Below are 144,179 nucleotides of genomic sequence, written 5' to 3' on the forward strand. Positions count from 1 at the left end.
AATGTATCATATTTTGAATTTTTTTGATGGAACAATCTAGAAAGAGCTATTTTAGTTTCACCATGCCTGAACATCTTGCAATTTATGTTTAGCTTTTTTTTTTTTTTTCTTTGTCCTGGTCTCTTTACCTTAACTTAGCATGTGCTCTTTTCTTCCCAGGCAAGACTTTGCCTCCTTATGATAAAGGTTCTAATTTGCTTCCTAGTAATAATGCTCCTCCACCACATCTCCCATTGTGGCCCAATGTCAGGATCAGCCCAGGGGAGCACCCACCTGGCCTGCCCAGGCTTCTGAGCAAGACTAAACCAGAAAGCAGGTAGAAAATAGGCTGCACGCACCTCCCCAGCTGATTTAGGGAAGAGTAGGACCTTTCTGGAATCTGATACCTTAGGGAAACAAATCCAATAGCATGAAGTTGAAATCGGTTGCAATTAGGTGAACTGGTTACATCATGCGCAATGTGAGGGAAACAGCCCTGCAGACCTTGAGTAGCAGTAACACTGTCTAAATCAAGTTTGTTCAACCCGCGGCCCAACACAAATTCAGAAACTTTCTTAAAACACGATGAGATTTTTTTGCAATTTTTTTTTAGCTCATCAGCTGTCGTTAGTGTTAGTGTATTTTATATGTGGCCCAAGACAGTTCTTCTTCCAGAGTGGCCCAGGAAAGCCAAAAGATTGGACACCCCTAATCTAAATCTTTTGCAGATTTTGCAGATTTTGCAGATTTGAGGGCTTTTGTTGTGTTTATCTTGGGGCCTCTCTGGAGTTCCAGGTCAGTGGGGAGGAAGCCTGCAGGCAACAACTTCCAAGGAACCCTGGGGGTGGGGCGGGGGGGGGGGGTGGTGGGACAGGACCAGCACTGCAGAGGGGCACCTCCTAGTGCCTGGAAATATGTGAAGCAGCACAGGGCTCTAAGAGCACAAGAAGACATGCTTCCTGCCCTCTGGTGACTTAGGATCTAGGCCAAGGACCAATTAGAAGACAATTAAGGACTTAACTGTGAGAGAAATCAACTCTAAGGGTAATAGGAATTTGCAAATAGAGAAGACTTCTGTGGCTGTGGATTGGAAAGATTTGAGTAAGGACTTGAAGCCCAGGAAGGATTTGGGTGGAGTGGAAAGAAGGGCAGCAGAGCAGGGTTGAGGGAGTAGAGGAGGCAGAAAGACGGAAAGTCCCCATTATGGTGCGATGAATTAAAATAGAAAATAGCCTGTAATCCCAGCTACTCGGGAGGCTGAGGTGGGAGAATCGCTTGAACCTGGGAGGCAGAGGTTGCAGTGAGCTGAGATGGCACCATTGCACTCCAGCCTGGGCGAAACAGCAAGACTCTATCAAAAAATAATAATAATAAATCAAATAGGAAATAACGACACTTTACACTTGTCACAGTTCTCCAAAGTAATTTTTATATATTGTCTCCTGTAATTTTCACAATGCATTTGGGGATATACAACCCTCTTCTCTGGGCATAATTGGTTGGGGTGAGGGTGGGACATCTGACTTCAAGTGGACCATTACGTCTCTCCCACTCCCATTGGACTTTTGGATTTGCAAGCTGAGGGAGGTTCAAATTATTATTTCAAAAGAATTGTTTTATTTCCATAGGTTTTTGGGGAACAGGCGGTTTTGTTGTTGTTGTTGTTTGTTCATTTATTTGTTTTTTGAGACGGAGTCTCACTCTGTTGCCAAGCTGGAGTGCAGTGGTGCAATCTCAGCTCACTGCAACCTCCTCCTCCGAGGTTCAAGCAATTCCACCGTCTCAGCCTCCTGAGTAGCTGGGACTACAGGTGTGCACCCCCACGCCTGGCTAGTTTTTTTATTTTAGTAGAGACGGGGTTTCACCATGTTGGCCAGGATGGTCTTAATCTCCTGACCTCGTGATCCGCCCGCCTCAGCCTACCAGAGTGCTGGGATTACAGGCGTGAGCCACTGCGCCCGGCCATGAGTAAGTTCTTTAGTGGTGATTTGTGAGATTTTGGTGCACCCATCACCCAAGCAGTATATATTGAAGAGGGAGGTTCAAATTAGTTTCTTCCAGGTGGCTAAAGCTGTAGGAGGCAAAGTTTGGAAGAATGGAAAAGTAGAGGCACCTGATTTAATGGAAGGGAGAGAGAGGGGAATGGAAGAAGAAGCTTGTGTTCAGATATTCAGAGGGGGACAGGAAAGAAAAATGAAGAGCTGCCAATGTTAGAATCTAGGGCCAAGTTGGATTGAGACATCTCACAATTCTTACACCAAAGACCCATTTTTACTGAGTCATGTTGAATTTCTCCTTTCAATAAAAACATTCCAACTAATATACACACCTTGTCTCATTTCATTATGCAATAGTCCTTCTAACAAGATTAGTTTCATCATTTCCCTTTTATGGGCCACTTAGGTTTCAAGAAAGAAATGAGACTTAGTGAGAAATGTGCCCAAATCATCATCAACTGGTATGTGATTGAAACTTGATTCAAATCCAGATCTGATTTCAAAGCCCAGGGTCTTCAACTCCTCCCCCATAGCACTGTCTTCATTTCCTAGGAGTGCCAGGAACAAAGCACTACAAACTGGGTGGCTTGAAACAACACAAGTTTATTGTCTCACAGTTCTGGAGACTAGAAATCTGAGATCGAGGTGTCAGCAGGACCCACTCCCTCTGAAACCTGCAGGGGAGAGTCCTTTCTTGCCTCTTTTAGCTTCTGGTGATGCTGATAACCCTAGGTGCTCCTTGACTTGTAGCTGTAGCACTTCAATCTCTGTCTTCCCATGGCCTGCCCCCTCCTGTGTCTGTGTCTCGGCATCTCTCCTCCTTTAGTAAGTGCACCGGTCATATTGAACTAAGGGCCCTCTCTACTCCAGCATACCTCATCTTAACTTGGCTACATCTGCAAAGACCCTATGTCCAAATAAGGTCATGTTGACAGGTACTGAGGTTAGGACTTCAGCATTTCTTCTTGGGAAACACAATGTAACCCATCACGTGGTTCCAGAGAATGAAATCTAACTGAAAAAAGAACTGAGGCCAAAAGATGCAGCGAATTACCCAGGTGGCTGAGCCAGTAAGTGGTTAGCCAGAGCTCACACTAGCTCTCTCTCTCTCTCTCTGCTCTGTTCTCTCTCATGTTATGGCTGGGATAGTGTGGTGAAAGGAAGACATCTTGGACCCCCAAAATCACTAAGGAAAACTCAAGCCCAGAACTGCTTAGGACGCACCTGCCTCCCATTCTATTCACATTCACTCCTCTGCTCACTGAGATAGATGCATATCTGATTTCCCTCCTTTGGAAAGGCTAATCAGAAACTCAAAAGAATGGATCACCTGTCTGTGACCTGGCAGCTCCCTCCCACTTTGAGTCTTCCTGCCTTTGCTTCAAGTTGTCCCACCTTTCCAGACTAAACCAATGTACTTCTTACATATATTGATTGATGTCTCATGTCTCCCTAAATGTATAAAACCAAGCTGTGCCCTGATCACCTTGGGCACATGTCATCAGGACTTCCTGAGGCCGTGTCACGCGCATGTCCTCACCTTGGCAAAATAAACTTTCCAAATTAACCGAGACCTACCTCAAATTTTTGGGGTTCACAGTGTATTAGTCTGTTCTCATGCTGCTCATAAAAACATATCCGAGACTGGGTAATTTATAAAGGAAAAAGGGGTAATGGACTCACAGTTCCACTTAGCTGAGGAGGCCTCACAACCATGGCAGAAAGCAAAGGAGGAGCAGTCACATCTTACATGGCAGCAGGCAAGAGAGAGCTTGTGTAGGGGAACTCCCATTTATAAAACCATCAGATCTCATGAGACTTATTCACTGTCACAAGAATAGCACGGAAAGACCTACCCCCATGATTCAATTACCTCCCACTGGGTCCTTCCCACGACACATGGGAATTATGGGAGCTACAATTCAAGATGAGATTTGCATGGGGACACAGCCAACCCATATCAGATAGGTAAAGATATCTTATAGGCATAGGAGAAAGGTCACAGAAAATAATATAAATTTGAGATGTTTTGACAAAAAGCAGATATTTAATTCTTTGATGAGCTTGCTAAAACAGAGCATAAAGAAGCTAAAAGGACAATGGGAACAAGGAGTGAGGAAAAAAGAGGAGCTAGCAATCAAAATACAGCAATCGGTTTATTCAGTTGTTCATTCGTCCCATTATTAAATGGGCACAGTGGAGTGTCACTCATCTAGTAAATTTTCAGTGTGTGGTGGCCATTATAAATGTGTATTTGTGTGTTTAAATGAGTGGGTGACATTTGTTTTCTCCTGTCCTCTGTTATACGTCTTTGGATAATTCCAAAAGATGACTTGGCTTTATAGTCTTGCAAGAACTAAGATTTTTGGCCTGAAACTTAGTCTTGGCCATCAGTAGTAAATTTAAAACTAACATCCCTCAGGAAGTACTAGAATTAGCTAAACAAGGGAAGGAAAAAATGGATAAAGTCTGTGACTAATAATAGTACAGATAATGCGACAATTCAGTTCATCTCTGGAAACTCCTAGCAAATAGTCATCTCCAAAATACCCTTCATATTTTCATTAACAGGCCTTGGTTAAGTGTCCATCACCTTCAAGATCGCCATAGTCACTTTATTCTCCAGAAAACAACAGAACAACCAGCCAAAGGCAGAGGGAAGTCCATGAAACATGGATTATTACATCATCTGGGCTTAGGAAACTTATGGTATTTTTAGGGGATATAATCTAGGAACCTCCAGAAAAAGTGAGGATGTGTTACAAAATCCTGGATTAAGCACCAGGTGCTTAAAATGAAACGCCTTTCCTGTTCCCAAATTTTCTCTCCCTTTTCCTTTCTGACCCTAATGGCTCATTTTTTCACTCTCCTCCCCCAGTGCCCAGGGCTGCATTACCCACTTCCTGGAGCCCAGACCCTCTAACTTTTGGAGGCATGCCCACACCCTGACATTATATCAGGCATGTTCACATGTACCCACCTCCCACATGAACAGGTAACTAATAAGAGCTGAGTTCCAGCATGGTTGGTATGTTAGCACACTACTCTTTTAGACTTTTGATTAGACATGTATTAATTTAACATATTTTCTTTTTATATGTTAACAACAATAAAGTATCCTCTTGAAAAAATTAATACATTGGAATTCCTTAGTTTGGACTTCACCCTCTGACCTACCTGCCCTGGCTGACCTCTCACTACAGACAAGGCACATTTGTAGATAAGTGAGTCTCTCTCTCAATATCAAATAATATTTACAGAAGAGGCAGTTATTAATTAATCAAGGGCTTACTATCCAGTTTGAACTGGGGCCAGGTTCTTGATTTTCTCCTTTGATACTTTCTCCCAGCCTTGTGGATGTTGGGGCCACCTCTGCCAGCCAGCAAGGGAAGAAAGTGATTACTTTTTTACATAGCAGTCATAGCAGTTCAAATGCTAATTCTTTTTTTCTTTCTTTCTTTTTTTTTTTTTTTTGAGATGGAGTCTCATTCTGTCACCCAGGCTGGAGCGTAGTGGTACGATCTTGACTCACTGCAACCTATGCTTCCTGGGTTCAAGTGAGTCTACTGCCTCAGCCTCCTGACTAGCTGGGATTACAGGCGTGTGCCACGACACCTGGCTAATTTTTTTTGTTGTTGTATTTTTTGTAGAGATGGGGTTTCACCATGTTGCCCAGGCTGGTCTCGAACTCCTGACCTCAAGTGATCCACGTGCCTTGGCCTCCCAAAGTGCTGGGATTACAGGCATGAGCCACCGCACCCGGCCCCAAACATAAATTCTTTCAAGGTCTTTCAGTAGTCACCATACCTGGATCCTTCCTAATTCCTCTAATTCCACTAATTAAACTGGATTATCTCAAGCTAATCATATACAGGATCTTAATGATTTAAAACAAAACAAAACACTCTCTACCTGGCCATGCCATGTGAAGGACATTTGATCCTCTATCCTGGCATGTGTGTGTGTGTATGTGTGTCTGTGTGTGTGTGTCACAGAGAGAGAGAGAGGTGTCATCTAACATACCCTCTACATGTAAATGAACAATCTTTGGAGGTGCACAAATAGGTTAGCCCAGTGACCTGCCTCGCAAGAATGCTTTGAGGAGTTACTAGTTACAGGATATAAGATACTACAGAAACCTAAATTGTTTCTGAAAATGCTAAACAATAAGACATTTCTCCAAAGGGCCTCAGTCCCTTCAGTATTTTACAGGAATTCCAACTCTAGCAGCTTTACACAGGCATTATCACTTAATTACCAATAAAAATCTCACTAGCAACTTCCATAACTTCATTTGCAAATGAATATGCACACCTCCTAAATCATTCCCTCCTTTTCTCTCTCTCTCTCCCCAAGTTATTCCCTGACTGGCTCTGAAAGACTCCACGGCACCTGGGATTTGTAGAGGCCCCCCGTTTCCAGGTGTCCTTCCAGGCCAGCATGCACTCCGGGACATGTCAATACCACGTTGATGGAATTGTGCCTGATTCCCACTCAAATCCATCCATCCCTCCTGGCATTGGTGGGGGTCGACGCATGACAGAAACCTGGCTCCATTTGCTTGAAAGGTTCACAAACCATAGTGAATTATTTTTTGTTTGGTTTTGTTTTGTTTGGCTCTGTCGCCAGCCTGGAATACAGTGGCGCAATCTCGGCTCACTGCAACCTCTGCCTCCTGGGTTCAAGCGATTCTGTTGCCTCAGCCTCCCAAGTAGCTGGGACTACAGGCGCGTGCCACCTCGCCCAGCTAATTTTTGTAGTTTTAGTAGAGACGGGGTTTCACCATGTTGGCCAGGATGGTTTCCATCTCTTGACCTCATGATCCGCCCACCTTGGTCTCCCAAAGTGCTGTGATTGCAGGCGTGAGTCACCATGCCCGGCCCCCATAGTGAACTTCTTGTGATCCAAGGCCAAGTTTCCAGTATGTAATGAAAACTGAAACCTGGTTTTGAGTTTCCAAATTCACACAGAGCCAGTCATGACGGAAGATGTGTGAGGTAGCAAGGGTGAGCAGCACCACGGCACAACCAAGACACTCAGCACTTGGTTCTATTTCTAGCTCTGCCACCTCCTTGCTATGTGGCCCGAGGCTGGTCACCTGCTCTCACTTAGTTACCTTTCCCTAGTATTGGGGGAGAGCAGAGCTTTTTACCTTATCATTCCAGGACCTGAGGATGTGTATGCTGAAACAGTAGCATTTCTCTGAATCTCTTTGAATTACAGTGCACATATCTTCAGGATATCAGAGACATCCCATCCATACCAGCACGTGCCTTCTTTTCCTAGTCATTTTTCTTCAACTATTCCCGTTTGAGCTGGGCTAAGAGAACAACAGTCTGGACTCATTCCTTAGGTGCATTGTTGGCCTTCTCACAGACTTAAATATATACATCTGTCCCACTTTTAGAGAAAATAGGAACAAAATCTATTACATGTATTTTAGGCCCTCTATCTGAATTCTGAAGTCTTTCTCTGACTTCTTTTTCAGCTTCAGCTTTTGATTTCAGGCACATTCACACTTGTTTAGCTTTCAACTTACAGAGAATGCTGGAAAAGAGATTCATGCATTATTTAGAGCATTCGTCTAAATGCCCTCCCAGATCCCTTCTAACTCCTTGAGGTCCCATGAGTCTGTGAAATGCATGGGCACAGGAAGAGGAACTGAGGCTTTGAAATCAGATATACCTAGTTCCAATTCCCAGTTCTCAAGTTTACTAGTTGTGCGACTTTGGGTGAGCTGCTTAACCTCATAGGAGCCTAGAGTCTTCATCTAAAAACCTGGGCCAGTGCCAACTACCAAGCCACGACTGTGAGGATTAAATGAGACATTACTTCCATAAAAACATGGAACAGATTGTGAGGCATACAGCAGGGGCCAAGGTAGATATTAGATCCTGCTTTTCATTATTGGTGCAAGTTTCTGATGGGTCAAACATGCAGGCTGTTGTATATTTGAATATTGCTTCAGTCTTCACTTCCACGGTTTTATTTCAAAAAGAGAAAGAAGGAAGGAAATAAACAGAAACTGTCAGAGGCCCTTCGGAAATCATCACCCATCCATTGAAATGTGCTTTCCATTCAAAAACTACCTTATTAATTATTCATTGCTTTTGGAACTGAAAATGAGAACAGAGCTTAAGACCCAGAGTTGGACAAGAACAGTGTTCCAACTGCTTGATTTCTGTCATTTCCTGGTATCTACGCAGTACCTCCCAAAATCTGAGATTTGCAGTTTTGGGAGTCGAGAGACCTTTAGGCTTGATGATCAGTCAGGTTTAGTCAGGTTTAGCCAATGCCCTGGAATGACTGTTCTCTTTACTTTCATTTCCACTCCCGGCACCGCATTTCTGGGGGATTATTTCACTGCATGGGTGGCCCGAGTCCCTTGGCCTTCAGCCTTATGGCTCATTCCACCGCTCTGGGCAAGCCATAACCACCCGAACATGCAAGTCTTTCTTTCGTGCCCCAGTGGCATGAGTAACATCATTAACTCTTCAGGGCCGAGGCTTGGGATTAGGTAAAAATCTTACATCCCCCTGTGTTTGCAGTCAGAACACCAGAGTAACAACAGGGTGTTTGCGGGGCTTGTTTTCACGCCAGAAATGAGGTTGCCCTAACACACAATCTTTAAGATGTTTTTTCCCTAACGATTGTACTTCACCAGGATCGTGGGTTACAAAATGGAAGCTCAGTGCTTCCTGCTTCGAGTTCCAGTAGAACAAACGTGCAAGAGACTCCTCGGCTTGGAAACTCTTCAAACCAGGGAAGGGCTGCTGATGTGTCCCCAGGAGGGGAAGGGCAGGAGGAGCACAGTTGTGCAGGGGGGTGTTTCACATGCTTCTCTAAAGATGAGCTTCCTAAAGTGTAAAAAGGCTGGGGAAAGACACATTTCCCAAGGCCTGGGGCCAGTGCGGGGACAAACGCGAGGCTGGCGCACGTGCATTGCGGGTTCCGCGCGCCATCTGGTGGCTTCGGGCTGACATTGGGCGCACCATCCGGTCTTTTACCCGGTTGACAGACCTCATAGAAGGAACCCATTGCGGGCGATTAAGTTCTGCTGGAAGTGATCACCAGGGCCCCCAAAGGAAGACACCAAGGGCCAGATGTTCCGAATTCCACTCCTTATTCTACAACTGGATACTGAAAGCCTCAGGTTCTCTTTGACAAGGGGGCACTGATCATTCCTTCAGGACCAGCCTTCCTATCACACAGCAACATAAGCACTCGGCTCTGGGCAGTGTGGCCCCTCTGTGCCTTGCTTTCCACATCATGACGCCACATGACGGGCCACAGGAGTCTTCCCTTTGCCCCTACCTGGAACGCGTGTATTCCCTTCCAGCCTTGTGAATCCCACAGTTCTCAAGGCTCAGTCCACAGGCATCTTTATATCCTTAGAATATTTGCCTCATATTTTGTTCATACTAGTGTTTCCAAAGTGTGTTCCAAGAATGATGGTGTTATTAATCAGAATTGTATCTCTTTTTGAAAAGGCATTCAAAGTTTGGGAAAGTCAGGGTTACGCAAAGGTTAAACAGACCTGATTGCAGGATATCTCAGGAGCATGACACATACTGAGAATGTAGTGGATTTCTAAGAAGGAACTACAGTTTGCTATAGTTTCTAAACTTGTTTGACATCAAAACCTTCCTCCTATCTCCACCTTTGAAATGTATCTTGCAAATATTGCATCTAATAAAACAATTTTAAGGAAAAATAGCATCCTGTTCACTTGACCCAAGATTATGTAGCTATCTTTTTAAAACTGGAAGACATCTGCATTCGTTTGCTTGGGCTATTATATTGCCTCACAGTTGTGGATGCTGAAGATCCAAGGCCAATGTGTTGGCAGGGTTGGTTTCTTCTGAGGCCCCTCTCCTTGGCTTATAGATGGTCGTCTTCTCTCTGTGTTACCACATGGTCTTCCCTCTGTGCCTATCTGTGTCCTAGTTGCCTTCTCTTTTCTTCATTATTTCTTCTTCTCCTTCTTCTCCTTCTCCTTCTTCTTCTCCTTCTTCTTCTTTTTTTTTTTTTTTTTTTGAGATGGGGGTCTCACTATGTTGCCCAGGCTGGTCTCAAACTCCTGAGCTCAAGTGATCCTTCTGCCTCAGCCTCCCAAAGTGCTGAGATTACAGGAATGAGCCACTGTGCCCAGTCCTAATTTTCTCTTCTTATAAGGACATCGGTTATATTGGGTTAGGACCCACCAACATGACCTCATTTTACCTTAACCACCCTTTTAATGTCCCTATGTCCAACTACAGTTACATTCAGAGGTACTAGGGGTTAGGACTTTAACAAAGGAATTTTGGGGAGCCACAGTTCAGCCCGTAACAACATCTTATTGTTGTATCTGTAGGGTAAAATGTATGCTTCAATGGAAAATTATGCATTGTTTAGAGCAGGGTTGGCAAACTACAACCAGTGAGCCAGATCCAGCTGGCCACCTGTGTTTGTAAATAAAGTTCATTGGCACACAGCAGCATTCACCCTTCACATATTGTCTAAGATTACTTGCATGTTCACTGACAGTTGAGTATCTGTACAAAAACCATATGGCTTGCAAAACCAAAAACATTTACAATCTAGCCCTTTATATGAAAAGGTCTAGAACCCACCCACCCACCTTTCAGGGTTATCTAATTTTGATCCTATAGGGGCTCTGCACCTTTCACGGCCTTTGAGCTATTTTACAACTCAATAAATTGTAGATCATGGATAACAATGCAAAACAATCCTTGACCACAGACAAGAAGCAGCCAGTTTTGCCTCAGTTTGCTTATTCCTTTCAGTATACTTATCAATAAATGTGTGTCTTCTTTGGATTATCTTTTGAACTGGCTGTAGCATCTTGCAGTTTCCTCATTATTAATGAATTGAATAAATCTTTAACTTTTTTTTTTAGTATCTGTACGAGTCATAATTTTACCTTTTTTTTTGAAAAAGTGTCCCTTAAAATATCAATGTTAGGTTTCTTGAGTGTAATAATGGCACTGGGATTATAAAAGACAATGTTTTTGCTCTTAGGAGTACATATTAAAGCACTTAAGGTGTGTCACGCGCGTCCACGTGAAGAGAGTCCACGAACAGGCTTTGTGTGAGCAGCAAGGCTGTTCGTGTGACAAGGTGAAGTGGCATCATGCTTACAATTTGTTTTCAAATGGTTTGGCGTATATGAATATAAATGTGTGTGTGTCTGTAAATACTCACACATACATCACATATATAGGAGGAAAGACGGAGGAAGAGAAGGAAAATTGGTAAACTATAAACAACTAGTGAATCTAGGTGAAGTATGGTGCCCTTGAATGGTGTACTATTCATTGAACTTTTCCATATGTTTGACAATTTTCAAAGTCATATTCCTCATGAAGCGTGTTGTCAGCTTCATGTCCTATTCTTCTGGATGTTTTTCCAGTACTTCAGAGATTAGCCAATTATAGACGTTTGTTAGTAGTCTGACTTTCTGCAGTGGGTACTGCAAGTAAGAAAAAGTAAACGATTGGGAGGCTGAGGCTGGCCAATTGCTTGAGTCCAGGAGTTTGAGACCAGCCTAGGCAACATGGAGAAACCTCAGGTCTATGAAAAATAAAAAAAAAATCAGCTGGGTATGGTGGCATATGCTTGTAGTCCCAGCTACTAGGGAGGCTGAGGTGGGTGGATGGCTTGAGCCCAGGAGATCGAGGCTGCAGTGAGCTGTGATTATGCGACTGCACTCCAGCATGTCTCAAAAAAAAAAAAAAAAAGTAAATGAAACATGAAACATTAATGTTTCTACTGTCACATGGCTCAATTTCTTCTAGAATTCTTAATAGTACCAAGCAAATAAGATGTTAAAGTAGATTTTTTTTTAAGCTAGTTATACCCTATTCCTAAAGAATGCTCTTTAAAAAATAAAATTTTACGGCCAGGTGTGGTGGTTCACACCTGTAATCCCAGCACTTTGGGAGGCCTAGGCTGGCGGATCACCTGAGGCCAGGAGTTCAAGACCAACCTGGCCAATATGGTGAAACCCTGCCTCTACTTTAAAAATACAAAAATTAGCCAGGTGTGGTAGCGGGTGCCTGTAGTCCCAGCTACTCAGGAGGCTGAGGCAGAGGAATCGCTGGAACCCGGGAGGAGGAGGTTGCAGTGAGCTGAGATCATGCCTCTGCACTCCAGCCTGGGTGACAGAGTGTGACTCCATCTCAAAAAAAAAAAAAAAAAAAAAAAAACAAGAAAAGAAAAGAGAGAGAGAGGAAAGAAAGAAAGAAAGAAAAAGAAAGAAAGAAAAAGAAAGAAAGAAAGGAAGAAAGAAAGAAAAGAAAGAAAGAAAGAAAAGGAAAGGAAAAGAAAGGAAAGGAAAGGAAAAGAAAGGAAAGGAAAGGAAAGAAAAGAAAGATCTTTTAGGACAAACTCTGGACGTGAGGACCTCTTACACGGTGCTCATGTTCAAGCTTAAGGCATTACTTTTTGTAGTGTGTTTGGGGTGGAGGTGGAGGTTAAAGTTTGTGTCCCTCAATGACTGTATAGTTTTGCACACCCTCCCCACCCCACCGCCAGCTTGACATCATGGTTTTAATACAGTTAGAGACCTCATTCATTGCAATTTGACTGCTGCTTGAGCCGGAACTGTAAGATTCAGAGCTCTTTGCATACTTAGAGGTATGAATAGTGCGGTAACAATGAGGAAAGAAAGTAAGCTGAATTCTCAAACATTGTGTCATTTAGCATGAAGGTTTAAGATTGAAACTTTCTGCCTGAGGGAAGCAGAAAAAAAATGAGTTTGTACAGAATGCTTCCTGTTTCTGAATGTAAAAGGCACACTAAAAATAGCTAAAGGGACTGAGTCGCCTAGAGGCTTCTTGAGTTGCCCAGTGGGAGTTCCTGCTCGGAGAAGCTGTCCTTCAAAGCTGCTGCTGGAAACAGCCCTGAGACCGTTGGTGTGTGATGCAGAGCTCTCCTGGGTGGATTCCATTTGGTCACAAGGAAGCAGGAGATGAAGCAGATGGAGATGTTTCTTCATGGAAGGATCCCCTAGGGGAAGAAATGTTCTACCTCTGACAGAGGCTGACAGTCCAGAAGGTAGAGGCACATTGTGGGCTCAGAGACCAGATCTTGCTAAAATCAGGGTCAACCAATCGCAAATGGGCACTAACCTCAAAGAAAGAGTCCTTTCTTTCCATGGCCACTGATACGGTGTCATTTAAGACCCTGATTTTTTCTTGTCTGGGCTATTGCCACAGCCTCCTCTCTAGGCCCTCTGTCTCCAGTTTCCCCTCCTTCTCCAATTCATCCTACATATGGACTCTGGTGGGATTTTTCTGTAGCCTAATTTAGTTCAGGTGCTTCTGTCCATGTTTAACTTAATTTAATTTTTTAACAAATCAGACAACCAACTAACCAACCAATTTACCAAGCAAGCAAGCAAACAAAAACCCTCCAGTGGTTCTTCATCTTTTATTGACTTGACCTAAGCATCTTGCCCAGTCCTGTTAACTAGTTCTGTCTTTTTAATCACATCAGTCACCACTTATTTATTTACTCCACTGAAAGCTGCAGAGAGAGGGGTGGGGGGCATTTTCCTGTCTCTTTGGGGTGTCAGAGACTGTCATAGTTAGGTTTCTAAACCCCCATAGTGTTCAGTATAGTGTAATTCCCAGAATCAGGATTCAAGAAAAAGTCTTTGAGGGTATATTTACAAAATAATTGCAGGCAGGGCCTTGTCTGTCTGTACACCCATGTCCATAGCAGCATTATTCATAATAGTCAAAAGGTGGAAGCAATTCAAGAGTTCACTGATGGATGAATGGATACACAAAACTTGGCACACATACAATGAAATATCATTCAGCCTTAGGAAGAAAGGAAGTTCGGATGCATGCTACCAAATGGATGAACCTTGAGGACATTATATTAAGTGAAATAAGCCAGTCACGAAAGGGCAAATACTGTGTGATTCTGCTAATATGAGGTACCTAGGGGAGTCATATTCATAGAGGAGAGAGAAAGTGGTCACCAGGGGCTGGGGAAGTGGGGAATCAGAAGTTAGTTTTTAATAGGCAGAGAGTTTCAATTTTGCAAGATGGTTGCACAACAATATGAATGTACCTAATGCCACTGACTTGTTCCCTTAAACATGGTTAAGATGGTAAATTTTAAGTTACGTGTATTCTACTAATTTTTTTTAAGAAGAAAAGAAGGAATAACCCTGGAATGTTGAATCAAGGAGTTGGTGAGTGATTTCTCCTACACATTTGGGATCCTGCTCTTTCAACCTAATGGTTATACTTTTGAACATGCAAATCAAAGCAGTCACCATTCCCTCTTCTCCTCAAACAACGCTACAGTCGCTTCCCACCTAGAATGAGTCTGATATTCATGGCTGATTGTCCTACCTGGCCTGGGGTGCCCACCTGTCCTGCCTCCTCTGTCAACTCCATTCGTTTGGCCTTCCCCACTCACCTTCTTCCCTGCTCCCAACTGCCTTGGGGTTTCCACATAGTTTCCCCTGGGGGTGGAGGAGGCTTTTTACTCAATTCTAGTCTAGTTGACTCCCTCTTTCTGTAGATATCAGCTGACATACTATTACAGGAAACGGGTCCCGATCCAGACCCCAAGAGAGGGTTCTTGGGTTTCGCACAAGAAAGAATTCAAGGCACGTCCATAAAGTGAAAGCACGTTTATTAGAAAAGTGAAGGAATAAAGAATTGCTACTCCGTAGACAGAGCAGACCTGAGGGTTCCTGGCTGCCCATTTTTATGGTTATTTCTTGATGATATGCTAAACAAGGGGTGGATTATTCATGGATCCCCTTTTTAGACGATATAGGGTAACTTCCTGACATTGCCATGGCATTTGTAAACTGTCGTGGCACTGGTGGGAGTGTATTAGTGAGGACGACCAGAGGTCACTCTCGTCGCCCTCTTGGTTTTGGCCAGCTTATTTACTGGAACCTGTTTTATCAGCAAGGTCTTTATCACCTGTATCTTGTGCTGACCTCCTGTCTCACCCTGTGACTTAGAATGCCTTAACCATCTGGGAACCCAGATGGGCCCAGTAGGTCTCAGCCTCATTTTACCGAGCCCCTACTCGAGATAAAGTTGCTCTGTTTCAAACACCTCTGACAACACCATTGATCAGAAAAGCCAGTCCTACTGCACAGACTGGGGTGAAGCATCTCATCATAGGCTCTCAGCATGTTCTTTGCTTCTTTTGCATAGTGGTTGTTATAAAATCATTAATTTGGCCAGGCACAGTGGCTCATGCCTGTAATCCCAGGACTTTGGGAGGCTGAGGTGGGCAGATCACCTGAAGTCAGGAGTTCGAGACCAGCCTGGCCAATATGGCGAAACCCTGTCTGTACTAAAAATGCAAAAATTAACCAGCTATAGTGACAGGTGCATGTAATCCCAGTTATTTGGGAGGCTGAGGCAGGAGAATTGCTTGAACTCCAGAGGTGGAGGTTGCAGTGAGCCGAGATTGCTCCACTGCCCTCCAGCCTGGGTGACAGAGTCTCCCTGTGTCTCAAATAAATAAATAAAAATAAAATTATTAATTTTCCATAAAACTATTTCGACTATTCTACAGACTGAATGTTGTGTCCCCTCACATTCAGATATCAAAATCTTAACCCTCAAGGTGATGGTATTAGAAAGTGGGGCCTTTGGGAGGTAATCAGGTCATGAGGGCAGAGCCCTCATAAATGGGATTAGTGCCCTTATAAAAAAAAACCCAGAAAGCTGCCTTGCCCCTTCTGTTGTGTGAGAATACACTGAAAAGTCAGCCCTCTACAACCTAAAAGAGGGGCCTCACCAGACACCAAATGTGTCACTGCACTGATCTAGGATTTCCCATCCTCCAGAACGGTGGAAAATAAATTTCTGTTATTTATAAGTGACCCAGTCTATGACATTGTCTTCTAGCAGCCAAACAGACAAAAATAAACTAGACTGTAAGCTCCCTGGAGAGGCCAGGGATAGTGACTGCCCCAGTACAGTGCCTGGAGCATCACAGGCATGCCAATATCTGCTGGATCTCACATTGTTCTTACCGATCTTGACACTTTTTTACATCTTCAGGGGCATGAAAACTGCTAAGAACCTAGGCAACGTAAATTCATTTGAGTGTAGCCATTAGATGGCCCCTGGCACAAAAAAAGGGGGCAAAGTTATTAGCAGCAACAAGCTCTTCAAAAACCACCACTGGCCGGGTGTGGTGGCTCATGCCTGTAATCTCAGCACTTTGGGAAGCCAAGGCGGGTGGATCACCTGAGGTCAGGAGTTCGAGACCAGCCTGACCAATATGGAGAAACCCTGTCTCTATTAAAAATACAAAATTAGCCAGGCATGGTGGTGCATGCCTGTAATCCCAGCTACTCAGGAGACTGAGGCAGGAGAATCGCTTGAACCCGGGAGGCAGAGGTTGCGGTGAGCCGAGATTGTACCATTGCACTCCAGCTTGGGCAATAAGAGCAAAACTCCATCACAAAACAAACAAACAAACAAACAAACAAACAAACCCACCACTATAGTTCCCAACTGGTGGGCATCAGTATTTATAGAGAACTGTGGTCGAGCGCTAAACCGCACAGCCCTGCTCATTCATATAGACATTAATATTTTTCGTAGTGTCATCTCTAGCTACGAAAAGAAATTGCCCAAAGAATACTAGATTTGGTGCTAGTGTACTGATACCTAGATTTTCAAACTGAATGCAAATAAGATCAAGGACTATTTCTTTTACTTCCTTTACAGCCAAACCCAGCATTTTGCTCCTCCTAGCAAAAGGAATTGGGTGGGGACGATGGGGCAGTACATTTTGCAATAACTTACTATTATCATTCTCTCACTGTTTCTTTGTGCTTTAACACTTTTGCTTACACAGCCCCCCTCCCTCACTCCACCTACCCCCAAAGTCTTCTTGGTCTAGTTTCAGGTCTCCTGCTGATAAGACGCTCAGGCTTTTTGTGTTCTTATCTGCTGCCAGATAAGGGGTGGGATGCTCTGTGTGTATCTCTCTCTCTCTCTCTCTCTCTCTCTCTCTGTGTGTGTGTGTGTAAAGGAGTGGGGAGGAGGTCTTCAATTTTGAGGATGGAGGAGGGAAACAGGAAGAGGTTTCTTCCAAGGTTTGGTCTCTGGGTAAAGTATCTAAAAAACAATTCATCCTTTCACACTGAAAAAACCTACCTCCTGCTGGTATATCTCCTTTATGGCCTTATGCTACGCACCTGGCTGTCTCCTTCCCATGCCTGGCTCACATGACAAGCTCCCTTCTTTTTCCTTAGCCTGGGTAGGTGCTGGCACAGGGAAAAGGGGAGGAAGATAAACCTGCCCTGTCACAGGGGCTTTTGTGAAATGCACAGGGAGTATATAGCAGACAGAGGCGGAAATCCATCTTGACTAATTGACTGCTAGATTGAGAAAAGTTAAATAGTTAAATAGCACCTATTTCCTACAGACTCAGAAACATTGAAGTATTTATTAGCTGATGGGAGCAACACTGAACTTAAAAAATAAAACCACTCATCATTAGTAAGATATGAGATTACCCGCTTGAACCCGGGAGCCAGAGGTTGCGGTGAGCCGAGATCGTGTCACTGCACTCCAGCCTGGACAACAGAGCGAGACTCCATCTCAAAACCAGCTTAAAAACACACCAATCTGGCCAGGCGAGGTGGCTTATGCCTGTAATCCCAGCACTTTGGGAGGCTGAGGCAGGTGGGTCACCTGAGTTTGGGAGTTCGAGACCAGGCTGACCAACATGGAGAAACCCCATCTCTACTAAAAATACAAAAAAAAAAAAAAAAAAAAATTAGCTGGGTGTGGTGGCGCATGCCTATAATCCCAGCTATTTAGGAGGCTGAGGTAGGAGAATCGCTTGAATCCGGGAGGCAGAGGTTGCGGTGAGCCAAGATTGCGCCATTGCACTCCAGCCTGGGCAACAAGAGCAAAACTCCGTCTCAAAATAATAATAATAATAGTAACAATAATATATAAAAATAAAAAAATAAAAACACATCAATCTTTAAACTGAACATCTCAACACTTTCAGCAAAGATGTCTTTTCCTTTTTACTTTATGACATTCGATAAACAATGCTTTCAGAAGAACATAAGAGTTTGGGAACTCTTGCGTAGTAGAATTCTTCAGAGAAACAGAACCAATAAGATGTATGCATATATAGAAAGAGATTTATTACAAGGAATTGGCTCATGCGATTATAGAGGCTGGCAAGTCCAAATATGCACTATTGGCTGGCAGCCTGGAGACCCAGGAGAGCTGATGGTGCAGATGAAGTTTGAAGGCTGTCCGTTGGTGGAATTCCCCTTTGCTCGGGAGGCTGATCTTTCTGTTCTATTCACATTTTCAACTGATTGCATGAGGCCCACCCACGCTACGGGGGGCAATCTGTCTTACTTAAGAATTCACCAGTATAGTGTTACTGTCATCCTAAAACATCCTCATTTACAAAGAAAGAACCCAGCAGACAACATGTTTAAGTGGGAAGAAAACATAGATGCCACACTGCAGGAGAACTAGGACAAAGCCTGCAAACTGCCTTGCAGAGGGGACTGATGCCAATGGCATCTGTTTTGTGAGGTATAAGCCATTTTTGCCCTAAGTAGAAAAAAAAAAACCCATACACTACCTCAAGTGGGAAACCTTGAAAACTGTTTCAGTAGCTCACCTTAAGAGCCTGTCACACCCTCCTGAGGAATCAGCAACATCTACTTAATAGGCAGTCAGTGCCCTCTGGCTCTGAGTCCTGGTACAAAAATTTAAAACTCTCTGCCAGACCCTGTCTAAGGATACCTACTTACAAAGTAGGGAAAGGGAATTCCCAGTATTCCAGGAAAAGCTATCAGTACCTCCGTAGCTCCTGCTATTGGTGATGATTTGATTGGCCTGATATGTCCAAGTCTCTGGCTAAATGGAGCAGGTAAAACGTGCTTGGAAGCACTTTCTCTAGACTTCAATCGCTTATCAGTGGGCTAGCAAAATAAAGACAGCCAGTAATGGATTTCACCTCCTTCTTTATTGCAAATGCAGCTATTAAAGGCCCCTCTGGCGTGCTCACACTGGCGAGAACTCCCTGGGCTTTGACTTCTCCCCGCAGTGATGTGCGGCCTTCTATGGCATCACAATTCATCATTTAACAGGAATCCTTGTGTGACTGAATCTATTGCCATCTCTTTCCTCTGTCAGAAGCAGAAGAGTGAGCGATTCTGACAGTGGCAGAGAGCCTGAGAATTCTGATTTTGCCTCAGAAGCAGGCTGGATGGGCAGGCTTAATCCTGCATTCTCTGCCTGCCAAACCCTTATGGATTTGACTGAAGACTAAAGAAGCCAGACCCAGGACCAGAAGGAGCCTCCATGGATTACCTTACAGATACTGACACGGTGCAGCCCACTTAAACATAGGCTTTTTTTTGGTTTGTTTGCAGAAAAGCAAAAAAAAAAAAAAAAAAAAAAGGAAATGAAAGTAGCTAGTAGCAGAAATAAGAACTTTTTTTTTCTTTTTAAAATGCTTTTAGATTGTGTTTAAAAGACAAACTGATGGGAAATTTGGTGACTCCAATTGTTCATAGCAGTTTTACTGGAGTCTCAGGCGACACACACAGAAGCAGTCAGTATGATATGAACATGGTCTTGGAAACACCATGAGATTGGGCGGGCCACCCTTTCCTCCCTTTGGTTAGTCCAGTGAACCTCTAAGTAGTCTGTGCTTCTCTTTATGTCCATCAGCCAAAGAGCAAGGCCGACCAAGCCAAGGTGAGACAGTATCTATATATAATGGAATGATTTGCTGAATGTTGAAAGGATGGCTTATCCCAATACTTAAGTATTTTCCCTCCTTTCCTTGGCAATTTATTATGCATATCTGCCATGTGAGTGGGGAACGTATGAGTAAGACCAGCAGTTCTCAATCCACTCGTGGAACCTTAAAAAAATGTATAGATGATTGTGCCCTGTACTCAGAGTTTCTAGATGAATTGGTCTGGGGTGAGGCCCAGGCATTCAGTATGAACATGTGTCTCCCAGTGATTAAAGATTTCTGGTGATTCTACTTGTTGCTTTCTGTTTCTTTATAGGTCCAAACGATCAAGTCTGGGCAACAGTGAATGTCAGTTTCAAGGCAGAAATGATGGTGGCAATCCGTTAGGAAGAGGCCCCTAACCCTGGAAAGCGGGAGGTGGTCAAAACTAATGGAGCTAGCAGGACTAAACGATAAGCAACTGGGTGGGAGTCCTGTACCAGACAGAAATATAGAAAACTCAACAAGGGAAGCTTGAACAAACAGGGACTTATTTTTCTCATATTATAGACTATCAAGAAATAGATATTTGCTAGCATTGGTTGAATGGCTTCAAGGAACCCAGGTTCCCTCTGCGTTTTCTCCCCGGCGACTTTTCTTGTGGTGTTTGTCATCTCGTGCTTGTTCTCTCATGGGTTCAAGTTGGCAGCTATAGGTCCAGAGAGCACTCTGTGATCAGGCAGGAAGGAACAGAGGAGAACTGTGGCAACAATGGTTTCTTTCCTTTTATCAGAAGCAAAAGCTTTCCCAGACACATCCCTAGCAGACTGCTGCTTATGTCTCATTGTCCAAGACTAGGACACAGAGAGCACCCATTGCCCGACTTGTAATGATGGTTGGAGAAGCAGGGAACAGGCTTGTCCTGTTTGCTGCCTAAACATAAGCCATTGGCCAAGGGCCAGTATGTTGCCATCCTGAGAAAAATGAGGGTTTGACAGCGAGGGAGAAGGGAGGATGGTTGTGGGGTTAATAATGAATGGTGTCTGCCACAGATCCTCACTGGAAATTTGAGTTTTCTAGATATCACACTTAACATAAACGTGTTAATGATTCTGCAGCTGCATTTTTCCACGGAGGTTCTCTGAGGGCTTTCAGGGGGAACATCAGAAGGCAAAAATTTCAGACAGAGCCTATCAAGAATCTCCTTCCCTTTCTTAGAGCCTTAGACGTAAACAGCTGAAAGCTATAGCTGAAGTCTTGCTATGTAATTGCTATTTCCTTTCTTTTTATACTTGTTTTCCACTTTGCAACTATGAACATTTAGTTGAAAGGATGGAAAAAGCACACTGCGCTGACAACAGCACCATCTAATGTCCAGAGAAATGTCAGCTTCTGAACAGATGCTAGTTTTTGGTTATGCAACTGCCTGTGCATTCCGGACCATGAACGCATGCAAGATTTGTGCATTTAAGAAGCATCTTTTCAGTGGGGTTGGAGCTCTGTGTACCTCTCTCAGGTCAACATTGTTATCATTCATTACGTAGTCCTATAGCCCTCACAGTGCCATGGCGCCCTTGCCCAGTGCTTCCCTCGTGGTATTACAAAAGACTGTTAAGCACCTGCAGTGTGTGCCTTGAAAATCCCAAACAGTGAGTCCGTGCAAATGCTCTTTTTCTTTTTTGTAGAGACAGGGTCTCACTCTGTTACCCAGGCTGGAATGCAGTGGTGTAATCACAGCTCACTGCAGCCTCAATCTCCTGGGCTCAAGTGATCCTTTTGCCTCAGGCTCCCAAGTAGCTGGGACTACGGGCACATACCACCACACCCAGCTTTCTTTTTTTGGGGTAGAGACAGGGTCTCCCTATGTTGCCCAGGCTGGCCTCAAATTCCTGGCCTCAAGGGATCTTCCTGCTTCTGCCTCACAGTGCTGGGATTACAGGCAAGAGCCACCATGGCTGGCCCCATGCAAACACTCGTGAAGGAAGGAGACATTTGAAAGAACATTTATCTGGATCAGCTTCCCTGACTTATGCTTTCTATTTCCCTTTTACTCTTGCTCCTTTCTCCATTACCCTTACTAAGAAGGAAGCAGTGTCCATTTCAAGTTGGGAAAGTGAGAAGAGTCAGAATTAAAGTCAGAGATGCAGCAGAGCAATCACATCTATAGGTGCACCATTTCAGATCAGAAGGAAATAAAAAGCCATTTTTAGACACCTTATGGTGAGTTTTAAAATATAAGGTGTAGTCAATAACACCTCTACATTCTAAGTTTGTTGGAACCAGTGTAGTCAGAGCTGTGGGATCCAGAGGTGGAGGAGGGATCTGAGGGCAGAAAATGACTCCTCGGAGGCCCCTGCTGGACGTTCCCATCCAGGATGACAAAAGCACAGGCTTCTTTTTTATTTGATTTGATTTGATTTTTATTTTTGAGACGGAGTTTTGCTCTTGTTGCCCAGGCTGAAGTGCAATGGCGCGATCTTGGCTCCCTGCAACCTCCGCCTCCTGGGTTCAAGCGAGTCTCCTGTCTCAGGCTCCCGAGTAGCTGGGATTACAGGCGCATGCCACCATGAACGGCTAATTTTTGTATTTTTAGTAGAGACGGGGTTTCATTATATTGGTCAGGCTGATCTCGAACTCCTGACCTCAGGTGATCCGCATGCCTCGGCCTCCCAAAATGCTGGGATTACAGGCATGAGCCACCGTGCCCGGAGCACAGGCCTCTTTTTAAAAACTGTACATATTTGTTGCCGGAGGAAACAGAGGATGCGGCTGACTCTGGGTGTACGGCAGCAGTCCTCAACCTTTTTGGCGCCAGGGACCAGGTTTCGTGGAAGACAATTTTTCCACGGAGCCGGGAAGGTGGGGGTGGCTGCTGATTTGATAGGAGGCGGAGCTCAGGTGGTAAGAGAATCTAAGGCCACTGCTGATTTGATAGGAGGCGGAGCTCAGGTGGTAAGAGAATCTAAGGCCGCTGCTGATTTGATAGGAGGCGGAGCTCAGGTGGTAAGAGAATCTAAGGCCGCTGCTGATTTGATAGGAGGCGGAGCTCAGGTGGTAATGCCCACTCGCCTGCAGCTCACCTTCTCCTGTGCAGCCTGGTTCCTAACAGGTCACGGAGGGGTAGCGGTTCATGGCCCAGGGGTTAGGGACCCCTGGTGTAAGGGATACGTGAGCTAGACTGAAGTAACTAAACTCTACTACTTTAAAGGGAGGAAAACTCAGACACTCGTCCATAGTACACCTGCTTTTCATGTTAAAATAACAGTCAAGACCCTAATTCATCTATGGATGAAGCAGGAAAATTGCAAGGAATGAGGAAAGAAAACTATTCTAAATCCTATTCACATATGGCTTCCAATGCAACTATTCATCTCCATGAGGATGCGGAGGGGTAGCTGGCTGTTCACACGCTGGATCGCCTCTGTGTATCAAAGCTGCGTATTGTTTCATGTTGAACCAGGCCACAACGATTTCAGCTTGCAAATGTTCATGTTTCAAGGGTAATTATGTCACTAGAAATTTTCCAGCTGATTAACTTAGAATTCTATCACTGTAAAATGCTGAATTTTTATTCAGCCAGGTTAAGTACTTATTGAGTAACTAACATGCTTCTGGTAATAATGTTGATATTTAGTATACAAATGAATTAAAGCCAAATCCCAATTTTTTTGCGGTGGGGGGGGCATTTTTTTTTTTTTTTTTTTTTGAGATGGAGTCTCACTCTGTCGCCCAGGCTGGAGTGCAGTGGGGTAATCTCAGCTCACTGCAACCTCCGCCTCCAGGTCCAAGGGATTCTCCTGCCTCAGCTTCCAGAGTAGCTGGGACTACAGGCGCATGCCACCATGCCTGGCTAAGTTTTTGTACTTTTAGTAGAGACGGGGTTTCACCATGTTGGGCAGGCTGGTCTCGAACTCTTGACCTCAAATGATCCACCCACCTTGGCTTCCCAAAGTGCTGGGATTACAAGCATGAGCCACCGCGCCCAGCCAAAATCCCAGTTCTTAAGGGGCACATAAGTAGTTGCAGAAACTACACCTCCATCCATTCATACAACCATAATTCACTGAGTACCTACTATGTGCTAGACATCTATGATCTAGAATTTCTACAGGCAGTACACTGGACATGGCAATTGTATATTTTTCTTTCTGGATGTTTTGGAGGTATTGCAGAAAAACCCACAGCCTTTGAGTCAGACAGCTCTGCTGCTTTTTTCATCCTGTGATATCGGGGCAAGTAACTCAACCTCTCCTATTTTCAGTTTCCTCATCTGTAAAATAAGAAAAGTAAAAACACTTCGTTTATGAGTTGTTTTGAGGGTGAAGTGCAATAATATATATACAGATAGATATTACCATGTCTGGTCTTTAATAAGTGTGGTAACGATTAGCCATTATTATTACTACAATTAAAAGTTTGAGGAAGGCTGGGCGCAGTGGCTTACACCTATAACACTTTGGGAGGCTGAGGTGGGCGGATCACTTGAAGTCAGGAGTTCAAGACCAGCCTGGCCAACATGGTGAAACCCCATCTCTACTAAAAATACAAAAATTAGCTGGGTGTGGTTGTGCACGCCTGTAATCCCAGCTACTCAGGAGGCTGAGGCAGGAGAATTGCTTGAATCTGGGAGGCAGAGGTTGCAGTGAGCCGAGATCGTGCCACTGTCCTGTAGCTTGGGCAACAGAGTGAGACTTCGTCTCAAAAAAAAAAAAAAAAAAAAAAGTTTGGAGAATACAGAAATAGAAGTAAGTTATGACCAGGGGCATTACGAATGGCTGCTTATAGAGATGCCTTAAAATTTGGGTCTTCATAGAGGAGGAGATGGCTATTCACTCAGTAAATGTTACTGGGCTGGGCACAGTGGCTCACGCCTGTAATCCCAGCACTTTGGGAGGGCGAGGCAGGTGGATCTCCTGAGGTCAGGAGTTTGAGACCAGCCTGGCAAACCTGGTGAAACTCCGTCTCTACTAAAAATACAAAAATTAGCTGGGCGTGGTGGTGGGTGCCTGTAATCCCAGCTACCCTGGGGGCTGAGGCAGGAGAATCACTTGAACCCTGGAGGCGGAGGTTGCAGTGAGCTGAGATTGCGCCATTGCACTCTAGCCTGGGTGACAGGGCGAGACTCCATCTACAAAAAAAAAAAGCTTTACTGAAGTGTGATATGTCTGAGATGAGGTACTGGCATGAGTATAATAGCAGACAAAACCTCATACCCCATGCCTAGCCCTCAAATTGCTTAGAGGGGAGGAGTGGGGGGCAGAGAAATAACCTGCAATTGCAACACAGTGTGACCATTGCTGTGTTGGTGACATGCCAGGATGTTTGGGGAATTTGAAAGAGGGTCACCTAATTTAACTGGGGTGTTAGCGGCAGGAGAAAGGTATTAAGAAATGACTTTCTGGAGAGATAACATTTGAACTTTGTCTTGAAAGAAAAAAAAAGTCAGGTGGAGAAGGGGTAAGTGCTTTCCAAAAGAGAGAAGGGCTTTTTTTGAAAAAACACAAAGAAAAGTGAGAGCACACATGTTTTAGGGACTTCAAAATTAAGGTGTAAATGGGGCTTGTCAGGAGTGTGAAGATGGAGAATTAGGCAGGCATTCCATCTTGAGGCATCCTGGATGATATGCTAAGAAACTCAACCATGATTCTGAGGGCTCTGGGTAGCCAATGATGTAATTTTAGGAAGATCATCCTAGTACCAATACGGAGTATGTATTACATGACCAGGGGCACTGGGAATGGCTTCTTAGAGAGATGCCTTGAAATTTGGGTCTTCATAAAGGAGTAGGAGATGGCTATTCACTCGATAAGCGTTACTTAAATGTGATATAGCTGGGAGTGGGGTAGGTGGTGATTGCTATTATCTTGGCAAAAAATGAGGAGGGTCTAAAACTAAGTAAGGTATTAGTGGGGCACAGAGAGGAGGGATCACCGAGAGATTTAGAAAGTTGCATGGAAACTTTGAAGAGTGATTGCATGTGAGAATCAAGTAGGAAGTGTATTGGTTCCCAGGTTTTTGACTTGGGCAACTTGGGAATGATGGCCATTTCCCTAAACAGGGAATTCCTGGGAAGAAGAACATCGGTGGGGAGTAATGATGCTGGGTGAAGGGATGAAGGGAATGAGGTTAGATTTGTAAAAGTGGAGACTGAGAATGATGTCCTGAATAATATTCAAATGAAGACGTGTGGTAGGCAGTTGGAGAAATAGGTTTCGAGCTATCTCCTAAGGATAAGTCTCAGGAGAGAGACCTAGGCTGGAGATATAGACTTTTTCATCATTAGCATGTAAATGGTAATCAGATCTAGAGTGTTAATGAAGTTATTCAGAGAAAATTTACAGAGTGAGGAGAAGAGAGACCTGAAGATAAAACCCTGGAAATATCACTATGGACAGGTCAGGAGGAAAAATAAGATGCTGAAAGAAAGGGAGAAGAAACAGCTGAGGAAGCAGAGAAAAGAAAGAATAGGACAAAGTCATCGATGAAAACCAGAGTGAGATAGTGTTTCAAGAAATAGGAAGTACTCCACAGAGTCCATTCAGGTAAGAACGAAAAAGGGCAGCTCTAGAAATTAGGAATCGCTGCCCACATTGGTGAATCAGAAAAGTGGTGTTGCGGGAAATATTCCGGGAGAGAAGACAGTGCAAACATGTTGTGGGTAAGGAGGAGAGTTCCACGTGCCTGACCTGGGGCAGAGAAGGGGGAGTCAGGCTGTGAGGCCAGCTGGCTTTTCCCCAATCCCAATAAGCCTTCAATGCCATGCTCTGCAGTTGGGCTTTACTCTGAAGGCAACAGAGAATAAAACACATAGGCCAACTTGTTTTTTTGTTTTGTTTTGTTTTGTTTTTTGGTATAAGTCATTTTTCAAGATTGAGGTAAACTTTCTTTTTCTTTTCTTTTTTTTTTTTTTTTTTTTGAGACCAAGTCTCACTCTGTCGCTAGGCTGGAGTGCAGTGGTGTGATCTTGGCTCACTGCAACCTCTGCCTCCTGGGTTCAAGCGATTCTCCTGCCTCAGCCTCCCGAGTAGCTGGGATTACAGGCGTGCACCACCATGCCTGGCTAATTTTTTTGTATTTCAGTAGAGATGGGGTTTCACCATGTTGGCCAGGATGGTCTCAATCTCCTGACCTCGTGATCCACCGGCCTCGGCCTCCCAAAGTGCTGGGATTGCAGGTGTGAGCCACTGCGCCCGGCTGATTGAGGTAAACTTTCTGCAGAGCGAAATGCATAGATCTTAAGGGTTCAGTTCAAGGAGTCTTGACAAATGTGTAACAACACCCTGATCAACATAAAATATTTTCATCACCCCAGAAAGTTCCCTTGTGCCCAATTCTAGTCAAATCTCTACTCCCTATGTGCAACTACTGTTCTCATTTCTATCCTTCAGATTACTTTTGTCTCTTCTTGGATTTCATATAAATGAAATCATGAGGATGTAAACTTTGTGACTGGCTTCCTTTGTTTAACATATTGTTTCTGAGACTTATCCATGTAAAGCGGATTAGCAATTCATTGTCTTATTGCTGGGAGCATTATTATATAGATAGATCACAATTTTTTATTCATTCTTCTATTTGATGCACATGTAGGTTGTTACCTAACACCTGCTAGGTTGTTATAAGCTCTTGGCTATAACGAATAATGTTGTCAAAAACATCCTTCTGCAAGCTTTTTTTTTTTGAAACATGTTTTCATTTATTTTAGGTAATTACCTGGGGGTGAAATCGCTGAATCATAAAGCAGCTATATTATAACTTTACGAGAAACAGTTTCTAAAGTGACTGTACCATTTTCATGCCCACCAGTAATGTATGAGAATTCCAGTTGCTCCACACCCTTGGTCTTTGCCGTTTAGTGTTTTCGAGCTTTTACATGTTAGCCATTCTCATCAGTATGAAGTGGTACCTCATTGTGGGTTTAATTTGCATTTCTCTGATGACTAATGATGTTGAACACTTTTCCAAGTGCTTATCATTTGTGTATCTTCATTTGTTAAGTGCTCAAGACATTTACCCATTTATATTTGTTAGATATATGTTGACAGAAACAATAGTTTTCTGCACATTTTATGTTGAAGGTAATTGATATTTACTGACACATGTTAAAAGGGCTTAAAATAGAAACATTTATGCATTTTGTCAATGAAAAACGGAATGACTGAAATATGAAAAAAGTCTTGCCTGTGTAATGTCAGATAACCTTAAAGTCAGATAACTTTATATAAAAATAACTGTAAATTTAAATAACTAATTTTTGTCTTATCCATTATGTTATTATATGTCAAGCTCTTTGAAGTTGGGACCCTGTTTTCTCTATTGACTAAGAGGCAGATCTTTGTGTTTAGTAGTGAAGAAAACCCCATGTCACTGATCTAGTTTGTCTCAAATTGAGCCAGGAACCAAATCCACACCATGCATGCTGAGGTGAGGTTTTCCGTTTCTCTATTTAGCAATGGATGCTGTCAGAAATACAAAAAAGACAGACACAGGGACTATTTTTGAGTTTGCACATGGGAGCACATGCATTGTGCAGGAGGCTCTGCATCCTGGAGTCATCTTGGGCACTTGGCTGTGAGGGCTGGCGTGGGCATCTTGGTTTTAGCGGAATCCTAGCACATTGCTATAGGTACCTCTAAGGCAGGAGAATAGGGCCTGGAGGCAGGGAACCTAAAAACTCCCTAGAACCAAATCAGATAGAAACACTTCAGCTATGACAGGAAATATCCTCTTCATTTACATAGGGAGTACACCAAGTAAATAACTTTGTAACTTCATTTTATCCTCTTCAGTTACATAGTGTGTACACCAAGTAACCAACTGAAACCTCTATAGGTATTTAAACCCCAGAAAATTCTGTAACCAGCCCCCCTTGAGCGGCTTGCTTGGGTCTGCCCCCATCCTGTGGAGTGTACTTTTGCAATAAATCTCTGCTTTTGTGGCTCCATTCTGTCTTTGCTTTGTTTGTGCGTTTTGTCCAATTCTTGGACCTGGACACCCTCCACCGGTAACACTTCTCACTCCTGGCCTTACGTCTAAATCATTCTTGTGTTTTCATGACTTATTTTTAATGCAGATGTCCAGAACCAATTTCAGACCTACTGTGTCAGTCTCTTTGTGGATGGTGCCCATCATGCAACGTTTGGAAAATAATCTAAAGTGATTCTGCTGTGCACCTTCTGTGAACTGTTTTATGCTCACAGGCACGCCTGATTTAGGGTCCTGGGCAGACCAACCTCCAATCAGGAATCGATGAAGCTGGTGTAGATACTACACTAACTTTTAACGAGGGCCTCGTTTCTCCTAAAAATAAGAGACCAGGTGGGTTCTATCTAGGCAGGGTTGGTGGCAGGAACCCAAGGGAAGCTGAGCTGGACCAAGCCGGGCTGGGATCCCCGTCTCTGCGGCCGCGCGCCCGGCTCCGTCGGCGCACGCGCACGCAGGGGCCGGCCGGTCCTGTGCGCACGCATCGCGCACGCCGGCGCCTTCCTTTGGGAGCCCGGGCCGGTGGCGCGGGCGCTCGGCAAATGGAGTGGGTGCTCGCGGAAGCGCTGCTCTCGCAGAGCCGGGACCCCCGGGCCCTGCTTGGAGCGCTGTGCCAAGGGGAGGCATCCGCGGAGCGCGTGGAGACGCTGCGCTTCCTTCTGCAGCGGCTGGAGGACGAGGAGGCGCGCGGCAGCGGGGGCGCAGGCGCGCTCCCGGAGGCGGCGCGCGAGGTGGCTGCAGGGTACCTCGTGCCACTGCTGCGGAGCCTGCGCGGACGCCCCGCGGGCGGCCCGGACCCCAGTCTGCAGCCTCGCCACCGCCGGCGCGTGCTGAGGGCGGCGGGCGCGGCCCTGCGCTCGTGCGTCCGCCTGGCCGGGCGTCCGCAGCTGGCGGCCGCGCTGGCTGAGGAGGCGCTGCGCGATCTGCTCGCCGGGTGGCGCGCGCCTGGCGCCGAGGCTGCCGTGGAGGTGCTAGCAGCCGTCGGGCCCTGTTTGCGGCCCCGCGAGGACGGGCCGCTACTGGAGCGCGTGGCGGGGGCCGCCGTCGCCCTGGCGCTGGGCGGGGGCGGGGACGGGGATGAGGCCGGGCCTGCAGAGGACGCGGCGGCGCTGGTGGCCGGGCGACTGCTGCCAGTGCTGGTCCAATGTGGCGGGGCGGCGCTGCGGGCCGTGTGGGGCGGGCTGGCCGCGCCCGGGGCGTCCCCGGGGTCCGGCCGCGTAGAGGAGAAGCTGCTGGTCCTGAGCGCCCTGGCCGAGAAGCTGTTGCCCGAGCCCGGCGGCGACCGCACCCGCGGCGCGCGCGAGGCGGGCCCGGACGCCCGGCGCTGCTGGCGCTTCTGGAGGACGGTGCAGGCGGGGCTGGGCCAGGCGGACGCCCTGACGCGCAAGCGAGCGCGCTACCTGCTGCAGAGGGCGGTGGAGGTGTCGGCGGAGCTGGGGGCCGACTGCACCTGCGGGCCCCAGGAAGGAAACGGTACCTGCCTCTTTGCCCCCCAGCCTAGTGCTACCTACTTGGCTGCCCCAGAGGGGAGCCTTCCTGCTTCTGAAAACTAGCTTATCGGGGTCGTCACTCCGATCCATGCAGAATTTGGTTATTCCGCGTTGCTCCCCTAAAGCCTGAAAACCTTTGGAACCCCTTCTCGAGGGTGTTCTTTGAAGTCACAAATCACTGCGGTTGGGAACGTTCTGACCCAAAGCCGGTGGAATACAGCACCCGTGGAATAGTTTAGGAAGATAATGGAGCCCGTGCAAGATTTTACAGACCCAAAGCTGCACTATATCATGGTAGATTCAACCCAATAGAAACGGTTGATATCTATCAAGTTGAAAGAAAAATTATTTGTTACTTATCTGTACTGACCAGTGAATTAGTGAATTGAGTCTCGAGTGTTAGAATTAAGCGTCATAGAGGCCATCACACTCTTTTGAAATTTCCCCTGGTAATTAGGAACAGGATTTACTAATATTTGTTAAACATGTTTCTTAAGTCGACCTTTTGAGTGTATTTTTGCCATTGATTTAATAGAATGAATCAGATTTTATTTTTTAACTTTTTGAGCTGTGCTCCCTACTATGTGCAAGAGTAATGAAACAGCAAGGCCTCCCTTCAGGTTGTTATGTTACTGTTGATTGGTTTGACTTCACTCATGTTAAATTTGGGTTTAAACTGTCAAGTACAAAGTAGATTGACTCAAAATTGTCTCAATAGAATATTTCTACTTTTTCAACGGTAGCTGACCATTTATTACAGGTAAAGGATTTTTGTTTGGCTGAAGTTGTGAGGTTATATTTTCAAGTAATTTTAAAACATTAGATAGTAAGTATGTGAACAGTCCACAGATAGGTGTGATCATCCCTGAGAGTTTTCACTGGAAAACATTTTTAAAATCATCAAAAGTTAAAACATTCATTTATTTGCATGAGTCAGTTATTTTGCAGTTTGTTTGTTTGTTTTATGGAGTTTCGGTCTTGTTGCCCAGGCTGGAATGCAATGGCACAATCTCCGCTCACCGCAAGCTGCACTTCCCGGGTTCAAGCGGTTCTCCTGCTTCAGCCTCCAGAGTAGCTGGGATTACAGGCATGCGCCACCACGCCCGACTAATTTTGTATTTTTAGTAGAGACGGGGTTTCACCATGTTGGTCAGGCTGGCCTCAAACTCCCCACCTCAGGTGATCTGCCCGCCTTGGCCTCCCAAAGCGCTGGGATTACAGGCGTGAGCCACCGCGCCTGGCCAGTTATTTTGCAGTTTTAGGGATAAGCAATGGTGCTTCCATGCTTCCTGCAACTCCCATTTCCTCTGTTACAGAGAGCAAATCCTGTGGCCTCTTAATGGAATATTAGGGGATTTACCCCTATGTCTTGACATAGTATATCTTAGTTATATCATAACATATATTGTCACAGTTAAAATTTTGGTTAAATGTGTGTTCAGCATTTATAAAATTATGACTGTAAATGCTGCTTGCAGGTGATCTATGTAGGAAACAAATCATTTTTCTCTTCCTGCAGGTTTTTCATATGATTTTGACGTTTTAAAATGTGTTCGGTTCTTTCTATACTTACCACGAATTCCTCCTTAAATTCTTAACCAGTTGACTAAATCTTTCCTCTACAAAATCAGATCATCAGAGGTTTTCCTGAAGAAGTTTCTCCCAGAGTCCCCTTACATGCCCAGATGTGGCAGGTTTCTCCCTGTGCCTGGTGCACAGACCTCACGCTTACCCCAGGATTCCCTTCACCTGGGTGTTCTGTTGAGTCTCATTTCCTGTAGTTCATATCTTCCTCTTTTTTGCTTTACTCACTTGTGTCAGTGCAGTGCATTCTCTAGCAGTTTCCTGAAATAGGATTTTTTTAAGGTCTTGTTTGTCTGATAATTCCATCAAATGCTCCTTTATGTCTGCCATCATGTTTTTCTCTCATTTCCATTTGACGCTTTTGGAGTTTCTCTCCTGAAAATCCCCATCTGCTCATCTGTTTATGCATATTGTTTACCTTTTCCACAAGATCCTTTAGCATATCAGTTATAGTTATCTGCGAGTTCGATACCTGGACCATCTAAGTTTGGCTTTGTTTTCTGTTGTAGTGTTTGGCTATGGAGTCGCTTTTTTTTATGTCTTACTATAATAACAGTAGAGATGGAAGTAAATATTTCTGCCTGGGATAGGCACCGTTACTTTGTGGCATTGAGTTAGTCTAGTTTGTAGTTGAGCTGGGTTTGGCGTTGGTTGCTATATTTGTTTTCAGTGCACTTTACAAACTTTTCCCAGATTTTGTGGCTACTTGCTTAGCTGAAGCCTGGAGTCTCGAAAGGTTTTTCTCCAGCCTGGGAGGCCTGTGCCACCGATGGAGGTCTTCAGGCAGGGCTTCATCCCTCCCTCAGGGGTAGACTGCTGATGCTTGTTCCCTGGTGCAAGAGATGAGGCAGGGGCTTTTCATTTCTTCCACTGCAGCCTTGTATTAGGCCCCATGTGTCTGAGCGTCAGCATTCCTGCTCTTTCGCTGTCTGTGCTCCCTCTCCAGTGGCAATAATCGTTGCCTCCAACTTAGGGGTGCGTTTAGTTTCCTGGCCCTAACCTGTGGCAGCTGCATTCTGTGTGAGTGTCTGTGGTAGGTCTTGGGTGTAGCATCCTGCCCTCCTCCAGTACCTGCAGACCAACTTTGTATCAGTGCAGGATATCTGGCAGTAGGGGGTTTGCTTCCCCTTCCACAGAATAAGATGCATTCGCCTAGTGTCAGTGCCGAGTGAAGGGAGCAGGTTCTGTCCCTGCGCTAGAGGCAGCCAACTTTTGCTTGTATCAAGGCAGGGACAAGGGTAGGAGTGTGGGAGGGGCAGACAGCTTTGGCCTCCTGTCGGAGAAGGGTCCAGGGGGACAGGCACGTTTTGGCAGTTGATCACCATCTTGTACTCCTGCAGGGCATGGCTGGGCCTCTCTAGTTAGTCCTGCTGCCCTGTTTGCCTGCGCCTCTGAAGATCTCCTGCCCTGGCCACAGTCTCTCTCGAGAGCACCGGGGCAGGCTTGAAGAAAAGAGCTGGTGAATGGATGTGGACTCCCTCAGCAAGCTGTGAGGCTAGCCCACCTTGGTCTTTAAAAACTTGTCAAAATGCCATTTTTAAAACTGCTTTTTGGGTGACCATGTCTTGCTCCTGTGCCAGAAGTAGAACAGATAAGTGGCCTTTCCATTCTTGGAGCACCTTCCTTCCTTTTAGAATTCAGACCACCTGGTTGCATTGTGACCTCAGTTCTGATGCTCCCCCCACCCACCGCACAACAGTTTAGGATTTTGTAGATTTTTCAGCCTTTCCTCTTTGTATGACAGTAACGATCTCCTATGGTTTTCTATATCCTAATCAGCAACTGAAACCATACATATCTAAATGCCTTTATTTTGTCCTCATATTTCATTGATGGTTTGACTGAGGGTAGAATTCGAGCCTGGAAGATATTTCCATTCAAAATTTTAAAGGTATCTGTCTATTGTCCCAGAAGCTAGAGCTTCCATTATTGCTGTTGAGAAATCTGAAACCATTCTGAATCCTGTTTATTTATACAGGAACTGTTTCTCTCTATGGAAGTGTGTAGGATCAGTGGCTCTAGCATTCTGAAATTTCACAGTTTTGATAGGAGTCTATTTTCATCCTTGTGCTGGGCATTTGCTGGACCTCCTGTGCAATCTGGAAATCATGTTCTTCAGTTCTGGGAAATTTTCTAGAATATTCTGTGGATTATTTCGTCCCTTTCTGTTTTCTGTTCTTTTTTTAGATATTGAACTTCCTGGACTTTATTGAAAGCATCTTTTCTGTCCTAAGGATTTTCTATGATTTTGGATTTAGTTTTTTTTTTTTAAATGTCCCCTTTGTGTGTGTGTGTGTGTGTGTGTGTGTGTGTGTGTGTTTTTAGAGACAAATCCTCGCTCTTGCCCAGGCTAGGGTGCAGTGGCGTGATTATAGCTCACTATAACTTCAAAATACTGGGCTCAAGTGATCCTCTCATCTCAGCCTCCGGAGAAGCTGGGACGATAGGTGTGCACCACCATGCCCTGATAATTTTTTAAATTTCCTTGTAGAGACAGGGTCTTGCTATGTCGTACCAGGCTGGTCTCAAGCTCCTGGCCTCAAGCCATCCTCCTGCCTCAGCCTCCCAAAGTGTTGGGATTACAGGCATGAGCCACCATGCCTGGTCAGAATGTCCCCTTTTTAATAATATCCTGTTCTTATAATACTACTATCTTCTTAAGATATTACTGAAAGCTCTTTTAAAAGTTTTCTTCTACCTGTGTAATTTTGTCTTCTCCAGTTTCCTCCTCCCACTCCATTTGTTTTGGTCTTGATCTTTAGTGTAGAGGTTTCCCCAACTGTCTGATGATTCTTAGATCCCTATTTATGTTTAAGGATAAGAAATCAAAATTGGGTTTAAAGCTCTAAGCCCATGAGTGGTGCTGTTGACTGAACTCCACCATAAGGTGATTTGGCCAAGCCATTTCATTAGGGAATCTCTGATATATTTTCAGATCTTTCCTCCTGGGCTGGCCAGATTCTGCAGAGAACATCTTCCAGTTGTCTGATGCATAGTGAGGGCCTGGCCAGCATTCTGGGACCTGAGGGGGCAGGTAGAGAGGAGTCTCAGCACCCAGGGTGCACACATGTTCGCTGAATCCCCTTTGTCAGTAGGACTAGTGTCTGCTGTGTCCTGTGCCTCCCAATTCAGAGACACACTATTTTACCTTCTCCAGAAAAGCAGTTCTAGTCTTTTCCTGTTCAGGACATAGGAAAGGGGCCTGGGGATGTGACTGTTTCTTAAACACTGAACACATCCTCTTTGGTTAAGCCTCACTTTTCACTCCACTTACCAGAGTAACTTTTGCAGCCACTTCCTTTCGTTCCGGGGGATTTTGCAGCGTAAATCAAATTGTTTCCTGGCTTTCCCTTTGTCAACTTAAAATTCTCATGACTTGAGTCAACTTGGTTTTCATCTGATTTTCAGATTCTGTATTTTATTGCTGTTGTCTGCCCCCAGTGTTCTCCATTCTTTTGGGGTTTTGCCCTTGAAAAATCCTTTACTGTTATAGTGAGATTCTTAGGGAGAGAAAGTAGAGTTTATATGTGCAAATCTGCCATTTTTACCCAGAACTCCAAAACAGTAATCTTAGTGCAAAAAAAAAAATCTCCCTCTGAGATTCCCAAGCCCCCTATCCAGGCTCTGATACAGGGGCACCTCCATTATTAGAGAATCCATTTGGTAATAGTGGCATTATTTTAAGAACTGCTGTCATTGAGAAACTTATGAAATTTGCAAAAGGAAGAACTAATTTTCTTTTTTAAACCATATCAGGCCCAAGTCTGTTTTGGTGGTCTGAGAAGAAAAAAGATGAGCTTCTAAAGTTTTGGGAAAATTATATTTTAATTATGGAGACTTTAGAAGGAAATCAGGTAAGTGTTTTTCTATTTTAGCAAATCCTACAGTAGATAACAATTTTTCTTTTTTAAAAACATTCATTAAAAGCGATACAAAGAGACTAACTCAGATATAGCTGGTGATGATAGAATCCAAGTAAACTTTGTTTTCTGGCATAAATGCAACTTAGAGTATAAGTTGTTTCAGGAAGTTAAAGAATACTTTCAGTTGACTTAAATTATTCAAAAATTTGATCTTCCCTTGCCATTCTAAAACTTTAACGTTTATCAGTATCAGTATCACCCAAATGGCTTATGATAAAGTATAAATTGCCATGCCTTGTCCTCAGACTTTCTGGTTCAGTAGGTCGGGGTGGGGCCTGGGACTTTTGAGTTTTTTTTTTTTTTTTTTTTTTTTTTTTTGAGACAGAGTCTTGCTCTCTCGCCCAGGCTGGGGTTCAGTGGCACAATCTCAGCTCACTGCAACATCCGCCTCCTGGGTTCAAGTGATTCTCCTGCCTCAGCCTCCCAAGTAGCTGGGACTACAGCCATGACACTGGCTAATTTTTGTATTTTTAGTAGAGATGGGGTTCCACCATGTTGGCCAGGCTGGTCTTGCACTCCTGACCTCAAGTAATCCACCCGCCTCGGCCTCCCAAAGTGCTGGGATTACAGGCGTGAGCCACCGCACCCGGCCAGGACTTTGAGTTTTTTACAAGTTCCCAGGTGATATGTATGCTGCTGTTCTGGGAACTACACTTTGAGAACCATGGTTTCCATTCTGCAAGTTGGGGACCACAGAGGTGCCAGCCATCTGTGGAGTCATTGTGAGGTGTCAATCCAAATGTGCACCAAACCTTGTTTGTGGACTTAAATAATTACTTATATGTGCTAAATATATATAGATGCAAGGATGAGGAGTAAAGAAAAAGCATTTCTAAATTCAAATTGACTTTTATGGTTTTCTTTAATCAGTAGATCCATAAAACCCCCATTATTTATTTAGAAACCCAAATTTATCCATATTTTGAAGGATATGTAAATTAATCTCAAGCAAACGTGTCAGCAACTTTGGCTATGTGGTATTAAGAACATGGAACTCCGAATTGGCCGTTCTAAGCGTGTGCAGCCATGAACAACTTGAGTGACTAGAGAAAATATTTCAGTGTCTTTTTTCTCTTTGTAATATCTTAGTATTGGCAGTCCTACCTGCCTGCCAGGACAGTTGAGGATTCTATGACATGATTTATGATAATCACTGTATAAATGGTAGACTTTAATGTAGCTATAATGTGGTTATATTCATTAGCTTTGCCATACTCAGTCTTACATACCTGAATCATACTATTGTTTGAAAAACTGGATAAATCAGGCTCTTTCTACATATGTTTTATAGAAACAGAAGAGCTACTGTGAAATAAAGAGATGAAAATTGCCTGACATTTTTCAAGGTGCATTTTCATTTCATATGATTTTTTTGCTCTTATTTTTAGATACATGTTATAAAGCCAGTTTTACCAAAGCTAAACAATCTGTTTGAATATGCGGTGTCAGAGGAAAATGGTAACGATTACTTTTATTTTATTTTTTAATAACATTTATGGTTTTCCCCTGATTTTGTAACTAATTCCTGTTCATTGTAGAGAATTTTGAAAAACTATAAAAGTGTACAGAAGAAAATATAATCATCTTGTAATGCTGCCACCAAGAGATAACAGTTGTTACCATTCCAGATACACACCTTCTGGATCATGTTGTTCATGTTTATCTCACTTAGCATAATAACTATATCCATCTACTCATATCCTTAAATCGTCTTTAAGAGCACAATTTTGGGCCAGGCGTGGTGGCTCATGCCTGTAATCCCAGCACTTTGGGAGGCAGAGGTGGGCGGATCACCTGAGGTCAGGAGTTCAAGACCAGCCTGGCCAACATAGTGAAACTCCGTCTCTACTAAAAATACAAAAATTAGCCAGGCATGGTGGTGCGTGCCTGTAGTCCCAGCTACTCAAGAGGCTGAGGCAGGAGAATCACTCGAATCCAGGAGGCGGAGGTTGCAGTGAGCCAAGATCACACCGCTGCACTCCAGGCTGGTGACAGAGCAAGACTCCGTCTCAAAAAAAAAAAAAAGAACACAATTTAAAATAGCCACAGAATTTTCTACAGTTAAGAGATATGGTTAATTTTTTAAACCGTTGATGATGGAGAATTTCAAACATTTATAGAATGAGAAGAGTGTGTGTGACGCACCTACCACCCTCTTTAATAACGATCCTCTCACGGCCGGCCTTGCTTAGCGTATCCTATGTAGCCTTCCCTGTTCCCTTCTTGCTAAATGGTTTTGAAGCACATCCCTAGATATCCTATCATTTTATCTGTGAATATTTCAGCACATTTTTTTAAAAGATAAGGACTCGTCGATAGGGTTTCAATGATTACATAGTCTGTGGTTTTAATAATTGCTCTTTTTTTTTGTTTTTGAGATGTGGAGTCTTGCAATCTGTTGCCCAGGCTGGAGTGCAGTGGGATGATCTCGGCTCACTGCAACCTCTGCTTCCCGGGTTCAAGCAATTTTTTTGCCTCGGCCTCCCAAGCAGCTGAGATTACAGGCATGCGCCACCACACCTGGCTAATTTTTGTATTTTTAGTAGAGACGGGGTTTTGCCATGTTGGCCAGGCTGGTCTCAAACTCCTAACCTCAGGTGATCCACCTGCCTCAGCCTCCCAAAGCGCTGGGATTACAGGCGTGAGCCACCATGCCTGGCCAATAATCACTCTTTGGTATGAATATATCTTTTTAACTGGTTTCCATTCTTATTCACTTAGTATATCTTTTCCAGTGTTTCTTAAGTTTTCAGTTATTGTTCTGTATCTTGTACTTCTTAGGAAGAGAAAATTCCGGGATATAATTTCAAATGTGTTTATAAGCCCTTGATCACTATATTATGAGAGCTTTTTAGGAGATACACAATGAAGCTGGAGCTTCCTAAATGTATTTTATAAAATTAAGTTTAATGAAATAGCTAAATGCAGCCCAATAGTGTTTTGGCCTGTGTTCATATGAATGATAAAATGCCACATTATTGTGTTTACACATGAGAATTAACCTAGGTAAATGGTTTTTAGTGCCTACTCTAGATAATTACGGTTTAATAGTTTGACCCCTTAGGAATTGAGCTTTATTCAGCTGATTGCTGTAGTTGTTTTCTGATACACTGGGATTTTTCACAGACCATAAGCATCTGTAGTTGCACCTGGGGCTAGAATTTAATTGAATCTTGTTGTGACTTCACTTATACATTTACCATTAAAATGATGCTCTTATTACCACATTTTGCCCACAGCTCTTGAGAAACCAAATCAAATAGCAGTGACTGATTTTGAAAAATTACCATTGCCAAAGAGTTGAACAAGCATCTTGGTGTAAATTACAAATAATGGATTAATTTATTTATAGAATGTCATGAGTTAAAAATGCTGAGTATTTTTCTTTAATAGAAGTAAAAGATATTTCAAAAGAGTTAGAAAAATATCTCTAAGATATTTATTTATTCCATGGTTTTGATTTGCTCACTCATTTACATATTTACTGAATAAATATTTACTTAGTGTCCAGTACATGCTATTAGGTTGGTGTGAAAGTCATTGTGGTTTTTGTCTTTTTTTTTTTTTTTTTTTTAGGCAAAACCCGCAACGACTTTTGCACCAACCTAGTAATTATTGGGGGTAAAATGGTGAGAGAGATGTGGTATTTTTCACCTGACTTTTGTGTTTTCCATGAAAAAATAGTTTTGATTGTAAGATATATGAGGGGAACAGACAAGGGGCTGATGAAATGGACTCAAGGGTGAGTGGGGTAGTCAGGGAAGGCCTGTCTTATGATGACATCTAAGCTAAGAGTCCAGGCTGAGAAGGCACCACCTGGGACACAAGCCCTGAGATGGGAGCAGCTGTAGGAGGCAGAACAGAAGGACCAGCAGGGCTGCAGCAGAGTTGGTGTGTGGAGTAGGGGATGAGGTTGGAGTGGCAGTCAAGGTCAGTTCATGCCTTGTTTGGACTTTATTCTAAGAACAATGAGGAGATGTTGAAGGATTTTAAGCAGAGGCGTGACAATTTCATATTTCTGTGTGAAAAATGGATTGAAGTGGGATAAGAGAAGAATTGGTTGAAACTATTCCAAATCTGAAGTTCCAACCTGCATGCATGGGATAATATTTAATTTTTGTACACTGTAGCAGTTACAGCATTCGTTTACAGTCTTTCTTATTTTTTCAAGACAGAGTCTCACTCTGTTGCCCAAGCTGGAGTGCAGTGGCGGGGTCTGGGCTCACTCTAACCTCCGCCTCCCAAGTTCAAGGGTTCAAGCGATTCTCGTGTCTCAGCCCCTCCCCCACCAGTAGCTGGGATTACAGGCATACACCACCATGCCTGGCTGATTTCTGTGTTTTTTAGTAGAGATGGAGTTTTGCCGTGTTGGCCAGGCTGGTCTCAAACTCCTGGCCTCATGTGATCCATCTGCCTCGGCCTCCCAAAGTGCTTGGATTACAGCCATGAGCCACCACGCCTGGCCCATTTACAGTCTTTCAAAATTAAGCTGCCTGAATACGGAATACTGAATACCAAAATTTTTTTGGTTGACATACTCAGATGTGACTAAAAACAGTCTGGGTGCGGTAGCTCATACCTGTAATCCCATTGCTTTGGCAGGCCGAGGATGGAGGATCACTTGAACTCAGGAGTTTGAGACCAACCTAGGCAACATTCTGAGACCATGTTTCTAAAAAATATTTTAAAAATTGTCTAGGCGTGGTTTGCATACTTGTAGTCCTGCTAGGAAACTACTCAGGAAGCTGAGGCAGGAGGATCGCTTGAGCCCTGGAGTTTGAGGCTGCAGTGAGCTAGAATTTTGCAATTGCACTGCAGTCTGGGTGACATAGTGAGAACCTGTCTCTCAAAAAACAGTAACAAAAACTTTTTTGTAGTGTTATAATGAAGTTATTGTGTGTGTTTGTACATTATTTATGAGTATGTAGTCTTGATGGTGAAATGAAGACAGAATCAGATGTCAACATTTGATGTTTGTTTCCACAGGATGTTGGCTCTTTCACCCATCCTGGCATATGTGTATTTATAAAAGAATGTTTGAAAGTGAAAACAAAATCCTGACCAAAGAAGGTGTTATCCATTTTTTGGAGCTGTATGAAACAAAGATTCTTCCATTTTCACCAGAATTTTCTGAGGTAATGACACCCTGTCCCCTTCCTTGCTCCCATTGTTGAAAGATGAGAGGTAAAAATACACTAGGATTCTGTATCAGCAAGTAACATTTTGGAGATTTGCATCCAACAAATCATATTTCTCTAAACCCAGCTTTCCTATTTGGAAAAAGCTTATGTTGTTTCTCAACAAGCCAAACGGTAGAACTGCCTGTATTATTACCATTGTGAAAAAGTAGTTGTATATTATCGATATTCAGAACAGCCTTAAGTCAAGAATCGTAAGCATAAGTCAAGTTTTCACTATATGAAAACTGGTATAGAAGCTATCAGGTGATGCTGTTCTCACTGTTCTGAGCCACTGATGACTGTTATTTGTTTAGTGATGCTACTGCCCCAGTTCTGACTCAATGAATTGCTGTTGTCTACTATATGAAATAGGGATTGCCTTCTAAGCAATATTTATTAGAATCTATACTTCCATTTGTCAGGAACTATGTGAGGCAGAGACAGTGGGAGTTATAGCTGTGATTTTAAGTTTTATATTATGGTGCCATGTGAGTCCCATGATGACTTCCTTAGGTAGAGTAATCTACCTCTCATTTAGAGGTGACCTAAGTCAATTTTATTCTTCTTTTTCTTTCAATAGCTGTTTTTTTTTTGAGATGGTGTCTCATGCCTGTCACCCAGGCTGGAGTGCAGTGGCGTGATCTCGGCTCACTGCAACCTCCGCTTCCCAGGTTCAAGTGATCCCCCTGCCTCAGCCTCCTGAGTAGCTGGGATTACAGGTGGGTGCCACCACACCTGGCTAATTTTTGTATTTTTAGTGGAGATGGGGTTCCACCATCTTGGCTGGGCTGGTCTCGAACTCCTGGCCTCAAGTGATCCACCTGCCTTGGCCTCCCAAAGTGCTGGGATTACAGGTGTGAACCACTGTGCCTGGCTTCTTCTTCTTCTTCTTCTTTTTTAAAAGAATGATTGAATATATTTCTCAGATAGTGATATAATTTTTTTGTTTTTGAGACAGAGTCTCACTCTGTTGCCGAGGCTGGAGTGCAGTATCGTGATCTCAGCTCACTGCAACCTCTGCTTCCCAGATTTAAGGGATTCTTATGCCTCAGCCTCCCAAGTAGCTGGGACTACAGGTGCATGCCACCATGCCTGGCTCAGTTTTGTAATTTTAGTAGAGACAGGGTTTTGCCATGTTGGCCAGGCTGGTCTCAAAATCCTGGCCTCAAGGGATCTGCCCACCTCAGCCTCCCAAAGTGCTGGGATTATAGGTGTGAGCCACTGCACCAGCCTAAGTCAGTTTTTTCTAATTATTTTAATATATGCTATGGTATATTGATATGCATCATGTTTCTACATTCTATTATTTCTGCACTTCATGTAAGCTTGCTTTTCTGACCAGTATCTAATAGTAATTTTTGAGTATAATTTTTTCCTCTTTATCCTCTAGGCATAGCGGCTTAAATTTTCTCTTGAGTATCTTTTTGGTTTTCCTGTCATAACCTTTATTTTCTAGCATATGTTTCTTTTTTGGCTTCCTTCCTTCTTTCTTGACCCAACACATGAACTCTCTTTTTAGTATGGCATAAATTTTAATCAGGTGGGAAAATTCTGTACTTACTTTGTTTTTCTGGTAGAATTAAGCTTCCCCTCCAGGAACAGCACTAAATTTAGCCTGCAGCGTAAGAGATCAGCTTTGCTTATAGCAGGTCTTCTGTAAGCCTGTGTAGGATGTTCAGTCAGGGAAACTGACTTCAAAATTGCATTTACAACTAAGTTTCAATTACGTGTCTTTTTTTTTTTTTTTTTTTTTTTTTAGTTTATTATTGGACCATTAATGGATGCGCTTTCAGAGAGCTCTCTGTATAGCAGGTAAAGAGACATTATGTTATGATGTATTTGATACATACATTTCATGTTAAGAGACATGACCAGATTGTTTCATGCATTTGACACATACAGTATGTTGCTGAATAGACAGTTGAGTTTTTATTATCATGTGGTCCTTTTTCTATTTGTTATTCTTCTTGCATTCTGATTTGCATCAAGTGTTTCTCCTTTGTTTTTTCTTGTTTCCTTTTTCTGCCTTGAGCTCCTCTATTCTTGGGCTGTTGGAAACTATGTCTTCTACAGCACACTTTCTTCTCCCTACTGCTGCTTCCTGCTCTCTTGGAAGTTGTAATGATTTTGACTAACCAACACTTTAAACTTATTTTCCTTTTTCTTTTAACTTAGTTTTACACTTACAGAAAAGTCTTGAGAATAATCCAAAGAATTCTCATTTCCCTTTCACCCATATTCCCTGAATGTTAAGGTTTTACAGCATTTGCTTGATCGTTGCCTCTCCCTGTGTGTGCATCTTTCTTAGCTTTGTCTACTGACCAGACTTACTCATTTATATCTGCTTGAGTGCCTGTCTGTCCGCCATCCATCCATCCATCCATCCATCCATCCGTTCATCCATCCATCCATATTAAGAACCGTGAATTCACACCAGGACGTCCAGTTTTAGTTCAGTACTGCAAGGTTCATTCTAACCTTTTCCTTTCTGTATCTGACAGTGGCTGCTGTTATTCATCCTGTCTCTTCTTATAGGCCACAGTTAAAGTTTTGAAAAGGTTGACAGTGAGAAGTTTGTCAGGATTGTACCTTAGCCTCATTTTTTTGAGCATCATTTATGACTCTTGAATTCTGTCTTCAAAAATTTCCCTTGCTCTTGAAATTGTGTTATCTTTCTAATATTAACTAAATTTATAGTTGTGTCTTGCTGTTCAGTATGCACTCTAAACAGAACTACCTCCCCCCACCAGCCAATTTCTTGAAACATTTTTAATTAGTCTGTGCCACGTTATATTAATATTTAGTCCTGTTTAATAATATTGAAAGAGCATAGCAACACTTGATTTGCCAATTATTTTTAGTTTTCAAATAACTCATTACTACTGAATAGTTTTCTGAAGCAATTAGACAGCTGGAGAGCAGTAAAACCAATGAAAAGATCTTGGTGTTTTCTAAGAGTTGACAAACACATTTATTATGAAATGCCTTCAGTTTTCTAGCACTCTAATGTGTTCAATTAGCAGATAACGTTCCTGGAAGAAGCATATAGCAGAAAAAATGTGACTTTAATAGATGTTAACAATTAAATGCTCTTGCAAAAGTAATTTATTACTAATATATGTCTTTGCTATGAATGTTACTTCTTTTGTTTTAGACCTAAAAATTTAAAGTCATTGGATTACATGTTGGGAACAATAAAATATAATTTAAAATGATCATTTCAGGCTCTTACTTTTTATGATACTGTTTAGCAAGATTCATATATGTGGAAGGGAAAGTCACAAAAAGGAAATCCTTAGTAAAGTAGGTTATTAACTCATGTCCATTTTCCTACAAGGTCCTGATGTTTCTGTAATCAGAAAAATTCTCAGAATTTTACTGAAAAATGAAATGCAGGTTCAGAAAAATAAAACTGTCGGATTGTTTTATTGTTGAAAGACTTTTGGGCCATGGTCCATTTAGGCTAGTTTTAGTGTAATCACTTGTAAATAAATGTTAAATATTTGTTTCCCCACTCTCTGTTTGTAGGTCCCCAGGCCAGCCGATAGGAAGCTGTTCTCCATTGGGACTGAAATTACAGAAGTTTTTAGTCACTTATTTTTCTCTTCTTCCAGAAGAAATAAAGAGTATGTGTCAGTAAAGGGTTTTTTTTTTAAATGCTTTAGCTTACAGTTTCTTTTTTTTTAGCAAATTGGTTATAAAGCACCATCAACTACTATAATAAATATTTTCAAAATGGTTTCCTTTTCCAGGATATGCATATTTTCTCAGAATTATACAGTATCTTTTTTGAGTACACACTTTAGTCATTGTGTATGACATACTACCAGTATTGGCATGAGTAGCATGGAGGTAATTTTAGAAGGTGTGCTGCAGTTTAGCCATCGTTTCTAATTGTCTACTATTCAGTTTCAAGAATTGGTAAAATATATTCAAGAAATACGGAACTTGGTTTTAGGAAAAAGTTGTAAACAGAATACTCACTGTGGCAAGTTGTCCCTTTATAGATATTAACTTAGAAAGATAAGAAAGAAAAAATAAGCCAGGTGCAATGGCTCCCACCTGGAATGCCAGCACTTTGGGAAGCCGAGGCAGGCAGATCACCTGAGGTCAGGAGTTCGAGACCAACCTGGCCAACACAGCGAAACTCTGTCTCCACTAAAAATACAAAAATTATCCGGGCATGATGGTGTGTACCTGTAGTCCCAGCTACTTGGGAGGCTGAGGCAGGAGAATCACTTGAACCCAAGAGGCAGTGGTTGCAGTGAGCCAAGATTGTGCCACTGTACTCTAGCCTGGGTGACAGAGCAAGACTGTCTCAAAAAAAAAAAAAAAAAACACTTGTTTTATGTAAGACCTTGTCCTAGAACCATTCCCTCATCTTCAGGTTGGAGATGTGGTGTTCATTCTAATGAGGTAGGTTGGAAAGCACAGCACAAAAGCACTGTGATTTTTGTTTGCTGAGCAGCAGCAGGACCTACTCTGCTTTGTGAGTCCTTGTGTTACTCCCACCTTTGTGATTTGTAAAGTGAGCCTAGGTATGAAATACGTATTTTTTTCTTTTGTATTTAATCTGGCAAATAGGATGACAAGATGGCTAATGGTAATGTCTATTCAAACGTCAGAAAAAAGGGAAAATATGGTCTGTATATCATGACTTTAAATTTATAGAAAATTGATTGTTTTGATTACTTTTTCTTTAAAAAAATGTGTTAATGGGGAAGATAACTGTTAGAGTCATTCTTTTTTTTTTTTTTTTTTTTGAGATGGAGTCTTGCTCTGTCGTTAGGCTGGAGTGCAGTGGTGCGATCTCAGCTCACTGCAACCTCCGCCTCCCGGGTTCAAGTGATTCTCCTGCCTCAGCCTCCCGAGTAGCTAGGACTACAGGCATGCGCCACCATGCCCAGCTAATTTTTGTATTCTTAGTAGAGACAGGGTTTCACCGTGTTGGCCAGTATGGTCTCGATCTTTTGACCTCGTGATCTGCCTGCCTCGGCCTCCCAAAATGCTGGGATTACAGGCGTGAGCCACCACACACAGCCTAGAGTCATTCTTTAGTTTGGTAGATTTCAGGAGTTTAATTAAGCATCTGGGCTGCAGCCATATGGGGATGAATTTGTCAGCCACATTGCTGCCTTACATGTCAGTAGCACACGTGAGTGAAGTGATGTCGGTCAGGGCTTCCTAGAATTTGAGAGCCAGGTGTTTGTGGTCCAAGACCAGGCATATCACAGATGCTTGGTAAATATGTTGAATCAATGTGAAATAGAAACTTGGCCATTGCCATCTTCCTAGTGTCATGAGTGAAGCGTTAGGCAAAAGATGGGATTTACTGAATTTAGTTAGTGCAAATGGAAGAAAGAAAAATTGAGGCCAGGAGTTCAAAAAGAGCAATGAAAACATTCATTCACAGTTATTTAGTCATTTTTCAGTCACCAGTTTCCAGTGAATATCTTCTGGGTATTCTGAATGTCTTTTGTGCTAGGTATTTCAAAAGACACAAAATCCACATAATATCCTTTTAGGAGCTTCTGAGGATTTCTTGAAAGTCATTCTACAACTATGTGAGAAAACAGACATTTTCACTAACTGCATGAGATGAGGGTCCTTAAGAAATCACAGATTAGCAGAGAGGACAGAGTGAAGCACTATCCCTTTGTATCTCAAAATAGAAATATAAATAATCGTAATTAAATCCAAGGTAGTCAAGAAACAGCCTATGAGAAAGATGTTACTGTTTGCAGATACTAGAGGCCACTAACCATCAATACTTCCTGTCCTGCTTTTCCTTCACATCTCAAATAGAAGAATGGCTTCTAATCATAAACAATTTTATCTTTTACTGGCTGGGTGTGGTGGCTGACGCCTGTAATCTCAGCACTTTGGGAGGCTGAGGTGGGCAGATCACCTGAGGTTGGGAGTTTGAGACCAGCCAGCCAACATGGCCAAACCCCGTCTCTACTAAAAATACAAAAATTAGCCGGGCGTGGTGGTGCGTGCCTGTAATCCCAGCTACTCAGGAGGCTGAGGCAGGAGAATCACTTGAACCCAGGAGGCGGAGGTTGTAGTAGTAAGCCAAGATCAAGCCACTGCACTTCAGCCTGGGCAACAGAGTGAGACTCTGTCTCAAAACAAACAAACAAACAAACAAAAAATTACCTTTTAAAAAAATACAGCTTCGTGGGTATCAGAATCCCTATAGTACAGTAGAATACTTATCTTACTAAACTAGGAATTAAATTAACTTTTTTTTTTACAACAGCTTTATTGAGATAGAATTCACCCTTTTAAACCATTTGGTTTAGTGGTATTTAGTGTATTCACAAAGTTGTACAGCTGTTACCACTGTCTAATTCCTGAATATTTTGATCACCCTCAAAAAGAAACCTCAGGTGTGTTAATAGTCGCTTCTCATTCTCTTCTACCCATAGCTCCTGGCAGCCACTGATCCTCTTTGTCTCTATAGATTTGCATATTCTCAACATTTCATGTCAGTGGAATCATACAATACGTGGCTTTTTGTGTCTGGCTTCTTTCACTAGCATAGTATTTTCAAGGTTTATCCTTGATATGGCACGTATCAGCATTTCATTCCTTTTTGTGGCTGAATAGTATTTCACTGTATAGATATTTCACATTTTGTTCATTCATTGGTAGGCATTTGGATTGTTTTCACTTTTGACTATTTGAGTAATGCTGTTATGAATGTTCATGTACAAGTTTCTGTATGAACACATCTTCAATTCTCTTGGATATATACCTGGAAGTAGAATTACCGGATCATGTGGTCTGTCTGTTTTAAGTTTTGGAGGAACTGCCATATTTTTTTCCACAGCGGCTGCACCGTTTTACATTCCCAGCAGCATTGTGTGAGGGTTCTGGGTTCTCCACGTCCTCCCCAACTCTGAGTATTGTCTGTCCTTTAGATTATAGCCACCCTTCTGTGTGGGAAGTGGAGCCTTACTATGGTTTTGACTTGTATTTCCCTAATACCTAATGGTATTGAGCTTCTTTTCATGTGCTAATTGGCAACAATGATAATTTAAAACTTTTTCTTTCAGGTAGCTTCCTATTGAAGTTTATTCGGAAGATGACAAGTAGGCATTGGTGTGCCGTTCCCATTTTGTTTCTATCTAAGGCTTTGGCACATGTCCCAAGACATAAGGCCCTGGGTATAGATGGGCTTCTTGCTCTCAGGTAATTTACTCTGTATATGTACTTGTATGGTTATTTGCCATGACTTTCCATCAATATATATATTTTCTCCTCTGCTTTAATCTACAGTAAATGGATATAGTTAATATTGGGATTGGGATGTTTGGGCTGTTAATTTTACATAAGAAAAAAATTAAAAAATATTATTCATATAGTTGAACTTATTTTGTTTTACAAATTACTAGTTTAAATGTGTACTGAAGTAGGTGCTGTTGAATTTTGACCTCTTTAAATAAGGCCAGTAAGTTTTTTTTAAAATTACATTCGTAAGTAGAAAGCTAAAGATAAAATATCAAACAATAATATTTAATAGAAAGTATTTAAAAAATATTTGGTAAAAAGGAATTTTGAGGAGATGAAAAAAAGAAAAAGTATTTCAGTAAATATAAACTTCTTTAAAAGCATCTTCATTTATAGTTTTTTTTTTTGAGCTGGAGTCTCGCTCTGTCACCCAGGCTGGAGTGCAGTGGTGCGATCTCAGCTCACTGCAACCTCTGCCTTCTGGATTCAAGCGATTCTCGTGTCTTAGCCTCCTAAGTAGCTGGGATTACAGGTGTGCGCCATTACTCCCGACTGATTTTTGTATTTTTAGTAGAGACAGGATTGCACCATGTTGGCCAGGCTGGTCTCAAACTCCTGACCTCAGGTGACCTACCCGCCTCAATCTCTCAAAGTGCTGGGATTAGAGGCGTGAGCCACTGTGCCCGACCTATAGTCTTATTTTTAAAAGAGACTTGTTTCATAGTAAAATTGAGCTCTAATAGAGGCCATAATGGGAAATAACAGCTTTGAAATTCTGCAGACTTTCTGCATTAGGAAGTGTAGTTGTTATAAATCAACTTGTTGATAATCACAAATTATCAGAATTGTCTTTGGGAATACGGAACTGCATTTTTTGTGTTTCGATGTCAGGGATGTTATTCATTGCACTATGATCACACATCAGATTCTCCTGAGAGGGGCAGCCCAATGCTACCTTCTTCAAACAGCTATGAATTTGCTAGATGTGGTAAGTTTTTCTTTTGTTACTTCCATTTACAAGTCTTAGTGAGTGGGTGTACAGAAATGAGTTAACATAGCAGACCTATGATACTGCCATTAGAAAGGCCTGCTTGTAAGGTTAGTCCTTGGCTGGCACTGGGACCTTGGATTTTGGGAGGATTTACACTATCCTAACTGCTAAGAGTGGCTTATTGTATCTAAAGTGTTTGTTCAATGTGGTTTATGCTGAAAACCTGCTTTCTTTCTGAGAGTCTGGAATTTCAGTATGTATGAGGCAAAAGGTGCCTGCATGACCACGTCCCAGGAAAAGCCCGAGGCACTGAGTCTCCATTGAGCTTCCCTGGTAGACAGACTTTCACTGTGTTGTCACAGCTTGTTGCTGGGGGAGCTAAGCGTGTCCTGGGTGGCCCACTGGGAGAGGACTCTTGGAGCGTATGCCTTGTTCCCTCTATACATTTCCCCTCATCTTCCCCTGTATCGACATTCAAGGAATATATATGGTGTGTATCCTGTGCTTTTTACAAAGCCTCAGTAAATATTGCTTACTACAGGGGTCAGCAAACTCTTTCTGTGCAGTGCCAGGTAGCAAACATTTTTAAAGCTTTGCCGCTGGCTTTATGATCTGTGTTGCAACTTCTGAACTAAATAAACAGGCGTTGGCTATGTTCCAAAAAAACTATTTACAAAACAGGCTGTGAGTAGTTTTTGCCAATGCCTGGCCTAGATAGAGCAAGGTATCTTAATTCAAGATGTACAACCTTAAGGGAATGAAAGACCTAGGTGGTTTTCTGAGTCAGGGGCTCATTTTTATGGCATTGAAAATAATCACTTTTTTTTTTTTTTGAGACAGAGTTTTGCTCTTGTCTCCCAGACTAGAGTGCAATGGCACGATCTTGGCTCACTGCAACCTCCACCTCTCAGGTTCAAGTGATTCTCCTGCCTCAGCCTCCCAAGTAGCTGGGATTACAGGCATCTGCCACCACACCTGGCTAATTTTTGTATTTTTAGTAGAGATGGGGTTTTGCCATATTAGCCAGGCTGGTCTCGAACTCCTGACCTCAGGTGATCCACCCACCTCGGGCTCCCAATGTGCTGGGATTACAGGCATGAGCCACCGCGCCTGTCCTCACATTTTGATTGAAAGTAATTTCTTCTTATAGAATGGTGTTTTTTTTTTTTTTTTTAAGATTGTGACTGTCTTTAAGATAGTAACCTCAATTTTAAGTTAACATGGTATCTTTATGTTAAAAGTTGAATAATATTTTCTTTTTATTTGCTTTCTTTTGATTTAGCTAATGATGTTTGCTTTCTTTTGATTTAGCTAATGATAACCTACTTTAAGTAGTAGAATTGATTGCCTTCACAGTGGTTTTAGTTTATTCAATTAAACATTTTAATACGAGTAATTTTTAAAACCTTTCCTGCCCTACCCAGGAGAAAGTGTCACTTTCTGATGTCTCAACTTTTCTCATGTCTCTGAGACAAGAGGAATCCTTAGGACGAGGAACTTCATTGTGGACAGAGGTGAGATTGAAGATAATTTAATAAAGTCTTTGAAAACTATAAAAAATGGTTTTCTTAATGAATTTCTTAGTAGCCATTTATATAAAATATAATGATTGCTTTGTTATCTGTCAACAGAGACTTTGAAATATTGTATATTTGCTTTGAGTGGACTTAACTAATTCTGCTAAGATGCTTATGGAGAGGTGGGAGAGAGGAAAATGTTTGCAGTAGAGATAGACCTATTTAGAAGAAAAGATATTGCTAGTGGGCAGATCTCAACTCTGGATGAGATGCATTAGGAATAATGACGATGTTAGACTCAAACACAGTAAGTGACACAAACTCCTCTTTCTCTTTTTTCTGTCATTGAATGGCCCCTTCCTCCACCCAGTTGTCCAGTCCTTATGTTTTGGTAATTCTGAGTTTGTCCTGACTTTCTGCATCCAATTCATCATGAAACCCTCCTGTCTCATAAACATCTTTCCTCTTCTCCATGCCGCACTGTGGCTCTAGCTCAGACCCTCCTCTTGTGAAGCTTCTTCCCTTGTGATGATGTCTTGTTGATGTCGCGTCCCTGGCCTCCAGACCTCTTACTGTGCCACCCTTTTCCTCAGGACTCTTCAGGGCCAGCCTCCTCCCTCTTTTTGTAAACCACAGGGTTTAGTTTATACAACTGACTTCAGTGCTTATTTGTTATTTATGTGGCTGAGTTCTGATCTTTGTCCCCTCTGGGTTATATAGTTTTTGAGAAATGAAGAAGGGGCAAATTGTGGCCTTTAAAAAATAGAATTTTGTTTTATTTTCTTGATCACAATGCATCTAATTTTGTGGAATTTGAAAAATATAGAACCATATAAAGAAAATAAAAATAATCTGTAATGCCTACCGTCAAACTAAATTCATATTTTTTGGTTTAGTTTTTAATTCATTTTCCCTATGAATATACGTATTCTCTTACTTGCTTTCTCATTATAGATAAATATATGTGTATTTAAAATAATACATATGATCTTTCTAAATATAGATTAAACTGTTTTAAATTTTATTTTTTTGTATTCACATGAGCATTTTAGCATGTTGCTAAGTAATTTTTCAAGATGTAGTAAAAATGCAGTTGATTGTATCTTTTAAAATTTATTGAATTAGTTCCTTTTCTTGGACTTTGTTTCAATGTTTTTGCTTTTATAAATAACACTGGGCTGGGCACAGTGGCACTTTGGGAGACTGAGGCAGGCCGATCACTTGAGGCCAGGAGTTCGAGACCAGCCTGGCCAGCATGGCGAAACCCCGTCTCTACTGAAAGTACAAAAATTATCGGGGCATGGTGGTGTGTGCCTGTAGTCTCAGCTACTTGGGAGGCTGAGACAGGAGAATTGCTTGAATCCGGGAGGCGGAGGTTGCAGTGAGCTGAGATCGTGCCACTGCACTCCAGCATGCACGACAGAGTGAGACCCTGTCTCAAAAAGTAAATAACATTGGGAGGAACTTATTTCTATATGTTTTTATTTATACCTGTTTTTTAGGATAAATTCATAAAATTGAATTTGCTGTATTTCAATAATTTTAAGGTTCTTGATACAGATTGAGAGAGGTTTCAAAGTATGACAGTGGACATCCACTTTATCTACAGTGATACAATACCAAATGTATCAGCATGTTAAATTCTTTGCCACTTTGGTAGATAAAACACAGCATTTGGTGACTTTATTTGCATTACTCTGATCGCTGTTTTTTAAAACATTTTTTTCGTGTCTTTGTAGTATTTTGTGAATTGTCTATTATTGTCCTTTCCCCATTTTGTTTTGGGATTTTAGTGTTTTTTTTTTTCTTTTTTACTTGATTTGTAAGTGCTCTTTTTATATTAAGGGTATTGACAAGTTGTTATACCTACTGCAAATAATTTTTTTTTAGTTCCTTTTTAAAAAATTTAGCTTTGCTTGCTGAATGGGTAATGAATTTACGTGATTTGAAGATTAAAACTATTGGTCAGAAGTGTCTTATTTCTGTTTTGCTCTTCTATCTTGCCTTGATCCTTATCGTACCCCACCCCATCCCCAAACAAAGGTGTTTTTGATATAGACTCTGCTTACTACCTTGCAAGTTTTCATTAAAATGTATATTCATAGTGATTTCTTTATCTCAGTAGGCAAAGACCCTTCTTAGTCTTTTTTTGTAAAGTAAAGCTTGCATAGTATTCCATCTGGTGGTTGTACCATTGTTTATTCAGTTTCCCCATTGCTGAACTGTTGAGTTGTCCAGTCTTGTGGCTTTTACAGATAATGCCACAATAAATGAATAGTCTGCAGGTACATCTGCAGAATGGAGTCCTAGAATTGGGATTGCTGGTCAGAGGTTGGGTGCCGTGTAATCTTTCTGGGGATTGCCCGGTTTCCCTCCATAGTTTCCTATGGTTGCTGTAATAAATTACCACCAGCTTGGTGGCTTAAAATAACATACATTTATTCCCTTACAGTTCTGGAGGCCAGAAGTCTGGAATCCGTTTCACTCGTCTGCAATTAAGATTCTGGCTGGCCTGTGCTTCCTTGTAGGGGCGAGTCCACTGCCTCATCTTCTGGAGCTGTATTGCTTGCATTTCTCGGCTCATGATCCTTTCTCTATCTTCAAAACCAGCAGCCTGGCATTTCGAGATCTCTGCTTCATCTTCATATCACATTCTTCTCTTCTGTTTCTGTGGCCAAATCTGCCTCTGCCTTCCTTTTATGAGGACACTTAGGATTACATTGGGCCCCCTCAAATAATCCAGCATAACGTCCCCATCTGAGAATACTTAAATCTGCAAAGCTCCTTTTGCTGCATAAAGTAACATTCACAGGTTCCGGGATTAGGACCTCGGTATCTTTGGGGCCTACCATAGGGTTGCAGGAGTTTCACAGGGTATGATAGTGCCTGTTGTGAAGCGGGATTTTTTACCAGTCTGAAGGATGGGAAAGGGCATTTCAGTATAATTTTAATTTATCATTCTCTTATAATTTGTAAGTTCAGGCATCTTTTCAGTTTCATTTTGATTTTTGATTTTGTTTAGTTTTTTCCCGGTAGCTTTTTACTTATGAAAATTTTAAAAATTCTTAGAAGAGTATAATGAACTCTCATGTACCCATCACCCATCATCTACCATTGCTGCTCATGGCCGGTCTTCTTTGACCTGGACCTCCTACTCTCCCTTCCTGTCCCAATTATTTTGAATCAAATCCTATCAAATCTTATTTTTCATCTATAAATTTTTGAATATGTACTGCTAAAAGATAAGGAGTTTAAAGGGCTTAAAAAATAAGCCTTTATCACACCTAAAAAAACTAAGAAATGTTTTTAAAATTTATTTTCTTTCTGTTTGGTCAGATGTCCAATTTTGTTTGTTCAGGTATTCAAATAAGGCCTATTCACTGCAGCTAGTAGGCATAGCTTTAAAATTGTGGACTCTATTCCAGCTGGAATTTATTTTGTTGTATGAGTTGTGAGGTTTAAAAGAGAAAATTCATGTAAAAAAGCTTTAGGCTACGGGTTAGCCCATATTTAATGTAAATATCTAATATTACTAATGTCTTTTCGCCCTGGTTTAAGGAGTGAGGTATTTGCCTGTTGTATTATTTGTTTTTAAGGAGCCAGCTCTTAGATTTCTTCATCTGTTCCCCTTAATTTTTCGGTTCTGTAATGCATCAGTGTCTGTTTTCATCTCTGACTCTCCTTTCGTTTGTTTTGCCTGTCTCCTAATGTCTTGGAGTCATTTGTTGAGAACTATGTATTGCACATCTCCCACAGGCCAGCCACTGTGCTGAGTGTTGGTAATACAGTGGTCAGTGAGAGAAACATGTTGACTACCCTCAGGAGGCTTATAGTTGGTGGTTTATAGCTGAATCCAGATTTCAATTCTTTTTTTGTTTGAAAGCACTTACATATATGTATATATATATATTTTAGTGTAAATTTGACTGTATCCTATAACTTTTGTTATGTAGTGTTCTCATTATTATCTAATTATCTAGTTATGTTAAGTCATGTAAAATCATTGATATTCAGTCATTTTAAACCTATAGACATGGCGTTTTCATGTAGCTCACCCTAAATAGTTTTTTAATTAATAGATTTTATTTTTTGAAACAGTATTTGGTTTCCAGAAAAATTAAACAAAGTGATGGTGGCTCATGCCTGTAATCCCAGCACTTTGGGAGGCCGAGGCGGGCAGATCACTTGAGCTCAGGAGTTCAAGACCAGCCTCGGTAACATAGCGAGACCCTGTCTCAGTATATTTTAAAAATAAAGTAATAATGTAAAAAAAAAAAAAAACCACACAGAAAAAGTACAGAGAGTTTCCACATACTCCCACACCACTCTTCCCATCCCTACACAGTTTCCCCTGTTGTTAACATTTGGTATTAGTGTGGTTCATTTGTTACAATTGATGACCCCCATATTGATTACTACTATGAACTAAAGGTCATAGTTTACATTAGGGGTTCACTCTTCACATTGTACATTCCATGGGCTTTGACAGACGTGTCGTACAGAATAGTCTCACTGCCCCCAAAAATTCTCTGTGCTCTGCCTGTTCATCCCTCCTTTCCCCCAGACCTTGGCAGCTGATCTTTTTACTCTCTATAGTTTTGTCTTTTCCATAATGCCACATAGTTGGAATCATACAGGACCCAGCCTTTTCAGATTGGCTCTTCCACTTAGTAATATGCACTTAAGGTTCCTTCCTGTGTTTTCATGGCTTCATAGCTCATTTTTTTTTTTTAGTGCTTACTAAGACTTCATTGTCTGGATGTACCACAGTTTATTTATCCATTCACCTACTGAAGGACATCTTGGTTGCTTCCAGGTTTTGGCAGTTGTAAGACTACTGTAAACATCTTTGTGCAGGTTTTTGTGTGGACATAACTTTTCAACTCATTTGGGTAAATACCAAGGAGCACAGTTGCCAGATTGAGTGGTAAGATTATGTTTAGTTTTAGAGAAATTGCCAAGCTGTCTTTCGAACCATACTATTTTGCATTCCCACCAGCAAAGAATGAGAGTTCTTACTGCCCCACATTCTCTTCAGCATTTGGTTTGTCAGCGTTCTGGATTTTAGCCACTCCAGTAGCTATATAGTGGTGTCTTATTGTTGTAATTCCAAATTCCCTGAAAATAGATGATACTGAGTATTTTGTATATGCTATTTACCATCTGTATGTCTTCTTTGGTGAGGTATCCAGTTCTTTTGCACATTTTTATATTAGGTTGTGTGTTTTCTTACGGTGAGGTTTTAAAAGTCCTTTGAATACTTTGGATACCAGTCCTTTATCAGATATGTGTTTTGCAAATATTTTCTCCCAGTCTGTGGCTTGTCCTCTCATTCTCTTTATGTGTCCAAATAGATTTTTGAGACTTGTATTTTAATGGGGAATCAAGGGAACCTGCCTACCCAGAGACTGCCATTTAGATGTCATTTTAAACCATAAGTCTGACATGAAAAGTCTTTGAAGGGAAAATATTCTGAATTTTGTGACAGATTTGATAGAGGGAAAGAAAAAAATCAAATATGAATTAGAGTTTAGTTGTCAAAAATAATTTTGGTACAGCAGAATCATGCCTGTGGAAATACAAGATTCGAAAAGCCTCACGTATTTTGTAGCAATAATTAGGCAACGCAGTCTGGCCAGTTTTAGAGGCATGCAAAGAAAAGTGTATACTGTTAAAAGATAAATACCAGCTGACCTCACTGTTAGACAATAATATCTTAAGATTATCCGACTTGATAAAGACCTACACAGAACAACCTCCTTTAGCGTCATTGACTTGCTCACTCATTGTACCTGTGTGGTGTCTTTTAGTCCTGACCACTTCGTTGATCCAGTCATTCATCAGTTTTATCTTTGGTCAGGTGATGTATTCTTCCTTTGCCTCCTTATAGTAAACTTTGGGTAACCCTAATGGACACAAAAAATAATTTTTCAAAAATGCTTACTTTTTAGAAAGACTCATTTCATAATTATTTTCTTCATATTTAAACTCAGTTATTGAATTTGCTTATTAAGACAGATATTATAAAAAGGAAATTGAGAACATATTATAAAAAGGAAATTGAGAACATATTTAGATTTTAAAACAAAAGTTTCACCATTATACGTGACCAAAGATGAGTTGTGAAATTATGTGACTTTTATTTGCAAACCTTCTAAGAGATGTAATGGAGAAGGCCTCGGACAGTGTTTCTCTTTTAAATTAATATGCAGTATTTTAATATGCACGTATGATAGAAAATAAACTTGTGAGGAGGGTAGGAACTTTGATTATAACTTAAATTTCAAATTCTACATTCTCTCAAAGATAAAACTTCTTGTTTTAGCATGTGAAGCTGGAAGAAGTTTTAGTTGAAGGTTGTAAGTTGTTTTATGTAATGTGTTATTTTTTATAGAGATCTTTACCTCATTAAAGTGTACATTTTATATAAGGTACATTAGAAATTCTTGCCTGTTAATGAAATTTATACATTCTTTGAAGGAGATTAGAAAACACACACACACATACACACACACATATGTGTATATATATATATCTCACATATATATATCACACACATACATATACACATACATACATATATATACACATAGTTTTTTTGTTTTTACTGTCTGTGGAACTCAAGTATGATAGTAAATGGTTTATTACTTTGTATTCAATTATTTAAATTTGGTTTATCGTGAAAGAAAGAAACGTGGCTTAAGGAGATTAGAAATCCTTTGTTTGGTTAGGTTTTTAAAATAAAGTAATAACTGTTTTCTTTTCCAGCTGTGTGACTGGCTACGTGTTAATGAAAGCTATTTTAAGCCATCCCCTATGTGTAGCTCCATTGGACTTCACAAGACATCTTTAAATGCTTATGTAAAGAGCATTGTTCAAGAGTATGTTAAGTCATCTGCTTGGGAAAGTAAGTCTGCAGTCATTTTTATGGATTGATATAACCAAAATATTTTCAAAGAACTTTTAACTAGTTTTTCAGACTGAGAGTTAGGCTTTACGAAATATATGATGATTTATTGATGCCAAACTTGTATTTCAGTAAAATAATGTGAAAAAAAAGTAAAGATACTGTCTCCTAACTTGTATTAATACTTTATCTGTTCTGAGACTTGAGATTCTAAATTATTTTATGTTTAAGGAAACTAATAAGTTGCCAGAGTTAAGAAGTAGATGCAAAGTTATTTATTTATTCTGCAATTACTGGGTCCTTGTGAACTAGATACTGCAGATATGGTTTTGGAGCCTCTGTAGTGGAAATATGTGCATTGGAAATACGTGTTTATCTTTTTCGTTTTTAAAGCACGTTTAGTATGAACTGATTATGAAAAACAATTTTAAACAAAAGCTGTGTTTAAAAGGATAGTTTTGTTAGTTTCTTTTTCAGCAGATACTTTGCAACATCAATTTTACAAAGATCCTTTCTTTGAGGAAATATATAAGACAACATTAGAGAAGCACTCTTAACAGATACATTAATTAGGATTCTTTTTACATTCCTAATGCTTCCTTTTCATTAAAGTCATTGGTGATAATTTAGGAAAATTGCATCTTCAAATTTAACATGTCTTAAATTTCCTAGCTTTGTCTCACACAAAGTCATTTTCATCTCCTGATTTCTTTAATCTGACCATGGAATAGGTCTTAAATGATCAGATAATTATCCTTCCAAAATGCATGAGTTTATTCTTCTTGGAACATTTCTCTTTTGTGTTTTTAGTCTTTTTTGGTCTGTCTGTGTCTAGTAAATGTCTTATGCTGTTACATTGGAAGATTATTTGAAGTAAATATGTTAGTCTCTATTAAAGTAGACATAAACTGGGAGGTCAGATAGAGGTCTGAGAGACCATGGCCTTTGTGGCTTCATTCATTTAATCTCATTTCTGGTCACATTTTAGGGAACACTCATCTCAGCTGAAATACTAGAAGTGCCTCTTATGGAGTTACCTTGCATCTACTCTTGCTTCATCTACAATATCTTTTCCACATGGTACCTAGATAAATCTTTTCAAAATATAAATTTTGATTTTAGACATTTTTCCTCCACTTCTTTGTATATATTCCCTTTAACCTTCAGTGGCTTCCTATTGCCTTTAGGGCAGAGACAAAGGTCCTCTGCATGGCCTGCAAGGTTTCCTGGTCTCTCCCCTGCCTGTTTATGCCACTTCAGTTTTTGCTGCTCCCTGTCACTTAGTGCACACATGAGCATCCTCCTATTTTCTGGAATATGGTATGCCTTCTTCTGCTAGAAGACCTTTGATGTGCTCTTCCTTCTGTCTAGAAAGTTCTTGTGTCCCTTCATCTTTCCTCTTGAGTCGTCACACTCAGCCCAATTGTCATTTCTTCAGGGCAACTTCCTCTTACTCTCTGGATGAGGGCACGTCTCCCTAGTGTAGACTCCACTAGCACCATGTACTTCTCATTCGTAGCCCTCACTATAATTGCATTTTTCTATGTATTCTTTGATAATGCTTTTCTCCTGTACTCTAAATTACATGAGCACAGGAAACACTGTGTCTGCAGCACCCAGGTAATTGCATGGCATGTAGCAGGCACACAAATTTCTTTTTTGTTCCTGTTGAAATAGATATGTATAATAATGAGCCATGCTCTAGGGTGTTCTGCTGTAGTTCATCTCGGTTGTATTTCTCTCATAATTTAATATTAATAAGGCATAATCATTTAGTGGGTTTTTTTGAAGCATCATCCTTGAAGGATTTTGTTAATGCTTTGCAAACCTTAACTGTTGTTATTTAAGCAGGAGAAAACTGCTTTATGCCTGATTGGTTTGAAGCCAAGCTTGTTTCTCTGATGGTCTTGCTGGCTGTGGATGTGGAAGGAATGAAGACTCAATATAGGTAATTGTTTCTGTAATTGAAAAGCCTATTTTAAAAATCCTGATGAGAATTATGATGTGTATTCAGATTTTTGAATGATTGAACTTAGTTGACCACAAGGTGTCAAGGGAGGGTACTAGAACATTAACAGTATACTGAAGAAATGTTTAAAGTTAATAACAAATAGGAATAGGGGCATATTAGTGCTTTTAAATTGGTAAATTAAATGTTAAACTTAACAATTTAATGTTAATTAGATGGCCAGGCACAGTAGCTCATGCCTGTAATCCCAGCACTTTGGGAGGCCAAGGCAGGCAGATCACCTGAGGTCAGGAGTTTGAGGCCAGACTGGCCAACATGGTGAAACCCTGTCTCTACTAAAAATACAAAAATCAGCCGGGCGTGGTGGTGCACGTCTGTAGTCTCAACTACTAGAGAGGCTAAGGCGGGAAGATCACTTGAACTGGGTGGCGGAGGTTGCAGTGAGCCAAGATTGCACCATTGCACTCCAGCCTGGACCACAGAGTGAGACTTCATCTGAAAAACATTTAATGTTAAATTAGAGAAGATTAAAAAACCATATACAATAGTCACTGGTTTTATATCAGAACATTAGAAGTAGATTACAAGATTCCAGTATAAGTTTAGGTAAAGAGATTTACTGGATTTGACTCCTTTGTAAAATACATAATTAAAAAAAGTGGTAATAAAGATAAAACACTCATTTATATTTTGTGAGAATGGAAGCAGGTCAGTTTTCACTAGATTATTGTTTTGCAATAAGCAGCATCATTAGGTAGATCAGGTAGGATATTTGCGTGACATACAGTTAATTTGATTTACATCAAATCTCTTTTCTAGACAAAGATTTTGTACCGAAGTTGGTTATCCAGTCTGGGAAAATAAGTGAGACCCTGTCTCTACAAAAATTAAAAAATTAGCTGGACATAGTGGCTCACACCTTTGGTCCCAGCTACTTAGGAGGCTGATGTGGGAAGATCGCTTGAGCCTGGGAGGTTGAGCCCACAGTGAGCTATGATCACACCACAGCACTCCAGCCTGGGCGACAGAGTGAGAACCCATCTCAAAAAAAAAAAAAAAGTTGGTTAACAGTTTTTAATAAATCCTTAGGTTTTTTTTTTTTTTTTTGGATTTTTAAAAACATGTTCTAGTTCCTTGACTAGCTTATGTTTGTTTTGGTTTTATATTTTTGTATTATGGAAGCAGGGTGTCATTAATTTAATTTACACATTAATTGGGTATAGGATTTCCTTCCTGCTGGTGCCTGGCATCGAGGACAGTGGTTCTTCCCTGTGCTTTCTTTAGTGAGTCGCCACCCTCACGGGAAAGCACGGACCAGAAGATGAGTCCTCATAGCTGCTGGTTGTCTGGGTCTTTCATGAGAGTAACTTTGTCTAATTGGATCCATTAGCTAACCAGTTTTCACCCAATTATAGGTGGGAAGCAATTTGCTTATGCTTTTGAAATGGTTGATTTTGGCATGTCTTTTAATGTCTAGCGGAAAGCAGAGAACAGAGAATGTATTGCGGATATTCTTAGACCCTCTTCTGGATGTGCTTATGAAGTTTGGTACCAATGCCTACATGCCCTTGCTGAAGACTGACAGATGCCTCCAGTTGCTGTTAAAGCTGTTGAACACATGCAGGTTGAAAGGTTCCAGTGCCCAAGATGGTGAGGATAAGTTGTTTCTCTTGGTATCTTGCTTGATATAGCATTGGTATTTAGAGTTCTAGAGAGGAAACTTCCGTCTTTTTAAAATAAAAAGAAAACTTTTTATATAATTTAGAAATTATGTATATTTAAGAAATTATATAATTATATATTAAGAAATTATATAATTTAAGAGAAATATTTATTGAGTATCTCCCAGTGGTGCTGGGGATACAGTGGTGAAGGAGCAACCATCTGTTCTCGTGAGTTGACATTCTAGTGGTTTACATGTGTTGGTTACTATAATGTAATTTCATTTGCTTTTTTAAAAAATTTATGCATGCTTATTGATTTCTAGACCATTTAAAATGATCACTGTCTTGTATATGTTTAAGCAGGATCCATTTCTGTTTGCCACTCTGCTAAAGCATGAGAATGGCAGTAATTTTATAATTACTTGTTTTTAAATATGTTCATCTCCGAGTACCTTTTAAGTAGAAAATACTTCACAGAGAAAGTTAGTGATAATAGTAGAAGCATTGAGCTCTTTGTTCTCTCCTTAAACTAAGGTATGTAAAACAGCAGTTGAAAACTCGTAGACATCAGAGATGAGAGTAGTGACAGGTGAACCTCCCAGTCCTTCCTGACCAGTCTCATTTGCAGTTTTAGAAATTTCATATTTAAAAATTCTAGAGGAACATTAGTATTAGGTTGAACCTGAGAATAAAATTGATACGATTATATTTTAATATATGCTTATGAAATATCCTGTTTTTTTATAATGATAGTAGCAGAACCAAATGCTATGAAAATACAGTAACTTTTTATAAGACTTTCAACTCCTTAAGGGCATACATTTGAATTCATTGGAGCTGTCCTGACTACTCCTATGCTCAGTGCTTTCAGTGTAGAACTGGGTCACATGTGCCCTTGAAAAATTGCCATAATTTTGGATACAAACAAAAGAATGTGTGATATGTAAGTTATATAAAAGTTAGGATGCAAAGTAATTAAACACCTGTGTGCTCACATGCAACCTAAGAACGAATTTACCTGTTTAGTGCCCTCCTGTTACTCTTTGTCTTCCTATTTTGAATTTTATTACATCCATGAATTTTAGAAAAGGATTTTTAGCTCATATATAGATATTCCTCAAGAAGATTTTTTTTTAACTATTTTATTGAGGTATAATTGACATGTTAAAAGGCTTTACATATTTAATGTATGCAACTCGATGAGTTTGGGGATAGGTATACACCCCTGAAACCATCACCACCATCAAGGCCATAGACGTATCCTTCACCTCCCAAAGTTTCCTCCCTCTCCTATTATTATTACTATTTGTAATAAGAAGACTTAACCTAAGATCTGCCCTCTTATCAAGTATGAGTTAGAGATAGAAATTTGGGAGCCATTAACATACAGGTGGTATTTAAAGTCATGAGACTGAATGAGAGTGTTAGGGGAGCAAGTGTAGACAGAGAAGGGGTCCAAGTACCTTGGGGACTTCAATGTCCAGAGGTTAGTGAGGTGAAGAGGAACAGCAGAGGGTACCTAGGGGAATTTATAGCCAGAGAAGAGGAAAACCAGGAAGCCAGCGAAGAACGTGTTTCCGGGAGGAGGGTGGGATCCCACACCAGAGGCTGTTGATGCCCTAACAGAAGGACTGGGAATTGACCATCCAATTTAGCAACATGGAAATCAGCGGCGACCTCAACGGAAGCAATTTGGGGCAGTAGTGGGGGCCACTCGGAGAGAAATGAAAATAGTGAGTAAAATAGCAAGTTTTTTATGTAGAGCAGCAGAGAAATGGGGCCGTTGGTGGTGAGGAATGAGAAGTTGTTTTTGTTTCCTTAAGAGGTGAATATAACCATGTTTATGTGCTGATGGAAATGATTTCATTGAGGGAAGATTTGAAGACATAAAGGGGTGGTATTTGCTGACTGGCATCCAAGCATAGGTGAGAGTGTATGGAATCCAGGGCACAAGTGGTTCTAGAAGGTTCTAGAAGGAGCACTGATAGAGGTAGGTGCAGGTAGGTGGGTAGATATAGGAGGTCGTAGAAGTTCTTTTCTAATTTATTCTGTTTTTTTTTAAGGAAAGAGGAGATAGAGTGAGGGTGGGGATGGAAGTGTTGGCAGTGTGAGGACAGGGTATAAGCATCTGTCTGGGAAAGAGGCTTTGTGAGTGCTCTAAGGCAGTGCTGTAGGATTGCTGGGCTTGCTGAGCACGCCCTTGAGGTTGCGATCGTGAATTCACAGTGACGGTAGTCCAGACGGCTGTGTTTTCCTCCAGCCTGTGATGTGCAATACCACTTTACTGTACCTAATCAGATGAGATTCAGGGATTGTCATTCTGCAGATACAGTTTTTCTAAAATGATGTTTCCATGATTATATGTTTAATCTGCAATAACTGTATAATGTTTACTTTTAAATTTGAGGAAACATACTTTTAGTTACAATATAGCTTCCCTTTCATTACACTGGGTTATATGAGCCTTCAATAATTATTACTGCTTCTGTCCTCACTACTGGCTGAATTTGTCACTTTGGTGGGTCTGGTCTTCTTTGCTGAGTCTCGCTTTTTTTGTGGGAGTAATCTCTTGTCTATTGGAACTTTTCTTCCTGACGTAGGTTTTTATACATAGTTAGTTTTATGCATAGATAGTTTTATACATAAAGTAAAATTTACATTTTCACTATATTTAAGTGTACAGTTCTGTGACATAGAAAGTACGTTCACACTGTTGTGCAGCCATCACCATCATCCATCTCCAATTTTCCTCTTCCTGAACTGGAACTCTGTACCTGTGAAACACTAATTCCCCATTTTCCTCTTTCCCCAGGCCCTGGCAATCACCATTCTACTTTCTGTCTCTATGAGTTTGACTCCTCTGGGTACCTCCTAGAAGTGGAATCATACAGCATTTGTCCTTTTGTGTCTGACTTATTTTTATTTCACTGAACATCGTGTCTTCTGGGTCCATCCATGTTGTAGCATGTATCATGCTTTGATTCCTTTTAAAGGCCAAATAATATTCTGTTGTTTGGCTAGATTATAATTGGTTATCCATTCATCTATCGATGAACAATTGGATTTTTTTCACCTTCTCTTTTGTGAATAATGCTGCTGTGAACATGGGTGTACAAATGTCTGAGTCCCTGCTTTCAATTCTCTTGGAAGTGGAATTTCTGCATCATATGGTAATTCTGTTTAATTTTTTGAGGAACTGCCATACACCTTTCCACAGTGGCTGTACCATTTTACATTTTCACCAGTAGTGCACAAGGGTTCCAGTTTTTCCACATCCTCTCCAACACTCATTAATGGGCTTTTAAAAATAATAGCCATCCTAATGGGTATAAAGTGCTACTTCATCATGATTTTGACTGTGATTGCTTTTTGACTAATTCTGGTACCACTTCTTTTGGGATTCAGTTTACTACTATAAATTATATGAGGCATAGACTAGGAAACCAAACCATAATTTTTTTTTTTTTTTTTTGAGACGGAGTTTCGCTCTTGTTTCCCAGGCTGGAGTGCAATGGTGCGATCTTGGCTCACCGCAACCTTTGCCTCCCAGGTTCAAGTGATTGTCCTGCCTCAGCCTCCCGAGTAGCTGAGATTACAGGCATGCGCCACCATGCCTGGCTGATTTTGTATTTTTATTAGAAACAGGGTTTCTGCATGTTGGTCAGGCTGGTCTCAAACTCCCAACCTTAGCTGATCCGCCTGCCTCGGCCTCCCAAAGTGCTAGGATTACAGGCATGAGCCATTGTGCCCGGCCCCAAACCATAATTTTTATTCTGGCTTGAACTTTTGCCCACAGTTTGTATATTGTGACAGGGTGTTAAATTCAGAGATGTGGCAGTGACCAGGGAATGTGCCTTGAGGGTGAGATAGAGGCTGTTCTGTATTGCGGTAATTAAGAGGAGCCACTGGGGTAGGGATGATAATATTGGATGCCTTGAAGGCAGCTACTTTTCTTCAAGTCTTTTTGTTCTCTCTTCTCCAAGGCCTAAGCTTTCCCTTGAAATCTCAAATTTATTTTAATTGAATGGGTTTGATTATATATGAGGAAAGTAAATCTATTTTATGCTATTAATGTAAGTTTGATATTTAAGGAGTTGACTATGTATATAGGAGAAAGAAAAGGCAGAAAGAGTAGTATGGAATATGCAAGACAAGAGTATTCTGTTTTTCCCATATTCATTGGTTATAGTTTTTAATTTTTTAATAAAGGCTTTTACTTTCCAATCATTTGCTGGTGGCTTCTTGACCTGGCAAGTGACTCATGAGATACTCCAGAGGCTATATAATATAGCCCCTGGGTAACATGAAAATTTAAAATTAATTTTTAATGTATGTAATCTCTTAATGAACACTTCTCAGAGTGATAGATACAGCATTTTATGAAGTGTCTATTAAATCTTCTGCCAAGTTAGTCCTTTGTCAGATATGTGGTTTGCACATATTTTCTTTTTGTCTGCAGCTTATCTTTTCATTTTCTCAACAGTGTCTTTTGCAGAGCCAAAGTTTTTATTCTGATGAAATCCAGTTTATTTTTGTTTTGTTTTATGGATCGTGCAGTAGGTATTATGACTGAGAACTCTGCCTTAGCCCCAGGTCATACAGGATTTTTCTCCTTCGTTTATTATTTTACTTTTAGACTTATGATATTTTTAGGGTTAATTTCTAAGGTGTAAGGTTTAGGTCAAGGTTAATTTTTTTGCCTTTGCTGGTGTAGTTGCACCAGCACCATTTGTTGGAGAGACTGAGTATCCTTTCTCTGTTGAATTGTTTTGTACTTTTGTCAAAAATTAATTGGCCATGATGGAAACAATCCAAAGTAGATGGGTAGATGAATGGATAATATGTGGTTTATACATACTCAGCCATAAAAAGGAATGAAGTAGTAATATATGTTACAACGTGGATAAACCTTGAAAACATTATCTCAAGGGAAAGGTGATCACTAAAGACCACATATTGTATGATCTCATTTAAATGAAATGTCCGGAATAGGCAAATCTCTAGAGACAGAAAATAGATTGGGGTTGCTTAGGGCAGGGAGAAAATAGGGGTTAAGGGCCCGATGATTTAAAGGGTATGAGGTTTCTCTTTGAGGTGATGAAATGTTCTAATATTGACTGTGGTGATAGTTGCACATATCTGTGACTGTACAAGAAACTATTGAATTAGATACCTTTAAAGGGGGAATTGAATGCTCTGTGAATTCTATCTCAAAAAATTGTTGACAAATAATTAATTTGGCTGTATTAGTGTTGATGTAATTCTGGACTCTGTTCTGTTCTTTTGATCTAAGTGTTTATTCCTTTGCCAATACCACAAGGTTTTGGTTACTGTAGTTTTATAATAAGTCTTAAAATAGGTAGTGTGGTTTTTGTCCAAAAATATTTTTAGCTATTCTAGTTCCTTTACCTTTCCATATAAATTATATCATCAACTTGTATGTACCTACAAAAAAAAAGTCCTGCTGGGATCTTGACTGGAATTGCATTAAATGCATAGATCAGTTTGTGGAGAATTGCTTTCTTATGCTGAAACTTTTAATGCATGAATATGGTATTTCCGTACATTTATTTATTTAGAGACAGGATCTTACTTTGTTACCCAGGCTGGAGTACAGTGGTGCAATCTCAGCTCACTGCAGCCTCTACCTCCCATGTTCAAGCAATCCTGCTGCCTCAGCCCCCCAAGTAGCTGGGACTGCAGGTGCTCACCACCATGCCTGGTTAATCTTTGTATTTTTAGTAGAGATGGGGTTTCGCCGTGTTGTCCAGGCTGGTCTCAAACTCCTGACCTCAGGCGATCTGCCCACCTCAGCCTCCCAGAGTGCTGGGATTACAGGTATGAGCCACCACGCCTGGCCTGTCTGCATTTACTTAGGTTGTCTGTGATTTTTTTCATCAGTTTTACAGTTTTCAGCATATAGATCTTACACAGGTTTTGTAAGATTTATAACTATTTCTTTTGAGGGGAAGCTGTTGTAAATGATAGTTTTAAAAATTTCAATTTTTAACTGTGTGTTACTAGTATATAGAAATATGATTGATTTTGGTATGTTGACCTTGTATCCTGTAACCTTGCTGAAGGACGTAATTCTAGGAGTTTGTTCGTTTGAAGGTTCCTTGGGATTTTCTTTGTAGACAATCATGTCATCTGTGAATAGGGGCAGTAGAATTGTCTGTAGTATTCCCTTACCCTTTTAATGCCTGTCGGGTCTGTAGTGTAAGCTCTGTCTTTTTATTCCTAATAGTGATAATTTGTGTGTGTGTGTGTGTGTGCGTGCTTACTCATGTGCACTCTCTCTCTGTCTCTGTCTCTGGCTTGCTAGTGGTTTATCATTTTATTGACCTTTTCAAAGAACCAGCTTTTGGTTTCATTGATTTTTTTTTTATAGATTTTTTTTTTTGGTCAATTTCATTGATTTCTGTTGTTTGGTTCTTTCTGCTTGGGTTTGGTTTATTTTGCCTTTTTTTCCTTTTAGTGTTAAGGCAGAAACATAGATTGTTGATTTTAGACGTTTCTTGTTTTCTGAAATGACAGTGCTATTAATTTTCCTCCAAGTGTTGCTTTAACTATATCCCACAAATTTTGGCATGTTGCATTTTCATCTCAAAATATTTTCTAACTTTCCTTGAAGCTTTCTCTTTGACCCATGAATTATTTAGAACATCTTTGAAGACTTTCCTAGTTACTGCTTTCTAATTTAATTACATTGTGGTTGCAGAGCATATATCATATGATTTCAGTTTTTAAAATTGTTTTAAGTTTATGTGGGATATGGCCTATCTTGGTGAATGTTTCATGTACTCTGGAAAAGAATATTATTTTACTAGTGGCTGACGTGTTCAATAAATGTCAGTTATATCCAAGAGTTTTCATGGTGTTTTTTAGTTCCATATCCTTGCTGATTTTCTATTTATTCCTTATATCTATTACTGAGAGAGGAACTTTGAAATCTCTGTTGCCCAGGCTGGAGTGCAATGGTGTGATCTTGGCTTACTGCAACCTCTGCCTCCCGGGTTCAAGCGATTCTCCTGCCTCAGTTTACCGAGTAGCTGGGATTATAGGTGCCCGCCATCATGCCTGGCTAATTTTTGTATTTTTAGTAGAAATGAGGTTTCACCATGTTGGCCATGTTAGTCTCGAACTCTTGACCTCAGGTGATTCAACCACCTTGGCCTCCCAAAGTGCTAAGATTACAGGCATGAGCCACCACACTGGGCCTTTGTTTTTCATTTCTCTCTTTCCTCTCTTTTGGGCAGTTTGAACATTATTTAGTATTCCATTTAAATTCAGCCTTTTTTTGTGTGTGTGTGGTTGCCTTAGGATTGCAGTACATATACTTTGTACAGTCTGTTTGGAATTAATATTTACCACTTGAAGTGAATATAGAAACTTCCCTTTTGATAGGGCCCTTCCCCCTTTCCCCTGTCTATGGTAGTTGTCTTATATTTACATTTGTTGAAAAGCCTACAAGACAACGTTATAATTTTTGCTTTTAACCAACAAACAAATTTTAAAGAACTCAAGAGAAAAGGGCCTGTTATATTTACTTAGATGTTTACAGGTCTCTTTTGCTCTTCCTTTGTTCCTGATATTCCAAATTTCCCTATGGCATCATGTCCTTTTTGTTCAAAAAAACTTCTTTTAGCATTTCTTTTGGAACACATTTGTTGCAGTGAGTTCTCTTAGTTTCCCTCATCTGAGAATATCTTTATTTCACCTTCATTTCTGAAGGATATTTTTTCTGGATATAAAATCCTGGCTTGATAGATCTTATCTTTCATCAGTTTAAAAATGCTGTTCCATTTGCCTCTGGTTTCTCGTGAGAACTCCATAGTAGTCAGGTTTTTCTTTGGCAATGTCATTTTTCTCTGTTTTCAAGATTGTTTTTTCATCAAGCTTGTTTTTAGCAGTTTGGTTGCCCTTTGTCTGGGCATAAATTTCTTTGGATGTATCCTTTTAGATTTCCCTGAAACTTCTTGAATCTGTAGGTTTATACCCTTTATCAGATTTGGAAAGTTTTCAGCCGTGTCTTTATTCAGATACTTCTTCAGCCCCACTGTCTTTCTCTTTTCCTTCTGGGGCTGTGATGGCATGAAAAAATAAGATCGTTGTTATTATCCCACAGATGTCTAGTTCTGCTTCTTATTTTTTCAACCAGTTTTCTCTCCGTTGTTCAGATGTCATATTTTTGTTGATCTGTTTTCAAGTTCTGACTCCTCTCGCACCTCCTTTGTTATTCATCCCATTCAGTGAATTTATTTCAGTTATTGTACTTTTCAATTATAAAATTTCTATTTGGTTTTTCTATATATCTTCTGTTTCTTTGCTGAGGATTTCTAGTTTCCATTTCCTTCAAGATTGTCATTGATTGCTTGCTAAAGCATTTTTATTAGAGCTGCTTTAATGATTTTTGTCAAACGGTTCTAACACCCAAGTCATCTTATTGGTGTTATCTCTAGATTTTTTTTTTCCATATCAGCTGGGGTTTTCCTGGTTCTTCATATGTTTAGTAATTTTGGATTATATCCTAGCTGTTTTGAATATTATAATATGAAACTCTGAATCTTGTTTAAATCCTGTGGAGAATGTTGATACTGTTGTCCAGTACACAGTCAACCTGGTTAGGTTGAGGCCTCACATTCTGACTTAGCTTCTGTGGGTGCTGCTTCTGCTGTCAGTTTTGTCTTCACCTCCTTTGCCATGCTCTTTGGACCCATGCCACATGCATTCCATCTGTTGGCCACTCTGGGAACTGGCCAGTAGGCAACTCTGTTCATTCAGTCCTGAAAGTCTGTGGTGTGCTGATTAGCATCAGATCCGTGCATGTGCAGCTTGGAGGTGAGCCCAGGAGTTCATAAACAGCTTTCCGAGGCCACTTTCCTGCATCCCTCCCTGTCTGGAATCCAGTACTCACTGTCTGCTCTCCTGGAGTTCTCCTGTTTCGTTCCCTGACCAGAAAGCTGGCGCCCATTCTGCTGCCCACCTTGTTGACTGCTTCTGCATCTGGTTACAATTGGGAGGAGGACCAGAGGGAGAAACATTAGTAAACTCACCACTGTTCAGTGTTACTTCTCTCTGAATCCACCTGCTATTTTTTCCTTGTAGAGTTTTCAAATAGCTGCGTCATGCATTCTGTCTAGGTTTTATAGCTGTGTTCAGTGGTGGAGGGAAGAGTGTCCCTGATCCATCCTACCCACAACTGGAACTCCTAAGTGACTTAAGATTAAGTATAGCTTTCCCCATGGGGTGAATGATTATTATATTATTGCAATTTATTTTTGGCAAGTGATTCACGTGCTTAGCCCAGTTGTACATTTACTAGAATATCTGGTGTGTTTTGTACCAAAGAACTGCTGTCATTTTAGTTGCATGCTTTTTGCCCCCATACAGATGAGGTGTCTACTGTTCTTCAGAACTTTTTCATGTCTACTACAGAGAGCATTTCTGAATTTATTCTCAGAAGACTTACTATGAATGAGCTAAATAGTGTAAGTATTCAGTGGAATAACTTTCTTTTTCATTTCTTTCATTCTTTTCACCAATATTGGAGTGATTACTGACACTGTATTAAATTGAAAAGAAAAATTAATTTTCTCAAGAAGCGGTCTTAGGAAGCAGCAAAAAAAACCTTAGACTTTGGGGTCTCCTAGTTCCAATTCCATCTGTATTGTTAGCTATGACCTTGGGCAAGTTACATAGATCTTCTGAGCCTCACCCCATTTACATCCAAGGATTTGGAGAGTTTCAAATGATGTAACATATTTGAAGTACTACACACATTCAATGCATTTTGGGGCCCAATCCCAAGATTCTGATGTGGCAGCTTTGAGACCGGACCCTGAGTGGGGGTGCATGTGTGTTAAAGCTCCATCAGTGATTCTTAAATGCAATTAGGTTTTAGGTGTAGAGGATGCTCTGTGACTGTAGCTGTCTTCTCTGTCTCTAGACTGTGTATAATTTGTTCTTTTGGGACATCTAAACAAGCTTTTCCCCTTAAAGAATACCTTGAAAATACCAGTTCTTATATGAATGTCTTAATTTTTTGTTTGTTTGTTTAAAATCTCTAGGGACAAATGTTGAAATGATTTGAATGCTTACATTGCCAATAAAATGAGAAAGCATTCTTACTTTAAGAACTTTTATTTAAATACCCAATTAAATATTAATACATTTGTTTGACAGCTTACACAGGTATGAAAATATAAAAATACAAGTATTCGACTGAAAGACTTGAGATTTTATTATAGAAAGGCAAGGAAGCTATTATGAAAATCTCTTTGGAGTGGGGAATATTTATCTATATCTTCCTTAATTTTTGTCAAGCAATCATTAATATGAATTCTAGTACACCTACATTTTTAGGAAGGCATTTATTTATTTTTAATTTTTGTGGGTACAGAATCAGTGTATGTATTTAACCAAGAAGTCATTTAAATATCTAAGTAACTTTAAAATTTAAGTTTTGCTCCAATACCACTTTTTATCCTCAGTATTATTTTTACCTGTTTTTATGGAAAATTTCCAAACATATACAAAAGAAGTTTAATGACCCTCCCTTATGCTTGTATGATGACCCATTATATAACATGTTTTTGTTTGTTTGGATTTTGAAGCTAAAAATAAAGGGAGAGCTTGATGTTATTTTATCTTTTAGATGCAAATATTTTAAAAAGTAATTCCATATATGATAGTTTTAAGTTGTTTTGAAAAAGCCATTCTTTAATAAATTAATTAGAATTCTCACTTAAGTAACGTTTGTTTAGTAGCTTAGAGTTTAATAAAATCCTCTTCCCACACTTTCCCCTGTCAGCAGTGTGCTGGTCAGTGTTTAATGACTGACTCTCTAGGGGAAAAAAGAGCCTGCCTCTGTAGTATTTACCAATTTCCACGGCCAATTTCAACCTACCAATGTGAGGCCACTGAGTTGGAAAGAGATATGATCTTCGGTTTTTGCGATGCTGGCTGGGTCTGCTGCTACGCCGCTGCCTCTCTTAGTTCACAGAGGAAATAGTGGCTGTCAGGCTGGAATGCTCTCAATTTCCAGTTGCCAGATGTATGGACTTACGCTATATGCTCAACCACACCTGAATTCATCCTCCCTGTCTTCCCTTTGTTACAAAAGAGTAAGGAAATTGGGATTTCATCCGTCTCTATTTTCTTAAGCATTTTACACTATTGATTGTCTTCTTTCTTGTGTTTTCAACTACTACTTTTCTCCTGAATTCTTTTCATGAGCATTTTAACAGGTTTAAGCATCCTTTTATTTATTTATTTAATAAATAAATAAGCAGCTTTGTCACCCAGGCTGTGGTGCAGTGGCATGATGTCGGCCCACTGCAACCTCCACCTCCCGGGTTCAAGCAATCTCCTGCCTCAGCCTCCCGAGTAGCTGGTATTACAGGCGTGCGCCACCGCGCCTGTAATATTTTTGTATTTTTGTATTTTTAGTAGATTTTTGTATTTTTGTATTTCTAGTAGAGACGGAGTTTCACTATGTTGGTCAGGCTGGTTTTGAACCCCTGACCTCAGGTGATCTGCCTGCCTTGACCTCCCAAAGTGCTGGGATTACAGGCGTGAGCCACTGCACCCAGCCAAGGGTCCCTCATTTTGAAAGAACCCTCTCTCAATTTCATGTTCCCTTCTAGCGCCCTATGTCCTTCTCTTTAAGCAGACTCAATTTAATTCTAATTTGACTTTTATCTTTGTTACAACACAGAAATGACTCTCACTAAAGATGTCAGCGACTCTTTTTCATAAACTTAATGGATACTTTCCAAACTGTATTTTTCTTTATTCTTTAGTTCCAGCGAACACTGGTGACCACCTCCCCCTTGAAACACTGCTTAACTTCTATGATGTCATTCTCTCATGCTTCTCCTGCCCCAGCCCCTGCATCTTTCTGGCCATTATTTCCATTTCTTCTTTGAATGTCCATTCTCTGCTCCCTAACCTTTGAAGCCAGAGCTCTTTAAAGCTTGTCCCTGACCCCTTCTTTTCTCATTCTCTCCCCTGTCACTTGATGATCTCATCTACATCCCCAGCTTCAGTTCTGCCAGGGACCCTCAAATCTCTGTCTCTACCTCAGACCACCCTTCTGAGCTTAACGCCCATAGTTGCTTGCTCTATGATGGTGTCAGTCGAATTTCTCACACTGTTCAAAACTGACTCCCTCATTATAATTCCTACAGGAGGTTCTCCAGGTTACTGTCGCAGTGAATGTCCCACCATCCTGCCAGTTTCTTAAGCCAAAAACTTAGGAATCCTTCCTGGCACCTTCATCCCTCACTCTTGCCCTTTTGTTCAGTCTTGTAATCGTTACCTTCTGTCTGCACTGTATCCCAGCACCTGGCAAAGTGCTTGGTGTCCAGTGGTTGCTCAGTAAAAACTGATTAAATTACTTCCTGTGTGCTTTCTATGTGCCATAGGAGGCCTCTTCTGGTATAGTAGTGATATATTAATATAGTAATAATTTCTCCCATTGATTCCTTCAGAAACCCTGTGATGGATAAATATTACTATCTCTATATTATGGACAAGGACAAGGTTAGGCAGTGACTGTGCATTCAGCACAATTATGGCACATTTCACAATTGAGTCATCCATCTCCCCACCTGGATTATGAGATCTTAACACAATAAGGCTTAGTAGTAAAGAGTTAAATAACTTGTCCTATGTCACAGGGCTGGCGCATGGTAGAGCTGAACCCATTTTTTTCTGGGTTTATGAGTCAAAAAATTTGCATTTAAGTTGTTTAACCTCTCTGAAACCTAGTTGTCTTAATGAAAGTGGGACAGTGATCTTTTTTGTGAGAAGTGATTTTTGTAAACAGTGGAAGTAGTCATTGCTATTACCATTATCATTATTATTTATGATGTACTAGCCCTAGGGACAAAAGAATTGGTAGATGGTAATTTCTGCCATCTAAGGTCTCCCTCATAGGTAGGGAGACAGATGACTCAACTGTGAAATGCACCATAATTGTGCTGAATGCACAGGCTCTGTGTAAGCACAGAGAAGGAAGTCCTTAGCTCTGCGTGGGAGGTTATGGAAGGCTGCTTGGAGAAAAGAACTTATTTTCTCATCAGTGTCTTGTTGTGGTCCTTTAAGTAAACTTCTCCTGCCTGAAGGCTTGTGGTTTTGTGAAAATCATGGACCTTGCTTGTACCCTTAAGTGTTTTAATCCTTGTCTTAGGTTTCAGATCTGGATCGTTGCCATTTATACCTGATGGTGTTAACTGAGCTTATAAATCTGCATTTGAAGGTTGGGTGGAAAAGGGGTAACCCTATTTGGAGAGTTATTTCTCTTTTGAAAAATGCATCCATTCAGCATCTTCAAGAGATGGACAGTGGACAGGTAAGCCTCTTTGATTCAAGGTTTGTAGTTATCTTGAATAAGGCATACAGGGAATACATATTCAGTTCTTATACACTATTTTGATACCATACAAAGCGTTAACTAAAATTCAGTTTTAAAGTAGTACCCTCTAGTGATAAGATGTAGTTAAGATTGATACTTTTTGTTTTTTGGAGATGGAGTCTGGCTCTGTCACCCAGGCTGGGGTGCAGTGGTACCATCTTGGCTCACTGAAACCTCCACCTCCTGGGTTCAAGTGATTCTCCTGCCTCAGCCTCCTGAGTAACTGGGATTACAGGTGTGTGCCACCATGGCTGGCTAATTTTTCTATTTTTTAGTGGAGACGGGTTTTACCATGTTAACCAGGCTAGTCTCGAACTCCTGACCTCGTGATCCGCCCGCCTTGGCCTCCCAAAGTGCTGGGATTACAGGTGATACTCTTAATATAATATTAAACATATACGAGGCATCGATCTTAAAATCATTTAGATATAGACATTTCACCTGTACTAGGTCTTTTGCCCAAACCTGTCCAGTAAAGGACATTTTATAGTCTGACATCATTGCCCTCCATGCTTGGCTTCCTACCTCATTTTTCAGCCTAGCTGTCCACTGTCTTTCCCCCTCCTTCCCACAGTGCCGTGACGTTGCAGCCACTCTAGGCTACTTAGAGTTTTACAAATCACAAGCATGTGTCCTATCTTCCTCATGGAGGCTGTCATTCAGTCTGGTCCCTCCATGGAAAATGAGTGCCCTCTCCTCCAGCATATACTTGGCAGCATCTGGTCTCCCCTTTTATGGACCAGCTGGAATCTCTTTTCTCTTAGAGGTCTTCTTCGATTAGTATCTCTCTTTCATCTTCCTGTTGCTCTTTATGCCTCATTCATAGTGTGTATTTCCCATCTTTCTTGTTTTTGGAGTAATGTATGCATATATATCTTTTCCTATATATATATATTTTCGAACAGAGTCTCGCTCTGTCATCCAGACCGAGTGCAGTGGCGTGATCTTGGCTCACTGCAGTCTCAGCCTCCTGGGTTCAAGCAATTCTATCTCAACCTCCCGAGTAGCTGGGACTATAGGCGTGTGCCACCATGCCCAGCTAATTTTTGTATTTTTAGTAGAGATGGGGTTTTGCCATGTTGGCCAGGGTGGTCTCGAACTCCTGACTTCAAGCAATTTGCCTGCCTCAGCCTCCTGAAGTTCTGGGATTGTAGGTGTCAGCCACCGCACCTGGCCTCAAGGCTTTTTTTTTTTTTTGGAGACGGAGTTTCGCTCTCTTGCCAAGTCTGGAATGCAGTCGTGCAGTTGGCTCACTGCAACCTCGCCCCCCCAGGTTCAAGCGATTCTTCTGCCTCAGCCTCCCGAGTAGCTGGGATTGTAGGTGCCCGCCACCATGCCCGGCTAATTTTTGTGTTTTTAGTAGAGGTGGAGTTTCACCATATTGGCCAGGCTGGTTTCGAACTCCTGACCTAGGTGATCCACCCACCTCGGCCTCCCAAAGTGCTGGGATTACAGGCGTGAGCCACCACGTCTGGCCAAGGCATTTCTTAAACATGGCACACTAAGGCTTAGTAATGAAGAGCACAGGCTTTGGAGTTAGAGTTGCTGGGTTTGAATTCTGGCTTTATTTTTGCTGTGTGACCTACATTATTTAACCCCTCTGTGTCTCATTTACTGCACCTGCAAAATGGGGATTATAGAGTTGATGTGGGAATTAAAGAAAGCTCATTCATGTTAAGTCTTTAGAACTGTACCTGGCAGATAGACGGTCCTCAATAAAAGTTAGCCATTTTCACTTAACATGTGGTAAGTGTTTAATAAGTTGAACTCAATCAGTCTAACTAGTCCAGGCTACTAAGAAAAACAAAGAAGATACTCGATTGCTTTAATAATTTAATTCTAGGAGGAAATGATAAAGACGATGATTAATATTTCAGCATCCTGTCTAGTACCTATTAGTCTGTTAGTGTTATGAAAGAACATTGTGAGTTCTAAATATACAACCAAACCATGAACCATGCCACAGTAACTCTTATTCTTAAAAATCAGCTTCCTTTAGTAATTCACTGAATTACATTAAGGTTAGCAGGGAGGATAGTTGGCTCAAAGGTAACACTAAATTCTATTTCATATGTTGGCAGTGTTGATATGTAAAATTTTTCTGTAGAGATGGTTGATTTATTTTTGGAGAGTGAGAGAGGGGTATGGAATAAGTAGAAATTTCCTTTCTGATACAGACATTACTGGTTGGCAGTATTTGAGGGAACTGCTGTAATCTCTCAGTGCTGTTGTTTTCTGTGTCTGACTTCTTGCCTGCACTCCTAGCTTGGTGAGAGATTGTCGATTTTCTCTTTAAGTATAGACCAGGTTGTCTTGGCTACCCTCCTTTCCTATGTGTAGAGTTCCAAGTGTTTTACATGCAGTAACCCATTTGCTTAATCTTCACAATAACCCCGTGAAGTAGATTCTGTTACTGTCCCCATTTTACAGATGAGAAAACTAAGGTGTAGTATGTCTACACTCATACTGGTAGTAGCATAGAGCTAGGATTCAGACCTGGACTTTGTGGTTCCTGAGTCCAGCTCTTAACTGCTGGACTACGTGACTTCTCCAAAAGTAGCGTGCAGCTGATAGAAGGAATTATTTGTAACCTGGAGCCTTTTATTTTTTTTTTAACATGTTTCAGCAGACAGTTAAAATAAGGCTCACCCATAGGAATGCTGCATGCAGATGTGTATGCGAGTAGGAGAAAGGTCAAGAAGGACTTACACACAGCTTTGGGTTCTGTACGTAGCGAATCTGTCATGTACTAGTTCCAGGTACCTGTTTACCAGATGAAAAGATGCCATTGTTGTCTTAATCTAAATTGCTGAGTTCTTATTGCTACTTTAAAATTGTTCACTGCCAATCTGTAGAGAAGTAGAGGAAGTGAATGATGTGTATTGGATTTCCTTTTATTTCTCCTGATATTCAGGAGCAGGCAGGAAGAGGGAAAAGGAGAGCTTGAGCTTTCCAGAGACTGGCAACTGAGGTCATTACTGATTAAGACTTGCGCATATTAAATAAAACATTGTCACATTTCCTTTTCAGGAGCCAACAGTTGGAAGTCAGATTCAGAGAGTAGTGAGCATGGCTGCCTTGGCCATGGTGTGTGAGGCCATAGACCAGAAGCCTGAGCTGCAGCTGGACTCTCTCCATGCTGGGCCCCTGGAAAGCTTCCTTTCCTCTCTTCAGCTCAATCAGACGCTGCAGAAGCCCCACGCAGAGGAGCAGAGCAGTTATGCTCACCCCTCGGAGTGCAGCAGGTACAGGGAAGGTTAAGGCTTAAAAATCCATTTCTGTTGTTGTCATCGTGAGTTCATGATTGCCCAACATGGCTTATAAAGTTATAGAATTTTGGGGCTGAAGCTCCATTCAGGATGAAAGTGTGGTATAACATTATTCATCTCTGTTACTGGAGACTTGCTGACTTTTCTGCATCTAGTTTTCACTGAATCATTTAAGATGAGCAAAAGTACCTACTTTCAGAGAAGTTAGAAAGTTAAGGTTTATGTGGTTTCCTTAGTTTTTGGTAGATAGGCTGTTTGATAATGACCATTTATATCTGTACACTGCCCCCCGCCCACCTTTAGAAAGGATAGTGTGCTACGTGCAAAAGACGTGGAGGCAAATTGGGGAAGTATGGCCTAGTAACTTTATTTTTTATTTCAGTGTTTTGGAAGAATCGTCATCTTCCCAAGGATGGGGAAAAATAGTTGCACAATATATTCATGATCAATGGGTGTGCCTCTCTTTCCTGTTGAAAAAATATCACACCCTTATACCAACCACAGGGAGTGAAATTCTGGAACCGTTTCTACCTGCCGTTCAGATGCCAATAAGGACTTTGCAGTCTGCACTAGAAGCCCTCACAGTTCTTTCTTCTGATCAAGTTTTACCAGTGTTCCATTGCTTGAAAGTGTTGGTTCCCAAGGTAAGATAGAGTGAAACATGAATTGAGCAGTAACTATAGGAGTGGCAATCAAGTTTTTGAAATAAGTATGTATTTTTTTTTTTTCCTACCAGCTTCTGACTTCCTCTGAATCACTCTGCATAGAGTCTTTTGACATGGCTTGGAAAATTATATCTTCTTTAAGCAACACTCAGCTGATATTCTGGCCTAATTTAAAAGCTTTTGTTCAGTTTGTTTTTGATAACAAAGTTCTTACCATTGCTGCCAAAATCAAGGGCCAGGCATATTTCAAAATAAAAGAGGTAACTAACTTTCTTTTCTTTTTGCTTTTCTTTTCATGTATGTGAGCTTCAGCACATGAGGAACATGAGAGTTGTATTCACAATTAGATTTTTGGCTCTTTACTTCAGTCAAAAATATTTTTGAACCTTCTTAAATATCAAGAGTAAGAATGAGAAAATCTGACAGATGTAGAAGAGAAGGTACAAAACGGTAGCCTGGAGCCACATCTGCCTCAGAAACGGTTTGTTTGGTTCATACAGTGTTTAAAATTTTGATTACCTGGCAACTTTTAATTGTTGGGAAATCTGGCCAGGCGGGGTGGCTCATGCCTGTGATCCCACCACTTTGAGAGGCCGAGGCGGGCGGATCACCTGAGGTCAGGAGCTCGAGACAAGCCTGGCCAACGTGGCAAAACCCCGTCTTTACTAAAAATACAAAAATTAGCCAGGTGTGGTGGCGCACGCCTGTAATCCCAGCTACTCAGGAGGTTGAGGCAGGAGAATTGCTTGAACCCAGGAGGCGGTGGTTGCAGTGAGCTGACATCACGCCACTGCACTCCAGCCTGGGCAACAGAGCAAGACTCCATCTCAAAAAAAAAAAAAGTTGGGAAATCTGTATGAAAAACTGGATTTCTTGGAAATGAGGTAATCTAGCAACACTGGTCATTCTTCCGTGACAATGTAATTGATTGCTGGGTTGAGTAGGAGTTGGCATGCTCTTTCCACAATCAGTCTCATTTCACCCGGATACTTGAAGGCAAATGTCAGGCGCCATTTGTCATTGCACTTTGGCTGAGGTTTTTTTTGTGTGTGTGTAGAGAAATATTTTTCTGACTGTAACCCTTATCAAAAGGTCTTGCTGGTTTCTGGAGGTATTTTCATTTGCAGCCACTGAGATAGGAACATACCAAGGTGGAGTTCCAGTGTACCTCCTGATCCCCAGGGGAACAGGGAGAGTCAGATTCCGTTATTTCTCTGCAGCCCTGTGCTGCCTTTCTTGGTCCTTTTCTGCCCCACAGTACATAGTTAGAGACGCTGGTCTTTGCTGCCTCAGCCAAAGGAAGGCCACTGGCAAAATGCAAACAAAGGAAGCTGAATGTGTGTGGGGTGAGGTGTTTTTCCTCTTTGATTCTACTGCTTTGGCAGTTGTTTCTCTTGAAGAGTCCTGGATGAATATCACTATCAGTAAAATTTTATTTATTTTTATTATCAAGAGATGAAATAGCATTCTCTGATTATTGATCATCTTGCAAAGTTATTCTAACAGTAATGAATTTAACAGTTTTTAGACTGTTCATGATTATGTTGAAACTCAGTTTTTAGCAGCACTGATTTTTTAAAAACTAAATCAAGGATAAAATGACCGTTGTATTTTATTCCAGATTATGTACAAGATAATTGAAATGTCTGCTATAAAGACTGGAGTCTTCAATACACTGATAAGTTACTGCTGTCAGTCTTGGGTAGTGTCTGCTTCAAATGTGTCCCAAGGATCTTTATCAAGTGCTAAAAATTATAGCGAACTTATCCTTGAGGCTTGTATATTTGGAACTGTGTTTAGGCGTGATCAAAGGTAAAAGATGCTATTATTTCAACTGGTCATAACTTGTATTAAGTGCCTACTTGGGTATAGAATTATGTCTTTGTTTTGAGGCTTTCAATTAAAAGAATATAAATTATTAGTTAACTTTAACCTTGGGGATTTAATTTTTTTTCTATTTAAAACCTGTTGTTCTTTGTCAAATGTTTTTTATGGAAAGACTTGTTCAGGATGTACAGACCTTCATAGAAAACCTTGGACATGACTGTGCGGCAAATATTGTTATGGAAAAGTAAGTATGGTAGATTTTCTCTGTCTTCACATAAATGAGATATTAAAAATTTAACATCATATGACAAACATTCTGTACTTGCTAAATTTAATAAGTGACATCTAAAATATTAATAAGATGGGATGAGCCTTTAAAAGTATGTTAGAAATTATAGTCCCTTGCTAATATATTGTCTTTACATCTTTCAGTATTCACTAGAATTTGATAAAATTTTAAAAGTTTTTAGTGCAGACTCCAGCGTAAACAAAGAAATGACTATGGAGAGCTTAAAGCCCCGTCTTTCTTTTGCGGGGATGGGATGATTATCAGCCCAGACACTTTATTCTCCAGTCCTTTTTTTTGGCAGTAAAGTTTAATATGAAATTAAAATTCACCATTTAACAAGTTGGTATGTTACACACAAAAATAGAATTACTCTTGGAACAGACTCTAAAGTTTTTGGTTTTTTAAAAACTCTTTATTGAAGTATGATTGACATGTAAAAAGCTGTACATAGTTAATGTGTACAACTTGATGAGTGTGGGGATAGGCCCTAAAGTTTTGATTTCTGGGATAAAACTATTTATCTAACCACTGAATTAATTTTTTTGGAGCTTGTCAAATAGCTTTTTTTCAAGTTTTATTTTTTCACATGGCTTTCAAAAATGTGTATGTGTGTTTATAGAGATGATTAAAATAGCATTGTATCATTCACTCTAATTTTAGAGTTTAGGACATCAAATGATTATAATATTTAGTTATCATAAAGTATTTATTATTCTGAAAGTCCTAACCATGTTGTAAATCATCTGTCACTTCTCATGAAAGATATACATTTTTTTCATTGTTTTTAGTTATTTTTTCTTGGCTGGCTTAGTGTGGCAATAAAAGTCAATTTTTCTAGTTGGTGGTTGCCAAATAATTTGATTTTGATTTCTACTAGGCAGTTACTTTGTTGTTAAATTAAAATATTTATTCACATTATAACAATTATAATGGAATGTGAACAATTATAATGGAATGTGACGATTTCACTTAATTTATCTTTCCACATTTGGCTACTGAAAATGCCGGGTGTTGAGAGCGCACAGTGCTTCCTGAGTTTGCCCCTCAGTTGGAGAATGTGCACCGATAGTGCGTGGTAGAGACAGGCCATTGACGTGTTTGATGTGTATCATGCCCCTGAGTGAATGGAGGTATCTGTGGTCCTCTTTCAGGGATAGGCTCATGAGCTGTGTGATCTGTTTTGTCCACAGATAAGGTATTATTGAACTAGGTTCAGCAGCGTGTGCATTGATTCTCCAGAAATCTGAATGAATTTGTGCTCATTCATACTTTCTGTATAGACCCTCCTTGTAATATATTCATTTGTTATCTTCTGTTATCTATTCTAAATTAAAAAGTATTGTCATTAAGTATGGACCTACTTAATTTTAGAAAACTTTGAGAGGTTTTGATCATGTAATGATATTTGAAACTAATATTTGATGTTATTTTTCTGTTTTCAAAATGTATTAACATAATTTATCATTTAATTTTTTTAGTACTAAGAGAGAAGACCATTATGTGAGAATTTGTGCTGTCAAATTCCTGTGTTTATTAGATGGCTCCAATATGTCCCACAAGTTGTTTATGGAGGATCTTGCAATCAAGCTATTAGATAAAGTAAGTGTATTTTACTTTAAATTATCTTTGTTTTTAACAGTCAGAGGTCAACATTTGCTCTTTATGTTGCTAGAATATGTACTTCTAAATATCTTTTGTCAGGAGAAAACACAAAATTTATGTTCTGTATTTTTAATTCAGTCTTGATTAGGGCTGGTCACACTGTGGCTCACGCCTGTAATCCTAGCACTTTGGGAGGCTGAGGCAGCAGAATTGCTTGAGGCCAGGAGTTTGCGACCAGCTGGGGCAACATAGTGAGACCTTGTCTCTACAAAAAGAAAAAAAAGAAAAAAAATCTTGGTTAGTAATTGTCCAACTCAAGTTTGGTTTTAGAGAACAATAATGGTAATTTTTTCGTGTACCATCTGTACTTCACTCTGTATTTTCCAGTGCCAGTCAAACCCGGTTACGTTTTTTGTTTGTTTGTTTTTTCTTTTTCTGAGACAGAGTCTTGCTCTGTCGCCCAGGCTGGAGTGCAATGGCATGATCTCAGATCTCGGCTCACTGCAACCTCCGCCTCCCAGGTTTAAGTGATTCTCCTGCCTCAGCCACCCGAGTAGCTGGGATTACAGGCATCCACCACTATGCCCAGCGAATTTTTTTTTTTTTTTTGAGATGGAGTTTCGCTCTTGTTGTCCAGGCTGGAGTGCGAAGGTGCGATCTTGGCTCATTGCAACCTCTGCCTCCCGGATTCAGGTGATTCTCCTGCCTCAGCCTCCCGAGTAGCTGGGACTACAGACATGCGCCACCATGCCCGGCTAATTTTGTATTTTTAGTAGAGACGGGGTTTCTCCATGTTGGTCAGGCTGGTCTCGAACTCCCGACCTCAGGTGATCCACCCTCCTTGGCCTCCCAGAGTGCTGGGATTACAGGCATGAGCCACTGTGCCTGGCCTAATTTTTGTATTTTTAGCAGAGACAGGGTTTCACCATGTTGGCCAGAATGGTCTCGAACTCCTGGCCTCAAGTGATCCTCTTGCCTTGGCCTCCCAAAGTGCTGGGATTAGAGGTGTGAGCTACTGTGCTTGGTCCCAGTTATGTTTAGAGTACTATATTCATATATGGCTTTCTGTAAGAAATGGAATGAAAAAGTAAAAACTGAGAAAATGGCATCAAATGTTAGGAATTGATTGCTGTGATTTGAGAGCCCGTGAAAGATTACCCCAGGATTTGCTTCCATTGTAATATATTGTTATTTCTAGATCTGGGTGTGTGATGTTTGTCTAAGATTGATGAAAATTCCTTATTTATTCAGATAAAAACAATGCAGTTAGGTTGTTTTTGAGCCTGCAAAATCATTTCTAAATGAACACTCTAGTGTCTGAAGAACAGGTTTAATAAATCTGGGGACAAGTTAGATAGGAAGGGTTAGAGTTGAGCATGGTGCTCTGTTCCCCATGTAATGTTTAAATGACAGATACAGTTACCTGTCATTTAAAGCCGAGGTCAGCGGAGTGCCTGGTCTGCTTTCTGACCTTGGTGTGGATGTATGAATGACTACAGAACTCATGGAAGTCCCTCTGTTAAAACAGGAGTATTCATCATACTTTTATTTTCTGAAGGTAGCAGGTCAGCTTTATTATATAAAACCTTGGAAATATTTTTTATGCAACAATTCCCTCTCTGTAGTGTTGGAGTCAAGGAAGATGTTCCAGAGGAAATAGTATGTTATTGGTTTTCTAAAAGATGAGTAGAGTTTAAAGTGATAGGAGCTGGGTATGGGTATTCTATCAGAACAAAAATACATGTTATAATATATATTTAGCTATTTAGATAAGGGGTCAGGGCTAGACATGGTGGCTCACGCCTGTAATCCTAGCACTTTGGGAGGCCAAGGCAGGAGGATTGCTTGAGGTCAGTAGTTTGAAACCAGCCTGGGCAATACAGTGAGTGAGACTACGTCTCTAAAAAAAAAAAAAAAAAAAAAAAAAAATTCAGAAAAAAAGAGAGAGGGGTCAGGAGGGTCTAATCAGGTGACATTTGGGCCGAGCTCTGGATGAATTAAGGAGGACACCTGGAGAGGATGCTGTCCGGAGACCAAGCGAGGAAAGGTAGTGCTGCGTGGAGGACGAGGAGGTTGCAGGCCGGCTGTTGGATTCAGCTGTCTTGGTCACCTCGACAAAGGCGTTTCATGGTGGGATGAGAATCTAAGTAGAAACAGTTCAGAAGAAAATGGGAGTTTAGTGAGTGGAGACAGTGAGTATAGAGTCTCTTAGGAGTTTGCCCTAGAAAAGGGGGAATAAAAGGGGTCGTTCCTGGAGGGGAACCTGGAGTTAAAGAAGGGGCTTTTTAAAGATGGGAGATAATTAGAGCATGTTTGTATGTTGAAGGAAGTGGTGCAGTAGAGAGGGAAAAATGACAGGGAGAGGCCAGCAATAATCACATAGGCAAAATACTAGCCAGTCATACCCACTGGGATGGCTATCAAGAAAACAAACTAAAAATAATGAGCATTGGTGAGGATGTAGCAAAATTGGAGCCCTCCTGCATCACTAATGGGAATACAGAACGGTGCAGCTGCTTTGGAAAACGGACTAGAAAAAGCAGAATTCTTGTCTAGAGCAGTAATTCTTAAAGTGTGGTCTCTGGATCAGCAGCGTCAGCATCCCTGGGAACTTGTTAGAAATGCATATTCCTAGGCCCTGCCCCCAGTCTACAGAATCAGAAGCTCTGCGGGTGGTGCCCAGCACTCTGTTTTAATGAGCCCTTGTGATTCTGGAGCTGATACAGTTTAAGAACTATTGGTCTAGCAATAATGAAGGCCCAGATACAGCTGGAATACATATTTTTAAATGTTTAATTTTTGTGGGTCTATAGTAGGTGTATACATTTATGGGGTGTATGAGATATTTTGATATAGGCATACAATGTGTATTAATTACATCAGGTAAATGAGATATGTCACCTCAAGCATTTATGCTTTATGTTACAAACAATCCAGTTATACTGTTAGTTATTTTAAAATGTACAATAACTTACTGTAGACTGTAGCCACCCTGTTATACTATCAAATACTAGATCTTATTCATTCTAAGTATATTTTTATACTCATTAGCCATCCCCACACCCTCCCACTACCACCACTACCCCTCCCGGCCTCTGTGGCAACCATCATTCTATTTTCTATCTCCATGAGTTCAATTGTTTTATTTTTTAGCTCCCACAAATAAGTGAAAACATGCGAAGTTTGTCTTTTTGTGCCTGGCTTATTTCACTGAACATAATGACCTCCAGTTCCATCCGTGTTGTTGCAGATGACAGGATCTCATTCTTTTTTATGGCCAAATAGTACTCCTACTCCATTGTGTGGAATACATATTTTTAATGAAGTCAGTTGTGGCTGGTGATTTTTATTTTCTTCAGTAGTACCTGGCCATGAGTTAAACAGACTAGTAGAGAAAAGATATTCTGAGTAAAGGAGCACACTGAGTGGAACAAGCAGAAAGACAGAAGAAGATTTTGAGCTGAAAGGGAATTTTAGAATTCTCAACTTCCAGTTGAGGGTGGTGACTTGGTGAGGTCCTAAGGGCAGCTTTCTTGACATGAAGATGCTTCTTCTGAATGCATGAATGATCCACTCTACTGATTCCATTTTTAGTTGCATTGAGGTTGAGCAGTATGTGAAACCTAAACACACCTATATCAGAAGAAAATTCTTAACAGAAATTATATAGAGATTATGAGATTTTAAACAGCATTGGAGTCATTAAAATCTATATTAATTTAGCTATTGTCATGAAACTTTATATACACTAAAATGCAGAGAACGAGATTATGGAAGAAGAAAGGTCAGAGAAGTTATGAAGTAGATGAGGATCATCTACACTATGTGAAAATGGTTTTGGAGGTGGTGAATGACTTTTCACCTTTAAGACATTTGAGAATGTTGACATACTCTTCAGTGCCATCTTGCTTTATGGCCAAAGCACTAATAGTTATGGTGATAAAAGCAAACCTTGCAGCTGGCTGAATTTAGGCGGCACAAGCCATGAAAAGCCAGAGAGAGCTCTCTGTTACTAGGAAAGGCTCAGTGCTGCCATTTTCTTGTGTCTAGAGACACGTCATGCGTAGAGATGCCTTGCACTGTCCGTGTACTGGGGTGGCTTCTTAGTGGTGTTTGCATCAGATTGTAGATACCAGTATTCCAAATGTGAATATGACACGGGGGCACAAGGTGAGAAGTGCCTGTGAGGTACATGGTAGTATGTGGCAATATATGTCCAGTATCTCAATCTCTTTTCGCCCCTGGAACCCATAGCTCCCAGTTTTTTGGCCCTCTTCTAATTTTAAAAACACTTAGCCAGGCGCCATGGCTCATGCCTGTAATCCTAGCACTTTGGGAGGCTGAGGCGGGTGGATCACCTGAGATCAGGAGCTCGAGGCCAGCCTGGCCAACATGGTGAAACCCCATCTCTACTAAAAATACAGAAGTTAGCCAGGTGTGGTGGCGGGCGCCTGTAGTCCCAGCTACTCGGGAGGCTGAGGCAGGAGAATTGCTGGAACCCGGGAGGCGGAGGTTGCAGTGAGCTGAGATCACGCCACTGCACTCCAGCCTGGGCAACAGAGTGAGACTCCATCTCAAAAAAGAAAACAAACAAACAAAAAACATGTAAGTTAAAAGCAACTAAGTTCAGTGTTTGAAGTGTTTTATTTAAAAAATTTTTTATTTTTCTTACTCACGCAGCCCAAAATGTCAATGTTTGAAATATTTTAAGGTGCCATTCTTTTTCTCATCCTCCTAACTGCTTTTTGGGGGAACAAAAAGACCCTGTGCCTAATTTAAGCCTCTTACATTTCAAGTTGTCATTGATTTTTTCATTAATCACAAATTCAATAGATAATTTAATGTTGACTCCCTCCCTTCTCCTTTCCAGGATGAATTAGTGTCCAAGTCCAAAAAACGCTACTATGTGAATTCTCTACAGCACAGAGTGAAAAACCGAGTGTGGCAGACTCTGCTGGTACTTTTCCCTAGACTTGATCAGGTATCATATTTTTATTATATTTGTACCTTTGAAGCATATGATTTCATGACTGAACTATTTTGCAGAAACTATCATATACTATTTTAAAATTGAAAAAGATAATGTTTAGAATTCTACAGTTCTTAAAATTGAAGTTATTCAAAAGTTTGTATTAACAGAGAGAATACCAAGGCAATTAGGTATTGTAGAAATAAGTTAGAAGTGGGTTTACATGGCCCCATTTAATATTTTTTCCCTTCGGTGTTTTAATGTGACATTTTAACTGTTTAAAGTCTGATTTGCCATTTGATTAGAAAATGCAAATACTTAACTCCTAATTTTCTGTAGCTACGTTATTTTGGAGTGTTACACTGTTTTGGATTATCTGTACTGTAGAAACCAGGCAAATTGTATCATTTGGGATGGGAATATTGTTTCACATGGTGGATTTCCTTGCCCTTAACTTCATGAATAGTGTGACCATACAAACCAGCTAAGGAAAGGCCAGGTATCTTACAACAAAGTATCTTTATCCAAAGTTCCCTTTTCTTCCCTGAGGAGGCAAGAAACAGTTGAATGGACGATCTGATTTTTCTAACCATCTTTGCCTAATATTCCTGTTGAGAAAATAGATCATCATTATGAGAAAGTGATGGTATATAACTCATGCAATTTTTAAAAACAGTTTTAAATGCAAAAAACATCTTTCAGACATGAAAATTTCCTACTGTCCTCCCTACCTTCTTTTAAATGTGTGAGAGAATTACAAATATATATACTAGCCTCTTTCTTTACAATCTTATGAAGTCTTATATCTGTGAGAGAGAAATAGTAACAGTGTAAGTATATCAGTATATTCAAATAAAACTATTTGGAATAATTTAAGAGGAAATAGCTAAAAGAATTGCTTCTGGGGAGTAGTTTTGATGGATGTGGGGGGTGGGGGAGGTTGCTATTTTTCATCATAGGTCTTTTAGTATTATTTGATTTAAAGTATGTCATTAAACATAAGGATGCATTAAAAAAGGAAACATTTTAGAAATGCTCAACTAGATTACTGAGAGCATTTTTTTCTTAGGGTGGAGAGGGTCTCCTAGAGAGAAGGGTAATGTTGGAGAGGGTGGGGAAATGTCTGAGCGGGCACACCTGCAAGGAAAAGGAAAGCTAGCAGTCTGTTATGGAGCTCAGAGTTGTAAACTGTTATATCTTATGGTTTTGTTTAACCTTCATAATAGTCTTCCAAGGTAGGCCATACATATTCTCATTTTGCCTCTAAGAGCACTGCAGTTGAGAGAGGTTAGGTGTCCTGCCTGAGAGGTTACACAGCTAGTGGCGAAAGATAGAGGTGGAATTCAAAATCAAGCCTAACTACAAAATGTATGCTCCACTTTATGACACTATCTCAGGGCTTAAAATGAGCCCTTCTGCTCTTTTTCTACTAAGTAGAAATTCGTGTAAGATAGATTTTTCTTCTTTAAAATAAAGACATGTACATAATACATGTTACTTTTATTTTATTTTATTTTTATTTTTATTTTTTTTGAGACGGAGTCTTGCTCTTTTACCCAGGCTGGAGTGCAGTGGCACGATCTCGGCTCACTGCAGGCTCCGCCTCCCAGGGTTCACGCCATTCTCCTGCCTCAGCCTCCCACGTAGCTGGGACTACAGGCGCCCACCACCTCGCCCGGCTAATTTTTTGTATTTTTAGTAGAGACGGGGTTTCACCGTGTTAGCCAGGCTGGTCTCGATCTCCTGACCTTGTGATCCGCCCACCTCGGCCTCCCAAAGTGCTGGGATTACAGGCGTGAGCCACCGTGCCCGGCCAATACATATTACTTTTATATGCTTATATAAGTAGATATTGTTTTTCACCTGCTGCTTAGATAGGTTCCGTCCCCCGATGGAAATACAGTTTTGAAGAGGAGAGGTTGGAAGAGGGAAAGATGATTTTGGAGCTCAAGGTCTTAGCCAGAGAACAGTGCGGTAGTTGTGGGCCAACACAGACCATGAGGGCAGGAGGACGACGAGCCTGAACAGAGGGCTCAGTGGCCCAAGACCTGCCCCTCTGGGATGCTGTTTCCCGCCTGCTGACTTCAGTCTCTGTACCATCCCTTGTTACAAGGTTTAAGCCCTGGCATCTTGGCAAATCTCGATTTGCTTGATTTGAACCTGAATTCTTCCACTTACTAGGTATGTGACTTTGGGAAGGTTATTCAGCTTTTCTGAGTCATTTCCTTTCCCTGTAAAAATACAGGTGATGAATAACCTTCCTTATAGATAGAACTGATGTCCAGGTAAATTATAAAGTACTGAATGAAGGTACTTCATCATTATATTTTAATCAGTAGTTTTTAGAGTCTTTGCTCGGAGAGTTGTAGATCCAATAAATTACTTATGATAAAAACTTTAAGCTATTTTATTTTAAATGGAGATTATTTTTAAATTAAAATGAATAACTGTAACTGTTTAATTGTGAACTTTTTTTCTCAGAATTTCTTGAATGGAATTATTGACAGGATTTTCCAGGCTGGTTTCACCAACAATCAAGCATCCATAAAATATTTTATAGAATGGATTATTATATTGATTCTTCATAAATTCCCTCAATTTCTTCCAAAGTTCTGGGATTGTTTTTCTTATGTAAGTAAAGAATATTTTTTATATATTTTTAAACCAAGACATGATTTTGATAATGCTGGGAGATTTGTTTCACTTAAATAGTTGTTTTTGACTCTCAGTTGCCCTATTGTATTGACATCATAAGTTATGTTTTGCAAGATCTGAATTAATTCAGAAGACAGAAATCCCTGGCATTCATTTTGAATATTTCATAGTTTTTGAGAGCTGTTCTATTCAACAAAATAAAGATGGAAAAGGCATTTGTCATTAAGAAGTAAGGGAAATAGGTGCATTCCGTATTCTTATTTACCAAGCAATGTCTTTGTTTGATCTTAGAAATATGAACGATGAGGAATTAATTGCATTCCTTAAAATTGAAAAAAAGGTTTTGGGAGATTTCAAACATAACGTAGAAAGAATAGAAGTAATATCAGTTCATTTCCTTTCTTGTTTCATCTGTACCCTCACACACTCCCCTAATCGCTTTCCAACTTTTCTCATATATTGAAAATCATTTTTAAGGAATTGATACTAAAATTAGTGATAGAGTTTATCATTGCTGGCTTCCTGACAAAGAGCAAAAATTGTTTCCAAGAATCAGTTCTAAATCTGGAATGCTTTCTTTTGGTTTCCAAATTCACCTTTCCCTTTCATAATAGATGATCTTGTCTGCTACTTTGTGTGAAAATGGAGGTGCATTCCTCAAAATATCCTTTCTCTATTTCTTCCTATTTCAGGAAAGATATCCTTATTCTTTTTTTTCACATCTATCCCCGGTGACCTGTTTGTGTCTCCTTTGGGACCTCACCGAATTCTTCACGCTTGTTCTGTTGACTTTTCCTCCACCCAGCTATCATCCAGTGTCTTCCTTTCTTTACTGTTAAACTTCAATGTGTGATCTTTGCCTTCCTCAAATCACTGAGGTCCACTCCATTTTCAACAGTGATACATCAAGGATTTTATCTGAGCTGCAGACAGCCTTTCTCTTTTCCTCCATGCTCCCCACTTTAATTTCACACCTTCGCATTGGTAGTGGCTTTCTCCACAGCTGATCCTCACACTGCAGTCAACTTCATAATTCCCTTCCTATTGTGCTGATAACTTCTCTATTTCCTTCACATATTTGCTTCTCTCTCCCAACCCTTATGCTTGGTTTTATCTGAAGAGTCGCTGTTTAGCCTGTCTGCTTCTCTTTTTGCACTTCCTTAGCATAGTAAAGCCCATCTCAGCCGGTCCCTGCTTCTCCAGCCACCTGCAGGGCCTTTCCATAATCACTTCAAACTTCACCCTGTGTTAAACTAAACTGGTAACAGCATCTGGCCCTGAAATTGGCTCCCCTTTCTGATGTCTTTCATTCTCCCAGTCTCCTAGCTTAAAACCTGGGTGTCACCATAAGCAGCAGAAACAGCAGCCTCACCATAATCCTCAAAGACAGGTTGGAGTTTTTACCCTTATGAAGAAAACAACGATTAAGTGAGTCATCACACCACTAAGAAATGACAATGCTTTGGCCAGGAGTGGCGGCTCATGCCTGTAATCCCAACAGTTTTAGAGGCTGAGGCGGGAGAATTACTTGAGGTCAGGAGTTTGAGACCAGCCTGGCCAACATGGTGAAACCCCGTCTCTACTAAAAATACAGAAATTAGCCAGGTGGGGTGGTGCATGCCTGTGGTCCCAGCTACTTGGGAGGCTGAGGCAGGAGAATAGCTTGAACCCAGGGAGGCGGAGGTTGCAATGAGCCAAGATCATGCCACTGCACTCCAGATGGCATCAAAGTGAGACTCCGTCTCAAAAATTTTCATGTCTTTCCAGGCTCCTCTGGCTCTTCTTTTTCATCTTCATGTTCCTATAATGAAGAAACAGATTCTGTTATTTTTCCTTGAGTTGCCTTTTAGATCCATAGCTTTATTAATGTAGTTTGTTTATGTCACCTCTCAGATGGGTTAGCACTGCCCCAGGAATTCTCACAAAGGGCAGGTTGGTTCTGGTGTACCCCCAAAACTTCCTGGTGCTCCCATCCACAGTAGTGCCAGTTGTTACTTTTATTTGCTTAGCTCAGCCTCTCACTCGTCATTAGACCTTGTATATTCTCTTCGAATCTGATTTTACCTGTGGACATCAGACAGAGTTTTTGATGTAGGCAAAGGAAGCTTTTGCTGATGGAATCAAAACGGGATTCAAAAAAGGTAGTGGGGAAGAGGGGAGTAGTAGGTAGCTTACAGAACGCCGGGAAAGCTACAGAATCAGACCTGGAAAATTGGTAGGAACAGGGGAGGCTCAGTGGCTTCCAGAAATGCAACTACAGGCAGGCCAGAGAGAGCTAGTTCACTGGGGACATTACCCCACTGGACACACGGTGCCTTCAGCAGGGCTTTGCCATAGCCAGCTCTATACCTACTGTCTCTGCTGCCTGCAGTGGAGGAGGGTTTTCTGTGAGCTCTGCTTCTCTAAGTTGTAAGTTCTCAATTTAGGAATCAGAAATGGGGTCTTTGGAACCAGGTCAGGTGCCTTCTTGTTAGTGGCAAGGAGGTTGGGAAGATGAATACCTGGCATTTTTCAGTGTCCCCCAACACTCATAAGATGGAAGAATTCCCTAAACTTGGAAAGGGGATTCAGGATAGATATCAAAGAAAGGGGCAGTTATCCACTACACCCTTTTCCTCCTTTATTCAAAGCAAATTACCTTAACCTTTATTTTTTTAGAGAAAATAACAGTTGCCACCTAGGAATACCTATATCTTCTCTAGAGCAATCAGACAAATCTGCCTATGTCAGTATCCATCTGAGATTTCTTCCTTTTACCATAAAGGAGTAGAATCTTCTCCAGTGCCAGAGTAATTCTTCCACTAGGTCTTTGGCCCTCTTCCCTCCTGTCTTCTCAGGCGTTTGTTGCTATCAGCCTGTCTTCTATCCTCAGTCTCTCCTTAGCCAAATGGTCCCATTGGCTTTTCAGCAGGCTCGAGTTGCATCCATTTTCTGTGGATCTTTACACTGGATGTTTTCTCGTCCCTCTCCTATAATCACCCTGGCTCTCTACTATTTCATCATCAGACTTCCTGAAAGAGGTGCCTGTGTTCCAGAGGTTTAGTTTTTTTTAAATTTACTAATTTTATTTATTTTTTTGAGACGGAGTCTCGCTCTGTCGCCCAGACTGGAGTGCAGTGGTGCGATCTCGGCTCACTGCAACCTCCGCCTCCCAGCTTTAAGCAATTCTCCTGCCTCAGCCTCCTGAGTAGCTGGGACTACAGGTGTGCATCACAACGCCCGGCTAATTTTTGTATTTTTAGTAGAGATGGGTTTTACCATGTTGGCCAGGCTGGTCTTGAACTCCTGACCTCAGGTGATCTGCCCGCTTCGGCCTCCCTAAGTGCTGGGATTACAGGCATGAGCCACCGCGCCCAGCCTTATTTTTTCACATCCTTCCCAACCCACTCTTGAATCCATGGTAGACCAGCTTCCAGTTCAGTTACTTCTCAGAAGACACTGTTGCAGGAGTCAAGAGTGACTGACTGACGAGTCAGTGGTCAGCCTTCGTCGTCTTCTGTCAGCCACATGCATGCTGCTGACCATTTTCTTATTCTTGCTTCTAGTGACACACACTTCTCTGGTTCCTCCTGCCCTCTTTTCTGTGTCCTTTCCAGGCTTTTCTTTCCCTGCCTACCTCTTAAATGGTGGTGCTTCTCTAGAGCTAGGCTTTTTTTTAATTATTATTTTCTTATTTTTATAGTCAGTCTTCTCTGTGTTGTGGATTCACATATTACCTAATGCGAATGACTTACTCATTAGTATTTGTATGCCACACATCTTCCCCTGACTCTAGATCAGGAGTTGGCAAGCTACAGCCAAATTTGGCCTGGCAGAGTTATATTGGAACACAGCCATGTCCATGCATTTTCACATTGTCTGTGGCTGTGTTTGAGCTAACATGGCAGAGTTGAACAGTTGCAGCAGAGACTGTGTGGCCCACAAAGCCATGTTTTTGTGTATTGCTTGGCCCTTTACAGAACAAGTTTTCTGACCCTTGCTGTAGACGTTTTCCTTGTAGATGATTTTCCCTTAGACTAAATCACCTAAAACGTAGATGTGTAACACTGAGTGCCTTATTTTTTCCCTCAAACTTGATCTGCTTCCTACTCTAGTGAATACCACCACCATCTATACAGTTGCACAAACCAGAAACCTTGACACTTTCCATGCTCTGTATCTGATTCGTGACCAGGTCCTGATCTTTCTGCCTGAATATTTCTGAGTTCTCTCTCTTCTGTCCCTGCCATTGTATCTCAGTCGACGCTACTGTCATCCTTGCAGTGGTTCCCTCACTGGGCTGCCTACATCCACTCTTGGCTCTGTTTCCATCTGCTTTCCACCCTGAAGCCCAGGCAGGGTTTCCATGGTGAGAATTTCAACAGGTGACCCCACCTGCTGAACACAGTGTCTTACGTCGTCTCAGGATGAAGACTGTGCTCCTCGGAGTGTCCCGTAAGGCTTGCGTGATCTTAGGCCTCTTTCCTCTCTAGTCTCTCTGTGTGGTCTATTCTCAGTTCACTACGCTAGGCACACTGATTGTCTGTTTTCCGTTGCTAGAACTCTCCAAAGCTTAGCGGTGTAAACAATGTGTTTTGTTTTGTTTTGTTTTTGAAATGGAGTTTCATTCTTGTCGCCCAAGCTAGAGTGCAATGGCACAATCTCGGCTCACTGCAACCTCTGCCTCCCGGGTTCAAGCGATTCTCCTGCTTCAGCCTCCCGAGTAGCTGGGATTACAGGTGCATGCCACCACACCCAGCTAAATAATTTTTGTATTTTTAGTACAGATGGGGTTTCACCATGTCACCTCAGCCTCCCAAAGTGCTGGGATTACAGGGGTGAGCCACTACTTTTTTTTCATGATGTGTGTGTTGTCTGGGCCTGGCTGGGCAGTTTTGCTCCTTGTGGTGTCTGCTGGGGCTGGGACTTCCAAATGGCTCCTTCGCTCACATATTTGTCACCTCAGCTGCAATGGCAGGAGCAGCTCTGGTGGCTAGGCATCGCTCCCACTCTGTGTCTCCAGCAGGGTAGCTGGACCTCTTTATATTCAGTTCTCCAAGAATGAGCATTCCGGCGGGTCGGGGGTCGAGGGGGCGCAGGCGGGTCATGTCCTGACGTGCAAGTGCTCATCCAACCTCTGGATGCATCAGGCTTGCTAATGTTCACCAGCCAAAGCAAATCACATGACCATCCCTGCTGGGGTGGAAGGGGCCTGCATCGGGCATATGTAGGGAGGGTTGGTTGACCGGGGGTCACCCAAGATAACTGAGTACCACACTGACTTTTTCAGTCTTTCCTGCTTATCACCAGTCCTTTTGGTTTCAGGCTATTGCACATGTTGTGCCCTTTACACAAAATGGTCTTCTTTCTTCTCTTTATCTAGATAACTCTCTCTCCCTTCACATCTCAGTTCATGTGTCTTCTTTATTTATTTTTGAGACAGAGTCTTGCTCTGTCACCCGGCAATTATAGATCACTGCAGCTTTGAACAACTGGGCTCAAATGATCCTCCTGCCTCAGCCCTCTAAGTAGCTGGGACTACAAGCACCTGCCACCACGCCTGGCCAATTTATTTTTAAATTTTTATAGAGGTGAGGTCTTGTTATGTTGCCTGGGCTGGTCATGAGCCACTGCACCTGGCCCATATTGTCTTTTTTTTTTTTTGAGACGGCGTCTGTCTCTGTCCCCCAGGCTGGAGTGCAGTGGTGTGATCTCGGCTCACTGCAACCTCCATCTCCTGGGTTCAAGTGATTCTCCTGCCTCAGCCTCCCAGGTAACTGGAATTACAGGTGCCCACCACCATGCCCAGCTAATTTTTGTATTTTTAGTAGAGACATGGTTTTACCATATTGGCCAGGCTGGTATCGAACTCCTGACATTGCGATCCACCTGCCTCGGCCTCCCAAAGTGCTGGGATTACAGGCATGAGCCACAGCGCCCAGGCCCATATTGTCATTCTTAAAGGAAGTTACCTCCCCAAGTATTTAGATCCCCTTATTTTAGGTTTTCATAGCACATAAATAGTACTGCTTACAGTTAGGATTTTAATCTGATTTGATTTTTATCTTCTCCAGTAGATTTTTAAGTTACAGGAACTTGTTTCTATAGTAACTGTCATGTAGAAGACATTCAGTAACTGTTAAATAAAGGAATTAAATAATAATAAATTATTTGCCTCTTGGATTGGTTTCCAAACTGGTCTTCCTGCTTATATGCTCTTTTCTTTCCAATCTGTCTGGCATATTTCAGTTTATTATCACTAAAATAATGTATTATTCCAAAACCACTAAGATTATGAAATAATAATAGTTTCAGATTCCAGTTGAACAGTCTTTTTCAACTGGAATCAGAGGTTTCCAGATTCCAGTTGAACAGTTTTCTTTAAAAATTTTCCCTAAGATAGCTGATTAAGTCTTCTATAGGTTTTTCGCTATAGCTTTTTAAAGCCTCTACAGTATGATTCCATTTAACTTTTGAGCCTTATCTCCATCACTCTCTGCCAAACTGGCTTTGTCTCCTCTTGCTGCCTTTCCCTTAAGTTTGCCTCTGTGTCTTTGTTCTTGTTCACTTATCTGTTCTCTAACCTTCCTGCTCCTTCTCCAGGCCAGTCCTTCCCATCCTGAAGGCCTCACCTCTCCTGAAGTGAGCATGCCCTTGGCTCTGCCACAGATAATCAACCCTTGGTATCCATGGGGGATTGATTCCAGGCCCCCCACGGATGCCAAAACCTGAGGATGCTCAAGTCTTTTGTTTAGAATGGCATAGTAGTTGCACATAACTGATGTGTATCCTCCCATGTACTTTAATAATCTTAGATTACTTATAATGTCTAGTACAATGTACATGCTATGTAAATCGCTGTTATACAGTTTTAAATTTTATTTGTATTACTTTTTAATTGCATTGTGTTTTAAAAATTTTTTGTTAAATATTTTTCATCCACGGTTGGTTGAACTCATAGATGCAGAACTCGTGCATACAGAGGGCACACTGTACTTTACTTTATTTTATGTTTTTTTTTGAGACAGGGTCTTGCTCTGTTGCCCATGCTGGAGTGCAGTGGCACGATCTCAGCTAACTGCAAACCCTGCCCTGGGTTCAGGCAATTCTTCTACCTCAGCCTCCCCAGTAGCTGGGACTACAGGTGTGCGCTACCATGCCCAGCGAATTTTTGTATTTTTTGGTAGACATGGTTTCACCATGTTGGCCAGGCTGATCTCAAACCCCTGGCCTGAAATGATCCACCCGCCTCAGCCTCCCAAAGTGTTGGGATTATAGGCGTGAGCCACTGTGCCCCGCTGTACTTAGAGCTGAGTTATTCGGTACTTTATGTGACCTGCTGATTTTTGTGTGCACTGGCATTTGGCTCTAGGAAATTATTTCCTTTGCTTTCAGTCCTGTGCCTGTTGCCGCAGCCCCCTTCCCACCCAGACCCCGGGCTGTTCCAGGGAAGAGGCTGCCTCCTGTCCTGGGCCCTCATAGAGTCCAGCACGGCGCTTTCACGTGCATGTTTCACAGTAAGCTTTGAATCAATATTTGTTTATCTGATTATTTTTTCAGGGTGAAGAAAATCTTAAAACAAGCATTTGTACATTTTTAGCAGTTTTATCACATTTGGACATTATTACTCAAAATATTCCAGAAAAGGTAAGTTTGTTTGTAAGAATTTAAACTTGACTGTAAAAAAAGAATTGTATGTATTTGTACCAATTTTTTACATGTAGAGCATTCCTGTGAATGTTTGCAATTTTTCCCTTTCCTTTCCACTGCCCTGCTAATGTGCACATGTATTAGACACAAATACCCAGTAAATGGGAATTACCCATTTACATGCATACACACTGAGGTGTGCTTGAGTACATACCAAATTTATAGACAAACTACTGGGTAAGTTTTTGTTGATACTTGTATAAAATTAATAATTATTTATAATTCTTAGGATTAGGATTACTTAGGATTCTTTAAACAGGACTTCCCTTACGTTCTTTGACTGAATGGTAGTTATTTAACAAATGCTCATGCAAAGAAACTTATGGCCAGACTATTAAAAGCTGTTGGGTAATTGAAGGTGATATAAAATGACTGTCATCATTTGGAGTGTGCAGTACAGTTACTTTATGTTCCTCAGGTTTAGAACAATTTCCCCAGTAAGTTCTCACACAGATAGGCAGAAATCTTAACTAATTTTGGTTAATCACTATGGCAGCCATTGAAGAATTTAAGAGAACCTGCCAGTAAGATTTGGAATAAGATTCTATATTATTGCATCCACAGAAAAGAATGTACTGATATACTATAAACTCTAGGAGAAAACTTAATTGAAATAGTGTTATTAAGTGTTGAAAGTACCTTAAAAATATAAGGGAAAATAAGCTTTCCTAGAATTTTTCAGTGTTCTAGTTTTTAAACAGTGATGTTTTTTATTAACCTATTTCATCCATTCAAAGACAGGCCTTTCTCCACACCACATTTTAACCTCTAAAATCATGATAACACTCTTAAATTGGTGGTGTCTTCCAGTGTGTATCAGCCAGATGGCAGTGTGTTACAGTTCCAGGAAAACTCGTTCACGTCTTCCGTAAGATCAAGAAGCCTCTGGCATCAGATAAGATCAAATGTTGTCTTTCTGTTTTAAATATGTGCAGCAAAGAGATTTGCTTACAATCTATTGAGAAAGCTAAAACAGAGCAGACATTGTCCTGTTGCAGGGTAGATGAATAGCCTAAGAATAGTTTAGACAAATTCTGAAAATGAATTTACCTTAGAAGATGTTCATGTTAGATCTGGGAAAAATAACATGTTATTTTTCCATCAAGCCCTTTTTGTACTTGCCGTTTATTACATATTTTAGATTTATTTTTTATTTTCCAAACATCCAAAAAGGAATGCTAATTAGTAAAATGGAATAATTTCCATTTCAACACCTTAGGAAAAAAAAAAACTGACTTGACATACCTAAGAAAAGGCCAAGTTGATTTACTTTGTCAGTCTCTTCATTTGTGATATGTAAAGTCCGTTGTTACCTAGATAAATGTAGGTTTGATTTCTTGGAAGCAATCACTTAAGACTTTCCATTTTCTTCAAAGCATCTTACTTAACCTGCATGTGGGATCTGTACTGAGCAATTAGAGATTCAAAACAACTGTCACACACGACAGAGGTTGTAACCGCCCAACAGGTTCACCTTTTCCGCCGCCTACACAGAGCCGATTTATCGAGACAGGAATTGCAATAGAGGAAGAGTACACAGAGCTGCTTGTGCAGGAGACTGGAGTCTTATTATTACTCAAATCGATCTCCCTGAGCATTTGGGGATCAGAGTTTTTAAGGATAATTTGGTGGGAGGGGGAAGGCCAGTGAGTCAAGGGTGTTGATTGGTTGGGTTGGAGATGAAATCATAAGGAATTGAGGTGTCCTTTTGTGCTAAGTCAGTTCCAGGGTGGGGGCCATGAGATCAGATGAGCCAGTTAATCGATCTGGGTGGTGCCAGCTGATCCGTCGAGTGCAGGTCTGCAAAATATCTCGAGCACCAACATAGGAGCAGTTTAGGGAGGGTCAGAATCTTGTAGCTTCCAGCTACATGACTCCTAAACCATAATTTCTAATCTTGAGGCTAATTTCTTAGTCCTACAAAGGAAATCTAGTCCCCAGACAAGAAGGGGGTTTGTCTTGGGAAAGGGCTGTTATCATCTTTGTTTTAAACTATAAACTAAACTAAGTTTCTCCCAAGGTTAGTTGAGCCTACACCCAGGAATGAACAAGGACAGCGTGGAGGTTAGAAGCAAGATGGAGTTGGTTAGGTCAGATCTCTTTCCCCACCTCAGTTACAATTTTGCAAAGGCGGTTTCAGAATCAGAGCACTAAGTGTTCCTATAAAAGGAAAAAAAAAAAAACCTTTCTTAATTATGCTCATAGTTGTGTATTGTCCTGTCAGCTTGCTCGTTGTGTAAAATGAGCGGACTTGAGAATTCACGAGCAGAGCTTTTTACACTGATATGTATGAAAGCATCATTTACGTCCTGAAAGCTCCAGCCGAGCGATCACTGGCAGTGCCAACATTTTTGAGTGTGGGCTCCATAGGAAGCACTGTTTTCCCTATTGAGAATTATAGTGGGTTTTTTTCATTTACGAGTAATGTATACCTAGCTCCAAGATCTTGGTTGCTAACACCATTCTCCAATAAAACGAACCAGGGATTGCTGGAGAAATAGCTGATTCTAAAACTAGGGCAGAAAGTATACAAGATGAGCCTGGAGCATCTTGTAGAGTCAGAGAGCAATGCAGAACTTTATACATACAGTGATGTGAGATGGGCATGCAGAGGGAAGATGTTCCCAGTGGCTGAAGCTGAAACAGTGTGAGCAACAAAATAAAGCAGTGTTGGATCACAACCCAAAGAATAAAATAAATATCCTCGAGCCCACACCGATATAAATAAATGATTGAATCAATAAATGAGTCCAGGCACTGTGGCTCATGCCTGTAATCCTGCACTTTGGGAGGCCAAGGTGGGCGGATCACTTGAGGTCAGGAGTTCGAGACCAGCCTGGCAAACATGGTGAAACCCCGTCTCTACTAAAAATACAAAAATTAGCCAGGCATGGTGGCACATGCCTATAATCCCAGCTACTCAGGAGGTGAGGCAGGAGAATCACTTGAACCCGGGAGGCAGAAATTGCAATAAGCCAAGATCGCAGGACTGCACTCCAGCCTAGGCGACAGAGTAAGACTCCATCTCAAAAAAAAAAAAAAAAAAAAAAGAGGGATGGACAAGACAAATCTCTTGTAAAAAAAATTACAAGTAATTTTTATAGAAGCTCTGCCCTGAGGGAGGGGGAGCGTGACTTCTCACTCCTTTAGTGTGGGCTGCACAAGTGACTTCCTTCCATATGGGATCGTTATAACAAAAGACTGTAACAAAGGCTATGGGAGTTATAAGACAGGAATTGTGGACAAAAACCGTGTATATCATAACATCACACCTTGTAATGTTGGCAGTACAGTCACTGACCTTTGATAAATGTTGATGACATGTTGAGTAAAGGAATGAGAGAAAGAGGATTGTTTATCTCTGTTTTTATCCTTCTCAGAGAAACTTTGGGTAACTGAGGTGTGTTATCAGCCATGCTGATGCCTTTGGTAAACTATTGTGTGAATACGGTTGTTTTGAATTGGTCAGTAGAAACTGGGCTGCCAGGCGCAGCCGGTAAGCATTTCCATGTGAGCCTTAGGGGAGAAGTGCATTTGGTAGGAGCATCAAAATAGCTTCTGATATTTCATTAAAAGTTTGGGTTCGTCTGGTTCCTTCATTAGTATATGTCACTTCCTTTGACCTTCAGTGTCTATTGAACCATGTGATTTTAGAAAGCAAGGGATTGCTTGACATCTCCAGGCTGTGAAGACTAAAGTTCACAGGAAAAGACTACAAGGAAATTTAAACAGTTTTATTATTTTCCCCCTCATTTCTTAATTTTCCTGCCACTACTCAGTACTGTGTGGGTCCAGGATCACAATTAGGGAAGACAGAGTAGCTCAGAAATCAGTAGTGAGGAGGAGGACAGCACTTTGTGTGGTATCTTGCTCTAGGAGCATTTTCAAGCCATCAGAAGTGGGACTCTTGAAGACTATTTCTGACTTTCTCAGCACAAATTAAGATAATAGGAGATGGAGGCTCCATTTGAAAAACATTGTGGTTGTATAATGGTTAGCATAAAACATACTTTTTTCAAGTTAACTCAGGTACTAGAGTATGGGGGGCGGGGGGAAATGTACTGCAGCATTAATGAAAACTAGAGCTGGGAGAATGTGTTTTTCCTTGAGTAAATTGCAAATGCCAGTGCACCGCATTTGACCAGGAGGGAAGAATGAGAGGCCCTGGTAGCAAAGCCAGTGGAAGAAGTTTTACTAGGAGCAGTTGTATCATTCGTGTACTTTTTTTGTGTCATACAAGTGAGAGTGAAATGGTCCATGTCTGTGTTTTGAGGAATTTTTTGCCTTTCTTTTCAGAAACTAATTCTGAAGCAAGCCCTTATTGTTGTGCTGCAGTGGTGTTTCAATCACAATTTTAGTGTTCGACTGTATGCTTTAGTTGCTCTTAAGAAACTCTGGACTGTGTGTAAAGTGTTAAGTGTTGAAGAATTTGATGCCCTGACTCCTGTGATTGAATCCAGCCTCCATCAAGTGGAAAGCATGCACGGAGCAGGGTAAGGAGCCCTCGTCAACCTCATCGCCCTCACTCTCCTCCAGCAGGGCCCACAGGGAGGGGGCAGTGCCCATGCCGTGTCAGCTGCTCCTTCCACATCCTCATGCTGCCGTCCTGGAGCATCAAGGGCTTGGACTGGGCCAGGCCTAAGCAGCTCACTTTGGGGTGTAGTTAATTACAGTTCATTGTCAGCTCCACCTTGACCTCTTACTGCCCTTTTATCCTCAATCCTTTATTGTACAAATAATCTTCTACATACTTGTACATGTTTCTCTTCAGTATAGCTAAATGTCATCCTTTGTTGTTTGAGAACTGCTTAGAAGTGGCACGACCTGACTTTAAAGACATACTCTTAATCTCTCAGCTATACTAGTTATAGCTAAAGGCTTTTTTCTTTTCTAAGAGAACTCTCCTATTCCTCAGACAAAATCATACATGGAAGCTCAGTATCAAGCAAGTGACGTGGATGGGGTGAGGGAGCGGTGCAGGACCCAGTGTCTGTGAAGCCCCCACGGTGGTTCCCATGTCTCTGCCTCTCTTTCCCCGCAGCTGTCACGGCGCAGAAGCAGGCTGCAGTGTCATAAGCATCTCCAGGTCTCTGCGCTTGTTTCCTTATCTCTGAGGTGGTGCTGTTTTGCCTTTTTATTATTATCATAGATTATTGCCATCCAGGAATTCTGGATTTTTTTTTTTTAATTTTAGAGACACAGGCAATATCAACCAACATAAAAGAATTTTCATCTTAAAAGCTGAAAAAGCACCCACTAATTTATATACACAAATGGTTAAGTGTTGGAAGCAGCATAATAGGCAAATGAAATAGCATTTGGAAAACCAGTAACATGTAGAAGTCTTGGTCGTGACCATTAAGTTATTTGTACATGGTACAAATAAGACTGAGTCATTGTGTAGCTTCATATGGGGCTGGGGCGAGGGTACCTCCCTGGCCGCAATGTACCTTTCTACCTCCCTTCACTTTCGATGCATTTGTTGAAAAGAGGCATTTGGGCATTAAGTGGGTAAGGGAGGTTTTAGGGGCTTGGGAGAAAGATATTTGATAAATACAAATAAATACTAAAATGGAGAAAAAAGTAAATAGCATGAGATAAAACAGGGGAGTAGCAGGAGAAAAAGAGAGTTAGCTGTGGGGAGATGGGTTCCAGAGGAGGGACAGAGAGCAGAGGCGGGAATGGATTCCTGGTACATCGTGCACAGTTCTGTGTACTGGAGAATGACCTGCCTGTGCCTGGCCCAGCAAAGGCTGGTCATCAAAATTAGTCATTCACTGTAGCATTGCCAGGGACCCCTACAATTCCAACTGTCCTCTGAAAACTAAAAATCTTGATCTTTTCAAGGGACCTTAAATGTCTTATTTCTCCTTGGTGTATGGTGTATTTCCTATATTATTTGGTGAATACATGGCTGAGTTTACATGTGTAGATTTGAACATTAATATTTCTCAGGATCGCATTTGCATTATCATGCAATAATCCAAACTCAAGCTACCAAAGTTGCTGCTAATCATATTTTATTATGTAATTTAATGAACTTACGTGCTGCTTGTGTTTGGTGGTTAGAGATAGGTAACCAGGGGACAGAGGGTATAGTTACCCCATAGACTTTCAGCCCTTCCTTAATGGAAGGGAGTTTGAGGGAATTGCCCTAATTTAACACGCAGATAGGCATTTGTCAGCTTGTAGCTGTCTCTATGATTCGATGGTGAGTGATTATTTGGTATTGAGACATTTCGATCCTGGTTGTTGATCCTATTCTAAGTTTGTTGGTAGCTGTGTTTTGATTTCTAAAAGCAATTGGCTCCAGTCATATTTTTTATTAAGCAATAAAATGCACTTTTAAAAAATAACTTTAAAAATCTCAGTACCAGGTAGGAGATATAGCCAATCAAAATAAGGCATCCGGCTGGGTGCAGTGGCTCATGCCTATAATCCCAGCACTTTGGGAGGCCAAGGTAGGTGGATCGCCTGAGGTCAGGAGTTTGAGACCAGCCTGACCAACATGGTGAAACCCTGTCTGTACTAAAAATACAAAAATTAGCTGGGTGTGGTGGCAGGCGCCTGTAATCTCAGCTACTCGGGAGGCTGAGGCAGGAGAATCTCTTGAACCCGGGAGGTGGAGGTTGCAGTGAGCCGAGATTGCGCCACTGCACTCCAGCCTCGGCAACAGAGCAAGACTCTGTCTCAAAAATAAATAAACAAATAAGGCACCCTGGGCATTAAGCCACCTCTGTTCTGTGATTGCATACCTCCTTGGGATCGGCTTGTGACAGGCACAAGGCCAGGTGCTGGGGGTTAGCCAGGTAGATGAGCCTCTTTCTTCATGTGACTCACAGTCAAATGGGAATAGACATCAAGTAATCAGAGCGATTTTTTAAAGTTTTAAAATAAATAACAGAAAAGTAAATGTGGTGATGAGGAAATACAGACTATTCAGTCTGGGTGGTTAGGGAAAGCCTTTCTAAGTAACATGATGTTTACATTAAAATCTAAAGCATGAATAGGAGCTAGGTCAATGAAGACTGAAGGAAAGAGATTTCTGTGCAGAAGACACTGTGTTTGGGAACGGCCAGCCCCACTTGATTTGCCCAGAGCTTTAACTAAAGCAAGCTTGGTCTGGCTGAGGGAGGCAACAGAGCAGTCCCAAGATGGAGGGAGCCAGGGCCGGGCTTGGGTTGATGTTGAGTGAATGGGGAAGCCAGCAAAAAGTTAAACTTGAGAATGACGTCATCCAGTTTTCTTTTGCATTAAAGTGTGAAGAGCAGATCGGAGGTGAGCAAGAGAGAGTGGGAGGAAAATTGTGATTTAGATTAGTGTGAGATTAGTAGAGGGACAGAGAAATGGACAGGCTTTGAGGTAAGGTAAACAAGGGCCTAAAGTACTTACTGGATTTATCAAGAGCCATTCGATAGCATAATTAGGGGATTGAAACCAAATTAAAATAGGTACAAGAGGGGGCCAGGTGCAGTGGCTCTCGCCTGTAATCCCAGCACTTTGCGAGGCCGAGGTGAGTGGATTGCTTGAGCCCAGGAGTTCAAGATCAGCCTGGGCAACATGGCAAAACCCCGTTCTCTATAAAAATAATAATAATAATAATAAAAAGTTAGCAGGGTATGGTGGCATGCACCTGTAGTCCCAGCACCTCGGGAGGCTGAGGTGAGAGAATCACCTGAGCCCAAGAAGTTGAGGCTGCAGCGAGCGGAGATCGCACCACTGCACTCCAGCCTGGCAACCGAGTGAGACCCTGTCTCAAAAAAAAAAACAACAACAAACAAACAAAGTCCAAATGTGGATAGGATGATAGGATGAGACATTAACATATATTACATCAGAGTGGTAGGTTTACTGGTGTCTATAATTTTCTTTACCTGAATATTCGGAATATTTAAAATATTTCATGTCTTTAACTTTTCAAAAAATGGGTGATGAAGGTGAGACAGAGTCAACTTATTTAGAAAATTCTCTCAAAAAATAGTATATTAGGAAGTTCAACAGCTAGTGGTGGGGGTGCTGTCAAAAGAGGGCTTCTGTTTCATTTTTGGTAACATTAGTTGTTTTTAAGTGATACTCATAGTCAGGAAGTTGAACAGTGCAGAAAGGCATCGAATGAAAACGAGACAGTCTCCTTCCTTCTCCCACCAAAGGTGAAACTCCAGTAAACTTGCTTTTCTTTTAACAGCTACCTAATATTCCATTTGCCTTAGGATATCGCTTGAGTCCATTACTGATGGACACTTTAATAAGGTTTTGTTTTGTTTTTTAAGACTAGATACAAAAGCCCTTTTGAAAAGGCTGAAGGAAAGGCTAGAATAGAGAAGAGGGGAGATGCGGAAGTTGGGGGAGATAGGGCACAACCCAGGGGAATGGGATCTGTTGCGGGGCAGGGTATTGCCCTTTGAAGAGAGACTCTTGACAGTGAAGGAGAAAAGAGGACAAGTGGGTAAGGAGGTGGCAGGAAGAAGAAAGATCTCTCACTCCTGTCTGCTGTGATGTGTGAGGCATGGCTGTCTGCTGATAGTGAGAGGGTCGGGGAGGGCGTAGGAACTCCAGGGAGTGAAGAAGACACATTGGTCAGGGCAGGAGCGTGATCTTGCCAGAAAAGTGTCTTGAAATTGCTGCTTAGTTTATGGGTTCATGATCATGAATTTTATCTGAAACCTGCCTGCCATATTGTATAACTTTTATCCCTACCTTTTTTGCCTTTTAAAACATAAACTTGACAACAGATGTTTTAAAAATTTAAACGCTGCTCATAGTAAATTTGTTTCGTTTGTGAAAGTAGGTACAACTTGGCTGCATGGTATGAGTCTTTGAAGTAGAAAAGGTGACTTTTATGTAATGGTTTTCTCTCCTGGAAAAAAGAGTTTTCTGCCAGACATAGGTTTAAGGTTCCATTTCAAAATGTGAAATTTAGTAAGTGTCAGTTTTTAAAGTATGTATTGATCTTGGAGAGGTGTGTATAAATCTTAGGATAAAGTTCATAAAATTTTCTGTTCCTTCTCAACTCTGCAGCCACCCTTTAAGATACTGAATTGATTCTCCCCTCACCAGAGTTGTTTCATTTGTCTGTGGCTCATACCATATTTTTAATCCTTAGGAATGCCAAGAAGAATTGGCAACGCATTCAAGAGCATTTCTTTTTTGCAGCATTTCACCCACTCAAGGATTATTGTCTAGAGGTGAGTAGAGAATAATATCATTTGTAAATTCTCTATTGTATCTTTAATCCTGATGCTTCCTTTCTGCTTTTGTTGAAGGGTTGTGATTAGGGTAAAGTTTTTTTCTTGCTTACAAACATCACCTTAACATTTTAAAGTTCTAAGTTTAACTTTGTCACTTTATGCAGATGACTTGCTTTCATTTCACTCTTAAGCAGTGAAAATTGGCTAGTCATTTTCACTTTCTATTTCTCAGGCAGTGTCTGGCTTGTAAACAATGGAAGGGAATATTTAACTCTAAACAGAAATCTGTTCTGACATTAAAAGGAAATGAGTGAGAACATTTGTGCAGGTGAGATTTCATTGTACTGAAGCCCATTGTTAATGAAAGAACAAAAAGATATACTTTTTTGTTAATGGCAATTTTTAGGTTCTGGGTAATGAGAATTGTATAGGAAATGATACATCACCTCACTGACTGTAACAAAATGTGCTTATATAATTTTAAGAACCATAAACATGCTTATTATGATTAACATGTAAATTATTTCAATATGTAAATCATTAGACATTGCATAAATTATGATACCTTCTCCCTTTTTCAACTGTAATTATAATGTGCTGCCCTTGAATTTAAATCACTGACCTAGGGCTTTTCCTCTGAAGAACTTATAAGTTATTGGTAACTTAGGCTGCTGTGCATAAGCAATTTTGTTGGTGGATTACTAAGATTATTGATAAACTGATCTTTAAAAAAGTATAGATCTATATATTGCAAGATATGCATCCTAGAACACTAATGTGTATTTTCTGCTGCTTCACTGCAAATATCATTTAGGATTTTTCAAAGATTTTAATATGCTCTGCTCTGTGTTCTTTAGCGCCCAGAATGCTTGGTCCGGCATCTTTCTGCAGGACTCCTCTAGTCTCTCTAGTGTTAAGTCAACCTTTTTCTATTCAGTCCTCCAACAGGAGTAAGTCCTTTGCCTCCCTCCTGCCCTCCCTCATCCTTACCTTTGACCACCTCACTCTCATATGTTTTATGATTTATTCTCCAGTCATGAAATGAATTAAAGGTGTATGTGTAAATAAAATAATGGGGCTTAATTGTTCACAGGAACTGTATCTCTTCATGTATTTGGTTTTTTTGTTTTTGTTTTTATTTTATTATTATTATACTTTAAGTTTTAGGTTACATGTGCACAGTGTGCAGGTTAGTTACATATGTATACATGTGCCATGGTCATGTGCTGCACCCACCAACTCGTCATCTAGCATTAGGTATATCTCCTAAAGCTATCCCTCCCCTCTCCCCCCACCCCACAACAGTCCCCAGAGTGTAATGTTCCCCTTCCTGTGTCCGTGTGTTCTCATTGTTCAGTTTCCACCTATGAGTGAGAATATGCGGTGTTTGGTTTTTCGTTCTTGCGATAGTTTACTGAGAATGATGATTTCCAATTTCATCCACGTCCCTACAAAGGACATGAACTCATCATTTTTTATGGCCTCATAGTATTCCATGGTGTATATGTGCCACATTTTCTTAATCCAGTCTATCATTGTTGGACATTTGGGTTGGTTCCAAGTCTTTGCTATTGTGAATAGTGCCGCAATAAACATAGGTGCGCATGTGTCTTTATAGCAGCATGATTTATAGTCCTTTGGGTATATACCCGGTAATGGGATGGCTGGATCAAATGGTATTTCTACTTCTAGATCCCTGAGGAATTGCCACACTGACTTCCACAATGGTTGAACTAGTTTACAGTCTTCATGTATTTGGAGCTGTACTTGGTGCCCCTACTTGATGCCCCCTTAATCAACATGTAGTTGTGATCACTGTGCCAGTTTAAGTTTGCACAGATATAGCTAGCGTGAAGAAAACCATATTCATTCTAAAACCTTTCATGAAGACATGTGCATTGCTGCTAAGAGTATTGTTTCATTTTTAAGTTGCCTGTTACTTGGACCTCTGCTTCCTATGTACTTTTTTCACTGTTGGTCATTTTTATGGTGCAGTTCTTTTAGTAGGTAAGAAAAGCAAAGGAGGATTGCTTATGCGATGACTGTTTACAGTGGTGTCAGACTATGCCGTTTTCACGAACGCTTTAATATGCTGTTGTAATCTGATTTTATCCTCGTCTTACAAATGAGGAAGTTGAAGCCAAGAAAGGCTGAATCACTTGCCTAACGTCACACAACTAATTATATTAGTCAAACCAGAATTCAGATTCTAAATTTATCTAATGGGTACGAGAGTAAAAGACTTGTCATGAAAAGAGCTTGAACTTGATTGCCTTTGGAGGTATTTAGTTGTCAGTAAATTGCACTTATCCAAATACTGTCCATCATTAGAACTGATTACTTCTGAAACACTGTTTTTTTTAGGCACATACTGGTTTATTACACACAGTTAGAAGTACCAGAGTACAAGTTCTGCCTCCTCTCAGGGATTCCCTAAATTAATCCCCTAATTTCTGAGAAGATGAGAAATATATATAGACAGTTGCTATAAGATATAAATGAAAGTATATAGTTTGATCAGATGTAATAGTTTGGAGAATATATCATTAATAATTAAGTTGTATTTTAAATGTTATATATTTCTTTGTTATTTTTAAGGGAAGAAATTTAGATTTTATAATTCTCTTTTCAGACCATATTTTACATCCTTCCACGCCTTTCAGGCCTTATTGAAGATGAATGGATCACCATTGATAAATTTACCAGATTCACTGATGTTCCTTTAGCTGCGGGATTTCAGTGGTACCTTTCTCAAACTCAACTTAGTAAACTAAAACCAGGTGACTGGTCTCAGCAAGACATAGGTAAAAAATAATTTTCATTTTATTTTTTCCCCTTGTTGATCTGGTTAGTTTTTTTGATTTAAGTTACTAAGGACAGGTAGTTAATAATAATATCACTTTCATTGACATGGTGAACTCTGCCTTTCCACTTAGGGAAAAGACAGTGAAAAAGTGTGGTATAACTTTGACTAACACTTTTAGTGAAACTTAGCTTTAAAGCTATTTAAAAAAAAAAAAGCCAAAGAAAGCCTGATCTGCTTTATATAAAGCTGATGGCCAGTGGCCTCCCTTTTAAGTAGTATTGTTCATTAACACTCATTGCTTTTCTACTATATATTTCTGTAAAAATAAACATTTCCAAAAGGACCAAATGATGAAATCTCTTTTTTTGTCCTTCATAGGAATAAAGCAGAGCTCTTGATTCTAGTCCCCTCTTGGTTGGTTGGACGCCGCTTCATGTTATCCCTTCTCCTCTGTCTCATCCTTCCCTGTACAATGACTCCTTTCCACCGGCTTCCTCTGGGACCCACATTCCTCTCCTCCCCCTCCCCTCCCTCTTCCCCCTCCCCCTCCTCCCCCTCCTCCCCCTCCTCCCCCTCTTCCCCCTCCCATCCCCTCCATCTTCCCCTCCCCTCCCTCCTCCCATCCCCTCCCTCTTCCCCTTCTTCCCCCTCCCCCTCCTCCCCCTCCCCCTTCTTCCCCCCTCCCCCTCTTCCCCCACCTCCTCCCCCTCCCCCTTCTTCCCCTCTTCCCCCCTCCCCCTCTTCCCCCACCTCCTCCCCCTCCCCCTTCTCCCCCCTCCCCCTCCCCCTTCTCCCCCTCTTCCCCCTCCCCCTTCTCCCCCTCTTCCCCCTCCCCCCTTCCCCTCTTCCCCCTCCCCCCTTCCCCTCTTCCCCCTCCCCCTTCTCCCCCTCTTCCCCCTCCCCTTTCTCCCCCTCTTCCCCCTCCCCCTTCTCCCCCTCTTCCCCCCCTCTTCCCCCTCCCCCTTCTCCCCCTCTTCACCATCCTCCCCCTCCCCTCCCTCTTCCCCCTCCCCCTCCTCCCCCTCCTCCCCCTCCTCCCCCTCTTCCCCCTCTTCCCCCTCTTCCCCCTCTTCCCCCTCCTCCCCCTCTTCCCCCTCTTCCCCCTCCCCTCCCTCCTCCCCTCCCTCCTCCCATCCCCTCCATCTTCCCCTCCCCTCCCTCCTCCCGTCCCCTCCCTCTTCCCCTTCTTCCCCCTCCTCCCCCTCCCCCTTCTTCCCCTCTTCCCCCCTCCCCCTCTTCCCCCTCCCCTTCTCCCCCTCTTCCCCCTCCCCCTCCCCCTCTTCCCCCTCTTCCCCCTTCTCCCCCTCTTCCCCCTCCCCCTTCTCCCCCTCTTCCCCCTCCCCCTTCTCCCCCTCTTCCCCCTTCCCCTTCTCCCCCTCTTCCCCCTCCCCCTTCTCCCCCTCTTCCCCCTCCCCCTTCTCCCCCTCTTCCCCCTCCCCCTTCTCCCCCTCTTCCCCCTCCCCCTTCTCCCCCTCTTCCCCCTCCCCCTTCTCCCCCTCTTCCCCCTCCCCCTTCTCCCCCTCTTCCCCATCCTCCCCATCCCCCTTCCCCCTCCCTCTTCCCCCTCCTCCCCATCCTTCCCCATCCCCCTTCCTCCCTCCCCCTCTTCCCCCTCCCCCTCCTTCCCCTCCCCCTCTTCCCCCTCCTCCCCATCCCCGTCCTCCCCCTCACCCCTCCTCCCCATCCTCCCCCTCCCCTCCTCCCACTCCCCTTTCTCCCCTTCCCCCTCCTCTCCCTCCCCTACTCCCTTCCCTCCCTCTCCACTTTCCCATCCCCTCCCCTTCCCCCCTCCTCCCCCTCCTCCTCCTCTTCCCCTTCACAGTCAAGCTGTCCTAAAAACCCAAGAATCAGGTTCCCTAACTCAATTTAAAAATGACCGTCTTAATGACTGTAGGCTATCTTCCTATCAGTCTGTCACTCACATTTTAGCCTCATTCTGACTCTCCCCAACCAATTACCACCTTTGAAACTTCTTTCAGGAAATTAGAAATTTTCTTTCGGTTTCTTTTACACAGTCCGAGTAGACAGATGGACGCTGCCCTCAGATTGCACCTGCCCATTCTGTGCCACGTGTTTGCCAGTCTCCGGCCATCCTGCCTTTCCTCCTCACTCTGACCCTTCTCATTCTGAGTCCCCCACATGCCCCTGACATCGGTGCTTCTCCAAACTTTCCATGTCTTCAGGACTCATGTGACTTGTTGAAAATTCAGATTCCATGTCCCACCCTTAGATTTTTTTTTCTTTTTTTTTTAAAGGACAGTTATGGGTCTGGAACCACCCTTAGTTTAATTCAGTATCTCTGGAGGAGAGTTCTGGGAAAATGCAATTTTTGTCAGGCCTCTGGATGGTTCACTAATGTGTTTTAAGACATACTATCCTAAATTTATTCATTCAACAAAGATTGATTGTCTCCTGCATGTTAGACATGAGACCCAGTCCCTGCCTCACAGAGCCCACGTTCTTACAGAGGAGACAACAGGGAGCACGTACCTAACACAGTGTCTGGTAGTAGAAGTACCATGAAAAAACAAAGCAGGGTGAAGAGAGGGACGGAGGGTGAGAAAGACCTTTCTAAGGAGTTGACATTGAGCAGAGACCCCAAGGAAGTACGGGCAAGGCAAGGCAAGGTCTGTCCCGGTGAGAGCTTTACTGGAAAAGGAAGAGCAACTGTGAAGATTCTAAAGCAAAGGACAGTGACAGGAGGCACTTCCCAGTGTGGTTGGGTAGAGCCTGGGAGAGAGGGAAGAGAGATGGCGTTGTAGGCAGCTGTCGAGTTCTGCGTAAAGCAGAGCAGGGAAATACAGTGTTACTGGAATGGCAGAATGGCTAATGAGGTCTGTCTGTTCTGCCTGTTTTTGGTAAAGGGGCATGTTGTAATAGACTTTCCATGCTGAGGCTTAAATGTTAGTATCCCCCTAATTTTTTTTCTTTTTTATAAAAGTTCTACTTCATTTTTAATTGACAAATAATAATTGTACATATTTATGGGGTACAGTGTGATGTTTTCATGCATATATACATTGTGTAATGGTCAAATCAGGATAATTAGCATATCTGTCACCTCTCACGTTTGTGATGAGAACATGGAAAATCCTCTCTTCTAGCTATTTGGAAGTATACATACATTATTGTTACCTATAGTCATCTTACTGTGTACTAGAACACAAGAGCTTATTCCTGACTGACTAACTTTGTATCTTCTGACCAACCTCTCCTCCTGCCACTGAAGGTTTTCACGGGCCCGGTCTTCTTCTCACTCTTCATGCTCTCCCAGAACACATTTATTAATGTCCCCAACTTGAAACTACCGCCTGTGTAACTATAACTTTCAAATCCTTATCTGCTGCCCAGCCTCTGTCCTGAACAGACTGGACATTAGCACCGGGATATTCCTTAAGCTCTTGAAATATCACCATATCCAAATTCAGTTTGCCTTTCTGCCCAAAAGTGCCTGCTCTGTATGCCCTATTAATGGTATCGCTCAATCATCGTGGAAGTCGTTCTTGTCCTGTTTTTGCTCTTGCCACATCCGTTACCCAGTCTTGGCTATTTCACTTCCCAAAGCTGCCTCCTCCTCCTCTTCTTGGGCCCCTCTTGCCTTGTCTTCGTTTAGACTGGCATTGTTTTTACCTGGACTACTACAAAAGCCCCTTAATGGTTTTCTAGCCTCCACATAGCTATTAAAAGAGATTTTTCTAAAACACACAGCAGTACTGTTACTCTCCTTCTTAAAATTTTTTAATGGCTTTTAACTGTGGAATAATTTTTTTTTTCTTTGAGACGGAGTCTCACTCTGTCTCTCAGGCTGCAGGCTGGAGTGCAGTGGCACGATCTCAGCTCACTGCAACCTCTGCCTCACGGGTTCAAGCGATTCTTGTGCCTTAGCCTCCCTAGTAGCTGGGATTATTGGCGTCCACCACCATGCCTGGCTAATGTTTGTATTTTTAGTAGAGATGGGGTTTCGCTATGTTGGCCAGGCTGGCCTCAAACTCCTGACTTCAGGCGATCCTCCCACCTTGGCGTCCTGAAGTGCTAGGATTATAGGCATCCACCACCACGCCTGGCTAATGTTTGTATTTTTAGTAGAGATGGGGTTTCGCCATGTTGGCCAGGCTGGCCTCAAACTCCTGACCTCAGGTGATCCTCCCGCCTTGGCCTCCCAAAGTGCTAGGATTATAGGTGTCCACCACCATGCCTGGCTAATGTTTGTATTTTTAGTAGAGTCGGGGTTTCACCATGTTGGCCAGGCTGGCCTCAAACTCCTGACCTCAGGTGATCCTCCCACCTTAGCCTCCCAAAGTGCTGGGATTACAGGCATGAGCCACCATGCCTGGCCAACAGAATAAATTCTTTATCATTGTATGCAAAGCCCTTTGGTTTGAGCCATCTCCCTCCACTCCATTGCAGGCTGTGCACTAAACCAAGGTACTTGCTGCTGTCTGAATCATGTTGCTTCTACATCCCATGCATGTGCACATGCTGTATCTACTGTCTGCTTTGCAAACTTTTACCTTCCTTCCCGTGAGCCTTCCGGGGTCTTACCCTTTGCTTCTCCCTCCCCTAGACATTAGTAACCCCTTTCTGTGTGAGCATTACCTTCACTGTTGTACTGTGTTACAGTTATTTGCATGTCTGTCCTATCCTAAGTGAACTAAGTGCCACTTGATTGCTCAGAAAGCAGTTTGGAGTAGGACAGAGTTGAGGAAGAGCCTGAGAGGTAGAGTCTCAGTCCTGTACTACAGAGATGAAAACACTGCAGTCAGATAGGCTAGTAACGTTCTGTGTCCTCATCACTTTTGTCAAGAGATAACTGCTTTATACAACATCCTTCATTTTAGAAAAGTTACTCCAGCACTTTTAAAATTATTTTAGATATTTTATTATATCGTTTTCAGAAATAGTCTTTCCATAGAAAATCCCAATCTAATATACTGCTGTTTGTAAGATACATCATTATTTTGTGTACTTCCAAGGAAAAAAAATGTTACCAAACTATGATACTCTGGACTCTAAGATGTGTCTCAATTTCAGATATGCTAAAACGTGAAAAAACGTGTATCTCATGTTTCCATGAAGTATCATAATATATTGGTTAATAAAGCTGATTTTGAAAACTTAAAATTACTACTACAAATGGGAATTGTGTCTGAATCCAACTGAAGTTTTTTACTTAATGCTTTGTTAAATCTCATTTTAAATTATCTCATTCTAAATTACTTCACATTCTTAAAAATACATATACATGTATACATAAATATATAGAGATTCAGATTTATTTATATGTGGGATTGTTTTCTTTTTCCTTCCCAGGTACTAATTTGGTCGAAGCAGATAACCAAGCGGAGTGGACCGACGTTCAGAAGAAGATTATCCCGTGGAACAGTCGTGTTCCCGACTTAGACCTGGAGCTCCTGTTTCAGGATCGTGCTGCCAGACTTGGAAAGTCAATTAGTAGGCTCATCGTCGTGGCCTCGCTCATCGACAAACCGACCAATTTAGGAGGTAAAGTTGGAGTTTTCCGGGAGCTTTGCCTGAAAGCTTTTGGTCTTCAACATTTTTTAATTAATCCACTGCCACGGGAGCTTCAAAGGAATGTATGCGACATGATGAGCTTAGCATTGTGCTGGGAACAATCTTAATGATTCCAGGTGTTCTGTGCAGGACTGTGCAGGACCTGTGAGGTATTTGGGGCTTCAGTGCTCGTCGTTGGCAGCCTTCAGTGTATCAGCGACAAACAGTTTCAGCACCTCAGTGTCTCTGCAGAACAGTGGCTTCCTCTAGTGGAGGTGGGTGGAAAGTAATTTATTATTAAAGTTCTTAAAACAAGCCCGCACATGTACCCGTGAACCTAAAATAAAAGTTTAAAAAAAAGTTTGTATTTGTAAAAATATTTTATAGTGCTCTATCTTTGTGTATTAGTCCTTTTGCATAATTTATAATAGTGCAGTCTTTAATCGTTTAAGAACAGTGTTTAAAAATAACATACAGCTCACTTCTGTTTTTCTACTTATTTTTTTATAGGTCACAGTTTTAGAAATCATCAATAATGTAGAATTCTGTTCAGTGAAACATATCCTGTTACAGCCCACTCTTGATTTAGGAATAATTCTTAGAAATTTATATCATGGTGGCCGGGCGCGGTGGCTCACGCCTGTAATCCCAGCACTTTGGGAGGCCGAGGCAGGCGGATCACGAGCTCAGGAGATCGAGACCATCCTGGCTAACACAGTGAAACCCCATCTCTACTAAAAAATAAAAAATAAAAAAAATTAGCCGGGCGTGGTGGTGGGCGCCTGTAGTCCCAGCTACTTGGGAGGCTGAGGCAGGAGAATGGCGTGAACCCGGGAGGCGGAGCTTGCAGTGAGCCGAGATCGCACCACTGCACTCCAGCCTGGGCGACACAGCAAGACTCCACCTCCAAAAAAAAAAAGAAATTGATGTCATGTTGGGATAGTTATTTTTTATAATGTATAATTCTCTCCTTTTAAAGAGTTAAGTTTAGGTTAATACGTTTTTTAACTCTAATTTACTCCAAGCAGGGCTATAACTGAATGAATATTCTGTTCTTTTTAAACTAATATCCAGGTAAAACCACCTCAGCTAATTGACTATCTGCAGCAGAAGAAAACAGAAGGTTATACCATCATTGGAGTGGAACAAACTGCCAGAAGTTTAGACCTAACCCAATATTGCTTTCCTGAGAAATCTCTACTCTTGTTGGGGTAAGAAGCTTCTCGTGTCCATAGTATATTCTCTGAGCCCCAGACTACTGGAAGATGTTACCTTGTTTTTTTTGTTTTTGAGACGGAGTCTCACTCTGTAGCCCAGGCTGGGGCGTAGTGGCACAATCTCGGCTCACTACAACCTCTGCCTCATCAGCTCAAGCAATTCTCAGGCCTCAGCCTCCCAAGTAGCTGGGATTACAGGCATGCTCCACCAGACCCAGGGTTTCACCATGTTGGCCAGGCTAGTCTCGAACTCCTGACCTCAAGTGATCCTCCGGCCTTGGCCTCCATGGTGGGATTACAGGCGTGAGCCACCGTGCCTGGCTAGAAGATGTTACTTTTCTGTTTTACAGTTTACCCTGACTCCTGCTCATACCTGCACTTTTCTTTGATTTGTAACATTTATAAGAAGCTCCCTGGGCTTTCCTTTTATTTCATCTCTCTGGCATGGCCAGCTGAACATGGAATTGACCCATCAGTCTTTTTTTTTACACTCTTATTTATTTCCCGGTACTACAGACTTAACTTCATTTGTTAATGTTTCTTTTAGTAACATTCAGAATATCAAAGAGAAAAATAAGTGAATAAACAAAAAATAAAAAGAATATCAAAGAGAAAAATTGTTTGTTACAGGAAAACTAACCTTTCTTCCATTTTCTTCCTCAGAAATGAACGTGAGGGAATTCCAGCAAATCTGATCCAACAGTTGGACGTTTGTGTGGAAATTCCTCAACAGGGCATTATCCGCTCCCTGAACGTCCACGTGAGTGGAGCCCTGCTGATCTGGGAGTACACCAGGCAGCAGCTGCTCTCGCACGGAGATACCAAGCCATGATGTGCCTTCCTCAGTGAACTGCTGCTGCTGTTCAGACTTTTTTTAAAAAAACTATTTGAACTAAAGAAACAGATTCTGAAATTTATTGTGATAATTTGTATTTCTTTTTTCTTGCAATTTAATGCCAAAAGTTTGCCATGTGCCTTAAACATATTACTATATATTTTCCCCTTTAATAAACACTTTTTGTTAAATTGTATTCTTCCTTTAATAAAATATTTTAAGCAATTGTGGAAATAAAACAATGGATTTTTTAAGAGGTAACTTATTTCCTAGAAACGCCTGTTGTCGGAAGTGTGGACTATGATAAAGCAGAGTTAAAGCAGCAATCATCTGTGAACACTCATACCCTTGAGTCACACAGAGACCGGGGAGGTTGAGGCAAAGGTTCCGAATGAAGAGGGGTCGTCAGCCTCTGTGCCGCTTTCCGTCTCTGTACTCCCCTCGGGAAGCACGTTTGGCAGGATGCAGAGCCAGCGTCCCTGTGAGGCTCAGGATGCTCAGGTAATAGGCTTTAATTTATTTTTAAAGCCATGAACTAGGCCATAATCATTCACAGTAAGTTTATGGCCAGGTGCTGTGGCTCATGCCCCCCACACTTTGGGAGGCCAAAGCGGGTGGATCACCTGAGCTCAGGAATTGGAGACCAGCCTGGCCAACATGGTGAAACCCTGTCTCTACTAAAAATACAAAAATTAGCTGGGTGTGGTGACATGCACCTGTAATCCCAGCTACTTGGGAGGCTGAGGCAGAATTGCTTGAACCTGGGAGGCTGAGGCAGGAGAATTGCTTGAACCTGGGAGGCAGAGGCTGCAGTGAGCCGAGATTGCGCCAGTGCACTCCAGCCTGAATGAGAGAATGAGACTCCATCTCAAAAAAAAAAAAAAAAAAAAAAAAAAAGTTTATGTGAAGTTTTTCATATCACCTTTGCACACAGAGATCAAATAGTGGTTAGAAATAGTCTATATTCCGACAACTATGAACGTGGACCTAAAGGAGTTGAATTACTCCTGTATATCTTTATCGCAACAGAATGGAACCTGTAAGTGTTGAATGACTGTTTCTGTTCTTTCGATTTTTTTCCTCTGGCATTTATTACTTAATTATTTATGAGTAACTATTTATCACTACCCAGCAATGAACTTCAATTATATCTGGGTCCTTTTAAATAATATTTAAATTTGAGCCCATTACCTGTAAATATTTTCTTCTGCAGTTTTCTTTAGAAATGACTGTTTTGTAGAAGGGTTGCAAAGAGAGTACACAAAGTTTTCATACACCCTTCACCCACATGCCTCTAATGTGATCTTAATAACCATGGTAACCTTCATCAAAGCTGAGAAAGTAACCATTGATAGTGGTTCTCTTCACTAGACTATAGGCTTTATTCAGATCTCCCATTTTCCACTCTGTTTTCTGCCCCAGGAGCCAACCCAGGATACCACATTGTATGTCCCCTTAGTCTCCTCATATCTCTGACAGATCTTCAGTCTTTCCTTGTCTTTCCATGACCTGGACACTTTTGAAGAGTACTGGCCAAGTATTCTGTGAATGTCCCATAATTTGGGTTTGTCTGGTGTTTTCTCATTAGACTGAGGTTGTGGGTTTTAAGGAAGAACATGCCAGTGGTCAGGTGCCTTCCCATCACATCGTGTTAGGTGGCTCATGGCACCAGCAGGATGGACTAGCCCCATCAGTGGATGAAGGCTGCGCTTGCCACATTCTTCTCTGTGAAGTTGCTACCTGTCCTCTTAGTCTGTTAAAAGTGAGTGACTAGGGTGGGCGCGGTGGCTCACGCCTGTAATCCCAGCACTTTGGGAGGCCGGGGCAGGCAGATCACGAGGTCAGGAGATCGAGACCATCCTGGCTAACACGGTGAAACCCTGTCTCTACTAAAAATACAAAAAATTAGCCGGGCATGGTGGTGGCTCCCTGTAGTCCCAGCTACTCAGGAAGCTGAGGCAGGAGAATGGTGTGAACCCGGGAGGCAGAGCTTGCAGTGAGCCAAGATCGTGCCACCACACTCCAGCCTGGGTGACAGAGTGACACTCTGTCTCAAAAAAAAAAAAAAAAAAAAAGTGAATGACTAAGCCCAGTCTATACTAAAGGGTAGGGAATGTAAACTCTGTGGGAGGGAGGAGTATCAAAGAATTCAGGGGCACCTGTTAAAATTACCACAGTAATTAATATTTGGGGGAATATGTGGATGCTATGCAAATTACAAGCCCTGTCAGTGGATGGAACTAGGGGATCTGTGTATGTCTACCAACCCATGTATGTCATATCTATAGATGTTTCTGCCTTTATCAGTCTAGATAGGTGAACATAAACGTGACTTCGTACTGACATCTCTGACACAATCCAGCACCACAGGATTCATTCTAACATTCACCTCTTTTAACTGCTTTTTCTGACCTAGACCTGGTTCTCATTATCTATATTTACTTATTTGTTCAATCCTAATATAAATGTAGTTTCAGAATTGCAGATTTAGCAACTGTGTACAGTTCTTTTTGTCCGTAGCCTTACAGTATCTGGTCAAAACACCATTTTCCAGTTACCTAGGTCAGTCCCTTTCTTACCCACCTCTTTGAAAAGGGTTATGTCATATATTTTATAATACAACTAGACTCATCACAACCTGCATTCCATCTTGTAATCCCCCCAATATCCTGGTTGATTTTATTTGTGCATTCAGGTCACTCTTTATAGTGAACAGTCTCGATTTTGACAAGTGTGAACTCATGAATCTGTCACCACAGTGCCATAGTTTTGTCACCCAAAGTTTACTTGGGTAACCCCTTCATAGTCAACCCCTTTCCTCATCCCAACCATTGGTAACCACTGATCTGTTCTCTATTCTTTAGTTTCACCTTTTCCAGAATCTTATAAATAGCAGCATATAATATGTAGCCTTTTGGATCTGGCTTCTTCACATAGGAAAGTGCATTTAAAGCTCATCTATGTTGTGTGAATCAGAAGTTCATTTTTCCTTAGTGCTGAGTGGTATCCCATTCATAGATGTATCGCAGTTTATCCATTCCTCTGTTGTAGGCATCTGGGTTGTTTCAAGGTTTTGGTGATTATGAATAAAGCTGCTTTGAATAAATATTCATATACAGGTTTTGTTTTCAGTTCATTTGGTGAAATACCTAGGAGTGTGATTACCGGGTCATAAGGTAAGTGTATGTTTAACTGCGTAAAAAAGCTGTTTTCCAACGGGGCTTTATTTTTTCCATAGCCAGCAGCAGTGAGTGACTGTTGCTCTGCATCGTCGGCAGCACTTGGTGTTGTCAACTTTTTAATTTAAGCCACTCTAATAGGTGTGTAGTGATTATGTCATTGTGGTATTAATTTGCATTACTCTAATGTTTAGTAACATGGAGCATCTTTTCATATATTTTTCAGAGTATACCTTCTAAGAAGTATGTACAAAATCTTATTTTTTAAACTGGATTGTTTTTCTTATTTTGAGAATTACAAGATTTATTCTGGATGCAAGTCCTCATAAAATATATGATTTGCAAACATTGTCTCTCAGTCTGTAATTTATCTTCATTATTTTAAGAGTATCTTTCGCAGAGCAAAAGTTTTTAATTTTGATAAAGTCCAATTTAGCTTTTACTTGTATGGATTGTGCTTTTGATGCTTTATCTGAAAATTCATTTCCAGACACAAGATCATGCAGAACTTCTTCATATTTTCTTCAAGTTTTATAGTTTTACGTTTTACATTTAGCTCTATGATCCATTTTGAGTTAATTTTTGTACCAAGCATAAGGATGTTAAAGTTTATTTTTTGGTGTGTTTGGATATCCAATTTTTCTAGCACTATTTGTTGAAAAGATTATCCTTTCTCTGTTGAAATGCCTTTGTACTTCTGTCCAAACAGAGTTGACTATTATATGGGTCTCTATTGTTCCATTAAACTATATCTTTCGTTTTGCCCATACCGTACTGTGTTGATTACTTTACCTTCCAAATATGTCTTGAAATCAAGTAATGTGAATCCTCCAACTTTGTTCTTCCTTTTAGAATTGACTATTTTAGTTCCTTCACTTTTCCATATAAAGTTTAGAATCAGCTTGTCAATATCTACAAAAAAGCTTATTGAGATTTTGATTGGGGTTGTATTGAACCTATAGATCAAATTGGAGAGAATTTAACCATATCTTAACAATAGCGAGTCTTCTAATCCATGAACACAGTGTAGTCGTCCCTCAGTATCCATGATGCATTGGCTCCAAGACCCTCTGCAGATACCAAAATCTGCAGATGCTCAAGTTTCTTATATAAAATGGTATAGTATTTGCATATAATCTATACATATCCTCCCTTATACAGGCATACCTTATTTTATTGCACTTGATTTATTGTGCTTCACAGATAATGCATTTTTTACAAATTGAAGGTTTGTGGCAACCTTGTGTCAACCATATCTATCTGTGCCATTTTCCCAACAGCATGTGTCTCTGTTAGTTTTGCTAATTCTCAGAGTATTTCAAATGTTTTCATTGCTTCATCTATTATGGTGATCTGTGATCAGTGATCTTTGATGTTACTTTTATAATTGCTTTGGGGTGCCACAAACTGTACCCATGTAAGATGGTGAACTTAACTGATAAATGTGTGTGTTCTGGCTGGGTGCGGTGGCTCACTCCTGTAATCCCAGCACTTTGGGAGGCTGAGGCGGGTGGATTCCTTGAGGTCAGGAGTTTGAGACCAGCCTGGCCAACATGGTGAAACACCGTCTCTACTAAAAATACAAAAATTAACTGGGCATGGTGGCACGCGCCTGTAGTCCCAGCTACTCAGGAAGCTGAGGCAGGAGAATCGCTTGAACCCAGGAGGCAGAGGTTGCAGTGAGCCGAGATCACGCCACTGCACTGCAGCCTGGTGACAGAGCAAGACTCATCTCAAAAAAAAAAAAAAAAATTGTGTGTTCTGACTGCTCCTCTCACTGGCTGCCATCTCTCTCTTCTCCTCAGGACTCCCTATTCCCTGAGACAACAATATTGAAATTAGGCCAATTAATAACACTATTGATGGCCTCTAAAGTGTTCAAGTGAAAGGAAAAGTGGCACGTCTCTTGCTTTAAATCAAAAGCTAGAAATGAAAGAGCTTAGTGAGGAAGCCAATGTCAAAAGCTGACACAGGCCAAAAGCTAGGCCTCTTGCACCAAATGCTTAGCCAAGTTGTGAATGCAAAGGAAAAGTTCTTGAAATTAAAAGTGCGACTCCAGTGAACACATAAATAAGAAAGTGAAAGTCTTATTGCTGATATGGAGAAAGTTTGAGTTTTCTGGATAGACGATCAAACCAGCCACAATATTCCCTTAAACCAAAGCCTTATCCAGAGCAAAGCCCTAGTTGTCTTCAATTTTATAAAGGCTGAGAGGTGAGGAAGCTACAGCAGAAAACTGTGAAGCTAGCAGACATTGGTTAATGAAGCGTGAGGAAAGAAACTACCTCCAAAAAAGAGCAAGGTGAAGAAGCAAGTGCTCATGCAGAAGCTGCAGCAAATCATCCAGACTAGCTAAGATCACTGATGAAGGTGGCCACACTACACAGATTTTCAACGTTGATGAAACAGCCTTCTTTTGGAAGAGGATGCCATCTAGGACTTTCAGAGCTAGAGAGAAGTCAATGCCTGGCTTCAAAGTTTTAAAGGACAGGCAACTTGTTAGGGGCTAATAATGCAGCAGGTGACCTCAGGTTAGAGGAAGGAACTGCAGATGTGGTAGAAATAACAAGAGAACTAGAATTAGAAGTGAAGCCTGGCCGGGTGTGGTGGCTCATGCCTGTAATCCTAGCATTGGGAGGCCGAGGTGGGAAGATCACTTGAGGTGAGGAGTTTGAGACCAGCCTGGCCAACATGGTGAAACCCCATCTCTACCAAAAAATACAAAAATTAGCTAGGTGTGGTACGCCTCTATAGTCCCAGCTACTTGGGAGGCTGTGGTGGGAGAATCGTTTGAACCCGGGAAGCAGAGGTTGCAGTGAGCCAAGATCGCACCATTGCACTCCAGCCTGAGTGACAGTGAGACCCTGTCTCAAAAAAAAAAAAAAAAAAAAAAAAAAAGCCTGATGTGACAATTGCTGCAATCTCATGATCTTGAATGGATGAGAAGTTGCTTCTTATGGATGAGCAAAGAAAATGATTTCTTGAGATAGAACCGATTCCTGGTGAAGATGCTGTGAATACTGTTGGAATAACAAAGCATTTAGAATATGACATCAGCTCAGGTGATAAAGCAGCAGCAGGGTTTAAGAGGATTGACTCCAATTTTGGAAGTAGTTCTACCATAGGTAAAATACTATCAAACAGCATTGCACACTACAGAGAGAGAAATCTTTTGTGAAATGAAGAGTCAATCAATACAGCAAACTTAATTGTCTTAAGAAATTGCCACAGCCACCCCAAACTTCAGCAACCACCCCCCACCTTGATCAGTCTGCAGCCATCAACATCGAGGCAAGACCCTCTACCAGCAAAAGGATGACAACTCGCTGAAGACTCAGAGAATCTTTAGCATTTTTTAGTAACAAAAAGTATTTTAAAATTAAGGCATATACACTGAGTAGACATAATGCTATTGCACTTACTAGACAACAGTATAAACATAACTTCTATGTGTACTGGAAAACCAAAACATTTGTGTAACCCACTCTACTGTGATATTCACTTTAATGCAGTGGTCTGTAACCAAACCTGCATTATCTTTGAGGTATGCCTATACTTTAAATCATCTCAATGACTTACAATACCTAATACAATGTAAATAGGTGTTATACTGGATTTTTAAATTTTTATTATTTTTACTCTTTTGTTTTTCCTTTTCCCAAAAATTTTCTCTTCGGGGTTGAATCCATGGATGCAGAACCCACAGAGGGCCAACTGTGTACCTCTCCATTTAATCTGATGTAGTCTGCTTCCAAGTGTTTTCTAGTTCTCAGCATAGAGGCCTCCATATATTAGATTTATACCTAAAAGTATTCCTTTAATTTTTTTTGGTGCTATTCACAAATGGTATTTTTAAGTTTTAAATTCCAGTTGTTTATTGCTGATATATAGGAATATAATTTTCCTTGTGTATATTGACCTTGTTTCCTGCAACCTTTCTATGATTGACTTATAGTTCTAGGAGCTCTTTTTGTGCATCCATTGGTACATTCTACAAGATGATTGATAGTATTTATTATATGTGAGTAGAGCTAGTTTTCTTTCTTCCTTCCCAGTGTGTATGCTTTTTCTTTTTTGTCTCACTGGACTAGCTAGACATCCAGTTACTGTCCCAACATTAAGTGTTGATATTAGCTATGGGCTTTTTTATAGATGGCTTTTATTATTTTACTTGGATATTTTAAGTTCACCCTTCTTCCTTATAAACCTTCCACAAACCCTCATCATTTCTCACTTGGGTTGTTGTAATAGCTCTTGCCTGTATTAAAATGCTAACTCCCATTTATTTCACTTCTATGTATATTATAAATTTTATCTGCCTACTACCCATCCTCTAATTAAAAACAAAACAAAACAAAAGTGCATGTGTTTATAACAGGTTTTACTTTTTTTCTTAAAATAGAGATTTCTTACTAAATACCATTTTATTTCATTTCTTCACAGATCTTCTGGTTCTTGATCATCTTAATTATCAAGTGTCGTATATAGGGAACAAGTATTGATGTTCACTATGATTCAAACTATTACGGTTCCATAGTCAGTGGAGCTTTTTCAATGTCCAGAAAGAATACTTTCAATCTTTATGAACAGTCTAGGATTTTGCAGTTGTTTCTGAAGGCTCAAATTGTCCTGCTTCAAATTTTTCTTTGAATTTTAAGTAGTCTCTTCTTTTATCAAAATATTTTATCTGTTGGAAAAAAAAAGGATTTGAAATAAGGGCAAGTTATGCAGCTTAGATAAGCAAAAGCACAGATTTAAATGTAACATATTATTCAACATAAATTTAAGTGATTTATATTCTAGAACCATTTTGTGTGTGTGTGTGTCAGTTGTAACTATGAATGATGTTTTTCTTTTTTTTTATTATACTTTAAGTTTTAGGGTACACGTGCACAACGTGCAGGTTAGTTACATATGTATACATGTGCCATGTTGGTGTGCTGTACCCAGTAACTCGCCATTTAACATTAGGTATACCTCCTAATGCTATCTGTCCTCCCTTCCCCCCACCCCACAACAGGCCCCGGTGTGTGATGTTCCCTTTCCTGTGATGTGTTCTCATTGTCTAGAACCATTTTGAATTGAGGCATTTGATGAATAAGTCTCTGAGGAGAGTACAGACCAGTGAATCCTAATCCTTTTTGGATTATAGACCATATTGAGAATTTGAATAACTCAGGAACCTTCTCAAGAAATGGACCCATGTGCACACAGGTCAGGCTTGCTGGCGAGTTCAGAGTCCACAGAGCTCTCAGGTAGGTCAGAAGGCTTCAAATGAGAACACATTGGACCATTTTTCTTACCTCCCTTCCCTTCCTTCCATTCCCTTCCCTCCCTCCCTCCCTTCCTTCCTTCTCTCTCTCTTTCTTTCTTTCTTGACAGAGAGTCTCGCTCTGTCACCCAGGCTGGAGTGCAGTGGAGCAATCTCGGCTCACTGCAACGTCCGCCTCCCAGGTTCAAGCTATTCTCTGGCCTCAGCCTCCCAAGTAGCTGCAATTACAGGCACCTGCTACCATGCCCGGCTACTTTTTTTGTATTTTTAGTAGCGATGGGGTTTTGCCATCTTGGCCAGGCTGGTCTCGAACTCCTGACCTCAAGTGATCCACCTGCCTTGGCCTCCCAAAGCGCTGGCAGGCGTGAGCCACCACACTGAGCCTGGACCATTTTTCTTATCAACTCTAAATTCATCTTCATTGTCAGACCAGAAAACACTAGTTCTTTTGTTAAAAGCCTTTCTTCGGATTTAATTCTTAAATATTTCAGTGGTGCTTGTAAGTAAAAATTATCTTGGACTGCAAATGTAAAAATCTGCCCTGCGCTGTATCAATCAAGCTAGGATAACAGACACACACAAAGTCAGCTGAAAGGAAACATGTCTCCTGAGGGTGTACGACAGCCACGGAGTGTGCTAATAGATCCGTTATTTGAGTGATTACTGCTTTCTTATTCATTGGGAAATCTTGTTCTCTAAAATCAAAAACTACCAGAAACTTGCTGTTTGAAGTCTGATCTGTAAGAAGGAAACATCCCACTTTTGTCTAGAAGATCTACGGCGCCCTAACACAGAAGCAGCCTTGATCTCCAACCCAGCTCCAGGATGTCAAATAACATTTCTCAACATGAACATGACACTCAATCTTTTAACTTCAAAGAAAGAAAACCCTGGTCCACTTTTCGATCCAGAGCTGACGACGACACCTATGCTTTGTACTGAGGTTGTCAAAACACCATTTCATTTAAATTTTACCTAAACTCCATTCTTCCCCTAAACTTCTAATAACTCTCTTTTTCTTTGTTGGTGAGATGCCCACAGTTCTCTGGTGTGTGGTCTTCCTGGTTATAAGCATTCACAAATCAGACTATACATTCATCCCTGGTGGTCTCAGGCTGATTGGGCTAGGATGGATGTTATATAAGGATACCAAAGGAAGAAGTGGACATTGACCTTAACATTTTTGTGACAAATTAATAGATGTTTGCATCTCCTGTCACATCTCCAACTGCCTAAGACAACTCCATTTAGAGGTCCTACTGACGGTGCAGTCCCAACTTGTCCAGAACTTTGCTCCTCTCCAAACATGTTTCTCCTCCAATACCTATTTCAATGAACGCATCACATCCACCTAGACACTTACATCTCTTTTCCCTTCTTCACTGCCACAGCACAAACCCTCATCATTTCTCACTTGGGTTGCTGTAACAGCTCTTTCACTGGCTTCTCTGTTTCTAGGCTCAACCATCCTTAATTCACCTGTCCCAGGCTGCCAGAGTATAATCTTTCTGAAAGCCAAATTTGATCAGGTCACTTGCTTGTTTGAAGATCTTTCAAGGTATCCATATTGCCTTTAAGGTTTGTAAGACAAACAAGGCCACTGATGGCTTCATCCCTGCGCCCCTGTCCATCCTCTCTGAATCTACCAGCAGTCCCCGAACTGTTTGTCCTACAGAGCTACCCCATGCTCATTTCCTGTGTGTCTTGATTCCACGCCTTTGCATATTACCACATTCTGCCTGGAAAGCTCTCCTCCCTAGCCCTCACCTTCTCTTTCAACCAACAGCCTAAACCCTCAACACACGGTCCTTTCTCTAAAAGGCTAATGAATCAACAAGGATTCATTGAGAAATACTGTATACACATACGCGAGTGGTCTCTAAACCACTGAATAAGACCCAGGACAGTAGTGTGAATGCCAAAATACTGGGATTTCTGAGACATTTCAAAGTTTTATAGAAAAAAGACAATATATGAATTTGATATTAAGATCAAAGATCTTGGATATCTGGTTGCTCTGTTTGTGGAACTTTGTTAGATGATGCTAGAATGATAGGCCTGATCCCTGCTCCTAAGTTAGGAACAATAGGAGCCTTTTATTTTATTTTATTTTTGAGACAGAGTCTTACTCTGTCACCCAAGCTGGAGTGCAGTGGCGTGATCTTGGCTCACTGCAACCTCTGCCTACCAGGTTCCAGTGATTCTCCTGCCTCAGCCTCCCGAGTAGCTGGGACTACAGGCACGTGCCACCGCGCCTGGCTAATTTTTGTATTTTTAGTAGAGATAGGGTTTCGCCATGTTGGCCAGGCTGGTCTCGAACTCCTGACCTCAGGTGATCCACCTGCCTTGGGAGTGGCAAAGATCACACCACTGCACTCCAGCCTGGGCAACAGAGTGAGACTGTCTGGGGAAAAAAAAAAAAAATTAAAAAATTACCTCCCTGGCCTCCCGTCTCTTGGCTCTAACTTATGCTATTTTCTTCTTACTGTCCCTTAAACACATCGGTGCAGGTTTTTGTTGCTTTTTTTGTTTGTTTTGTTTTTTTCAAAAAAAAAAAAAAAAAAAACCAGAGTCTTGTACTCACCCAGGCTGGAGTGCAGTGGCATGATCTCAGCTTACTGGAAACTCCACCTCCCGGGTTCAAGCAATTCTCCTGCCTCAGCCTCCCAAATAGTTGGGATTACAGGTGCCCACCATCACACCCAGCTAATTTTTGTATTTTTAGTAGAGACTGGGTTTTGCCATGTTGGCCAGGCTGGTCTCAAATCCTGACCTCAGGTGATCCGCCCACCTCGGCCTCCCAAAGTGCTGGGATTACAGGCATGAGCAACTGCGCCTGGCCCATCAGTGCAGGTTTCTGGCTGTTTCATTCTCTCTGCCTGGAATCGTCTTCACCAGGTATCTGCCTATCTGTTCCCTAACTTTTTTCATAACTTTGTGAAAACAGTTACTGTATAAATAAAACCTTTCTTGACCATCTTACTTAAACCTGTACCCTTGTTTGATTTTTCATCCTATCACTTATCACCATATAACATCCTTTTAATTCTACTACTTGTCTCTCTCCCCATACTAGAATGTATGCTACATGAGGGCTGAGCACTTTGTCTATTTTTCCTTGCTGTATTTTCCTATGGCACATAGGAGGTGCTCAATAGATATTTGTGGAATGACTAAATGAACAGGATATGCACCAAAAAAATGACTATGGAGCTGAAGTAGGGCCATCATCTATATTTGGGAGATTTTTTTTCTCTATCATTCCATTAAAATGGGCAGGTTATGTGTTCTTGAACTTTAATAAATACTCTTTTTACAAAACACGTGAATGTACTTTTCTTGTCAGAAGGGGAACACTGAGTCTCCGCTCTAGATCCATTAACTGTAATACTCCTTCCCCGGACAACACAAGTGCTTTAACTGATGATGAACACAGTCATTCCTCTCCTTCACCCCCTGGCAGCAAGACTGGCTACAGAGAGCTTGCACTCAGCTCTGCGGTTCTACGGGTGAGTTTTATAGGTACACACCCCATGTGGGGGTGCTGTGGTAGCTTCATGCTGCCTGCATCTGGACAGGTGAGGTAATGGCCACTATTGGGCCTCTGTCCAGATTCCCTCTGCAGACCCATGCACCCACTCCCCGCTGTGCTGGGCAGTGGCTAACACCAGATGGCTGCCCCCTTCTCCAGAGACCTGCCCCTCAGCCAATGCCAATGACTGGCAGGCACAAAAGCCATGAATTATGGTGCAATTTACACTCCAGAGCTTCCAGAAGGATCAGAGTGAAGCTGGACAGCAGCTGAGCTCACAGCCCTAACTTATCTAGTCTCCCTCCCGAGAACACTCCAATAATTCAGTCAAGGCTGACACGCAGGTCCCGGGTCCTAAGTTGATGCTGGTGTCTTTCACTGAAGCTGGAAGCATGGGAGGAGAGGCCTACTGGGTGCAGGTCATGAGTGTGGGCCCTGCTAACCTGATGGGATTAATGTCCTTATAAGAAGAGGAAGAGCTGGGTGCAGTGGCTCACGCCTGTAATCCCAGCACTTTGGGAGGCCAAGGCGGGTGGAACAAGAGGTCAGGAGTTCAAGACCAGCCTGGCCAAGATGGTGAAACCCCATCTCTACTAAAACTACAAAAAGTCACTGGGTGTGGTGGCGGGTGCTTGTAATCCCAGCTACTCAGGAGGCTGAGGCAGGAGAACTGCTTGAACCTGGGCAGCAGAGGTTGCAGTGAGCTGAGATCACACCACTGCACCCCAGCCTGGGTGACAGAGTGAGACTCTGTCTCAACAACAACAACAACAACAACAAAAAAAAAGAGGAGAAAGAGACTGGACCTCTCTCTCTCTCTCTCTGTTGGGTGGCAACACAGCAAGAAGGTAGCTGTCTACAAGCCAGGAGGACGGCCCTCATCACAAACTGACCATGCTGGCATGCTGATCTCGGACCTCCAGCCTCCAAAACTGTGAGAAATAAATTTCTATAAGGTATTTTGTTATGACAGCCTGGGCTAAGATAGGCATCAACACATAAGCTGGGACTTCAAGCCATGGCTGTAAACAGGATTGCCTTGGACGAGTGAGTAGCAGAGAAGGGAGCTCTAATGAACACGGGCATTTAACAGACTCACAGCAAGGCATTCCAAAGAGCGGTGGCTGCCAGACACGAATGAAGAAACTGGGTGAGAGAACCGTAAAGGGACCCAAGGAGACAGGGCTTTTGTATTCAAGTAGACTTGAATGATAACTCAGTTTCTAGAACTACATGAGACTTGTGCAAGCTATTTTCATGGATCCTTTTCTTGCATGGTAGGCATAGGAAGAAGTATATGGGGTCTGGAATCAGACTACTGAGTTCAAATCCAGGCTCTGTTACTACAAGTGACTTCATGTCAATGTGCCCTTACCTATAAAACCGCTAAGAGAGTTCCACGAGGGATAAATAAGATAGATGACACATTTCAAGTGTGTAGAGTGTAGAGGATGTGCTCAATTCATGTTAGCGGTGACTAGGACGCAGTGACCTGGAGAGAGGTTGGGGCCTCAGGGGATGGCACCCAGTCTGCTTGAGTGAGAGAGATGTACATACAATCAAGAACCAAATGGCTGGTTGTAAAAACCCTTTCTGACACACAGACTGGAAGCTGCCCCTGAAGTGTGGGAGTGGGAGCCATCAGGCTGGAGAAAAAGCAGTGGGTTGCAGGAGGAGAGAGAGGATAAAAGTGGGATCGAAGGGGAACTCCTTAAGCCTGGAGTTCCTCTCAATGCATCTGCCTAATGGGAAAACTACAGATGTATAATATTTCCTTCTGGAGTCATTATCTAATTCAATCATAGAGTCCCACACTGATCAGTTTTCAGTTTACATGTCAAGTTATGCATTTTGTTGTCATAACAATCCCATGAGATAGGTTGTAACAGGCTGGTTTTACAGATGAAGAGTTCATCTAAAGCAATGCCTGGCCAGGCGTGGTGACTCACGCCTGTTAATCCCAGTGCTTTGGGAGGTCGAGGTGGGAAGATCACTTGAGCCCAGGAGTTCGAGCCCAGCCTGGGCAACATAGTGAGATCCTGTCTTTACAAAATAATTTTAAAAATTAGCCAGGCATGGTGGCAAATGCCTATAGTGCCAGCTTCTCAGGAGGTTTAGGCGGGAAGATCGCTTGAGGCCAGGAGGTCAAGGCTGCAGTGAGCTATGATCACGCCACTACACTCAAGCCAGGGTGACAGATTGAGAACCTGTCTCTAAAAATTAAAGAAAGAAAAATAAAGTAATTTCTGTTCACTGTGTTCATCCCCAGCTCAGCCACCAATACGACCCCTCCCTGCATCACAGCCTTCTTGTGGCCTCCTTCAGAGCCTTTTAAAGGTTTGAGGTATGAGAGGGTAAAACCCCTAAAACCACTTCAACTCTAAAAGTATCTGTTTTCCAACTACATGGTATATTTTGGAGCAGCATAAGACAGTGAAAAAGCACAGGCAAATCCAAGTTCAAATCCCACACCAGCCAGTTAGGCCTGCCTTAAAATTACAGTTTTGCCACTTGCTGAGTAATAACAAGCGAGTTACTTCAATGCTCTGAGCTTCAGCTGCCTCCTCTGGAGATGGAGAATAACAACGTCTCACTCTGTGGCCCAGGCTGGAATGCAGTGGCGTGATCTTGGCTCACTGCAACCTCCACCTCCCAGGTCCTGGTTCAAGCAATTCTCCTGCCTCAGCCTCCTGAGTAGCTGGGATTAGAGGCATGTGCCACCATGCCCATCTATTTTTTTTTTTTTTTGTATTTTTAGTAGAGATGGGGTTTCACTATGTCGGCCAGGCTGGTCTTGAACTCCTGACCTCGTGATCTGCCTGCCTCAGCCTCCCAAAGTGCTGGGATTACAGGCGTGAGCCACCGCACCCAGCCAACAACACCTATCTTAACAGGTACTGGTGAAGATGAAAATGTCAAGCACTTAGCACACACAGCCACTTACTAACCTCAGTAATAGTCCTCTTTCCAATCCCCCCTTATACTAAGGATGGGGATACAGCGCTTGAATGCCTGTCAGGGAGACAGAATCCACCATATGAACCTTTTCTTTCTTCTGCTTACCAAACTCCTTTCTTTATATTTTGGGTATATGATGACTTATAGGATTTTGGGTGAGCAACTGGGAATGCTTTATTTCTGATAGTAGCTCTAGGTCAATAATTTTGCCAACTCCTGCCCAAGATTAAATACTACCCCTTCAGAAGATCCTGGAAAAGTCTACCAGTGAAATGAACTGGAATTTTTTGGTTACTGTTCATATGTTTGTTGTGTTTTTCGATGCTCTTTAATGTGTCAGTTGACATTCTCCAAAGATCTAGCTGATGTAAGTGCATCAAATAAGGCTGAATTACCAGGCAAGGTTTTCTCTGCGCCTCAAAGAAACTGTTAATTGACATGCCTCAGAGAGTGCTTCATGTCAGCCTACCACTCACAGTATAAGCTCGATGTATCTTAACAGGGAAGAGAAACACATCAAAGTGTGACTTACCCACTGTTGGGGACAACTTGATTCGAAAGAGCTTCTTAACTTCTTGCATTGAGAAGCATCCTCTAAGTTCTCATCTAAACACTTCCAGTACTCATCCCGGGCCCCCCAGCAGACCTGTCTTTCCTTCATAGATGGGGCTGCCATTCCTACTGCGATGAAGCTGTTGGCCAAAATCATATTTGAGATTAACAATGAACTTTGTAATCTGAAGAGAAGGTAAGGAAAGAGGAAAACTGTCAATTTCCTCTTCCTTTAAAACTAAAAAAAAAAAAAAACAAAAAAAACAAAACCATGCTTAGGGATTTTGATGAGGCAACTGAACCCAATCAGTTCTCAGTGGCAGCATAAGGCCACCCGCTCTTGAGGCTTATCTCACACTGTGTGATTTGATCCCTGCTGGGGCGGCAGCGTGGGCTCAGAAAGCCCGGCTGAGAACTGTGGTTCTGTCCCAGTCGCTTAGGGCAGCTCATTTATTCTCTCCGAGCCCGTTTCCCACCAGTAAAGCGGGGACAGCAGTGCCTAGTTTACAGGGTTACTGTTCGAACCTAAGCGCTGTAAAAACAGGTGTGTGGGGGCCACAATCACCAAGCAGGCGATTGGAGTGCCACCCCGTTTTGCACAAGAGGAACCCGCGGCTCGGGGACAGTAAGGGACCTCCCGGGCCCATAGTCCACGCGCGCCCCACCCGGACCCATCAGCAAGCCGACCTCTCTGCCCGCCCACGTCCGGCTTCCTTTCGATGTCGACGGGAGGAAACGGTCACGCAGGCCACCAACCGGCGGTGGAGGGCGCGGTGCCGAGTCCTGCCACTGCAGGGTCGCCCCGCTGGCTCGAGCTCTAGAAGCGTAGACCTCCCCAGCCACAAAAAGCAATTCACGCGGCGAAACCGCGGACTCTTTTGACCCTTCCGAGCTACCATTTACTTTCCATAGAAGGGCGGGACTTCCTGTTTCGCTTTTATCTGTAAGACCGACTTCCGGCCTTCAAGGACAAGAAGGGTATATACGTATATATCATCGCACGGTGTGTCCCGGAAGGCTTGATATGCTAGTCCCGCGGGACAAGGCGAGCCGAGGAGTTTGTGTGGAAGTTTGCATCTGAGAGTGCGAGAGCTGGACGGAGTGTTACAGAGCCGCGATGCCTTCTCGTTTTGTTTTGTTTTTGATACAGGGTCTCGCTCTTCCGCCCAGTCTCGAGTGCAGTGGTGAGAACACGGCTTACTGCAGCCTCAAAATCCTGGACCCAAAAGATCCTCCCCCCTCAGCCTGCCTCCCAGGTAGCTGGGACTACAGGCGCACAACACCATCTCTTCTTGGATTAAAAGAAAAGGATGAAACGGGCCCCAGAAAGAGGCGGTGACGTCCCAGAACCCTTGGCAGGGGAGTTGGGAAAATAAATATTTGTATTGTTTTAATCTCCCTTGTGGCTTTTTTTAACCCCCGAAACAGCAAGGTATTTTTAAAAGGGATGAAGAGAGTTGCTTCAAATGTTTTGAGACGTTGTTATTTTTAATATGTGAGTGAATATCTTAGAAACAAAATGAACAAGAAATAAAAATTTTAGAAAATATATATGAGTTAATCTCTCAGCAGAATCTTTATTAAAAAGCATGTTTATGGTCAGTCATCTGGCACCCCGTTCTCTTAATAGATCCCATCTGCTCCATCATCTAGTTCTAAAACATTTATATAAGATGCAATTTACAATTTTGCACTCAGTGTAGTTTGATCCATTCCAAATTCAATATATGCAGACTTTTCCGGGTGGCGATGTGAGGCTAAGTACCACCAAATATGTGTTCTGCAATATAGAAAGTATTTCCCCCATAGTTAATGCACTCTCATAGTGGAGTTACTTTAGCTTTACCAGAGCCACCCCCTTCTTTTACATCATGTCTATTGACGTCAGTTTACATATAGATATCTTTTAAATATGACTGATGGGATATAAAAGGAATGAAAGGAGTCTTAGATGACTTCTGAGTCTAAAAAGGAAATGTGTTTTAAATTTAAAATTTATAAGTACCTAATGAAAAATACATATGAAACAAAGTGAAGCGACAGAATTACAAAGAAAAAAATGCCTGGTCATATTGGGTAATTTTAACAGGGCTTTCTCACTAATTGTTAAGACTAGCAAGAGAGAAATTAAGGATATAGGAAACGTGAATAACATGATGTAAAAATGACGCAATTAATATGTACAGAACAACACGACCAAAATCAGAATGTACAGTTTTTTGAAAGCAGACACATCACCACAGTCAACCACATACTTAGTTATAAAGCAACTCAAGAAATTTTGAAAATTGAAATAATTGTCATTTTTTACTACAGTGCATTTAAGATAGAAATCAATAAAGAACTGTAAAAACAAGTCTGAATAACAGAGACAGAGTCAATGGTATTGAGAAAATATTTTGAACTGAACCATAAAATACAATAGCAACACCTGTGGGATGAAACTGAAGCAGCACTTACAGGGACATTTATAGCCATAAGTAAGTGTATTAGAAGAGTCTGAAAAGTCTTGAGCTGAAAATCCCTTTTCAAGAAGTTAGAAAAAGGACAGCAAAATAAGACAGAAAATAGAAGGACAGAAATAATGTTAAGAGCAGAAATTAACGAAATGAAAAATAAAAGCAGTGGTGTACCAGAGCCAGCCTGTACTGGCATGGGAGAGCCAATTGTGCACACCTCTTGGCAACTCCATGATCAATAACATCAAATAAGTAGCTTGAAGTCACCCACGATGGGACTGTTTACACTATGGAACTCAACAAACAAGCCAGGATTTTGTTTTATGTTTGGGGCCAATTCAAATAAGTAGCTTGAAGTCAACCATGATGGGACTGTTTACACTATGGAAATCAACAAACAAGCCAGGATTCTATGTTTGGAGCTAACTCACTAGCACATCACAGCATAGAATAGGTTGAAAGAAACCAAAAGTTGATTTTTTTTGGAAAAGAACAAATTAAAATTGGCAAACATCTAATAGCTATAAAAGGAGGGATGGCAACAATCTTTATCAAGAATGGAAACTAGAAATACTATAGACATCAAAAAAGTTAGATAATCTTGTAAACAATTTAGTGCAAATAAGATTTAGATGACCGTACAAATTTCAAGAAAAACAAGTAACTCAAAAGTAGAGAAATTATTACATAATTTGAATGAGTAGTGAAGAATCTTCATACAAATCCCAGGTACGTGGCTCCACCAGTAAGTTCCTACAAACTTTGAAATAATTCCATTCTTACTGAATAAGGCTACCATAACTTTTGTACTAATTATAAAATCCCCAAACCTCTGAAACACCACACACTTTGGAACTCATTTGGTGAAAAATACGACTTAAAGTAACATGAGGCTCTTTATAGTTGTTACTAACATTATCACTTAGGTGACTGCATATGCTTTTCTGTAGAAATATTAATGTATTTCATTATGGGTACTGTCCCAGTTCTTGTTGAGAATATTATACAATATATGTTGTATGTTTCATACTACCCTTCTAATATTTAAAATAGTCTATATTTCAAACATCTGGCTCCAGGGATTTCAGGTAAGTTATGTGGACCTATATAAGAAAAAATCTTTATGACTTAGGTTAAGAGGAATTTTTAGCCATAAAGGAAAGCCTCAGTAATTATCAAATGATGTGGCCAGGCGCGGTGACTCACGCCTGTAGTCCCAGCACTTTGGGAAGCTGAGGCAGACGGATCATGAGGTAAGGAGTTCGAGACCAGCCTGGCCAACATGGTGAAACCCCGTCTCTAATAAAGATACAAAAAATTAGCCGGATGTGGTGGTGTGTGCCTGTAATCCCAGCTACTCAGGAGGCTGATGCAGGAGAATTGCTTGAACTCAGGAGGCGGAGGTTGCAGTGAGCTGAGATCGTGCCATTGCACTCCAGCCTGGGCAACAGGGAGAGACTCCGTCAAAAAAAAAAAAAAAAAAAAAAAAGATGTATTACATACATAAAAATATTGGGCTACATAAAAGTAATGGACTTTTGTTTACCAAACAATACCATGAAGCAAGTGAAAAAGGATTAGTATTCAGAATATACAAATAACACAAATCAATAAGAAATAGACTTGCCCATTTTGAAAATGGGCAAAAAGCTTAAACAGGCACAACACCAAATGCAAATGACTAATATATGAAAGGACCAACATTCTCATTAGTAACTATAGAAAGGAACATGAAAATAACAATGCAGTACTATTAGACACCCAGCAGATCAAAAAATAATTTAAAAGTCTGACAGAAACAAGTTTTAAGGAAGAAGCAAGGAATATCCTCATACACTGTGGTAGCATAAGTTGATACAATCAGGGAAAACAGTGTGGCATTATCTAGTAAGATTGAATTATCTAGTAACATTGAAGATACACATTCACTGTGACTCAGCAACTCTACAGAATTTCCTGTACATATGCATTTTTTTAATAGCTGAAACCATTATGCAACTCAAACTTGTATCAACAATAGAATGGATAAATTATGGTATAGTCATACTGTGAAATATAATACAGCAACAAAGAGAAACAAACGATTATTTACAATAACATGGTGAATTGCCATACTGAGACAACCAACGAATACAGAATGTTTCCACTTACATAAAGTTCAAAAATGGGCAGAACTCTACTGTATTGTTTAAAATAACAGTCATAAGTAGTAAAACTATACAGAAAAGCTAAGGAATGATTATCACAAATGTTCCTCTCTAGGGTAAGAAAGGAGATATGATCAGGGAGGGGCACATGGTGGGGCTCCTGGGATGTGGAGAATGTTTTGTTTATGGACCTGAGTGTTCGCTTGATAATTATTCTTTAAATAAACTGTACATATATGTTTTATTCACTTTTCCATAGGAATGTATATCTCACAATTTCTAAACAAATAAAATGAGTAATTGACCTGAGGAAGGTCATCTTTAATAAATTTGATTTACAGAAAGGCAAAAATAGTGGTCACACAGAATATTTGTAGTGTTATTACTAAATTTTTAATGAATTTAGTATCTTAAGTGCTCTTCGAGGTCAAAAGTTAGTGGTCTCTAGTGCTAAATGCCACCGTGCACCTAAGCAATTCCTAGTGGTCTGTGGTAAGCTTAAGGGATAGACAAGGAACTTATTACCAGAGAGATGTAGTGAGTTGCAATAACATTCCCCACCCTACCCCTGAAGAAGTCTAGTTCGCCAGTTGGGAAATGCTGGTTTCACTAACAGAGCAAAAACAAACTAGAAGAGAGGAATTTTGGGGTGTCGACAAGAAAAAGAAAATTAACACAGGATAACAATTGCAAAGACCATTTCACCTTACAAAATCTTAAAGATTAAAATGGAAGAATGTGGGTGCCATAAAATGATTTCAAGTGTGCTGTTTTGACACAAAGAGGGTGTAATCACCCAGCCTATGTTTGGAGGAGAGAGGAGGCGAGGAGGAGTCAGTGTGAAGAGGTGGAAGACGTGTTGTACTGGGTTGCCATCCAGAGGAAATTTTGAGTGGGTGCTCTCTAGTCGGAACGAAGTAGATCCCCAAACCACTGGTGGGCAGGGCCAGACAGACCCAGTCGCACTGAAAATGTATGTGTTGTTTTTCTGTTGCTGCCCACAGACTTTTATTTATAATCTGTACTGTTACAAAGCAGTTATCACAGACACCTACTCACGGGCACAGACCGGAGAACGATTCCCTTGACTTCAGTGTTGCTACAGCGATCTTCCGAATTTCTTCTAGATCTCTGTGCTGTCTCCTTGCCTTCCTCAACCCCCTTAACTATAGGTATACGCCAAGATGCTGTCCCTTCATTTCTCTGTCTCTCTCGCTCTCCTCTCTCTCTCTCTGCATTGTTTTAGTTGGTGAGTCAATTCACTCTGATAGTTTCAGTTAGCACTTCTGTCACAACGACTTGCAAGACTATGTTTTGGTCCTTAAAAGAACCTTTGTGACAGTTTTCTTGTTCCACGTCCCTACTGGATATCTTCACTTGTTTATCTTTCCATCATTCCGAGACGTTCAGAACTGGACTCGATGTTTTCTCTCTAGAAGCGCTGCTCTTCTTAAGCTGTTCTTTTTCATCAGTTCCACAAGTCCTTTGTCTTCCCGTTAGAAGCCTTCCAGTTCTCTTTTATGCTCCCTGCTCTGTATTTACATAGCCAGTTCATTTCACAGACATTATGCGTCTGTGCAGTGCCAACCTCCATGGTAGGCCTTGGGGATAAAGACAAATAAGAGGCCAGTGGCCCATGCCTGTAATCCCAGCACTTTGGGAGGCTGAGGCGGGTGGATCATGAGGTCAGGAGATTGAGACCATCCTGGCTAACAGGGTGAAACACCGTCTCTACTAAAAATACAAAAAATTAGCCAGGCGTGATGGCGGGTGCCTGTAGTCCCAGCTACTCAGGAGGTTGAGGCAGGAGAATGGCATGAACCCGGGAGGCGGAGGTTGCAGTGAGCTGAGATCGTGCCACTGCACTCCAGCCTGGGCAACAGAGCGAGACTCCGTCTCAAAAAGAAAAAAAAAAGACAAATAAGGTAGGTCTCAGCCTTTGAGAAGCTCAGTCTAGTGGAGGACATGGACCATATTATCCTCTAATAAAGGGCAATAAGAGCTATGATAGAGGCAGGCATCCAATGCAATGGGTGTCCAGAACAAGAGTTTGCCAAGAGACCTCAAAAAGGGGAACACAGGTGGTATTAGAAACAGCACAGTGGAATGGAGAAGAGTATTGTGTTCAGAGGCAGACTACACTTGAATTCTATTTCCTCCAGTGTCAAGCTGTGCAACCTTGGTCAGGTTACTGAATCTTTATATACATTGGTTCCCTCGACTGAAAATGTGGGTGGTAATATAGACCTTAGGTTTCTTGTGAAAGTTAAATGAAACAAGCCATGCAAAGCACTTAGAAGAGTGTCTAGCACATTAAAAAATTTCATTCATTCAACATACATACATATATATATATATAGAGAGAGAGAGAGAGAGCACTTACTATGTGCTGTTTTAGGGGCTTAGGAGACATCAGAGAACATATAGATAAAAATTCCTACCCTCATGGAATGTGCATTTTAGCAGGGAGACAATAAGCAATAGACATAACAAATAAAGTATATGTAGTATGTTAGGTAAGTGTTATAGGAAAAAGAAAAAAGAAAATGTTAATTATTAATATTACTGTATTATAGAAGTCACTTTATCTTAGACTTAAAGGAAGAGAAGTCTTATAAACAGAATAATGTTTCATCTCATCTAAGATGCATTCATCATAAGTTGCACTCTTCTCCTTCTCCTTCTCCTCCTTCTTCTTCTTCTTTTTGAGACAGAGTGTCACTCTGTCCCCCAGGCTGGAGTGCAGTGGCCCGATCTCAGCTCACTGCAACCTCTTCCTCCCGGGTTCAAGTCATTCTCCTGCCCAGCCTCCCGAGTAGCTGGGACTACAGGCGCGTATCACCACGCCGGGCTAATTTTTTGAATTTTTAGTAGAGACGGGGTTTCACCGTATTAGCCAGGATGGTCTTGATCTCCTGACCTTGTGATTCGCCTGCCTTGGCCTCCCAAAGTGCTGGGATTACAGGCGTGAGTCACCGCACCCGGCCTGCACCATTATTTTATATACGACTAAGAAAAGAAAAAACATTGCCAAATTGAGTATAACACAATGCTTTTTATTACCGAGGATTTTTCTTTTTGTTTTTGAGACAGAGTCTTGCTTTGTTGCCCAGGCTGGAGTGCAGTGGCATGATCTCAGCTCACTGCAACCTCCGCCTCCCGGATTCAAGCTATTCTCATGCCTCAGCCTCCCAGGTAGCTGGGATTTCAGGTGCCCACTACCACACCCAGCTAATTTTTGTATTTTTAGTAGAGGTGGGGTTTCTCCATGTTGGCCAGACTGGTCTCGAATTCCTGACCTCGAGTGATCCACCTGCCTCAGCTTCCCGAAATGCTGGGATTACAGACGTGAGCCCAGCCCTACCTAAGATTTTTATCTTAAACATTAAAACCTATTTAGACATATTTAGGCATGGATTATTTTCATTGTATTATACTTTTAAATACATTAAAATGAAAATAAAAGCAGAAATTGATTAAGGTATTCCTAAAACTTCTTTATATTTAGTCCTCTAAATCACTTTTTGATTCAGTCAGAAATGTCTTCCCTTCCCTTCCAGGCAAAGCAAGCAGTAATACGAATGTCCAGAGATAGGGCAGAACCAGTCTCTTGAGAACAGTGAACAGCTTACTATCCCTGGAACATAGGGTGCAGGATGGGGGTTTGTGGGAAAGAGGTGAGGAGGTCTCTCTATCATTAGAGCCTACTGTTCCTTGATTAAAAACAACTCTCAACTCTTTTCTTCTTAATTCACAACATTCACGTATTCAACAGACACTCAGTCCCTACCACCAATATGGGGCCACACGGTGGTCCAGACACAGTCCTAGCCCCCAAGTTGCTTTCAAGCCCCCATACCTGGGTCCTTGTATAACAGATCCTGATTCTTCTTGGCCTGAGGCTCCAGATTCTTTCCCTTGCATCCATCCTTGCCCTACTCTGCTGGGCAAGTCTTACACAAGCGCCACTTTCATCACGTTGCTCTGATCCATCCTCAGGCACAAATGATGAACAGCTATTTGATTTCTCAGCCTGATATTAGGAGTCTCTAGTCTCTGCAATCTGACTCCAGCCTTCCATAACCTATTGGTTGTTCCCTGGTCCTTCGGTCAGGCCCCTTCTTGGCCGGTGCACCCACCCACTCATTCCCACATCTATGCTGGTTCTTACCTTTGCTCTCACCTTTGATGCTCTTCTCCAACCTGCTCAGCAACAAAATCTGATGCACTGGCCCATATCCTTTCAGAAGCCTTCAGTGACAGGAGAGCACACTCATTTGGCCTTTTCCTGATGGCTTTTGTATTCCTAGCCAGTACAACATGTTCTGTAATTAGCCCACTCCGCAGCCAGGCACGGTGGCTCATGCCTGTAATCCCAGCAATTTGGGAGGCTGAGGCAGGCAGATCATTTGAGGTCAGGAGTTCGAGACAAGCCTGGTCAACATGGTGAAACCCTGTCTCTACTAAAAAATACAAAAAATTAACTGGGTGTGGTGGCGCACACCTGTAATCTCAGCTACTTGGGAGGCTGAGGCATGAGAATCGTTTGAACCCGGGAGGTGGAGGTTGCAGTGAGCTGAGATCGCACCACTGCACTCCAGCCTGGGCGACAGAGCGAGACTTTCTCTCAATAAATAAATAAATAAAAATAAATAAATACATAAATAAATACAAATTAGCCCTCTCCATTTATTTCATGGTCTGTTTGATGTGAAATCCCTGCCCTCAGTTCTGCTTAGAGAAGGGGTTTGGTAATTTCCCATTTATTCCTTATAGTACATAATACCTTGTCGCTACATATGGGAAACACCTAAGACACAGCTGCCATTTGCATGAAGAATGCACAGTGAAAAGAGGAATTGGACTGCTGTATACATAATATCTCTCATTTGACATACAAAGGTTTATGGAGTGAGTGTGTCTTATGCACTATGCCTGATGTTCGGGGAAGCACAGCTCAATGAAATGCAGTCTTTGCCTTTGATTTGTTCATAGTCTGGTGGGGAAGTCAGATATGAAAACCTAAAGTCACACTGTAATAAAAACTAATCCTGAGCTGTGGGCCGAGGCTTGTGAGCATGGAGGATGGGGTAGCACATCCTTTCTGGGAGAATCAGAGGGGCCTTCACTGAGCAAGTGAACTTGGAGGCTACACTGAAGAAAGAGTGAATGTTTCCCAGATAGGAAGGGAAAAGGAGGCATTTGAAGCAGAGATAAGTGCAAAGGCCTGAGAACCTAAAAGAACTTAGTGCCTTATTGTTCTCAGCCTCACTGAGTACTTCCTAATTTAGAGCCTTGCATTGGCTGACCCCTGGGGTTCCTCTGCCTGGGGTGGTTTCTCCAACCACTTCTTCGCCTCCAAGTCTTGGCTCATCAAGTCCTAAGCAATTCTCCCTATTTAAATTAAAACCTGCTCGCACGTCCATTGTCCAATATGCCAACACCAGTTTTGAATATTCCATTCTTTCCCCGTTGATTTAAGATATCAATTTCATCCATGAGAGCTTGTAATATTTATAGTTTATAATATTATAGCTGAGCAAATCTATTTATCAACTATATATGTATCTGTATATCTATATATCTACCTAGTTAGCTATCAACCTATATGTTTGTATGTATATATTCTTTTTTTTTTTGAGACGGAGTCTTGCTCTGTCGCCTAGGCTGGAGTGCAGTGGCGCGATCTCGGCTCACCACAATCTCTGCCTCCTGGGTTCAAGCGATTCTCATGCCTCAGCCTCCTGAATAGCTGGGATTACAGACATGCGCCACTACGCCCGGCTAATTTTTTGTATTTTCAGTAGAGATGGGGTTTCACCATATTGGCCAGGCTGGTCTCGAACTCCCGACCTCAGATGATCCACCCGCCTCGGCCTCCCAAAGTGCTAGGATTGCAGACGTGAGCCACCGCGCCCAGCCGTATGTATGTATTCATCCACCCATCCATCCATCATCCATCTATACAGCTAAGCTTGCATTGTGCTATTCACTCAAAACCCACACATTTTTATTGCTGTTGCTGTTATTAAATGCTTTCTTAATCACTGAAAGAAGTATATTAAAATATGTCACAATTATTATATATTTGTCTCTGTTTATATTTCTAACAGTTATAGCTTACAGCTATCTTGTTAGGTATATATGATTATATATACCATCAACATACATTTCTTATTTACTCATTTAACATTTCTGGCCTTGAATTTTATTAACTGATATTAATATTACCTCATTTCCTTTCATTTTTGTAGCATTTCCTTAGCGTATCTTTTAAAAATCATGTATTTGCATCCTTTTTTGGGTCATTTTGTTTTAGTTTTAGTTTCACCTCTTGTACAGAGCATACGGTGACACTGAAAATTCTTCGGTGAGAATCTCTGTTTTTTTTTTTTTTTGAGACAGAGTCTTACTCTGTTGCCGGGCTGGAGTGCAGTGGCACAATCTTGGCTCACTGCAACCTCCACCTCCGGAGTTCAGGTGATTCCCCAGCCTCAGCCTCCCAAGTAGCTAGGCCTACAGGCACACGCCACCATGCCTGGCTAATTTTTATTTTGTATTTTAGTAGACACGGAGTTTCAACATGTTGGCCAAAATGGTCTCGATCTCCTGACCTTGTGATCCGCCCACCTTGGCCTCCCAAAGTGCTGAGATTACAGGCGTGAGCCACCTCGTCCAGCTGAGAATCTCTGTTCTTAATGGATGATTGTAACCTATTTTCATTTACAAGGATTACAGTTGCATCCGAAATTATTCCAGTCTGACCAGGCCTGTTTCTGGTAGGAGGGAAAAGAGTATAAATGAGAACCCATGCCTCATATGCTTGGTACTTAAAAGTTATGAATCAAGCTGAAAATAAAATGATTTTTCCTGTACCTTGACAAGTGTACCTTCATAACAGCAACATTTAAAAAGATGTATAAAGGTATGGTTTTTATAAAGTTGCCAAAATGTCAAAGATGGCTGAATTTAATTATTATTACAGT

General features: G+C 41.5%; 2 protein-coding genes and 1 long non-coding RNA gene across 12 annotated transcripts in view; 2 read left to right on the forward strand and 1 right to left on the reverse strand.

Moving 5' to 3' along the window:
* The first annotated feature begins 29,157 nt into the window (after positions 1–29,157).
* On the forward strand, positions 29,158–117,348 carry TARBP1 (TAR (HIV-1) RNA binding protein 1). 8 transcript variants are annotated; one of them, XM_055101088.3, is made up of 30 exons: positions 29,158–30,164; positions 35,522–35,619; positions 37,077–37,146; positions 40,675–40,823; positions 42,628–42,680; positions 44,397–44,494; positions 47,930–48,065; positions 48,996–49,092; positions 50,520–50,609; positions 57,381–57,519; positions 59,368–59,467; positions 60,966–61,138; positions 70,546–70,643; positions 74,348–74,509; positions 77,603–77,817; positions 78,224–78,485; positions 78,578–78,766; positions 80,128–80,318; positions 80,506–80,577; positions 82,101–82,221; positions 87,095–87,205; positions 89,675–89,824; positions 97,388–97,474; positions 101,834–102,030; positions 106,641–106,722; positions 109,358–109,529; positions 114,842–115,033; positions 115,193–115,317; positions 116,117–116,253; positions 116,923–117,348. In XM_055101088.3, exons 1-30 carry the CDS (start codon positions 29,234–29,236, stop codon positions 117,089–117,091), a joined length of 4,866 nt encoding a protein of 1,621 aa, XP_054957063.2. In that variant the 5' UTR covers positions 29,158–29,233; the 3' UTR covers positions 117,092–117,348. The 8 variants fall into 8 exon arrangements, 4 of the variants coding, with proteins under 4 accessions (XP_054957063.2, XP_063451957.1, XP_054957080.2 ...); XM_055101105.2 differs by having other exon boundaries at positions 29,175–30,164; positions 59,371–59,467; XM_055101131.2 differs by lacking the exon at positions 74,348–74,509 and having other exon boundaries at positions 29,175–30,164.
* A 7,289-nt stretch (positions 117,349–124,637) lies between these two features.
* LOC100973340 (cytochrome c oxidase assembly factor 6 homolog) overlaps positions 124,638–144,179 on the reverse strand; it is a 53,511-nt gene continuing 33,969 nt past the window's right edge. Inside the window, exons 1-3 of one of the 3 annotated variants that reach the window (XM_055101285.3) lie at positions 133,275–133,786; positions 132,568–132,727; positions 124,638–124,960 (exon numbers count right to left, since the gene is read on the reverse strand). In XM_055101285.3, coding sequence (XP_054957260.2) covers positions 124,865–124,960; positions 132,568–132,727; positions 133,275–133,486 — 468 coding nt within the window. In that variant the 5' untranslated portion in view covers positions 133,487–133,786 and the 3' untranslated portion in view covers positions 124,638–124,864. Of the gene's footprint in view, positions 124,961–132,567; positions 132,728–133,112; positions 133,787–144,179 lie in introns of those variants that run through there. The other 2 variants (XM_055101316.3, XM_055101357.3) reach the window with 2 other exon arrangements.
* LOC117977509 (uncharacterized) lies at positions 133,430–134,139 on the forward strand. The gene is made up of 2 exons (XR_004668684.4): positions 133,430–133,565; positions 133,738–134,139. It is a non-coding gene; the product is annotated as an uncharacterized LOC117977509 (long non-coding RNA).

Source organism: Pan paniscus, chromosome 1, assembly GCF_029289425.2.
Source record: "Pan paniscus chromosome 1, NHGRI_mPanPan1-v2.0_pri, whole genome shotgun sequence".
NCBI classification, from domain to species: Eukaryota; Metazoa; Chordata; class Mammalia; order Primates; family Hominidae; genus Pan; species Pan paniscus.

Coding starts and splice junctions, on each gene's coding strand:
- TARBP1 (XM_055101088.3), top strand. CDS start 29,234: ATGGAGTGGGTGCTCGCGGAAGCGCTGCTCTCGCAGAGCCGGGACCCC. Junction 37,147..40,674: donor TGCGGTGTCAGAGGAAAATG/GTAACGATTACT, acceptor TTGTTTCCACAG/GATGTTGGCTCTTTCACCCA. Junction 49,093..50,519: donor CTATGAATTTGCTAGATGTG/GTAAGTTTTTCT, acceptor TGCCCTACCCAG/GAGAAAGTGTCACTTTCTGA.